Below are 144,179 nucleotides of genomic sequence, written 5' to 3'. Positions count from 1 at the left end.
TGTGCACTTGTCCCTCCTGGGTTGTATACTTGTTGCTACTGTGCACAACATACTCCTGTGTGCCTGGTCCGACCATGTGCATGCTTGCTGCTGCTGTGCGGGTGGACCCTGCACCCCACGCTCTCGAGGACACACTATATCCCCATGTTGGGGCTTTTGCACATACAGAGGCTGAGAGTGGTGCTCCTCACTGCTGGCCAGAGTGTGACTCAGGTCATCTCGTGGAGGCCGCCTGGCATCATCCATCAACCCTCCTCCCCATGACAGCCCATGACATGGAAGCCGTTCCGTGGTGGCCCCTCACCCGGGGCCCAGGAGCCTGCCTCCTCCCTGGGAGGGGTCTGCTCCTCGCCGTCTCCAACCACACTCAGAGAAACATGGCCATCTGCTTTGTTGGAGGCACCCAAAGGTGCGCAGCAGTACTGAAGCCCAGAGGGCATTTCATGGGGGAGCTAAGCGACAGCTGGCCATTTGTCCCAAGTCTCTTTTTGGGTCCTTTTTCAGGGAGGGCCCCCTGCCCTGCCCACTTCCCCATTCCAGAACATAGACTTCCTCTCAAGGGAGAGCAATGGAGCCCAGTGCCCACTGATTCTGCCCAGCGGGAGACCTGACACCATGCCCAAGGTCCCCGGGTCTCCGAAGACGCTCTGGCCGTGCCCCGTGGCCTGGCCTCTTCTTTGGGGGGGTTGGCACGAGGAGGTGGCATACAGGCAGCGCTGGCAGGCAGTGAGTTTGCCCGCACGTCCCCCGGCGTGGCCTCCACTGTGGGGCACAGACCCACGCTCACCGTGCGGTGTGGAGCTGCTCAGCCTCAGTCCACGGCTTTCTCTTCGATAAAACAGCCCGAGATGGTCCCCGGCGCAGCTGAGCAGGATTTCCTTTTGGTTTAGAGAATTGTCTCCAGGAAGATCCGCTAAAATGCAAGTGCTGGTTTTAACACCCCACCTCACATCCATAATTTAAAGAAAAAGCATACATTGCTGAGGTGTGCAACATTCTGTACTGAAGGGGGTGCGTGATCAAAAGCACTGGGTTGGGGGGGGAGCACTGGGCAGCTGCTGGGCTGGGAGACAAGCCCTCTGAGGGGGAGGGAGGGGCCACGGATGACCCAGTCTTTTTAGCTCCAGCTGGAGGAGTGGGCAGGGCAGGGGGCCTTCCTCAAAAAGGACCCAAAAAGAGACTTGGGACAAATGGCCAGCCGCCCACAGAGGGCCTGGAGGGCCAGCCGCCCACAGAGGGCCTGGAGGGCCAGCCGCCCACAGAGGGCCTGGAGGGCCAGCCGCCCACAGAGGGCCTGGAGGGCCAGCTGCCGGTCCAGAGGAGGCTGCCACCTAACCAGCAGGCGTTCTTGGTGGCCGTGTGCTCACCCTGTAGGTATGCTGTCCGCAGAGCCCCGAGGGCAGCTCTGGACACAGCCAGGGCAGGGAGGCGAGACAGATGCCACAGTCAGGACTGACACAGGGCCAGCCCGCGGACACAGGTGGCCCAGCCTCCTCACCAGACAGGGACCCTCCCATTCTGCCCACTGAGCCACAGGAATGTGCTGGGGGCGTGAGATGCCTGTGGCCTTGCCTTCCTTCCGGAGCCGGAGCTGGAGCGGGAGCCAGGGCCTCCGCCCACCCCAGTGGCTAGGACCTCCCCAGGCGCTGTCTCAGCCTGTCTGGGGTGGCGCCCCGGGAGACCCAGGCCTCCCGAGGGTCAGCCTCACCACGGAGTGTCCCAAGCTGGCCTCCCGGCTTTCCCGAGTTTTTTATGAATGCAGAACCAAGGAAGAGAAGTGTAATTTCACCCAAGTTCATTACTTTTCCCCAAACTGGCTCTCCTTGGTGCCTCTTGGGATGGGGCCAGCTGTAGGCATGTCCCCTGCTTCGTCAGAGGTCAGTCATGAGGGAATCAGCTTTATCACACCAACCACCTGCTCACCCAACCATGCCATTCACAGAGCCAGCCTCCTGCTTCCGCCCTGCTGTGCATGCACCCATACTCAACCTCACACATACCACATACCACATACACCACGCATTGTACACCACATATATACCACACACACTCACACATACACCACATACACCACGCATTGTACACCACATATATACCACACGCATGCTCACACACACACCACATACACCACACATTACACACCACAATACACATACCACATGCATCACATACCACATATACCACACACATATACACACCACACACATATACCACACACACACACACCACATACCACATACACCACACATTGTACACCACATATATACCATACATACACCACATACCACATACACCACGCATGGCACACGCCACATATATACCACACACACTCACACATACACCACATACCACATACACCACATAATTGTACACCACATATATATCACACGCATGCTCACACATACCACATATCACATACAACACACATTGTACACCACATATATACCACACACACACCACATACACCACACATTACACACCACAATACACATACCACATGCATCACACACACATATACCACACATACACTCACACATACACCACATACCACATACACCAATGCATTGTACACCACACATATACACACACTCACACACCACATACACCACACACCACAATACACACCACATGCATCACATACCACATACACCACACATTGCACATGGCACATATAAACTACATACACACCACATACCACATATACCACGCGTTGCACACACCACGCATATACCACACACACACTCACACACATCACATATACCACTCACCATACCACATAATACACACATCACATATATCACATACTACATGCACCACACACATACTGTATACCACACACATACACCACACACACCACAGACCACATACACTACATTCACTTTACACACCACATGCACACACTCACATATACCACACACTCATATACATCACACAGTACACACCCCACACACACCACACATCACATACCTCATGCCACCCAGCACCCACGCCACACACACATCACATAGCATATGCACACACTCTCACACTGACTTGCACACACCCCAGCCCAGTGGGTGATGGCCCTGCCCAAGACCCCCACCCGGTTTCCCAGCTGTGCCGTTCAGCTGGCAGTGGTGCGGGACCCTCATGTACAGTGATGGTCAGGCCAGGACAGTGCCTTCCCACTGAAGTGGCTCCTGCTGCAACGGGAAGTTCCCACCCCCTTTGCCCAACACCTTGGGGGGCGCTCACCCTGCACTGCAGCCAGCGTCCTGCCAGCCCTCCCGCAGCCTCGAGGCCCAAACAAGAGGCTGAGCCCAGAGCGGAGGCCGCTGCCCTGCGTCTCCTGCTCGCAGCCAGCACAGAGGAACCCTGGGGGCAATGCAGCAAAACGTGGGCGCTGCTCAGCCCGGTGGTGGACATGTGGGGAGCTGCTGTTACCTTCGCTGTGCTTTTCTGACTCTTCAAACTTCTCAAAACAAAAATAAGGAGAGAGGCAGTGGGGGAGTAAAGAACAGGGCTGGAAGCCCAGGACGGTGGAGGTTCAGCGAGGTGCCAGGTGGAGGCGGCCGGAGCACGGACACTGGGAGCTGGGCCCAGGGGACGCAGCCACAACCAGGGAGTGTCCAGCCCCAGGGGACACAGCCACAGCAAGGGAGTGTCCAGCAAGGCTCAGGACTCTTCCTGCCTCTGGCTGCAATAGGGGGCTGACTTTGTGACAGCATGGAAGGTCCTTCGGTCCCGTGCCACCGCTCATTGCCTCAGAACCTGCTGCCACAATCCCCTTCCCCACATATGCAGACATGATTTATGCACACACACGCATGTCTGAGCAGGTAAGTGCATGGTGCACATGCATGGGCACAGCCTGAGTGTGTACACAGCGTGTGTGTGCACACGGTACATGCATGTGCATTGCACAGTGTGTGTGCAATGCCTACAGATTCGCAGCTCTGGGGCCAGAGTGTACAGTGGGGGTCTGGTGGGATTTTGGGGGTGAGGGAGGGGGACTGCACTGCTCCCCTGCCCTGGTGGCCCTGTGACCTGAGGAAGTTCCAGGCATGGCGGTTCCATCTCTTCTATTAAACTGGCATTTGGGGCTTGGCAGGGCCAAGGACACATCCTGGAGAAGGATGTGGCTGGGCCTGGGGTGCCTCCACCGAGGCCTGGGTCCCCTGCAGGCTCAGACCAGACACCAGGGATGGGAGAGAGATGGACGAGAGCTGCCTTTGCCTGATAAGGGGCCTCCGAAATGAGAGCACACGGCAGAGTGAGGACTTTCATGACAGTTACAAAGCCTCAGAGGCTGGGAGCAGCTGAGCGACTCCCAGGAGGATGGGGGCATTATAGGACTGGGTGGGGGGCAGCTGCCCACTGAGTCACCTGCAGACATGCAGCTCTGTGGTCAGAGAACAGCCGCTCCAACGGTACCAAGTGTGTGGAAGCTGCTGGAACACAGTCCCTGAGCATCCCCCACGTGATGTGTGCCAGTGTGGGCACGGCAGCGGCCAGGGCCTCGGAACGGAGGGAAGGCACCTGGCCTGTAGCGCTGTGCTGGGGCCCCAGGCAGGAGCTCGCCTCGGCTTCACTCCATCACCTCTATGAGCCACTGAGGAACAGAGACCCTTGCAGCTGAAGCCAGGGCCGTCAGGAACCCACCACGGGCGCCATGGGGACCCTGGAGCTGTCTGTGCACCTGTGCCACACACGCCGATGGCTCCGCACAGGTGGCCAGGCCAGGACACCCAGTGTCCCCATTGCCAGGCTCTGCTCCCTCTGGTGGGCGGGATACAAGCAAGCCCCAGCCTCTCCCTGGGAGTTCAGAGGGCTGTCCGGAGACCTCGCGTTGGTCAGTGCAGAGTGAATCAGAGCCTGGAGCTAGACCTCAGAGCTCCCGGGCACACAAACCACCCAACCTGCTCCCTGGAACTCCTAGCACCCCTGGGGGCTCTGGAGCGGAGGGGCCGGGGTGGGGATTGGAACTTTCCCAGGGTGGGACCCAGAACGAAGATATTTCTAAAGAGCAGAGAAACCTTGCCCGAGGGCTTTCCTCTGGTTCCGAAGCCCTGAAGGCGACGGTGGGGCCAGAGTCAGGACTTATTTGGATTTTCAAAGGGGCTGACACCGGCATGGCCAGCACACCCACCTGGCTCCTCTCCATTGCAGCCCGAGGCCTGAGACGCAGACCTCTGCTCAAGGCCGAGCAGACCAGCGGCTACTCCTGACCCAGAGCCTGTGGGAGGCACATCTGCTGGTCAGAGCAACGCGACACGACTAACAGTGGCCCCCAGGGTGCCCGCCAGGGCCCATCCACCTGCACCCGTCTGCCGGCTGGCCCACGCCACTGTGCCCTCACACTGCCCTTGGCAGGTGGCAGATGGGCTGGCTTAAGTGCCTCCCTCCCTGAAGCTTCCAGACTTTTCCATGTCCCCCTAGCACCCCCTCCCCCAGAGCACTATGTGCTGCCTGCAGAGTTTCAACCCCATTTCCCGGCCCGACCTGGCCTGCCCCTAAATGGCCATTTTACCACAGTCTGGCTGACCCTCAGGAGAGTGACATGTGACACTAAGGACAGGGCCAACGTGACCTGAGCCACTAAATCTCTCACCACACCCACGCCGAGTGCCAGGCAGGTGAGGGGAGAAGCAGCCGTGATGGCAGCTCCTCCTGGGGGCACGCCTCCTCCGGTTTAGGACTCGTTGACCCCGGGGATGTTGGTTATGACCCACAGCCCCGTCCTGGAGAGGTGAGCAGCTGGCTGTATTCTCATCGGCACGTTCCCTGTGGCGGAGGTGGCCCCGCGTGGTGAAGCCAGCTCTCTGCTAACAGGCCTTCCTCCCTCGCCTGGGCTGTGGCAGAGAGTGGAGGCCGTGGGGACAGGGCCAAGGAAGGCCGGTGGGGCACTGCTCTGTTCTCTCTGTGGACACCTGCCTGGGGAGTGGGAAGCCTGCCTCGCTCCCAACGACCTCCGGGGCCTCCGAAGCCCACCCCCACCAGCAGGACCCTGCTCCCGGGACCACTGGGAGCTTCTGGGGGAAAACGGTCCTGGCTGCTTTGGAGACCAAGCTTGATGAGGACCCCAAGGTGGCCAGCAACCCCCCCCCCCCCCCAGAAGCTGGGGAGAGACCAGGGCAGATTCCCCTTCCCAGCCTCGGAAGGGGCCAGCCCTGCGACCCCTTGATCTCAGACTTCCAGCCTCCGGGACGGAGAGAACAGCTGCTGTGTAAGCTGCTCAGCTTGTGGGACTTGGTTACAGCAACTCCGGCAAACGCACAGGGAAAAGTCGTCTTCCGTCGCGAAGTGTGCTGTCAGCTGCGGGTTCTCAGAGAGGCCTGTCTCAGGCTGAAACCCTCTACTTGCAATAAGATAGCCTGGTGCCAGTCGGGGCCCAGGCAGCTGGCTCATTAGGCCCGTCCACTCCCAGGACCCTGGGCCGGACCATTCTGCAGCCCCTGCTGCGGGTGCCGCTCACACATCTGCTCGGCCGCACAACCCGCAGCCACTGTGCTCCTCCCGCCCTGGCCAGCCGTGCGGACGCTGAAGCACAAGCCTGCTCTGCCCCACGGGCTCTGGCCGCTGCCTCCAGGCTGTGCCTGCAGGGAGGGGTCCTGGGTGGGAAGCTCATTGGGCATGGATGAGGCAGAACCCAGGACAGGTGCTGGGGGCTGTCCGCTCCCCCAGGCTCCCTGAGGACCAGGAGCACAGTCAGCAGCAGCAAGCCCTTCTCTCAGCACACTGTTGAGGACCTACTGTGCGCTGGACGCCAGGCCTGTCTCCAGAGAGCAGCAGCCAGCGGAGCAGACCTATGAGGAAAGCGTGGCTGTGGTACAGAGGCCACCACGGGCAAGAACGAGGCGGGGCGGCAGGGGAGCCAAGCTGCCAGCCCCAGGGTTGAGCGCCTGCCTTACCTGGTACAAAGGTGTCTGAGGCACCTCTGCCTGCCCAGGTAGCTGAGCAGCCGGCCTTGAGTGTCCCCTGTGTCCCAGCATGCAGAGCCCAGCTGCGAACCCCCCTGTCGCGGCTAGGGGCCCCCTCCCAGACTCCAGTTTGGCCTGGCTAAGGGACACCCTAGGGCAGTGGTCGGCAAACTCATTAGTCAACAGAGCCAAATATCAACAGTACAACAATTGAAATTTCTTTGGAGAGCCACATTTTTTAAACTTAAACTTCTTTTTTTTTTTTTTTAAATATATTTTATTGATTTTTCACAGAGAGGAAGGGAGAGGGATAGAGAGTTAGAAATATCGATGAGAGAGAAACATCGATCAGCTGCCTCCTGCACACCCCCCACTGGGGACGTGCCCACAACCAAGGTACATGCCCTTGACCGGAATCGAACCTGGGACCTTTCAGTCCACAGGCTGACGCTCTATCCACTGAGCCAAACCGGTTTCGGCTAAACTTAAACTTCTTCTAATGCCACTTCTTCAAAATAGACTCGCCCAGGCCGTGGTATTTTGTGGAAGAGCCACACTCAAGGGGCCAAAGAGCCGCATGTAGCTCGCGAGCCGCGGTTTGCCGACCACTGCCCTAGGGAATGGGGGCCGGGCACACGGAGAGAATGCTTTTCCAGGCTTCCTGAGTCCTTCATCTCTCCCCACCCAGCCCCTGCCCACACAAATGGGACACAAGACTCCGGGTGGGTCCCCCAAACTCTCCCTCCTGCCTTAGGGACTCCTGCAGGGACAAGCTCCGCTGGCTTTGAAAGTAGCTCAAACCCAGGCCAGGTGGGGAGCTGGGGCGTCCTGAATCTAATGGGGGACAGCACCCTGCGCTGAGGGTCCCAAGGGGACCACGCGCCCTCAGGGCTCCTGACAGCCGCCCTCACTCCCCGCCAGGAGCGCCGGCTTCTCCGGGAGCTTCCCTGGCGGCAGCTCGGGGTCATGTCCCGTGTGTCCTCTCCCCAGACCGAGGTGGAGTGGGGACGGGATGGCAGTGTGGGTGTCCGGGAGGGAAGAGCTTCCTGCCTGATGAGAGGCGGGCTCAGCGAGATCGCATTTCAGCCTGTGCAGGGGCAGTAATGGAGGTGCTGGCCCAGAAATGCCCTTAAAAGGCCAAGGCCCGTCCAGACCTGATCCCAGGAGGGGGGTGGGGACCATGGGGGCTGCCCGGCGCCGGCCAGGGCTGCCTCAGGGGCACTTGCTCTGGTCACTGTGGCGACAGTGTCCATTTTTAACTCCCGCCAGAGCTCCCAGCCCCTAGAGGGCAGAGAGGGCCACTCTGCCCCACCCTGGGAGGCCGTGAGGGAGGGAGGTGGGTCTGTGTTCACAGGACCGTTTCCCAGTCCCGAACAGCCACCTCCACCTGCCACTGACCGCACTCCAGGTCACCACCGCCAATCTTACCTGGGCGAGGTCCCGCCCCTGCCCCTTACAGCCCTGCTAACGGAGAGATGTGGCAGTGAGCTCTGCCCTGGGAGCGTGCCAGGTCCTTTCCAGCCCTGTTGGCCTGTCCAGTTTGTCCCCACGCACTTGGCTTCTGCCTGCCTTGGGGCCTTCGCACTGGCAGTGCCCGTGTCTCAGCTGGCTGGCGCTCTGTCCCGCTCTTGCTGGCTGTCCTGTCCTTCATGGCTTTCACCCGGGGGCAGTATCTTATTTAGTGACTCCTTCACTTGTTATCTCTATTCCTTTCGAATCTGCCATGTCCCACCCCACACCCAGTGTCCACCAGGGCTCCACAGGCGCAGGCAGGGACAGGATGGGAGGGGAGTGAGAGGGGCTGAGGCAGCGGGGAGGCTGGTTCATGGAGAGGCAAAGTCCCGGGTCCCCACACAGCTGCACCACCACCGAGAGGCAGGGGCAGGGGCAGGGGCAGGGGCAGGGGCAGGGGCAGGGCTGCCACTTGCATCAGAAAAGCCAGACAGAGCAGGCCCTACACTCCTGGGGCACCCTTCCCCTCCCCCACCCAGCTCTACCTGCCTCCCTTTCTGTGTAACCTGCACCAAGTCCTCCGGCTGCCCCCAACCTTCATCTGCGTCCCGTTCTCTCCTGTCTAAGCCTCAGGCAGGTGGAAACCCACACCTGCCAGGCGCCCCTCACCTTTGCCCTGAGGTCCCACCAACAGTGGCCAAAGGACAGCGTCCGCCAGGGGACATCAGGAGCCACAGCGAGGACCGGGTTCAGGGTGAATATCTCAAAGCCTCCCCTGCATGGCTCCACCGAGGCTGGTGAGGTTCCCTGTGCCACAAGCACCCCCACTCCCCGCCGTGCAGGAAGCCTGGCGCAGCTCCTTCCACACCACAGCCTGGGCCCGAGCAGCGATGGATGTGGCTTGGCCTCATCTCACCACGGGTGACAGGCCTGCTGGACTGCGGGTCCAGCCTAGGGCTGGGGGGTTGGGGAGGTAAGCGGGACCTGTCTGACCCCTCCCAGCTCTTCCTGAGAGAGGAAACATCCATCTATCGATCTGAGGCCAGCAGGAGCCTGAATTTGATCCTTCCTTTTGAAACCAATGGATCAGCAAACCATCATGAGCTGGTATTTTCTAAAAGCTCGGCACGGCCCCAGGCTCTCGCTGGGTCAATTCCAGGAAGCCTGGTCCCAGGCGGCTCCATCTTGTCCTGGCCTGGAGTGTGGACAGAGGCTGCCCTGGGCTGGGGCTCCCGGCTGCAAAGGCTGTAGGCTCCCTGCCCCTGCCCCACCGCCTCTGCTCTGCAAGGCCAGGCGCCCAGGCTGGCCTCCAGCCTCGGGTCTGGGTCCCCGGGGCTCAGTGTGTTTCCTGAAGAAGCTTCCTCAGGAAGCAGAGCTCCCCCATTTCCTGTGTTCCCAGAACTGGCAGGGAGCACAGCCGAAGTCACAGGCCTTCCAAGCAGCCTGGGCCTCAGGGAGGGCTCGGGCTGCCTGTGACCCTGGGCAGGCCCCAGCCCTGCCACACCTGTTTCCCCAACCACCATCAGGGATGCGTCTCCCCTCCCCGCTTGGGACCCAAGAACCAGACTCCGCCCCGCCCCCCGCCCCCACCCCTACACCCCCCGCCAGCGCCTTCCCTCCTCCTGTCCCAGAACTTCCAGAGAGAAGAGTTTGCGGAACCTGTGTGGCCCCAGTCTGCACTCTCTTGTCACAGAGGTTGAGGCTGGTGCCCAGCGTGGATCCGGGCCAGGGGTCAGTGCAGGGAGTGGGAGGGGAGGGTGGGTGCTAACACTCCCAGGCTGCCAGCAGGCCCTCTAGCTCCCACCTGTAACACAGGCCCCGGACCTGAGAGCTTCGCCCAGCTGTTAGGACAGAGGATAACTGGCCTAAAGCTGCCACCTGCCTGGCTCTGTGAAGACGCCCAGGACACATGGCGTGGCCACCTACCTGAGGCCACGCACAGCGGACAGGCTCCGGCCAGAGCTGGGTGCCTGTCCCCATCAGGAACCCCCAGGGTGGAGGGTGGAAGACAGACCGAGGACTTTCGAGCCCAGCGTGCCCCTGTGAGATGGAGGCAGGGCAGTGGATTAAGCAGGGCTGTCCGCCCTCCCACCCTCCCCTTCTCTCTTCCCTTTCCCGTGGAATCGGGGGCACAGACCCTTGCTTCAAGGCACACATTTGCCATTTGCTCATGTAAGGCCATTTCTATTTTTGTGAACTAATTTTTTTAAAATATATTTTATTGATTTTTCACAGAGAGGAAGGGAGAGGGATAGTTAGAAACATTGATGGGAGAGAAACATCAATCAGCTGCCTCTTGCACACCTCCTACTGGGGATGTGCCCGCAACCAAGGTACATGCCCTTGACCGGAATCGAACCTGGGACCCTTCAGTCCGCAGGCCGACGCTCCATCCACTGAGCCAAACCGGTTAGGGCGTGAACTAATTTTTAATGAGCACTGTGGCCCTCCCCCGAGTGCAGGGACAGAACAGTGACTCCTCCACTCCCAGCCACCCACCCGGCAACCTCTGCCCAAACCTGTGTTCCTCAGCCTCTCTCTTCTCTTTTTTAAAAAAAATATTCTTTTAAAAAATATGTTTTTATTGAGTTTTTGGAGAGAGAGGAAGGGAGACAGAGAGAGAGAGGAAGAAACATTGGTGAGAGGGGAACATCAATTGGCTGCCTTCTGCGCGCCCCCACCGGGAATTGAACCAGTGACCTCTTGGTTCCTGGGTTGATGCTCAACCGCTAAGCCACACAGGCCGGGCTCAGCTCCTGTCTTCTCTAGGAGTTCTGTCACATGTACATTTATGCCGCCCAACCTTCACGAGCGCATTGGGAAGGACCCCCGAGTGTGGCCTTGGGGCTGCTCTGTCCACTCAGCCTTCCGTTCCTGAGAAGCGTCGGCGTGCCAGGCACGGCCCGGCTCGGTCCCATCCTCTGCCCGGTCCTGTCTTGCTGGTGGGAACTGCTGCTCTCCATCCAGCACCAGATGAAAGGCCCACAGCCCTCTCCCCGCAAATTGCTGCGTTTCCTAATACCCACAAGCTGGTGGATGGAACGGCGCTCTGCACAGGAATGAGGTTGACCACCTTTCCTTAGGTTTATTGGCCAAATGAACTTTCCTTAGGTTTATTGGCCAAAACACAGCTCGTGATGGCCCGTTTTCCATCGGCTATCGACCTTTTCCTCCGGTTTGTAGGGGTTCTTTACTTTTTAGGTGCTGGTCCTGTTGTCCGAAGTGCTGCAAACCCCTCTCCCCGGGGTGCCGAGTACATTTCTTCAAGGTGGTTTTGATGGACACGTTCTTGGCAAACTCCCAGAGGTGCCCCTCCTTCCCTCTGTGGTGCAGCTCCCCCATCTTGTTGAAACTCACTTTCTCCAGAGCCCGAGAGAAGCAGGGCGGCGCCTTCTCCTGTGCCCGCAGCGCAGGGTGGTGGTCTTGCCTCAGGGCAGAGGGCCCTGAGGAGGAGTGTCCCCGGCTCCACTGCTGGCTTCGGGACAGATGAGCTCCAGTGACCCTTACGCCTGGTGACAACTACACCCTAGAAAGGACCCTTCTTTGGGGCATCTCATGAAGGGGAAGGGGCCTCAAGGGACCCCAAAATAAATCAAACAAGTGTGAGCTGGGCCCCAAATATCCAGAGTTCCCTGGGTGGCCTGAGATGGCCAGGAGTACCCAGGTCAATGCTAGTGTGCACCAATGCCCAAGGGTCTGCAGGGGGAAACCCACACCTGCCAGGCGCCCCTCACCTTTGCCCTGAGCTCCCACCAACAATGGCCAAAGGACAGCGTTGACTTTGGGGGTGTGCTGGGCCAGGGCCAGAGCTGACCAGGCCACAGTGCCCCCAAGGCCAGCTGGCCAAGGCGGACCGGGTAGGGTCTCAGCCCTGGACCTGCCTCAGAGGTCAGAGCTGCCAGGCGGTAAGAGACAGCCCCACCCTGTGCTCATAGGCAGGTGGCCAGCAGAAAGACACAAGCCCAGGAGCAAGTGAGCAGACCACCCCGGGTAAACCACGGGTGAAGCCTTGAGCCACGCCCCTGGCACAGCTTGAGTCAGCACAGGCACAGCAGATAAAGCAGGCAGGGCAGGGCAGGGCAGGGCACCGGCTCGGGGACTCCCGCCTGCTGGACAGAGGAATTCGGTGCTGCAGCCTTGGCTCGGCTCGTGGATGGGAACGTCGTGGCAGGCGTGCACACTTGTACACATGTAAACAGCAAATGTGACTGCAGGAGAGGGTGTCTGGAGATGCTGCTACCAACAGCCCATGGCTGGTCCCACCCTGGCACACCCAGAGCATGAACAGAAGGTGCCAGGAGCTGAGGCAGGCCCGCACAGAGCCAGATTCCCATGGTCAGGAGGCGTGACCACACAACACTCAGACTGTGCCCATTCTCGACCAATACGTGGTGCTCGGGGTCCAGGATCAGCAGGGTGCCTGCCCTCACAGAGCACAGCATCTAGGGTGACAGCAGATTGCCCCCCAGCCCTGTCTGCAGGTTATGGCGCTTGTCTGGCACAGTCATGCTGTGCCGAGACTCAGCGTCCACACCTGGTCTCCTCTCTGGACTCAGGGTCTTGGGACACGTCTCTTTGTGTCTCTGAGCGTCAGTATCCCCACCGAGGAACTCAGGCTGCTGCACCTCTAAGACACAGGGGCAAGATAAATGGGAAACAGAAACAAAGACACTGGTCAAGAAGTGCCTGGCCCTGAGCGCCAGGAAACGCCTGTCATCTTGTAACCAGACAACCAATGGGTCCGCGCTGCCTGTCACTGCTTGAGCCAAATAAGCGGAGACAGGGTTGAGTCATATATGAGTGTTTATTCCAATACTGCTGGCAGCATGGAGAGCAGCAGGTCACCCACGAAAACCTGCTCTGCAGCCCCCATAAGCCAGCTGGGTATATAGGGTAGGACAAGGGTTACATGGGGAAGTAGGGATTACAGGAATGGGGATGCAGGCTATGCAGGCTGGGGTGGGACTCATTGTTGGGGCAACATTGCTAATAATAATAGGCAGTTCTTGAATGAGAATGGACCGCATTCCAAAGGTTGACTCCCTGGTCCAAGGTTGACTTCCAGGTCCCGAAGGTACACAACTCCCAGCCAGGTCAGAATGTCCTTTCTTTAACCAACACGAGGCATTCATGGTTAACAGAGCATGGTAAATATTTCCCTTAACCATAGCTAGTCCCTGATATTCTGTATCTGCCCTAACAATCTGGGCTTTGTTGTGTCCCCCAAATTCGTATGTTGGAGCCCCCGCACCTCGGAGTGTGACTATCTGTGGAGACGGGGCCTTTACTGAGGTGATTAAGTTAAAATAAGGTCACTGGTGTGGGCCCTAATCCAATCTGACGCGTGTCCTTTGAGAGGAGATTAGGACAGAGACACACAGAGGGACGACCTTGTGAGGCCACAGGGAGAAGACCCCTCTACACGCCAAGGAGGGAGGCCTCAGGAGAAGCCAGCCCTATCAGCACCTTGACCTCCGGCTTCCAGTCTCCAGGACTAGGAGGCAGCAAGTGTCAGTTCTTAGAGCCGCTTGGTCGGTGGAGGAGCCGCGGGAGAGCGCCCCAGTGGCCTTTTCTTCAGCAAAGACATCTCCACCGGCTGACCCTCAGGCTCCCGGAGGACCGCCTCCCCCAGAAGCAGCTGGAGCAGGCAGCAGGCAGGCTCCGTGGGGAGGGAGCTGAATGTCCTCAGACAGGGTGAGGGTGGGGGTGGCCCATCCACAGAGGAGACCTGGCCTCTCCGAGGAAACTGCAGGTGAGAGCAGCATGTGCTCCTGCGCAAGCTCACATGTGCACATACACTCACATGCGTGTCACACAGTGTTACACGGGATTCACCAGATGCTTTTGAAAAATATATCGAGCTCAAGTGACAGTGAGGCGGGGGGCTCTCTAGCTGCTCTCAGGGTGCTGTGACGTCGGGAGGTGGGCACAGCCCGTCAGAGCCACAGGGAGGGGCTCCACTTGTCCTCACCGGGGCTCAAGGTGCCCTCCTGGGCTGACCCCAAACCAAAGTGCTCGAGGTGTTAAAGGGAAGAAAACTGTCGCCCTAAGAGTGAGTCTTAGGAATCCGTCTCCACACAGGGCAACAGCAGCCCCTGAGCCACCTGCTAGTGTGTCAAGCACTGGGGCCGGCAGGGCCCGGCCCCCAAGGGTGGTCCCCAGATCTCCGTGCTCACCAGGCGTCCCCTCCTCCCTCAGGCTCAGGGTCCCTGCAGAGTCCCCTTCCATGGAGGCCAAACACCACCGTGTCACTGCTGAGTTACAAAAACATGAATTCACAGGACCAAAGGGCGGATGGTCCCAGGCCTCTGGGCCTGGCCTGGGTCCAGGCAGATGGTGCTGAGAAGCTGGGGCTCTGCGCCGCCCCCATCACGGCCCTCCCTGGCTTCACTCACCTGAGACCAGAGGAGCCACCAAGAATGCGACTTCCCCGGGGCTTTGCCTCCCAGCTGCCTCTGCACCCTGGGCACGGCCCACAGAGCTCTCCTGACAGCACAGATGCAGGACTCCACTGAGTGGTTGCCATGGCAACCATTCTTGACTCATTTCCTCTTTCGCAGCCCCCCTCGGAACTCAGTGATTAAACACTCCCACCCCCGCTGCAGGGCTGATGTACATCCAGTGTTCGAATTGGCTGCCCTGTCATGCCTCCCAGGCTTAGGACACGTGTGGCCCTGGTGGAGCATGTGGGTAGCTGGTGGGAAACCCGAGGGGTACGGGAGGCCTATTTGCGTCTGCTCTCTCTTCTTTCCCACCCCACACCCAGGAAGGGCCCTCCCTCCACCCACCTCGGGGCAGCGTCCCATCTCATTTCCTAGCAAAGCCCCCTGGTCACCTGACAACCATCCACCTGACAACAATCCACTGTGTGCCCTAGAGGAGACCCCTGAGGAGGGTTTGACCTGGGGTTTGTACAGAAACCATGTGTAAGGTTAGGAGGCAGTCCTAGCAGGAGAGGGGAGGGGGACAGAGGCCCCATGTCCCCCTTGGTGCACACGTGCGGGCACGCACACACACACAGCAAGTATGGCCAAGCTCCCCTCCACAAGGCCCTCCTGTAAGCCCTGGAGGAGCTGCTCTGGTCTGACCCCAAGCCCGCCTGTGAGCAATTCCTGGTTTAAAAAGTCCTCCTCGTGCCCTAACCAGTTTGGCTCAGTGGATAGAGCGTCAGCCTGCAGACTCAAGGGTCCCAGGTTCAATTCCGGTCAAGGGCATGTACCTTGGTTGTGGGCACATCCCCAGTAGGGGGTGTTGCAGGAGGCAGCTGATCGATGTTACTCTCTCATCGATGTTTCTAACTCTCTATCCCTCTCCCTTCCTCTCTGTAAAAAATCAATAAAATATATTTAAAGAAGAAAGAAAGGCATTGCATTGCTCTTGGGCGCAGCATGGAGACATCAACTCTCTTCAAACACGGGAAGATCTGCCCGGCATGGGAGGGAATAAAATGGTCCCTGCGGCTGCAGGAGGCCGCAAGGACACAGGCAGCAGCCAGAGGAAGGCCATGCCCCTCTGAACCGAGCACTTCTGAGCGGGCAGAGCTTCCAACAAGAGCCCAGCCACCCGGCACGTTCCTTCCACCCATGAGCCTTAGCCCAAGACACCGTCACATGAACCCTTCCAGTCTCACCCTGTCCCCTGGCACAAGAGCTTGCCACTGCCCTGCCTCCCACAGGCACAGCAGGGCTCCCTCCTTCTCACTCACCACCCAGGCACTGAGTCCTGGCCGGCATGAGCTGGGCACAGAGCTCTGGCCCCAAGTCAGCCAACTGGATCGAGTCCGTCCTCCGGCACTCACGACTTTGCACGAGCTTCTCCAGGTTCCTGCGCCACCCGGGCCTCAGTTTCCTTCTTATACACTAAAGCTCTGGGCTGGCTCAGCATTTCCCAGGTAACACTATGTGGAACAGGAAGTGGGCTGGGGGCCCGGGGCCGGGCAGGCCTGGGATGTCGAGGTACACAGGTGTCTCACTGGGGCTTCTCAGGGCCTCGGCACAAGCTGAAATCTGAGGGAGACGGATTGAGCTCCAGGGTCCAGGCCGCTGGTCTGCACATCAGCCAACACCAAGGTCACTCATGCTCGCAGACCACATTGGGGAGATGTGGTGGTGGGCTGTGGTTCTGAGCTGAGCCCCACGCAGCGCCGGGGAGGCCTCGGGTGGCTTACACGTGACTGGAGAACAAATCAAGGCATCAGGAAGGAGGCAGGAAGAGCCACTTGAAAAGGAAAGCTTGTCTTCCCCGGGCCTCCTTCTTCTTTTAACCCTCACCCGAATATACGCTTTTATTGACTGGAGAGAGAGGGAAGTGGGGGAAGAGACATCCATAGAGAAACGTCCATAGGCTGCCCTCCGCAAGCTCCCCCACCAGGGATCAAGCCCACGACCTGGGTGTGTGCCCTGACTGGGAATCGACCCCGTAACCTTTTGGTGTACAGGACAACACTCCAACCGAGCCATGGGCCAGAGGCTTCCAGGACAGGCCATCTTATCAGCCTCCTGCGATGGCTGGGGAGAGGCGGGGCCAGAGTCGGCCTTCCATGGGGGATGCTCTACCATTCACACTCTGTCTTCTAGAAGGCTCACCCATGGGTGCAAAATACAGGGAGAGCAAATGTGAGGTCCCACAGCAGAGAGGAGCCGGGGCAGGTGTGGCTTGGTCTGGGCCACTTGGACCCATCAGCAGTGGGCCTTCCTCCCTCAGCTCCCAGCCCTGTCCCCGCTATGGCCTAGATAGGCCAGACTATAGGGGCTGATGGGCAGCATTTCTGGACGGCAGGGGCCCCGCGATGCAGTGATCTGCCCCATTATTTACTGTGTGGATGTGTGCCAGGCACTGTTCTAGGCCAGGACTGTCCTGGGCCAGGACCACAAGTCAGGCCCCCAGGCGGCCTCCCTCAGCCTCCTCTGGCTCAGAGGCTCTGCAGGGCCAGGCAGATCTGCACCAGAGAACTGAGACGGGGGTCAGGATGTAAGCCCGAAATGTGGCAAGAGCCCTTCACTGCCAACTCAGAATGGCTCTGTAATCCCAGATGTGAACTCGGATGCCAGGACTAAGTACATGGTTATGCACACACTCAGGCTTCCTAATGGTTTCCCAAGAAGGGATCTAGCCTGCAGGAAGATTCTATAAACCAGCTTTCTAGGAAGAGCAGGCCTTGGTGACGTTTGTCTCCAGGAAGGGCAGAGCTCAGGGAGAGGCTGGTGAAGGGCAGCATGGTGCCAGAACCTTCTGCTACCAGGCACTGCCCTATCCGAGGAGCCTGGCAGAGGGAGAACAGGCCACAGCTGGGGACAGTAGTAACTGAAGTGGATGAGCCAGGTCCAGGGCTCAGACCCTTGCCTCACAAGAGAGAGCTGCTTGGGTCACATGGAGAAAGGCTCTGGGCTATAAAGCTCTCAGATGCCAAGCTAGAGACTGCGAAACCCCAGCTAGCCTTTCACCTAGCTGGCACCCTCAAGAAAACCGAGGGGCAGATGGCGGAGATATTAGGGGGAGGGACTTGTGAGACGCTGAGCAGCCATGGAGAGCCGAGTGAATCTCAGATGAGTCCACACCGCCAGGCGCAGGCCAAAGGCCAGCAGTATGGCCAGGGGGTAGAGGGGGCCAGGCTGCCCCATCCAGCCTCCTCAGGGACCCTGCATCAGGGCAGGCCGGCTCTGGCAGCATCAACTGCCCCCCGTCTGCAGGTCATCTGGGCCCCTGGCTGGAGTCCCCCTTCCCTCCTCTCGTGTGCTTGGGGCATGCTAAGAAAATGCAGACAGGTTTTATTTTATCTTTATTTATTTATTATAAATATATTATTGATTTCAGAGAGGAAGGGAGATAGAAACATCAGTGATGAGAGAGAATCATTGATCAGCTGCCTCCTGCACATCCCCCATTGGGGACTGAGCCCACAACCCCGGCATGTGCCCTGACTGAGAAAGGAACTGTGACCTCCTGGTTCATAGGTTGATGCCCAACCACTGAACCACATCAGCCGGGCAGCAGACAGATTTTAGTGGGAACCTAGACTAAATGCAATCAGGGAAAACATTTAAACTGGGGCAAAAACATGGGACCTGTTCCAAAGCCAGAGTGAAAACGGATTCAGATGGACCTCCTGCCTGTCTGTCACACTTGAGTGGCTGTCTAAGAATGGAAACTGTCAAGTCATGGACGGAGGAGGGCCCATGGAGGCTGGTTACTGTGGGAACAGGCTCTCCTCTTCTGAGATGGGAGACTAACCCAGAACCCCACTCTCCCTGCTCTTCATGGATTTGCTCCAGATGGGGCTCTGGGATAGGGCACAGCCTGGTGAGCTGTGGGGCACCGGCCTGGCCAGCCAGCAGCCCCTCAGGAGCCACGAGAAGTGCCTTGTTCAGAGACTGTGATAGATCATTTAATTGATCCCCGAGCCCCAAAGACAGGACATGTAGATCTGCAAAGAACAGAAACAAGCTGAACCTGGGTTCGTCTGCTTTTCTTGGTGTGCACATTCTTTAGTACCGGGGACCCCGAAGCACGAAGGGGGCCCCTTCACCCCGCCAGGCGCTGGGCCAGGCCCTCCTCAGGCACAGGAGCAGAGCTTCCTTCTGTGACAAAGGCTGCCTCTCGTGGGCTGCCTCAAAGCACAGCCCAGCCCAGTGTTCCAGAGGCCTTGGAACAGAGGAAGCGTGTGCTGAGTAGGGCAGGGGTTGCAAATGACAGGGAAGAGAAGCCACCCGCTGCTTGAAGTGCCCATTGTGCAAGCGCCAGCGGCCCAGCGGCCTGGGGATTAATATCGGAGCAGCCGGCTCTTGGCCCAGAATCAGTGTGACTAATTGGGGGACAAACAGGAAGGCTGTTCACCTGCCCGGAGCTCGGTCAGGGTTTCCTACGGAGAGCATCAGCAGCCCCAGAGAGTACAAGCAGTTTTGTTCCTTGCTTTGAGGCTCTCATGCCGATGACGTCAATAGGGCCTGAGGCAGTGTCCGATCTGGACGGAGCAGGGGAGGAAGCTGGTCAGCAGGCATCTGAGACTCTAAGGCAGGGAGCTCTCGTCCCAAAGCCAGGCCTCTGTCCGGTACCAAAGCTATTCATTTCCCTTGTGACTCCTGCCCCTCTGACCTTAAGATAGGGCTTTTCTCCTGGCAACTTCCAGGAATGAGACTTTTCTTCCAGCACAGCAGAGAAAACAAGATTAAGGAAAGGGAGTTTCTGGTGCGTCCTGCAGGGCTCAGAGATGGCCTCCGTCACCTGCCACAGCCTCCTCAGGCCTGAGCACAGTACGCTTGGTACAGCCAGAAACAGCTGACCAGATACACATCCCAGTAATGGCGTAAAGGCTTTCAGTGTCAACTGAAGGGCAGAACACACCACCTGGGCCTATTGGGTGTCCCACAGGCCCTCCCAGGAGCAGACAAACCCCAGGCTGTCCAACATGGTGACACAGAGTGAGGGGACATGAGGAGAAACATCCACTCTGAACCCTGCCCATCCCCCTCAGCAGAGGGCCCTGTCTGCTCTGAAAAATGTTACCATGGACTTCTGTAGCTCTGCACAGGAAATGCGTGACCAGGATATCACCATTGTGACCAGTCCATTCAGGCGGGACACAGGTAATGAAGGGCCAGCCCCTCGTAAGGTCTCGGTGACCAGCCCTCTCCTCTGCACTGTCTGCTCGAGAACATGACAGAGGCCTCTTCCTGGAGGACATCCTCCCAGGGCAGTGCTGCCTCAAGACTTTTATTCTTCCATGTGCTTCCTTCTATTCCTGAAAGAGATCTACACAGGAGGCTTGGGTTTTCTTATTTGTGGCCAAATTCCCACCAAGATTTCATGGCTTGGAGAACAGACATAACAGGGTAACCTGGCTGGACTAAGGGAAGTGTGACAGAGTCCACACGCAGGCACACAGGTGCACGTATACTAACACAGGAACATGCATGTTCACATACAAACAGAGCAGACAAGATCTGTGGCTGGATCTACTAACTGACCTGCCAGGGACATGATTACAAAGACCTGCACTATGTCCACATCTGATTCAAGCAGAACGTGTTTAGGGGTGGGGGAGGGTTGTAGGGACCCTGTGGTGTGTATATGTGGGGAAGGAGGAAAAGAGGGGGGCAGCTCAGCAGCAAGAGAAGCCACAAGCCAGTGGCAGCTGTGGCTTCAGTGAAGGTGCTCTGGCCATCAGGGACACAGGTCTTGGTCCAGAGGACAAAACCCAGAGTGTAAGGACACCAAGAGCCCAGGGCCTCACCACCAGGCAGGTCAGTCAGCACCTGGGAAAGGCCTTTCCCACCACTCCCAGGAGCCAGGGCCCTGGGGGAGTAAACATGGGTGAGAAGTGAGATAGGTGGGGGAGAATCAAGGGAGTGCTGGGCCATCCAAGGGGTGAGGGGGCTCCAGGAGCTGTCTGGGCGCTGGTGTCTCTTCCATCCAAGGGAGCCACCAGGGAGGGCTCCCCCAGAAGCAGGTGGTGCATGCAGGGGCTCCGCCTGCTCCCCCAGGATCCTCAAGGGCACCCTCCTGAAGACCAGGAGGATCTCATCAGTGAACAGTCCCGCATGGCCATGCCCACAGACACAGCACACCACCCAGGCTGCAGCAAGCAGGATCACAGCTCAGCTGGGCCAGAAAGGCCTCACCCTTCCCAGTGCCCAGTCAGAACCAAGCCCAAACCACCTCTGACGAACGGATCTGGGCCAGCACCTACTCCTGTCCCCATAGCCAGGAGACACAAGGAGGCAAGACACTCATCCCAACATGAGAAACAGCCTCCTCCGCTCATCCTTGAGGAAGTGTGTTCAAATGCCAAAGTGTAGCACCAAGACTCTGGAAAACTCACTTCCCTGGCGGGTGGGGGAGAACACTGATTCATCAGGAAGAGATCAATGTGCCAAGTACGACGTATGGAGGCAGCAAGTGTGCCCTGTGTTTCATAGACCGCCCTTCCCAACAGAAGCAGCTGTGATGCTTGAGGCCAGCTTCAGGTGTGTGTAAGGGAGTGGGGGGAGAGGGGTTCACTGTGGATTTCATGACAACTCAGGGACTTGCTCCACTCGGCCCTTATGTGACGGCCTCCAAGCTTTAGCTGCCCTACATTTCTCCTCTATTAGCATTTAAGGAACACAAAGAAAAGTAAAAGCTCTGGTCATTCCTGCAGGGGGTTGCCTGGGGCAGCACCTCTCCCTCTGCCCTGCCCTGGAGCCGGGGGCTAAGCCAGCTATCTCCAGTCCTGACTGGCCCGGAGCTTGCTTTCTGGCCTACAGCAGGTAAGAGAATTTGTCTGCTCCTGGCTACACTTATCTAAACTCTTCGGGATCTTAAAGAAAATAATTATTCTAGGCAAAGGTACAGGTCGTAGTGACCCTGTCAACAATTAACTCTCTGAGACACAAGTAATGTTAATTTTGCAAATTTACCTGCAGATACTGAACATACCTTTTAAACATCAACTTTTTAAAAAATATGTTTCATCGATTTTTTACAGAGAGGAAGGGAGAGGGATAGATAGAAACATCGATGAGAAATATTGATCAGCTGCCTCCTGCACACCCCCCACTGAGGATGTTCCTGCAACCAAGGTACATGTCCTTGACCAGAATCAAATCTGGGACCCTTCAGTCCTCAGACCGACGCTCTATCCACCGAGCCAAACCAGCCAAGGGCAACATTTTTAATATTAATGACTAATCTACATCTCCCCTTCCTTTCTAAGTGTTATCATGTGATCAGGCAGCCACGGGAGCCTGTCATGACCAACACATGCGGTCTAAATATCACTTGGGGTGGGCAGAGGGAAATTCAACATTTTTAAGCGTAAAAATATCTATGATGTTAACACCTTCTGGCCACTGTCCTCTGCCTCCTCTCCCTCCCTCTATGATCCCATAGACCTGCTGGTGGCACCCAGGGCATGCTGGCCAAAGAGGGTGCCAGGGGATTTTAAACCACTAGTCACCAGAACTGTGAAGGCCTAAGAGCAGGACCAGACCCTCGTCTGGAGAACAAGTGCCCAAGGTGAGGGTGGACACATACCCAGTGATGTCACAATGTGATTAAGAGCTACTAAATAGAAACACAGGTTCAAATTGCAGCTCTGCCACTCAGGTGGGCAGCTTAACATCATCGCCTCACCTGCAGAAAGTGGCTGTGAGGACAGAGCTGGTGCAAATCAGATACAGGCTCTGACCCCCATCAGGACACTAAACGCTTCCTGTCCAGCTACAGGGCTGACATCAGTGTGGGAGACCGTTCAAGGTCACAGGAATCACGACACTACTACATGCTTTTCCTGCCCAAGTGCCTGGCTATGTGCCTGGCACTGCACTAGGCCATACGAATTCAACAAACGTGATGCTCACATCTAGGGCAAGGAATCCTTACCCCAGAAATCGTACAGGAAATGGCCCATGTGCATAAGGGCATTTTTGTGTAGAGAAGTTTGTCAGGTTGTCCAAGCGCTCCATGACTGCACGACAGCTAAGAACCACTGTTCTCAGGGTCTGAATCAAGCAAAAAGCAAGGGGATTTCAGGAGTAGGTAGAAGCTGCACTCATCCGCTCCCAGTGCCACACCGAAATCACAGCTAAAGTATAGAGCAATCAGCCTGAATAACCAACTGAAGGCTAGCTGTACTGGTATATTATAACCAAGGATTTACTAGGTGTACCAGTTAATAATGGCGGGTTTTGTAATCAAAGAAAACACAATAATTTCAAGAGAAACATCAAAAGTGCTTTATTCAAAGTAATGTCCATCGCTAGCTACACATTTCCCCCATCTTTCAGGTAACTTGTGGATACCGTCCCAATAGAACTTTTCTTGTTTTGAGGCAAACCATTCAGAGACCCAATTTTCCACTTCTTCGTATGTTTCGAAGTGCTGCTCAGAAAGTGCGTGGGCCATAGATTGGAACAAGTGGTAATCTGAAGGAGCAAGGTCTGGTGAATGCAACGGGTGGATTAATACTTCCCAGGCAAGATCTTTTAATGTGTCTTTGTGTGTGATGGTGCGTTATCATGAAGCAAAATTACTTTGCTGTCTTCTGGCACGTTCAAAGCGTGGTTCAAATTGATTATTTGTTTTTGGTAGTGATCAGTATTAACGGTTTCACCTGGTTTTAGAAGCTCATAATACACCACACCTTTCTGATCCCACCAAACGCAGAGCATTGTCTTCTTTCCGAAGCGATTTGGCCTTGCAGTCGATGTTGATGGTTGACCTGGATCAACCCATGATTTTGTGCATTTGGGATTCTCAAAATAAATCCACTTTTCATCGCCAGTCACAATTCAATGAAAAAAAGACTTTCTTTCATGCAGTTGAAGCAACATTTTATTGAAGACTTTCCGGTTTTCCATTTGTCTTTCGTTCAGTTGATGTGGCACCCATTTTCCTTCCTTTAAAATCTTTCCCATTGCTTGTAAACAATTGGAAATTGTTTGCTAGGCAATGTTTAATATTTCTGCAAGTTGTTTTTGAGTTTGACACGCATCTTCATCCAATAATGCTTGTAATTGTTGGTCTTCAAACTTTTTCAATTGACCTGGACGTTCTTTGTCTTTCACATCGAAATTGTCACTTTTAAAGCGTTTAAACCAGCATTCACAAGTATCTTGAGATGGAGCATGTTCACCATAAGCTTCCCGAAGTATACAATAACTTTTTCTTCAAAATAATGAATTAAAACTTCCTGCAAATGCTCTTTTGGCACGAAATTCAACATTTTTAAGCGTAAAAATATCTATGATGGTAACACCTTCAGCAAATTTGACATAGGAAGTTTTGAAGCTTGCTGTCAATACAACAAAATAGCATACATATCAAATTGCATATATATCTATATTTAAAAAAATAATAATAAAAATAAAAATAGCCCTAACCGGTTTGGCTCAGTGGATAGAGCATCTGCCTGCAGACTCAAGGGTCCCAGGTTCGATTCCAGTCAAGGGCATGTACCTTGGTTGCGGGCACATCCCCAGTAGGGGGTGTGCAGGAGGCAGCTGATCAATGTTTCTCTCTCATCGATGTTTCTAACTCTCTATCCCTCTTCCTTCTTCTCTGTTAAAAAAAATCAATAAAATATATTTTTTAAAAATTGCATATATATCAACATATGTGTAACTCCATTTATTGAAAAAAATCCACATTATTAACCGGTACACCTAGTACAGAAGAAGCCACATAAAGACTGATAAGAAGGGTAGTGACATGGAAAGGGCTGGCCCTGGCTGAAAAGCTGGAGGGATATCTTGGCTGCAAAACTCCTCGCCCTGCCGCTGCCCCCCCGACCCCCCCAGGAGCATGGGATCTCAGCCCCATGCAGGGATGCCCAGAGCAGGGCAACAGACAAGAAGGGAAGCCTATATAGCACCTAATGCTGAAAATCTGAGGATTCAGTCTGTCTGGGAGAGAAGAGAGTCTGCTAGGGACCCAGACGCCACCTTCCCAGGGTGGAGCACTTCTATTGTTACAGCACCAGCCTGGGGAGTGCATTGCCCCATCCTCCAACTATGGGTGACACCACTCTGCCATGCTTGGCTCCTGCAGGGGGTCTGCTGGCTGCACCCAGCAGGAACCTTTAGGCTGCTCTTTTTCTGAAGAAGCTCTTGGTGGAGACTCAGACAGTGAATGAACTGTGTAGCTTTGGAGAGGGGACCATTCTCCCCTGCCTTGAGGGCACAGAGAGCGTTCTGCCCCCCCCCAACCCCTCCCCCCACCTGTTGAGTTACTTGGCCTGCCTTTCCATTCCCTGTGGCCCACCCTGCTGAGTTCAGTCCCTCAGGGGGATCAGAGTGCCCCACAGAGCTGGGACTTTGGGGTAAGTCAGGAGGCTTTTGTTTGAGAATCAGATGGGTGGGTGCTGGGTTGTGTGGCTACATTGTAGGGAAGAGAGCTACTCCTATGTCCCCTGTGAGCTCAACCATGATATTACAGGAAGGGGAAGAATTATCCACCGCCCCTCCTAGCGGTTTTCTGGCAACACTCCCAACAGAGATTGGATCTGCCCTAAAGTCTCAGTAGCCAAGCCCACTGAGCTCAGTTCTCTCCTTCGTTTGCCTGAGAGATGCTTTTTTGTCATGCTGAGGTACTAGCTTGAAAGCGTTGTCAGTTCCAAAACTGAAGTTTGGTTCAACAACAGATACATTTTTTTCTGTGAACAACTTGAAAAGAACCGAATTGTTTGAGATGGGAAATGTTCGAGAAACGAGGTTTGACTGTATCACCCAAAGAAAGAAAAAGAGAAATCCCCAGAAAAAGAATTAAATGAAATGGAAGCAACCAAGGTACCAGATGCAATGTTTAAAACAATGGTTATAAGAATACCCAAGGGTCTTAGGAAGAGAATGGATGATCTCGGTGAGAACTTAAAGAGATATTAAGTATTAAAAAGACACAGAATCCTGGCTGGTGTGCTCAGTTAGAGCATTGGCCTCCACACACTGAAGGGGCATAGGTTTGATTCCCGGTCAAGGGCACATACCTAGGTTGCAGGTCCTATCCCTGGCCTAGTTGAGGCATGTGTAGGAGGCAACCAATCAATATGTCTCTCTCACATTGATCTTCCCCACCCCCCCTTTCATTCTCTCTAAAAATCAACGGGAAAAATATCCTTGGGTGAGGATTAACAAAAATATTTAAAAAATATAAAGGACACAGAAACCATAACAAAGAACCAATCAGAAATGAAGAATACAATATCTGAAATGAAGAATATACAAGAAAGAATCAATAGCAGGTTAGATAAATCAGAGTATCCCACTAGGACGGCTATAATCAAAAACAGAAAACAAGTGTGGTGAGGAGGTGGAGAATTTGGAACCCCCATACGCTGCTGCTGGTGAGAATGTAAAATGGCACAGCCGTTGCAGACAACAGTTTGGCAGTGTCTCTAACAGTGACACACAGAGCTACCATATGATACAGCAATTTCACATTTAGGTATACACCCCAAAGCTGCAGCACTATTCACAACAGCCAAAAGATGGAAGCAACCCAAGTGTCCATCAACAGGTGAATAGAAAGATATAAACACATTGTGGTATACAAGTACAACGCAGTATTATTCACTCATCCTATATAATAAAAGGCTAGCCGCCATAAGCGTAACGACCAGAGACCAGAACCACCACGGCCCCTTGCTGGGCTGGCCCCACCCCCAAGCAAGTGGTTAGGGGCGATCAGGTAGGCAGACCAGTGGTTAGAGGTTATCAGGTAGGCAGACAAGTGGTTAGGGGCCATCAGGTAGGCAGGCCAAAGGTGGCCAGCAGTTAGGGGTGATCAGGTAGGCAGACCAGTGGTGAGGGATGATCAGGTAGGCAGGCAAGTGGTTAGCGGCCATCAGGTAGACAGGCGAACAGTTAGGGGCCATCAGGTAGGCAGATGGCCCCTCGCAGGGCTGGCCCCGCCCCCCAGCAAAGAAAGAGGGAGGCCTAGGCCACCGGCAGCAACTCCGTGGCAGGTGAGTGGCCAGCCAGCTATCGCCCTGCAGAGGGAGGCCCAGGCCAGCCAAGCCATCACCAGTGGCGGGTGGGGGGGGGCATGCTGCACAGATGGCAAGCAGTGGCAGTGGCAGGGGTGGGGCCAGCTGCCTGCAACCAGGGGAAGGAAAGCCCCGATAGGCCCTGATCTCAGGCCAGGCCTAGGGACCCTACCCGAGGGGTCCCGGATTGTGAGAGGGTGCGGGCCTCTAGTAGAAAGAATAAAGTTCTGCCCAGCCAGCGTGGCTCAGTTGGTTGAGTGTTGACCTGTGTGAACCAAGAGGTCCCCAGTTCAATTCCCAGTCAGGGCACATGCCCAGGTTGCAGACTTGATCCCCAATAGGGGAGGTGTAGGAGGCAGCCGATCAGTGATTCTCTCTCATCATTGATATTTCTATCTCCCTTTCCCTCTCTGAAATAAATTAAAAACATGTATTTTTAAAAAAGAATAAAGTATGACACATGCTATGAATGAACCTTGACATGAATGAACCTTGAAGACATTACATTAAGTGAAATAAGCCAGATTGAGATAGACAAATATTTTATGTGCACGTATATAAGGTATGTAGAGTAGTCAAATTCATAGAGACACCAAGTAGAACAGAGGATACCAGGGCTTGGAGGGAGGCAGTGGAGGAACAGGAGTTATCGTTTAATGGGTACGGAGTTTTTGTTTGATCTGATAAAAAGTTCTGAAAATAGATAGTGGTGATGGTTACACAATACTGTGAATGTATTTAATACCACTGAATTCTACACTTAAAAATGGTTAAAAAGGTCAATTTTATGTTTACCGTTTATGTTTATGTGGTAAATTTTACCACATTTTTAAAAAGTCGGAAAACTACAAATAACAAAAAACTAGTAATAGCCATTTTGTAACACACACTAGCACATTCAAAGGCCTCCTTATTCCATGTTTTATTCTACATCTGAAGACACATTTATGTGGGCTCCTTTCAGGGGAGGGAGACAGCCAGCGAATTTCAAGATGAGCCCTGTGAAGACGGGGGTATACCAGTTGTCTCTTCCCCTCCCCTCCTGAGCTTGGACTTGGAAAGTATCCAGACTTTTTAATGGTTTTATTCACTCCACCTTCTAAGCATGCACACCCCCTACAGGATGCCGTATACTATACTGTGTCCTACACTGTACCAGGATCCCCACTGAGACCCTACACTGGTCAGAGAAGTCCTTCCCAAGTAGTCTAAGTACATACATCACACATACACACAAAATAAAGGAAATTCATCTGCAGGACTTCTAAGGAAATTGGTTAAATCTATGGAAGTGTTTATCAACCATTTCCATTCCCACTAATGTCATGGCAATACAGCTAATGGGAGGTCTGGCAGACGCAGTGTAATGGGCACATTTACAACTTGTACTGAACCCTTCCTTAACCATGATCTGACTTTCAGCTTGGGTGCCAATTTCCTCAGGTCCCAGACTTGTGGTGCTTGGCTGGTACTCCAATTTCAGAGTACCAAGTGGAATAAGTGAAAACACAGGGCTATATAAATATCTGGAATGAGAACTCCTTACAACATTAGGCTTCTCCCAATCTATGCCATGAGCAGACAGAATCAGAGCCATCCGCGAGGGTCTGCTCCTTCCAGACCCCACAGGTAAATGATTTGATTGGAACAAGAGGCCTGCTCAGACCACCTGTGAGGGGCAGAGCGTGGGAGTAGTCGTCTCACTGTGGGCCTGACAGGTTTCACATCTTTATACAAAAACCGACAGCACCACAGAGAGAAGAGTTCCTTACCTTAAATATAAGAGCAATTTTTTAAAAATTAAATTTTAAAAATTCATGTACCATCGTACTGCTTTTGTTTCTGGTTTTAAAATTTATCAGAGACCTCAAACACTGTCAAGTACCTGCACATACTTTTTAAACTGCATTTTTTTAGATCTCTAGATGCAAAAAAATTTAAAGAACCCATGTTTTCTCCTTGACCCTCACACGAAAACAGAATATTAGAAAGGCTAGTCACTCCTTGAAACTGACCTTAAGTACTTTTCCTGTGATATACGTTCAAAACATGTATTTGTCATGTTCCTTCATGAAGGAGTTTTCAGTAAGAACTCTTGCTATCCTTAGCACTTCTTTCTTAATCTCATCTATCTACTGATTAGCTAAACTACAAACATTCACAGGTTTGGCCCAGTGTCATTTCTCTCTATACGCCACTGATCCCACTTCAGCAGGAAAAAATCCTGCGTGTCTAGAGGCAGCACAAACTAATTACATTAGTTAGCTCCCATTACCTTATCAAACAACCAAAAAGGAAATGATACCATGCTAGAAAAAGTACAAAACACATCCTCAATTTTATTCACCAATAATCAGGCCCATGCAGCACAGATGGACCAATTTCTGCCTCCATGAATTTTAAATTGCTTTTTACAACTTTTCTCTGGCTCTGATGAGCTAATGTTTCACAATATGCTGGCTCGTGAAATTCAAGCAACTGTGCCTTCCCTTAAGCTCCTTCATTCAGCCTCAGTCATAAGCCACACATTGCCTACAAAAGTCTACTTAAAAGAAAAATGAAATTATCCTAAAATGCCACACAGTAGAAACTGCTTATAAACGTATCCGAGGCTGCCACAGTAAGGGACACCTGCATGGGTTTTTGCTCGCACAGGACACCCGGAGCCCAGAGCCGCAGCGTCATGCTGAAGGGAGCAGCACCAGAAGAGAGGCGTGAACGTGTTCCCTGACGTGACCTTAAGGAGTGATAAAGATGCACTCCCACTCTCACACGTGGTGGTGTCTTTGGGAAGTGAAGTGCATCCTCCTTTGTCCTCGCCAGTGGCCTAGATGCAGACGAGAAGGAAACCTGTGGTGCGGGGCCTCTGGTACACACTAGTGTACATCATTAAACTGCATGTGTTCCAATCCAGGAGGCCCTTTTCATGGTATTTGTTATATGAAAAAGTGGACTTTATTCTGAGTTTATAAAGGACCCAGAACAACGTAAAGAGAGTTTTTCCTACCAACCATTGTCAGATACAGCTTCCCAATTCAAGTTTGTAATATTTCGGAAAACAATAGGTGGAGCACATCAATAACTCTTCTGACTTTCTTTATTCAAAAATAAAAGAGGCACAAAAATATAGAACTAAAATGTCCAATGGCATTTGAACTAGTAAGTCACCAAAAGGTTTAAAGGTAAACTTGCATTTGGGGCATTAGTTATAATTACTAGAGAAAGAATGAATTGTTTTTCAAAGAAATGTATCTCAGGAAATGCTGACCAATGGGACAGGTGGTTACTTCATCTATTTCTGGGGGGACCCACAGGTCTCAGAAAGTCCCCTGAGCAGCAGGAGCCCTCTAAGAAGCCAGCACAGCTAACACGGCTGCTGCGACAGGATGGGTTCTTTCTCGGGCTCCCCTTGGCAAGATTAATCCACCAACCACAAGTACCTTCATTTCCAGGGGGGAGGTGTGTGGATATATATTCATTCATGTCCATCTCTAGTCAAGAACATCTGGCCATCTATAACACATGGCCCTCGGTGATGGTTTCAGAACACAAAGTGGGGACCCGGGGAAGGAGGAGGGACATGCCTACGCATCACACTCCAGAGCTCGAAGGTCTTCCAGGAGCTCCTGGGCCACGGTCTGCAGGTGGGGGTTACGGCTCTTGGACATGGCCAGGATGCGCTGCAGGGGCAGGGAGCTCCGGAGCTCAGAGGCCGACTTGGAGAAGACTTCTGGTTCCAGAACCACTGACTGGACAAGTCGCAAAACATGAAGACACACCTCTGCGTCTGGATCTAGGGGCAAGAGGTAACACTCTGGTTGAATAAAACTCCTAATCTTGAGGTACAATCTAACCCTCAAGGGTTCTTGAATTTTCTGAATGACAGATTTGACAGTTTTGAAAACTATGAGCTGAACTAGAAACTGCATCAATTCTTGATGTAAAATTTTAGCTCATAAGAGCAGCATGAAAAACCTCAATCGTCATCTACTTAATAATATCCCATCTTCAAATATTACAACCACATAACTTTAAAATGCTGAAAAATACGAGGGCTTTTCATGTCGTTGACGGTAATTCTGTCCACTTGCAAGACTGTTTTCAAAGGTATTACTATATTTTCACTCTGCAACAAATCCCTCAGAAACCGCATATGGATGTGGCGTCTGTACAGGACACTGAGTTCCAGAGTCACAGGCCACAGCATTCACACTGTATTCCACTTTTCCCACATGAAGTACAGAACCTAGTAGCCTTGCATATATTGTAGCAACCATTTAAAGAGCTAGACTGAAACAACAGTCCAACACAAAGCTCTACCCTTAACCAGGTGGACCCAGCTCTCCTTATCATTTCTCCGTACCTGGAGCCTTTACTTCTTGATTGGATACTGTAACTGGAACCGGGCTCAAAATCAGTACCTCTTTCTTAGCACTGTACTTAAAAAGCGTTTTAAGTACGTGAATGGAAAGAGTGGACTGAACAAACCTTCGCTGGAACCTGCCACAATACCAAGGTCCACCCAGAGCTTTCCCTATCGAATCAGAGCCCCCAGGGCATTGTGAGGACTGCTGTGCTAGGGAAGGAGAAAAGGGAGCCCTACTGCACCCTGGGTAGGGGCAGGGATGTCCAGTTTCAACTCCAAAAGGTAAAGAGCTTGGAAACTGTCACCCCCACCCATATAACAAGAAAAGAAGAATAAACTAAGAATCAAAGACTTTTCTTCAAATGAGGTTGCAGGGTAATGAGAAGCAAACCTAGAAAGTGACCGCCAAGATCACTATTCCTGGAACAGAGACCACTGGAGTCTAAATTGATAGGAACATGCAAATGATCACTTTGACAAATTGCTGGAAGCTGGGTGTGATAGTAAGAAACTTCTGGGGGGTGTAGCAATCTTGCGGGGGGGCCCACATTCTTGTGGGTTTGATCTCCAAGAACCCCAGAAGGTTCTCACATGGTCCGGCAGAGGGCAATGAAGAGTAACCATTCTGAAATACATCTAGGTTGCTTCCCATGACAAACTTTTTTTTTTTTTTTTCCAGAAGACTGAAGTCTCTTCACACAACAAGAACTATAGAAACTACAAAAACAAAGGATCATAGCTGGGAGACTGAAAGGCACAGACTCTATCTAAGGAGGAGTTCTTAGGGAAACCCAAAGGAAACAGGGGAAATGGTGATAACAACAGGAATATGAAGCCCCTGGAGCCTCCATAGAACACAGCCCAACCCCTAGCCAGGTTAACATAAAACCACACACGGAAACCCTATTTACCCAGTAAATAATGTCTATCCTTCAACCAAAAATTACAAGGCACACTAAAAGGAAAAAACACAGTCTAAAGAAACAAACCAGGCAGCAGAACCACACTCAGATAAGACAGAGATTTTGAAATTATCAGACAGGAAATTTAAAATCACTACTAGAGGCCTGGTGCATGAAATTCATGCACTCGCAGGGGGTGGGGGATCCCTTAGCCCAGCCTGCGCCCCCTTGCAGTCCAGGAGCCCTCAGGGGATGTCTGACTGCCAAGTAGGCGGGAGAGGCTCCCGCCACCACTCTTATGCTCGCCAGCCATGAGCCTGGCTCAAGGTTTCTGGCTGAGCAGCACTCTCCCTGTGGGCGCACTGACCACCAGGGGGCAGCTGCTGCATTGAGCATCTTCCCCCTGGTGGTCAGTGCACGTCACAGTGACCAGTAGTTCCACCATTCAGTCGATTTACATATTAACCTTTTATTATATAGGATGATTTGGCCTGGCCAGCGTGGCTCAGTGGTTGAGAGTCAACCTATGAACCAGAGGTCACAGTTCAATTCCTAGTTAGGGCATATGCCCAGGTTGTGGGCTTGATCCCCAGTGTGGGGCGTGCAGGAGGCAGCCGATCAATGATTCTCTCTCATCACTGATGTTTCTGTCTCTCTCTCCCTCTCCCTTCCTCTCTGAAATCAATAAAAACATATTTAAATATAAAATAACTATAATTAGGATGCTAAGGACTCTGTATTAATCAGCTGCCAAAACAAAATAGCACAGATGAGGTGGCTTACACAACAGAAATATATTTCCTCACAATTCTGAAGGCTGATAGTTCAAGATGAAGGTGTCAGCAGGGTGGGTTTCCCTAAGGCCTTGTCCTGCAGATGGCCTTTTCTCTGTCCTCACACAGGCCTGGTGTCTCTCCTATGTCCTAATCTCTTCTTGTAAGAACACCTGTCAGATTGGATTAGGATCCACTGTAAAGGCATCAGTTTAACTTAATTACTTCTTTAGAGGCCCTAGTTCCAAATACAATCAAAGATACTGGGTAGGTTAGGGCTTTAACATATGAATTTTCAACAATTCAGCCCATAACAGGTTCTAATGCAAGAACAGAAGAACAATGTAAACAGAGAGATGAAAACTACAAAAAAAGAATTAATTTCAGCTTAAATATTCTCTCTTCAGAGAGTCATTCCCTTACCACCAATGAAATTACCCTGTCACCCATCACCCTGTCTTAATTCTCTGAATACCAATTATTCTAGGGAGTTATCTTCTCTCCTCCCCCACTGAAAAGCTTCAGGAAAGCAAAGACCTTGTCTGTCTTGCCCGTTACTCTATCTCCAATACAATAAATATTTGCTGAATGAATGAGAAGATTGTATTTTATGTGGTCAAGGCTGATGTAATATAAATGAGAAGGAAATTTCTGAACAAATAAAATAATTAGGCAAGCTGCAGAGACAGCAGTGCAGCCCTTTAAAAGGGGCCAAGTAAAACAAGCCACTGGACGTCATAAATGAGACACACGCAGTCAAGGGTGCAGCCCTACAGGAACAACTTCACGGTGACATCATCATAAGGAAACAGTCAGTTCAGTGACAGCACTGGAAGGGAACACAGACTAAGGGGAAGGCAAATGGCTTGTAATATAAGCACCCAAACTGTACAGGGGGAGAATAACATGGAACTCAGGTTCATTTGGGCCACAGATTAGCAAATTCTGAGTTATAACGACACAATTTATCTTTTAAAACAACCATGGAAAACCTAATTACTTGAGACTGAAAACATCCCCATAGATGGCTCAATTTGGGGTTTAGAAATGGGTAAAGCAACTTAACTGAGAAAAGGCATTCACCAACACAGACATGACGCAGATGTCAGGATTACCTGACAGGAGTTTTCAAGAGCCTCCACAAAAATTCTTCACATGCTGGAAACAATGAAAAAATAGTCTCAGCAAAGAAGTAGAAGACATAAAGAACAAAATGGAAACACTATAACTGAAAAATACAGTAACTGAAATTAAAAACTTAATGGAGACAGAATGGAGGAGCCGGAGAAAAGAATCAGTGAACTGGAAGATGGTACAATAGAAATTACTCAATCTGAATGACAGAGAAAAACAGAGCCTCTGGGACTATGACAAAGATTGAACATTCATGTCTTTGCAATTCTGGAAAGAGAGGGAAAGTCAGCAGGGCTGGAAAATACTACAAGAAATAATGGCTGAGATTTTACTCTATTTGGCAACAGACACAAACCTACAGATCCAAGAAGCTGAGCAAATGACAAACAGGATAGACCTTAAGAAATCTGTGCCAAGACACATCACAGTCAAACTTGTGAAAACTAAAGACAAAGTCTTGAAAGCAGCAAGAGAGAAATAACACCTCATTTATGGTTATTTCTTAATAAAAAACAACTTAATTATACTGGATTTCTCATCAGAAACCATGGAGGTCAGAAGTAAGTGACTCAATGTTTTCCAGGTGTTGAAGCAAAAGAATTGTCAACTCAGAATCCTTTACCCAGGAAAAATGTCCTTCAGAAATTAAAGGGAATTCAAAACATTCTCTGTTGAAGAAAAATTAAGCTGCTGTAGACCTACTCTAAAAGAATGGCTAGGTCACACAAAAACTCCTACAGGAATGTTCATAGACACATTCATCAGTAACAGCCTGTTGAGAGTGTAGCTCAGCTACTCGGTGGTAATACTGCCTCACCTTCCCTTTTGTTTAGCCCAGCGGGGCCCTAAACTAACACTGGCCCTCATGCAAGACATATCCTAGATTAAAGCCCAGAAAGTCACAAGCAAACATATGTCCTGATACAATTACTCCAGTATCCTAAGACCAACAGTCTCCTCAGCCTCCCAGCGGCTTCCCCTACCTGCCCTTAGGTAAGACCTTTGTGAGGCTTACCCAAACCCCACTCTTTTGGTTGGAATTGACGAATCCAGTCTTAGTCCAGGAACCTCAAAGCACTCCACCCACAGACCCTAATAAAGGCATGAATGAGCCCCAGGTCCTGCTCCCTGTGTGCACTCTGCCCTGACCTCCCGGTGTGGCCCCTCCAGGCGTGTAGGGTACCTCCTCCAGGACCTGTAAGTAATAAATTTCTCTATTTCAATTCCCCTTGTGGTCTATTGTTGATCCACAGCTCACCATCCAGCAACCTGCATTTACCAAGTTTTAACTTGACAATTTACCCAGTCTAAAAGTGGAAACAACACAAGTGTCTAATAATGAATGGATAAACAAAATGCGGTACATCTATACAATGGAATACTATTTAGTAATGAGAAGGATGGATAATCCTTGAATACATGCTAAATGAAAGCAGCCAAACATAAAAAGCTACATATTAAAAAATTTCAATTTTATGAATTGCCCCAAGTAGGTAAATCCATAGAGACAAAAAGCAGATTAATGGTTTCCAGAGGCTGGGTGGAAAAAATAATGGGGAGTGACGGCTAATGGGTATGGGCGTTTCCATGGTAGTGATGAAAATATTCTTAAATTAGATGGTGGTGATAGTGCACAACTCTGTAAATAACCGAAAAACTAATGAATCATGCACTGTAAGTGGTTGAATGTTATAGTATGTGCACAAATCTTATGTACAATTCAAAAAGATCTGACAGATGTACACATCCACGAAAAAACACAATCCCAACAAGATTGAGAACACTTTGGCGCCACAAAGCTCCCTCACGGCCTTCCCTTCCAGCCAGCCCTTATCTACCAGCAACTGAAGTCCTGATTTCTATCACCACAGCTTAGTTTTGCCTGTTCTTGAAAAACATACACAGAACCACATATTTTTCCAAAAAGCACTATTTCATTATTAAAGCTCAGGCAAATCAAACCAAATAAAATAATGTTCTGCTTGGTTTTTTTTCCTATTTTTTAAATAAATTTAGTCCCCTCTTGATATTTGGGAGTATTCTCAGTGTCCTACTAAAAGTTTGGATGGACACAGAATCACTGCATCATATACACTGAGTGGCCAGATTATTATGATCTCTGAACGCATAAGAGGCCCGGTGCATGAATTCGTGCATGGGTGGGGTCCAGCCAGCCTGGCCAGGGGGAGGGAACATGGGCAGTTGGCCAGTCTGCCTACTGGTCGAACTCCTGGTCGAGGGGACAATTTGCATATTAGCCTTTTATTATATAGGATATACACTGAGTGGCCAGATTATTATACATTCAGAGATCATAATAACCTGGCCACTCAGTGTATATCTCTTCCAAATAATAAGTAGACAGATTTCTTTGTGAATGTCTTTATTAGATTTAATCATTTGGGAGTGGGGAGAAGATGTGAGGGGAAGAGAAGCTATGCTAACAGGGCACCAACAATTATAAACCAGAAATGCAATTTTAACAAGCTGATCAAAGAACTTCTCTGGGTGGCATCCTCCTCGGCTCTGCACTCTCAGTGACTGGTTTCTGTCCCAGACCCCCTCCCCACCGCCCCTCACACCCCCTCCTATTCTCCAGACACACACTCATCACCACCGACTTAGCTCTATGGGTCCCAAACTGGGCTCTTAGACATGAGTTCCCTAGATGGTGACAGGTGCTTCCATCTACCCCACACCACCTCCACTGGGGAGGGGAACATAGGACAGGAAAAAAGGCATTCTGGGCATTAAGCTGTGGCTAACTAAGGACTAGAAGACAAGGAGATGGCACTGTGATAGCTCTTGTCACAGGCACTGATTCCACATGCCACATTTCTCAAATAGGCACTCACACTGACACAAAGAAAACATGACAAATCTCAGGATTTCCTGACAGCTGACCTGGCTCCCTAAGGCACAGTTCAGACACACTCTCACACATGCTCACAGGGCCTTTCTGTTCTCAGTCATACTTAAAATTAAAACAAAGGGTCTAACTTTACTTATCAAGGTAACTATCCTTGTTTTCTAAATTCCTGCATTAAATGCATAAACTGAAATATGAAGTGAGCTGTGAGTTCATCTCCATGACAGTCTTACAGGGGTGAAGTGTGTAACCTGAAATCTCCCCACCGTCACTTTAGCAAAGCCAGCCTTTGTTTTCTCATGTGTAGACTGAATGTTTAATCGTCTACATGGTTTCTGTAGAGACTGAATAAGGAGACAAATCAAAGTGTCTATCGAGACACTGCGCACATAGCTGCATTCCATAAATAGCATTTCCAAACTACAGAGAACAAACCTTCACCCCCGCTCTCCACCAGCAGCCCATTCTCACCACACAGGCCTCTGCTGCTCTTCCAACAGAGCAGCGCCACCCCCACCTCAGAACTCTCGCACTGCCCATCCCCCTGGGGAACGTGCTTCCCCAGAAACCCTGGAGCAATGTCCCACTACCTTCAGGTCTTTGTGTGGAAGTCAGCTGCTCAGTAGCCTTCTGTGAACCATCTTAAAATAAAAAACAAGAGCAAACACTGCCTCCTATTCCCCCCTTCCCTGCCTTTTCTTCTTAGTAGCATTAAAGATCATAAAACATACTGTATGTTTTGCTTATTTATTTTCTCTACTGTCTCTCTTCACTCATCAGCTCCATGAAGGCAAGGGCTTGAAACTGTTTGGCTCGCTGCTGTATCCCCAGTGCCAGGAATTGTGCCTGCACAAAGTAGGGGCAAATCATAAAGATCTTTTGAGTGAATTAATAGTGTCCAGTGACAGAGAACAAAGGAATTACAGAATTCAAAAGAAGAAAACACTGCTACTAGGAGTAAATCTAATGAAAGATATTCAAGATCTCTATGCAGAAAACAATATACTATTGAGAGAAAGATCTAATCAGTGAGGAGATTATCATGTCATGTACTAAAGTCTCAACACTGTAAAGATTTCAGTTTTTGAAACTAATCTACAGATGCAATTTCAATCAAAATCAAAACAGCTTCCTTTGTGGAGTTCTACATACAGATTCTAAAAATTACATGGAAAGGAGCCAACAATAGCAAAGGCATCCTTGAAGAAAATTGAGAGAAAGTGCCTGTACGTACAAGAGGCGATGTGGTAATGCAAAGTGATGGGGCTGGAATGGAGAGCCCAAGCACGTGAGGAATGCTATTAAAGGACAAAGGCCACTCTGAGGAGCCGTGGGGAAAGGACAATCCTGCCAATAAATGTGCTGGCCTGCAGATATCCATATGGAAAGAAAATTAAACTTGATCCCTACCACACAGCATACCACATGTCAGGGAGATATGGCAACTAAATGCGAAAAGCAGAAAGAGAAGGCTCCCAGATGACAGAGAACTTCTTGCTTACCAAAAGACACCACTAAGAGAAATAAAGCAAGACACTGAGTGGTAAAATATATGTGCAACTTTTAAAATATATGTGCAACTGAGATTCTGTTCCAGAATGTAAAAATTAATAAGACAGACAATCTAACAGAAAAGTAGTAGGAGAGTAGAATAGGACTTGACAAAAGAGGGTATCCAAAAGGCCAAGTATACACAGAACTAATCAGAAAAATAACATTAAACCACAATGAAGTAACATCCACCCCAGCCGAATGGCTGAGGACAGAGGCCTACAACAGCAGGCATTCATGCTGCCGGTAAAATTGACACCTCATACAACCACTTTGGAAACAGCCCAGCATAAGCTACTAGAGTTTGAAGACATGCACTTCCATTGATCCCAAACTTCCATTTCGAATTGGTGCCCCCAAACAGGAAAATATGCATGTTTACCACAGGCAGGTTCCAGAATTTAGGAGAAGCATTATTTGTAAAACAGAAGCAATCCAAATGTGCGATCAGAATGGCAAGTGGCCCAGCTGATGTAAAGGATTCCTGCACAGCAGTGAGTCTCAGCTGTGGGTGGGCACTGTACCCTCCAGGGGATATTCTGAATGTCAGTTTTGGTTGTCATACCTGGGGAGTGCTACTGGCACTAGTGAGTAGAGGCCAGGCTGCTGCTTACCATCCTGCAATGCACGTGATGGCCCCACCACAGAGAACGATGCTGCCTGAATGTGCACCGTGCTGAGACAGCCTGCAGTGCAGCAATGAATGTGTCTACAGGGACTGGCAGCCCATGAAGAGCCTTGCAAACAAAATGTGAATGAAAAGCCAACACAAAAGCATGATTCCACTTATATAACATTCAAAAATGGGAAATAGGAAGAAGAAAGAGTGACTAGGAGGGTGCAAAGGATTTTCAGGGTGCTGGCAACTCATCATTTCTGTCTGGGTGGTGTTAAAAATTTTTCCCTTGTGACAATTCTCTCAGCTTCACTTTTATGTTCTATATATTTTTCTCTAAGTATGTGCACTTATTAATTTTGATAACAGATGGGGAAACCAAGATGGCAGCATAGGTAAACACCTAAATTGCTGCCTTGCACAACAATATCAAAACTACAACTAAAAGACAAAACGGACATTATCCAGAACCACAGGAAAGCTGGCTGAGTGGAAATTCTACAACTAGAAGAAAAGAGGAAAGCACATTGAGACTCAGAGGAGCTGCAAAAGGCTGAGATACGGAGACTCGCACGTGGAGAGGACGGGCGGCTATGTGCACAGGTGGCTGAGTGCGCAGCTGGCTTTCTAAAGCAGGAGAGAGAAGGAAGCTCCCGACTGCACTGAACCGTCCCGGGTGAGATGCTGGGAAACCAGACTCATTCGGGGGGAATCTGGACTGTCAGGAAAAGAGAAAGCACACTGAGATTCAGAGCTGCGGAAGGCAGAGGTCGAGAGGCGCACGCGCGCACGCGCGCGCACGCAGGGAGGACTGACTGCCTAAATGCACGGGCGGCTGAGTGCACAGCTGGCTTTCTAAAGCGGGAGGGAAACGGAAGCTCCCAACTGCGCTGAACTCCAGTTCCGGGCAAGTTTCTGGGAACCGTGACTCATTCGGGGAGAAACTGGACTGTCTGGCAGCGGGCAAAACTCGAGGGTGGCTTTCTCTCAGAGGTGCTTGCAGCAATTACCGAGGGACACTGAGACCCAGGGGCCTCTTAGGGCAGGACTGATGGGAAACCAGGCTGTCTGCTCCACCCTGAAACTCCGTCCCATACAAGCTGAGCACAGAGGCTTTTGCAATTTTGCAAGTCTTGTCTCATAAGAGTGTCTCCAGCACAGAAGTTCTCCCATAGTAGACACAGCTGATCCTCACAGCCAATTGGCCTGGAGGTCAATTCCTCCCAGTGATACCAACAACAATCAAGACTTAACTACAACAAGACTGTGCACACAGCCCACAAAGGGGTGCACAAAGAGTGTCCACCTCAGGTAACTGGGGAGGCTGAGCCACTGGGCCCTAGAGGACACCTACCACACAAAGCTACTCTACCAACTCAGGGAAGCAACTAAAATGCGGAGACAAAGAAACAGATCACAAATGAAAGAAATGGAGGAAAGCAAACAACTGGATATAGAGTTCAAAACCACAGTTATAAGGTTTTTCAAGAATTTCCTAGAAAAGGCCAATAAATTTAGTGAGACCCTCGAGTATATGAAAAAGGACCAACTAGAAATTAAACATACACTGACTGAAATAAAAAATATTATACAGAGACCTAACAGCAGACTAGAGGATCGCAAGAATGAAGTCAAAGAGATGAAATACAAAGAAGCAAAAAACACTCAGCCGGAAAAGCAAAAGGAAAATAGAAGAATCCAAAAATTTGAAGATAGTGTAAGGAGCCTCTGGGACAACTTCAAGCGTACCAACATCAGCATTATGGGGGTGCCAGAAGAAGAGAGAGAGCAAGATACTGAAAACCTATTTGAAGAAATAATGACAGAAAACTTCCCCCACCTGGTGAAAGAAATAGACTTACAAGTCCAGGAAGTGCACAGAACCCTAAACAAAAGGAATTCAAAGAGGACCACACCAAGACACATCATAATTAAAATGCCAAGAGCAAAAGACAAAGAGAGAATATTAAAAGCAGCAAGAGAAAAACAGTTACCTACAAGGGAGCACCCATACGATTGTCAGCTGATTTCTCAACAGAAACTATGCAGGCCAGAAGTGAGTGAAATATTCAAAGTGATGAATAGCAAGAACCTACAACCAAGGTTACTCTACCCAGCAAAGCTATCATTTCAGAATTGAAGGTCAGATAAAGAGCTAAGAAAAAGCTAAAGGAGTTTATCACCACCAAACCAGTATTATATGAAATGCTGAAGGGTATTCTTTAAGAAGAGGAAGAAGAAGAAAAGGTAAAGATAAAAATTATGAACAACAAATACATATCTATCAACAAGTGAATCTAAAAATCAAGTGAATAAAAAAATCTGATGAACAGAAACTGCTGAATATAATAGAATCAGGGGCATAGAAAGGGAGTGGACTGACAATTCTCGGGGGGAAAGGGGTGTGGGAGGTGCCGGAAGAGACTGGACAAAAAGCGTACACCTATGGATGAGGACAGTGGGGGGGAGGTAAGGGCAGAGGGTGGGGTGGGAATGGGAACCGGGTGGAGGGGAGTTATGGGGGGGGGAAAGATGAACAATTGTAATAATCTGAACAATAAAGATTTATTAAATTAAAAAAATTTTTTGATAACAGAAGGAAGGGAAAAGGAAGCAAGGAAAGAAGGCAGGGAGGGGACAGAAAGAAAAATAACAATTTACCAAAGTCCTTCCAGAGAAGCCCTTCCTACCTCTCCGGGCCAACAGACCTCCCGCTGTCCCCCAAACCTGACAGACTGGCATGGGGGTCAGCCCTCCCAGCCCACCCATTGGGGTCCACGCTGACATCTTTTCTCCTGGATCCCTCCCTCGCTCTATCGGGAGCCCCGTTGCTAGGTTCAGGGTCCAGCTCCACCACTTGATCCCTGGTGGCAAGAGTAGTGGCCTCACAGGGCTGGTGAAGGGATTATGTGAGTTAAACGCATGTAACTTGCTCAGGGTAAGGCCCAACACAGAGCAACACTGAGAAATGCTAGTTATCATTATTGTCTCAAACTAGTTCATTTAAGTATTGCCTTCTGTGATGGTTGATTTCATGTGTCAACTGGACTGAGTTAAGTACAGTGCTGGAAAACATCATTTCTGGTTGTGTCTGTGAAGGTGAATCCACAGACTGAGTAATGATCACTCTCACCAGTATGGATGACATCATCCAAACCTTAGAGGCCTGAACAGAAGAAGAAGGCGGAGGAAGTGCAAATTCACTTTATTTGCTTGAGTGTGATGTCAGCTCCTGCCTCCAGACATCAGATCTCCTGGTCCCGGGCATTAGACTGAATGACACTCCTGGCTTCCCTGCCCCTCCATCTTACAGAAGGCAGACCTGGGGACTTCTTGGCCTTCATAATCACATGAGCCAATTCCTGTTATATATCCTCTTATGGATGGGTGGATGATGGATGGATGGATGGATGGACGGACGGACAAACAGACAGACACACAGATCCTATTGGTTCTATTTCTCTGGAGAATCCTGATTAATATATCTTCTCTGCAAATTTCAAGTTCTTTAACACAGACTACAAGGCAGTAATTCTCAGAGACCCAGATCCAGAGCCTGCATTCCTGATGCTCACGTCTTTGCAGACTGGCTGACACTGCACCTGCGTCACAGGGAGTCCCACTGTACACAATGTGCATCTGGTTTCCAGGCAGGCAGCAGGAACCTCTGCTCAGGGGAGGGGGCGGGGCAGTCAGTCTTGGCTGACTGTCTATTAGACTAAAGTCTGAGTCTGACCGTGGACAAATTCTGGAAATAAATAACACCCAACATGCTTTCAATATAAGCTATACATCACTGCAGCAGCTTACCCAGCAATGAAATGAAATATTTACTTGGTTTTTCCTTTGTGGCCTGCAGGTCTTTTTCTTTAGGTTAAAGAAATAGGTGCCTTGCCCTAGCCAGTTTGGCTCAGTGGATAAAGTGTCAGCCTGTGGATTAAAGGGTCCTGGGTTCAATTCCAGTCAAGGGCACATGCCCAGGTTGTGGGCTCGATCCCTAGTAGGGTGCATGCAGGAGGCAACTGATCAATGATTCTCTCTCATACCTCTCCCTTCCTCTCTGAAATCAATAAAAATATATATTAAAAAAATAGGTGCCTTGAACATAAAACTGTAACGTACAAATATCTCTAAAGCCACAGTGTGTCCTCAATTAAAATCTAAGTAATCCAACTCATGTCATGTACACTACTTGTTCCAAGTGACAATCAAGCATTTAGAAAATCTCTTATTTTGCCATGTTCTTTATGAATCTCTTTAGCTATCACCACCTGTTTCCCAGGTAGCAACTGTTCTTGCCCCTACAATGGCATCTGATTATTTCTCTCAGGTTATTACCATACCAACCAGCCCCTATGTATAAATGAAGATGCATGTTACTCCTGACAGAAACAACACAAAGGATTTCTCTGCAATTACTTCTCTATGATGGAGGAAAAATTAGTTGGTTAAAAAAAATCCCATTAAAATAAGAACAAAATCCATTTTCACAAATCAACCAAAACTGTTGTTCTAAGTCTCTAACCAGAAGACAGTTACTGAGCCGTAAGCATGAAGACAGATCAGATTCGTGATGTTATATTGCCACAGGAGCCCCCTGTGAGAGCAGCAGTTTGAGTTAGTTTAGCATCTAATACAGGAACAGTGAGCAAATACTTGTGAGTGGTCCCTGCAGTGCTCTTGTTGTCACAGGTGACACTAGCGGATGGGCTCTGTAGAGTCCAACACTGTGCCCTGTCCTCTCTCAGAGCGCATGTTCTATATGCCTCCCTTTGAATGTGGAACAGGGGTCTCAGACTTTACATTCACCAAACCAAACTCCACCTCCCTACCGCTCCTCCCCAGGACCCCCAACAGCACCAACCGCTGACCCCAAAATCTAAGTGCCACCCTGGACTTCCCTCTTTCATATGCCTCGCCCTTCAAAGTGTACCTTAAATCTGGACACCTTGATCATCGTCGCTGCTACCATCCTGGTCACACTGCCACCATCTTCTCAGCTAACCTCTTACAACTGCCTTTGACTCCTTTTGGCCTCCCCAACAGCAGACTTAATGAGCTTAGTAAATAGTACATCAGCCCAGGACCCGCCCTGCTCAAAGTCTTCTCAGCTGTACACCGGCCCTAAGGGATCCAGGCCCAACTCTGACTCCTCTCCTGCCACTGCCAGCGTCCTCTACAGCCACACTGGCTTTTCCCACTCCCATACTCTCACTGCCCATGGCCGCTGCAGGGCCCTCAGCTGCCTGTCCTTGGCCCATGATGCTCTTCTCGCAGATCTCTGCATGTTTGTCCTTCACTTAAGTCTCCACTCAAATACCTAAAGAACAGACCCTAAAGCATGGTCACTCTTGAGCCCTCATGCTACTTCACATATCAACCAAAACTGTTGTTCTGAGCCATAAGCCTGAAGATAGACCAGATCTTTATTTGTATTATGTGATACACGCCATTCTACCTGTTCATTGTCAAGTCTCTCCACTTGACTGTAAGTTCCACAAGGGAAGGACTCTGTCTTGTTCACTTTCGAACCTCTATCAGGGGTCCTCAAACTATGGCCCGCGGGTCACATGCGGCCCGCCGAGGACATTTATCTGGCCCGCCAGGTGCCACTGCCTGTCCTGCTTAGCAGCTGACTCATCCCGGGCCCACAGTGCGCATAGGAATTTGTTCATAGTTGGTTTTTTTTAAACTATAGTCCGGCCCTCCAACGGTCTGAGGGACAGTGAACTGGCCCCTGTTTAAAAAGTTTGAGGACCCCTGCCTAGTTCCTAGAGCAGGGCTTAGCGCTCAATGAATACTTGTGATAAATGAGCTGCCCAAGTGCACTTCAAGCCACAGCACACCCTGCCCAATGCATCAGCCACCTGAGGGACAGGTAAAGCCTCACAACTACAAAGTCAGGTAGAGTCTCCTACCACCAAGCGGCGGGGGGGAGGGGGGGGGGGGTTAAGTAGAACCCACCACTGCCATGAGGGCAGGGGTAGAGCCCTCAGCTCAGCAATAGAGTCTGTGCAGGGGATGTCGAGCCCCTGCAGTGTACTTTGTGGGCGTCAAAAGAAATATAACATCTAGCCCAGGGGTGGGCAAACTTTTTGACTCGAGGGCCACAATGGGTTCTTAAACTGGACCGGAGGGCCGGAACAAAAGCATGGATGGAGTGTTTGTGTGAACTAATATAAATTCAAAGTAAAGGAGCGGAGGGGAGACCAAGAGAACCGGATAGAACAGCCGGATCCGGCCCGTGGGCCGCAGTTTGCCCACGGCTGATCTAGCCTCTAGTCTCTTACCTAGTTAGAGATTTAAAACAAAAACAAAAAGTTCCAGGCCATTAACAAGCAACAGATCAGAAAGTGCAAATATGAGTCTGTTTGGAACGTTCACAATGGGGCTCTGAAAAAGGAATGATCCGACTTGGGGACAGGATGTCTGGAAAGGCTCCTAGAGAGTGGTTTCAAGTTGGATTCTGAAGGTCTGGGAACAGACTGCATCTAACCTTAGATGACTGGGAGATGGACTAGTAGTGAAACTTTACAGAGTAGTCTATTTCATGTTTCTAATTTTTTCTTTCCAAAATCAAAAGAGAAGTTATTACTCCAACTATTACAAATTAAAACTCCCTCATCTTGGCTTCTTGCATTAGCTCATCTGTTTCTGAATTACACTCTAGCAACAGATTCCTCATTTGCCTCCTTCCAAAATCACTTCTCAACTTTTCAACATGATACTTTAGACAACAGATCACACACAGAGGGAAGTAGAAAAGGTGTTACTTAGCCCAATGAAGAATTTGCTCCTTTTCTAAAATACACTCGTATGGCAGATGGGTCAGCTCTGATGTATATGCAGAGCCTGAATCACAACCAAATTAGTCCCACTTCAACACATGTCAAAATACATTAAAATAAGCAGATGTCAGTAATTGTAACAGAAATACCACTGGCAAACACAGAATCCTCAGGAGGGTGTATCATGTATTAAATGGAAGCAACAAAGAACTTTTACATTTCAAATTAAATGTAGTTTAATTTATAAATCCAGCATGGCCTAGGAGAAAACACACAAGCTCAGGTGGAGGGCCAGGATATGAACACCAAATACAGTGCTTCTAATGACCTGGCCTTAACAAGTATGGTGTCCATGTTCTTTGAGGCTTAGTTTCCTCATAATAAGCAGGAAGTACACCCATCTCAGAGCCTCACAGCACACTAGGTGACACATGTAAGCTTGTGCAGGTAGAGCTGATCCTCAATAAGTATAGCTATTAGGACTCTGGCTGTTGTGCCTCTTTCAGCAACAAGGATTATCACGTACCTATAACCTGACAATTTAGGCATCTTATCTGAAAGATCTTTCTAAGAATTACCTTTTGGTTTGGGTTTCCAGAAAGTTTAGTGTATGGGTAATAAATTTTAAGTATGAGAGTTTGTGCCAGCAAGCATGTTTTTATTTACTGTGATGGGACAATGTGGGGAGAGGCAGGAAAAGGGTGTGAAGAGGGTGATGAGCACATACAGCCTGCTCCTAAATGCTTTCTGAGGAGGAGGATGGCCAGAACTCCAAGGAACACATGAAACTATCAAATTTACCCATTTCATAATTTTCTTCACTGGACTTTTGCCCTCACGTGAACAGGAAAAAAAGACTGAAAGAAAAGCAAAAAGCACCAGTGACCTGTAGGTCCTACAGTGTAGCAAATATCAAGCATGTCAATGGAGTCCTAGAAGGAGAGGGGAGAAACCATAAATAAATTCTGAAGAAGAAATGGGCATAAATGAGTGAATCCATTAGTGCGTGAACGTAAGAGAAAACATGCCCACCAGAAGTCACCTGTCCCATCCTTCATGGCTGAGCAAAGCAGGGTTTGATCCCAGCTCCCCCATTTTCTAGCACTATGACTCCAAAAAAACCATTTTCTGAGAGTCGTTGCCCAACATAACGAATGGAATGAATGCAGCAAACTTCAGCATGAGCCCCACATACATGCAGTGGCCCAGGACAGTGTGCAGTCCAGGGGATGGGTTCCCCCAGGAACTTGTAAATAACACCCCTTCTCTGAGTGAGAGGAGGAAAACCCCATACTTAGAATGATAAATTAGGAGCCTGACTGAAAATGTGAGTAGAGAGTTGTGGACCCTGCTGCAATCTCCAGAGATCAGATAACAAAGTTCTTTTGTTCATCAAATGAATGCCGATGGAACAGATAAGCCTCAAACTCCAGGTCTCAGCTGAGTATAACAGGACTCGGTGTCTGCCCTTACAGGGCACAGACAGTATAACTGTAATGGTGGGCACCTGGGTGGGCAGATCATGCAAAAATGCAGAAGCTGGTCAAGCTCAAGCATAGTGTAAGGTCGCACCCCCAGAGGCAGTGCTGGGGAGGCTGCTGAGGACTGTGCAGAACATGGCCTGTCACTGGAGCCAAGCTCCATGCTAAGAGACTGGGGTGACTCCCAGGCTTCCGGGCTCATCTGCCTCCATGCTCTGCACATCCTTCCCATGTTTTGGGGGCAACTCTGTGACAGGTAGTTTGGCTCACTAAGGAGTCAGAAACGAGCAAGAAGGTACTCTGGACGGGGATGAGAGCAATCACCAGCAGTGACCTTCCCGGGGTCAAGTACTCCATTAGCCTCTTGCTCTATACCTCAGTTTCTCTGAGTGAGTGTGACCTGAGGCAGCTTTTCATTATCCAGATCATTCCGGGGTCCTGAACGAGGAAGAAGGCCCAGACCATGAGCCCCTCAGGTCTCTTGGCAGACTGCCACAATCAAGCCTTCCACTGGAAATCATCAGTCACTTTACCATGCCCTTTCGAACTATTGATGATTCTATTTGGCACTTAAATTTGACAAAAAACAATCCACTGACCTCTTATCAGTCAGTTGCCACACACTGGCTGGCTCCTCTGAAGACATCCAGCAAATCTATGAGCTGGGTGTTTACCTTGGGAGCAATGGTTCGCCCACCTTTTTGGGGGCCAAAAAACGTATATATTAACATTCTGATAAAAGCTACACCCAACCCCCTCAAAGATGCCAGAGTCACATTCTGGCTGGGAGGGTGATGCAGCCTCGCGGAGAAAGCCAGCAACCTGCTGGACTAATCTTGGTCTCCCCACTGGGAGATGCCTTCCTTGCCTCCCTCAGCCCTCTAGGCACTGCTGGAACATGGCTAAATGGAGCTTCTTTCCTGCTGATGGTGGCTAAGGAGAGCCAGCAAGACCAGCCAGCAGACTCTAGCCCAGACTGACAGAGCCCTGGGCAGGAGCAGCGGGAGGGGAGGCCTTCCCTCCCCTTCTCACTGCTAATGGACTTCCCACTATGCTTTTAAAATACCCTGTTCTTATTTTCTTTCTGATTTAAGAACTGGAACTAAAAATCTTTGGACCTCTAGGGTTTGGTATTTTTCAAAGATTACAATGTATTTATATCATAATCTTGGTAACAGGCAGTCAAAGGTCAGAATCTCATTCAGACTCATGAGCACCTAGTCGTTCTAGAACCTAGAACCTAGGTGCTGCAGTACCATCTCTTCATGCTAAAAATAAAAGCAACTTATTTCAAAGACTTCACATTTCCACAGATAAGTCATAAACCTGCTTTGAGAGCTACACCCTTCATCTGGGTCCTCAGACTCCCCCCTCTACCTGGTCCTCAGACTCCCCCTTCCACCTGGTCCTCAGACTCCCCTCCACCTGGTCCTCAGACTCCCCCCTCCACCTGGTCCTCAGACTCCCCCCTCCACCTGGTCCTCAGACTCCCCCCTCCACCTGGTCCTCAGATTCCCCTCCACCTGGTCCTCAGACTTCCCTCCACCTGGTCCTCAGACTTCCCTCCACCTGGTCCTTAGACTCCCCCCTCCACCTGGTCCTCAGATTCCCCTCCACCTGGTCCTCAGACTCCCCGCTCCACCTGGTCCTCAGACTCCCCCCTCCACCTGGTCCTCAGACTCCCCTCCACCTGGTCCTCAGACTCCCCGCTCCACCTGGTCCTCAGACTCCCCCCTCCACCTGGTCCTCAGACTCCCCTCCACCTGGTCCTCAGACTCTCTTCTGGAACTCTAAGAAAATGTATCTTTCCTGCTGCAAGACAGGGGAGCTGATGTCCAACTACTGCAAGACAAACTGCAGTACGGGCTACTCTCTTACAGCCTGATTCTTTCCAGAAGGAAATGATAATAAAAATACCTTACATTTGACTAGCAAGTTGCCACTTATAAAGTACTTTCACACACATCACTGCGTTTCTACTTTGGGGGAAAATCTCTTCAGGCCAAAAGAAATGTAAATACCCTGCTGTCAAGTGACCCTGTTCCCTCACTGACTCAGGAGGATGGAGCAGACTGTTAGGATCCTGCCATGGAATAAGAAAATCCCTAAAAATACCTCTCCTCCTATCCGTAAAGAGTAACCACGAGTAGGGCAAATTGGAAACAGTGGTAGGTCCTAAGGATATTTAAATCATAACTCAAAAGACATTTTCACATTCCCATGTCCAGTGATGTGTAATGTTATCAACATCTGAAGTGGGACAATCCTCTTAGGCATGGACATCAGTGGCCTCAACATCTAGGCAGAAAAGAAGTTGCGGTTGGCCACCTGTTCTACGCCTTCTTGATTGTTCACAGCATTAAATTAGCCTACAACCGCATATTTAAATCAGGCCTCTAAAGCGCCACACTGCCTAGTCGTGTGGCCTTGAAGAGCTCTAGTATCTTCATGTTTTTATATATACCAGCTGTAAAGACTAAACACAATGAAGAGGTAAAGGCTTTAGTCCAGTCATCACATACTCAGTGCAGAGTCCATGTGCTATATTCTCATTCGCTCCTATGGTTCAGTACAGAAATGTGACATGGACACCAGGGGTTAAAAATAAGCTGGTCATGTCTATTCCACAAAATATTATGTTGAAGGCAATCCTCTAGTATCACATCGCATGGATGAAAGCCTTGCCTTAGTGATATAAAACCTTTTAAAGAATAACACAATTATTATCTGTATTCCTACGAATTAAGCACTCTGTGCATAGTCTTAAAAATTAAACATGTACATTATGTTTAGCTGAGGCTTTAAATCATACAAAGTGAAAGATGTTTAATTCTGTTTAAAAAAACAAACTTTCACTGAACATTATATGAAGCCAAAATAATGCTTTTAATTATCCTGATCACATCCCTAGTACCCAATTTTCACTTATTGATATGAACTACTATTATTAGAGAAATTGTACAGTTAAACCATGTGAAATTGTTATTTTTATAGGTGTAAAATGGACAAGTAGTGGCAATTTCATGTGGCTCAACCTAGCCCTATGCCCAGGCACTGTGCTGGGGGCTCTGTGTCGATGGACTAATTAGATTCTGTACCCGCTCTGCAGCATATGTCACGGACACCATTTACAGATTAGAGGCCTGGTGCACGAAATTCGTGCACAGGGGTGTGTATCCCTCAGCCCAGCCTGCACCCACTCCAATCTGGGACCCCTTAAGGGATGTCCGACTGCCAGTTTAGGCCCGATCCCGTGGGACTGGGCCTAAACGAGCAGTCAGACATCCCTCTCACAACCAGGACTGCTGGGTCCCAACCGCTTGCCTACCTGATTGCCCCTAACTGCTTATGCCTGCCAGCCTGACGGACACCTAACTGCTCCCCTGCCAGCCCAATTACCCTAACTGCCCTCCCCTGCTGGTCTGGTTGCCCCTAACTGTCCTCTCCTGCAGGCCTGGTTGCCCCCAACTGCCCTCCCCTGCTGGCCCGGTCACCCCTAACTGTTCTCCCTTGCCAGCCTAGTCGCCCCTAACTGCCCTCCCCTGCAGGCCTGGTTGCCCCTAACTGTCATCCCCTGCAGGCCTGGGTCCCCCCCCGCCAACTGTCCTCCCTGCAGGCCTGATCCCCCCCAACTTCCCTCCCCTGCAAACCTGGTCCCTCTCAACTGTCCTCCCCTGCAGGCCTGGTCCCCACCAACTGCCCTCCTCTGCTGATCTGGTCACACCTAACTGCCCTCCCCTGCTGGCCTGGTCCCTCCCAACTGCCCTCCCCTGCTGGCCTGATCACCCACAACTACCCTCCCCTACAGGCCTGGTCCCCTCCAACTGCCCTCCCCTGCAGGCCTGATCACCCCCTACTGCCCTCCCCTGCAGGCCTGGTCCCCCCCAACTCCCCTCTCCTGCAGGCCTGATCACCCCCTACTGCCCTCCCCTGCAGGCCTGGTCCCCCCCAACTCCCCTCTCCTGCAGGCCTGATCACCCCCTACTGTCCTCCCCTGCAGGCCTGATTGGCCCCAACTGCCTTCCCCTGCTGGCCTGGTCTCCCCCAAATGCCCTCCCCTTGCAGGCCTGGTCGCCCCTAACTGCCCTCCCCTGCTGGCCTGGGTCCCCCCCAACTCCCCTCCCCTGCAGGCCTGGTCCCCCCAATTGCCCTCCCCTGCAGGCCTAGGTCCCCCCCAACTGCCCTCCCCTGCAGGCCTGATCGCCTCCAACTGCCTTCCCCTGCAGGCCTGGTCCCTCCCAACTGCCGTCCCCTGCTGGCCTGATTGCCCACAACTGCCCTCTCCTGCTGGCCATCTTTTGGCGGCCATCTTGTATCCTCATGGGGGTGGCCATCTTGTGTGTTGGAGTGACGGTCAATTTGCATATCACCTCTTTATTATATAGGATGAAGAGTGGGAGCTGGTCAACAAACTTCCTCAAGACCAACAACTAACATGTAGAATTTGCAGTCCTATTGTGCCCCTCCACATCTCAACCACCGGCAAAGTGTTCTGTTAGCTTCTCTATTTGCATTTGTACCTTCATATTTTGTCAAGAAGAGCAAATCAGGTAAGTTGATGCTGGCAGGTTGTGTTTTCAGCAAATGCAGATGTTACCTCCAACTACTGTACCTTCTTCATAACCCTTCATTCTGCATATCAAGAAACTTGAAACTGATTTAAGAGATTTTGTTGTATTTACTATAGAAACAGTGAATCAGAATACCTCAACTAAAATTACAGAACTCCAAGTCAAACTGGCTTAAGCAGTAATAACATTTATTACTTACATCAAGTCCAGAAATAGGGCTTCATTTAATGGCTCGGTTATATCATCAAAGAACTGGGTCTGTTCTCTCCACTGCCCTCCACAGCATAACCTGTGAAGCTGACTCAACTCACTCTCAGTGAGATGCAACCAGCATTCGGGGCTGCGCACTTCCTCGTTCATATCCAACAAGGGAGGAGAGGCCTCCCCACCATCCGTGGAGTTTGGATGAACCCACTCAGCTCAGGTGTCCACCTCCAGACCATGGCTATGGGCAGAAGAATGCCATGCACTGACTGGCTTAAGCCTTAACCCCAAGACCAGTCACTGACAGAATGATAGGACTGTCATGACTGCCTCGACCCTGTTTTACATGAGAGTCACCTGAAGAGGTGTGACAACCCTGATGACTGGGCCCCACTCCCAATTAAGATTACAACCTCTAGGGATGGGGTCCCACGCTGGACTATCAGGGAACATGTGTGTGTGTGTTTCTCCCAATCAATTAGATTACAACTTCTAGAGATGGGGACCCATGCTGGACTATCAGGGCACATGTGTGTGTGTGTGTGTGTGTGTGTGTTTCTCCCAATCAATTAGATTACAACCTCTAGAGATGGGGACCCACGCTGGACTATCAGGGCACATGTATATGTGTGTGTGTGTGTTTTCTTTCTTTTTGCTTTTTTTTTCCTTCACAAAAGTCCCCACTGGATTTTAGGATCTCTTTCCCGAAGGCATATAGTCCATGAAAGGGAGAGTGAAGCCCTGAATAGTTAGATACAAGGAAGAGATACAGGGGCCATCACAGTATCCAATATACACAGACACAACCAAGTAAGTCAAGGAGGAAAGGCAGTGCAGTTCCTAATTCAAGCTGCAACGGGCTTAGGAACTGTATTACCCTCAGCACTGTCTCTAGTGCACAATTTTGTGTCAGGCAAAACAGAGATAGTAATCTTAGAGTGCTATGATCTGATACAACTGTAACATGACTTTGAAGAATCCTGTACACCGCACGTAACTAAGGAAACTCGAATGCGCACCTTCCCAGATTAAATGGGCAGGAAGGAGGCACTCCCTGGCCTTCTGCGCTGCTTCTAGATTGAAGTCATTATGGCCGCCTGGTACTTTGGCAATGTCTCTGCTCTGCATAAATCTCTGCGGCCTGAGGGAGGAGGGGTGTTCTGGCTGGGAGGGTGATGCAGGCAGGATCAGAAGGGGCTCGGCTGTGTACCTTCCAGTTCTAGCCAGGACCTCTTCTGGAAGCGTATGACCTTGGGACATGAAAGTTTTTCTTTACAATTTTAGCACTAAAAATATTATATTTGTGTCCAAAAAATGTAACAACAAATATTTAATAAATGCTAGCTTCCCAATTTTCACCTTCTAATGAGTTTCTTTTGACTTTTGAATAAAAATGGCTTCGAAGATGTTGCATAACTGTCATCAGTAGAATATGTTCACAGCTGGAAGGCTTACAAATCACATGGGAAATTTCATTAGCTGAGGTTTAATAACTGTATAAAGAACAATAATCCTAAACCCTGGATCTTCCATCAGTGAGTTAATGAAAAATACTATCCTTTTAAAAAAAATAATGCAGAATTTGTAGAATTGTAACAATTATTTTAATATTAGTGGCCTATATTTAAACAAACCACCAAAAATAAAGCAAATATCACATTTTAGTAACTTACTTTTATGCCAGAAAAGAAGTCACCATTTAAAGATGAACCAGAGGAGAAAATAACTCCTAGTCCAAAAAAAAATGTTAAAGTCCCAGTGTATTTTGAAGTAAGATATATTCTTATTTTTAATTATCTCATTTTTATTTGAAATTGAAAACCTTAAAATTAGAATCTGATTAGTCTTAGATACAAACACACAAAACTCTTTCACTAAAACCCCATCCAGGCCTCACTACCCTCACTACTACTTCTCTCACGTTCCCTCCTGAAACCCCTCTTGTTAATTCTGTACTTCACCCAAAGTCTTCTCAAAGATCACTGATGATTCTGTTGTCAAAGCTTCTTCTCCATTCCTGTTTTCTGGATCATCAAGTTCTATCTGACGCTGTTAGATTCTCTTCTTCTCAAAGAATTATTTTTTCTCTCTCTTTTTTTAAATTTATAAAGCACTTCCATTTACTGCTCTATTCAATTCTCATGGCCTTCAAGGTATTTCTATTTCTATTGAGAAACAGTATTTGTATTTTATTTTGTGGATGACAAGCCCAAGTATCAGAGAATTTAAGGGACTCAGACAGAGCCACAAACTAGTTCACCTGTGCCTCCGTTTTACTGCCATTTCCTTTGCTACAAACTCCTGTTCCATGTTACTGGGCTTTGATGCATGCAGGGAAATGGACCCAGAGTCCAGTAACACATGTTGGCTGTCTTCAGTAAGGAGAGCTGGTCTGAGATCTATCCCATCATACCCTTGACTCTCAATTCCTGGCCTGCAAGGGTGGACTGTGGCGAGAGCTGTGAAAGCTCTGAAGTTCTCTGAAGAAAAGATAATGGATGGCTCAAAACCAGGCAGCAATGGTCAATGGTTGTCGGTTTAGATTCTGGATATAACTTAAAATAGAACTGTCAGGATTTCCCAACAGATTGAATGTTAGTGTGAGAGAAAAAGGAGACAAGAATCACTCCAAGGTTTTTAAAGGCCTGAAAAATTAGAAAAAATAGAGTTACTGCCAGAGGCCAGAGCACAACGAGCATTTGCATGAAAGTGCAAGAGAGACATTGGAAGGCCAATGGACCTTGATTCCAGCAGGACTGAAATCAACACAAGATTGATTCTGCTGGGACTGCGATGGCTTGAGGCAATTTCCTGACCTGATATTCCTTATATTGTTTATCAAACTTTACCTTTGATCTGCCTGTATGCATTGCTAAAGGGAAAATGCGTATTCAAAGTGAATAAAAAGCGGGCAGGACCTGGACTTGGGGTTCCTCTTTATGCAAGAGGCTTCCACCTGGCCCCCCAATGACTTCAAAATACATATTTCTTGTATAGTGTACTCATTGTGTGTCTTGGCCCTCCTGCAAGTCATCCTGAACCCGTTGTGCAGGTTGCAGCAAGTGGTGCCCGAACGGGGGCTTGAGGAGAAGGTTCGCCTGAGAAGGTTCACCTGAGTGGAAGTGGAAGTCAGCTGAATGCACAAGCTGTGGAGTCGCAACCATAAGTGGACGGGGATTTTTCTGAAATCAGCCAGGTTATAATGGGGCAGAATTTGAGTAAAAGGCAAAAACATTATTGTAGACTTTTGGCTTACATGTTCAAGGATAAAGGAATTAAGATGTCATAATGTACTCTCTTATAGTTTTTGCATATTATCAATGAACTAGAGGCCCGGTGCATGAAATTCGTGCACGGGGGGGGGGTGTCCCTCAGCCCAGCCTGCACCCTCTCCAATCTGGGACCCCTCGAGGGATGTCCGACTGCCCATTTAAGCCCGATCCCGGTGGGCCTAAATGGGCAGTCGGACATCCCTCTCACAATCCAGGACTGCTGCCTCCCAACTGCTCGCCTGCCTGCCTTCCTGATTTCCCCTAACCACTTCTGCCTGCCAGTCTGGTCACACCCTAACCACTCCCCAGCCAGCCTGATTGATGCCTAACTGCTCCCCTGCCAGCCTGTTTGCCCCTAACTGCCTTCCCCTGCATGTCTGGTCACCCCTAACTGCCCTCCCCTGCAGGACTGGTCCCCCCCAACTGCTCTCCCCTGCAGGCCTGGGTCCCCCCCAACTGCCCTTCCCTGCAGGCCCGGTCACCCCCAACTTCCCTCCTCTGCCGGCCTGGTCACGTGTAACTGCCCTCCTTTGCAGGCTTGATTGCCCCCAAGCAGGCCTGGTCCCTCCCAACTGCCCTTCCCTGCTGGCCTGATCGCCCACAACTGCCCTCCCTTGCAGGCCTGGTCCCTCCCAACTCCCCTCCCCTGCTGGCCATCTTGTGGTGGCCATCTTGTGTCCACATGGGGGCAGGATCTTTGACCACGTGGGGGCAACCATCTTGTGTGTTGGAGTGATGGTCAACCTGAATATTACTCTTTTATTAGATAGGACAGAGGTCTGGTGCACGGGTGGGGGCCAGCTGGTTTGTCCTAAAGGGTGTCCTGGATCAGGTTGGGGATTCCCTTGGGGCATGGGGTGGCCTGGGCAAGGGGCCTGTGGTGGTTTGCAGGCTGGCCACACCCCCCAGCGACCCAAGTGGAGGCCTTGGTATCTAGGATTTATTTATCTTATACAATTGAAACTTTGTAGCCTGGAGCAGAGCCAAGCCTTCTGCTCACTCTGTAGTGGCAGCCATTTCTGTTGGGATTTATTTATCTTCTATCATTGAAACTTTGTAGCCTTAAGCAGAGTCCAAGGCAGGCCAGAGCTGCAGAAGCTTGGCTTCCTCCATCGCCAGGGGCAACCCTAGCCTCCTGCTCTCTCCAGCTCTGTGGCTGCTGCCATTCTTGTTGGGATTTATCTTCTATAATTGAAACTTTGTAGCCTGGAGTGGAGGCCTGGGCTGGCAAGGGCAGGCAGAAAGCTTGGCTTCCTCCATTGCCAGGGAAACCCAAGCCTCCCTCCTGCTCTCTGTGGCAGCAGCCATGTTGGTTGGGTTTATTTGCATATTCGCTCCTGATTGGCTGGTGGGCGTGGCTTGTGGGTGTGGCTTTGTGGTTGTAGAGGATGTACAGTCAATTTGCATATTACTCTTTTATTAGATAGGATTAGATAGGGTATAATCCTTGGTTTCGCTGATGCTAGAACATTACTAGTAGACCTTGATCTCTGGGAACAAGTAGGTAGGAATTTAAGGAGAAAGCAGGCTCAAGGAAAACGAGTGCCTTTGTCATCTTTAACTATGTGGGCTCATTAGAGCGGCACTATGCCCACTTTATATTGAGGATCAAAAGCCTACAGAATGTCAGGAGGATTTGCCACCACCCCCTCCTCCTCCTGAGGTAGAGCCTGTAAAGCCTATAATACCTAAGGCCCCCATCCTCCGCCTCCGGTGTGGGAAGGCTCATCAACTAGTGAAAATGAAGCTAACAGTCCATTTACAAAAGGACTCCTTAATGCTTTGTCTGAAAATTACCATATGATGCCTTGGGACTGACAGTGGTTAGCTAAAACAACTTTAGAGCCAGTCAATGCTATGGGGAGTAGAATATGGTAAGACCTGTAAACAACAGGCTGTTTGTGGGTATTCACTGGGACCCCACCTGGGAGCCCTCTGGGGCGCATTCTGGTGGTAAGTCCCAGGCACTTTAAAACATCTGAAAGATCCATGTAAAGAACTCTGATTTATTAAGTCTTGTCTATGTGTTATGCATGGTTATAAATATCGTATATGAGTGTCGATTATTATTTTATCTCTCTTTGTTGTTTGGTTTGTTTATTGTTAGTCTCTTAAAAGAAATATTCCCAAAAAATGGAAATTACTAAGAAATTTTAGAGACTGTCTCAGAACTATTCTGAAGTTAATAAATGCCTACACCCCTTCCCCACCCCCACCCCCCCGTAGAAATAGGTGGCCAGGCCATCACTCAATTTCCCCAGAGCAAACAGGATGTGGGGGTGGGGAGAGGGAATATGAGTGGTACACATGGCTGATAACACAGGTCCTAGGAAGATTCCCCTAGACCAGTGGTTCGCAAACTGCGGCTCGTGCCACTCTGTTGACTAATGAGTTTGCCGACCATTCCCTAGACAAAGGGAGATAGAGGTAATTTAAAAAGGCCCCAGCCCATTAATTACTAGGTCTCTTGCCTATTGCCTTTATTGTGAACCTGTATTTTCACCATATTTTTGTTTCCTAGTCTATCATTTGAAATTTGTATAGGTGAGCCATTTCTCACAATTTGGGGATGTGTCCAGAATTTCTATACCCATGAAGAGGGAAAGGTTAGTTTAAGGCAGTGGTTCTCAACCTTTCTAATGCCGCGACCCTTTAATACAGTTCCTCATGTTGTGGTGACCCCCAACCATAAAACTATTTTCGTTTCTACTTCATAACTGTAATTTTGCTACTGTTATGAATCGTAATGTAAATATCTGTGTTTTCCGATGGTCTTAGGCAACCCTGCTAGCAGTTCTCAACCTGTGGGTCGCGACCCACAGGTTGAGAACCACTGCTGTAGAGCCTAGAACACACAGGTATTTACATTACGATTCATAACAGTAGCAAAATTACAGTTATGAAGTAGCAATGAAAATAGTTTTATGGTTGGGGGTCACCACAACCTGAGGAACTGTATTAAAGGGTCGTGGCATTAGAAAGGTTGAGAACCACTGGTTTAAGGGGAGGCGCGCCCCACCCAATTTTGGGTGGCCTCTTGGCCTAACCCCCATCTCTTCGTGGATGCTATAGAATAGGCCCGAGACTGTTTTTCTTTGGAAGATTGCGAAAATGACACAAGGGAAATATACAAGCTGGGTTTGGGCAACGAGGTTAATATTTCCATGACAATGGGCAGTTTTTTAATAATAATGGACCACATTCCAAGGTTGACTCCCAGGTCCCAGGGACACTCCTGATTTTTATAAAGAAAAAGAAATTAAAATAGTACTTTAACATTAAAACCACTGAAAGCCAGTGAGTTATCTCTGTTACAGAATTTGCCAAGGAAAATGCCTTGGGTAATAATAATTTGCTTTAAAATCTCAGAGTTGTTAAGGCAAAATATATATAACTAAAATGAAGGGTATATGGTAAATCTTTTTCAGTGGTAATTATATATGCCTAAACATAGTTTTCCAAAGTCTTTGGTAACTTAAAACTTTGGAGTTTGCTGGATTAAATAGTAAAGATGATTAAACATCTAAATATTTTGAAATAACAGGATACTGAAATATTAATCTGAGTTTGCCTCATATGAAGAATCTAGAGAATAAACTTAATTCTATTAATTGAATATGTTTTGTATTTTATTTGAAATATATCCTTAAAAATGTGAATATATTACTAATCTGAAAAATGCTAAGTATTTAACTTGCCACCAAAAATTTGAGGCTTCTAAAAGTTAAAAGTTCAAACTAAATTGGGAGAAATTATATGGTAGTGATAACAGAATGCATAAAGTATGGAAATTCATTTTTGAGAAAAATAATTCTTGTGTTTTCTCTGGAAAAATTAGTAGTTCAAAATACGTTATAGTCTTTATGTGTATGTGTGTCTGTGTACCACGTGTGGTAAAATTTCAACCTAGGATATAATCTTTATTGGCCTGATTAAAAAAGAGGATTAATTCTATGGTCTGAACCAAATTTTTAATATTAGAACGGTTAAATTTAATTGATGTCTTTTAGAATAATTACAAAAAGTGCGTAATATAATCTTTGGGTTATGTATATTTGATAGTCTTTCCAAGTTAAAATTCAAGACTTTAACTGAGACATAACTTTGGGACATTTCAAGGGCCCTGGAATGACTCAAGAATTTATTCTCTCTTCTTAAAAGAAATTAGTTCTAAGACTAACTATTTACAAATGTTGTAAAAGGGTCATAAAAGTCCCAGGGAAATTTAAACAAAGGCCTGACCACTAGCTAATTTATTGCCTACCTGTAACTAAGAAGTCCTTATCTCCCCCCGCCCCTCCCCCGTCGCCACCGCCAAGGACAGAGCAAATGGTTAATACAGAAAGGGAGGGGGAGAAGGGGAAAGAAAAGAGAGAAAAAATAAAAGGAGGGCCATTTTACTCTGAGCAAGAAAGCCCGAGGTTTCAGCCTCTAAGCTTGGCAGGCAGCAGCGGAATTTTAAGACAGGAGCATACATAATGCCTCAAACCCCCACCCAGCCTGCTCTTCAGATTGGCTAGGGGGTGGGGTAGCATCTGTACTTCACAGGTCAAATGTATAAATTTGCTTATTTTGCTTTTTCAATAAAGGTGCATACTTTAATTACTTAATAAGTTAGTTTTCACAATATAATCAAGATCTCATATAAACTCATTTACATGAGAAGCCAATATTTTATGAGTAACTAGTTCTAATAAAGTCCGAAGTAAAATTTGCAGATATATGCAAATAAGCACTAGCAAAAAAGAATGCTGTTTAGAAGTAAATTTAAGCTTAAAAAGAAGAAATTTAAAAATCTATTCCACTACTATTTACAAAATAAACTAAAAGTTATTATTCAAGCATTAAATCTCACCATTAATGAGACACCATAAGTAAAAAGAAAGTTACTTTTACTTGCGATGTACGCATTGTAATATTGGCCAGCAGCAATGGTCAATGGTGGTCAGATTCTGGATATAGCTTACAATAGAACTGTCAGGATTTCCCAACAGATTAGATGTGAGTGTGAGAGAAAAAGGAGATAAGAATCACTCCAAGGTTTTTAAAGGCCTGAAAAATTAGAAAAAAATAGTTACTATCAACTGAGGGTGGGAAAGCCATAGGTAGTTTAGTGTGGGGGAAGATTAGGAATTTAGTCTAAACACATTGAGTTTGAAGGCCTATTAGATCCCCATGTGGAGAGTTGAATATTAGTCTGGAGTTCAGGAGAGAAGTCTGGGCTGGAGATACAAATTTGGCAGAACTAATCAGTGTTTCATATTACTTAGACAAGCCAAATAAATGTAACATGGGATGCAAATGCCTCTATGCCTAGTCAACACTGTAAATGTGGGTAGGAAATGCATTACTACTGTTACAAGAGTCATCATAACACTGGTTTGCATTAACAGTTACACAACATGTGGTCGTCATCCCAATACACTCTGTCTTCATCAGTTATTTGCTAGAGTTCTTTGCCAGACCTGCAGCTTAAAAGGAATGTGAAGAATTTGGAGAAAGCCTAAAAAAGAGCCAGTCACACAGTTGAATAAAGAGAAGGAAAATGATATCCAGTAAAGGTAAAAAGAAATGAGACAATTTAGTAAAAAAATTAATAGCAAAGAAGGCCGGATGCTTGAAAGCAACTTGCCACCTTTAAATAAAATAAAAGGAAATGAGCTTTTATTTTGGCATGAAAGACTCAGATTAGAAATAAAAAGGGAAACTAAAACCTATTTAACACCTACTATATGAGCTGTTGGCCCAGGCACTATTGCATTTTAATAAACATGAAGACCCTTGAGGTAGAAATCCCCACTTACATACAGGTCAGAAAGAGGGACCCTAAGAGGTTAGGTAAGTTCCAAGTAGAAGAGCTGCAGTTTCAGTCTGGGTCTAATAAATCCAAAGTCCAAGCTCTTTAAAATACATTAAATTTCCTAACAGGAAAACTGATAAAAGTAGAAGCTGATTACTGAGACAAGTAATAGAAGTAGATCTTTTTAAATTAGAAGAGATTCTTATTTGTCTAGAATAAACCAGTTTTCAAATTCTCTCCTACTCCTAAACAATTATTATAATCTAGAATCTGAAGAAATCACACCACCAGCATCAAGCAGCACTTACTGTTTTTCAGGGAACTAGTCTTGTTCCTGTTTTTCTCTTCTATAGTAAAATACATATTCACCTTCCTAAAACATACACCAAATTCTATAACAAATTTCAAATTTTAAATTAAGGTAATTCCATACACAATTCAGGGGTCAAACATCCTGGGCTTGATAGACCTTGTTTTGTTTGACTATGATAATAAATAACTCTAAAGATATCAAGTAGATATATTGAAAAAGATTTATGAGGGTTTGAGCTGTGCCCATTATGTAACACACACACACACACACACATACACACACACACACACACACAGTAATTGTCTTCATGGACAAGAAAGCCTGATGCCCCAGTTGGCAATGGCAGTACCACCCCCTACTGCACATGACCAAGGTTTAAGCAGAAACAATCCAGCTGGTCAAAGAGCACCAGATTCAGTGTGAGCAACAGACACTCTTGTGAGCTTGCTCCTTAGGCAGCTGCATATATTACACTGAAACGCATAACCATTTTCACTTAGCCCAGGAAAATTATTCTAGAGTACAAAAACTAGAAGGAGCCCTGGAGAACATTTAGCCTAAAGCCTTTATTTTAAACTTTATTTTTATTGTTGACCCTATTACATGTGTTTCTATTTTTCCTGGTTTGTGCACCTCCACCCAGCCCCAGCCCCCACTTCCCTCTGGCCATTATCGCACTGCTGCCTGTGTCTATGGGCTATGAATATATGTTTTTTGGCTAAGGCCCTCCTTTTATGAGAAAGTAAACAACGTACAAAAGGTGCTGAGGATTACTGGCTGCAAGCTAGCTGAAACAGAGTGGAGATTATATGTGTGTGTGTATATATATGTATACAAAAAATACGTGTGTATACATATTTTTACATACACACATACATATTTTTTAAAAATACGTTTTTATTGATTTCAGAGAGAAAGGGAGAGGGAGAGAGATATAGAAACATCAATGATGAGAGAATTATTGATCGGCTACCTCCTGCACACCCCACACTAGGGATCGAGCCCGCAACCCAGACATATGCCCTGACTGGGAATCAAACCATTACCTACTAGTTCATATGTCAATGCTCAACCACTGAACCACATTGGCCAAGCTAAAAACATATTTTTTTTTAAAAAAGAGAAAGAATCTCATTTTAAAAATTTTTATCTAATTAGAAGAAAATGAGCCGATTAATTTGCACACTTGAGTGAAATATGTACCTACTAAATACATAGTGTTAAAAATTATGATGAAGCCGAAACCGGTTTGGCTCAGTAGATAGAGCGTCAGCCTGCGGACTCAAGGGTCCCGGGTTCGATTCCGGTCAAGGGCATGTACCTTGGTTGCGGGCACATCCCCAGTGGGAGGTGTGCAGGAGGCAGCTGATCGATGTTTCTCTCTCATCGATGTTTCTAGCTCTCTATCCCTCTCCCTTCCTCTCTGTAAAATATCAATAAAATATATTTTTAAAAAAATTATGATGAACAGATTGGTACAAAAATTAGGTTAATTAGTGGTGAAGGAGAAGAGGAAGAGAGGCAGTAGGGATAGCTTTTATTTTAAAGAAAATGAAAAGAACACATATACATTACATATAATTATATATATTATAGTATATATATATGTATATATTATATATGTGTATAAGACCTTCAGAGTTGTAGTATCTCTCATATTTCCTCTTCCCCACATTCCTTTAACACTAGGACTTCTCCTTTACCTCATATTCAGAGCCACAGACACCTATAGTGCTGGACTGTTCTCACAGGAAGGAACAGGTCAATGACATCTACCAACTGCTTCATAATTTTTCTTTATGTCACAGAATCATAACTAAATTGAAAGCAATACTTCAGAAACAGAACTAAAAATAGCTTGGCACACCACTGAGTTTTCCATCATTTGAAATCTTTTGAAGAAATGGTAACACCTTGGGACAGTCGATCCTAATTTCTAATGTGACAACCTCCCTCAGCCACAGAGGAAAAGTATGTGAGCTGTATGGGAAGACATGCAGGGAACCCCCTCCTTACCACTCAGAAGCCACCACAGCAAAGGGATGAACCCTGGGCTCTCACTGATGTACTTCAAGCCTTTCAAATTGATGCTCACGTTGTACAGGGACATCAGCATTAGCCTGAAATGCAAACAGAAGGTAGTGAAGTACTGGCCCCTCCACACAGCACTTGCCATAAATCCAGCTGCTGGTTAAGAGGACCTGAGCATACTTAAGGATTCCTTACACATCAGATGTCCAATTCTAAAGTCTGGATGATAGCAAGAGTAAGCAGAAGGTATGTGAAATAATATTTGTCTCTATGAGGCTACAGGAAAAGGTGAAACTTTAGCAAAGCGCCATTACATCAGCTCCTACAGGCTCACAGAATCAAGAGACACAAATGCAGAGAGGATCTTGTTACCAATCCTGCATTTACATGCAAGTAACCTTCAGATTAACCAAAGATCTTACCTATGGACACAGACAGTAGGGTGGCGAGGCCTGGGGAGGGGCGGGAAGCAGGTGGAAGGAGGCAACGGGGGGAGGGGGGAGGTCATCTGTAATACTCTCAACAATAAAGATTTAAATATATATATTATATATGTTACATATGTATATAATAAATACCCCTCAACTGTACTCTGTACTCTGTATACACTGTACTCTGAAAGTTCAATTTAGCTGTTTAAAATTTAGTCCTATCTTTTCATTCAGTGAACGCTATCCATGACGTCTGGGCAGCTAGGTCAGGCCATACAAGCCTGTTTAATCTACAGCCCGAGGGATGAAAAGCGCCATAACCCCAACCATTCCTAACAACCAACCAAACAGTATGCAGAGTTAAATAGGATTTTATAAGTGGTCTTGGAAACTGACCCCAACTGGTAATATAGTCTAATGGAAATTGGAAAACTATAGGACTGGTTTCTGACACTATTGCAAAATACAGACATCCCCAAAACTTCACACTGCAAATCAATAAAAAAGGCCACACAAATATTTCACAAACCCTTAAAAGAATGGATGAGATTTCAAGAAATGAAGGGGAAAAACCTCTCTGATCAGAAACTAAGTGAAAACCCAAATTCAGGGAGGTAAGTCCTAAAGATGATAGATTTCAGAATCGCAGAGCTTAAGTATTAGTGGCTTCATGCAGACAGGCAGCCTCAGACCAACACAAGACAGATTCAGATTGCAGACTCCTGCAGAAAGCCAGGAAAAAGTTAACTTTCGAGCTTGGCCTACGTCCATACTTTTTGTATGGTCTGAAAATCTGCAAGCCAATAACTTTAACACGAAGAGACCAGGGACAGGAGCTCCTTCAACTGCCTGGCCAAAGTAAACAAACATTCTCTTAAAGGGCCCTCAACCTGTTCTTCAAATAATATCCAAAAAAACAATACTAACAAATGTGAGTTCAAAATAAAAATAAAAACATCCCCTGGCCAGTTTGGCTCAGTTGGTTGAGCATCGTCCCATGCAACAACAAAAAAAGGTTGCTGGTTAGATTCTTGGTCAAGACACATGCCCAGTTTGAGGTCTCGATCCCCAATAGGGAGCATGCAGGAGGCAGCTGATGGATATTTCTCTCTCACATCAATGTTTCTCTCTCTCCTCTCCTTTCCTCTTTCTCTAAAAATCAATAAAAATATTTTGAAAAATAAAATAATGAAAAACAAGACATTGTAAGTAACAGCACAAGAAGCAATGAGAGCCAGAATTTTTTTTAAAGGTCATATACTAGAAGTATCAATTGCAGTATAAAAAAACCATTATGTTTAATAGATATAAATAATTTTTTAAAAAAAGTAAAAACATGATCAAGGATCTACTGAGTATTAGAAATGACCAGGTGGTGAATAAAGTCAGAATTGAGTGGAAAAAAAGAGAAATGACCAGGCACTTCAAAGAAGAACCTAGTAGAACTTACAAAAATGCAAACCATAATAATTAAACTGTAAAACTCAAGAGCAACTGACACATGGGAAAAGAGAAATACTACACAGAAAATAGAGCTAAAGAAATGGCAGCAAACAGCGAAGCTAGGGAGGAGGAAGCCCCGCAAGGCCAATCCCAGAACAAGGGAAACACGAAACACAAAATCTGCCCAGGTCATGGCCAACTTCAAACTGCACCAGTAGGAGACTGACACCAGGAGCCCAGTGGAGAGGAGAGCTGGTACCCCCACCAATGAGGTATGGGGTTGGCTGTTGACCACCTCAGGAGAGCCAGAGTTGAGGAGTCAGGTAAAGCTAACTACTTGCAAGGACAAACATCAATTCTTTTCAGGAAAAGACACCAGAGTCCAGAGTCCACAATGTATCTTCTGCAACGTCCAACGTACAATCGAATATTTAACTAGCAAGGTCACATGAGGTGAGCAGAGTAAGGCACTTGTTTGGGGCGCAAATTTTAAGGGGTGCCAAAATGCTCAATAACCAAGATTGCAAAATATACTGCAAAGCAAAAACAAATTTATTTTAACCCTCATTCAAGGATATTTTTCCACGGATATTTACAGAGAGGGAAAGGAGGGGGAGAGACACAGAGAGAGACATCTATGTGAGAGAGACACATTGACTGGCTGCCTCCTGCATGCACCCGACCAGGACTGGGGATCAAGCCTGCAACCAAGGTACATGTCCTTGACCAGGAATCAAACCTGGGATCCCTTCAGTCCATGGGCCAGCACTCTATCCACTAAGCCAAACCAGCTAGGAGTGCAATGCAAAATTTTAAAAAATCAAATCTACTGCAAGAAATTAGCAATTCCACAATTCCACAATTAGCAATATATCAACATCCTATATAATAAAAGGGTAATATGCAAATCGACCAAACAGCAGAATGACCAGTTGCAATGACACGCATTGACCACCAGGGGGCAGACGCTCAACACAAGCGCTGCCCCTGGTGGTCAATGCGCTCCCATAAGGCTGACGGCTGGTGAGCACAGCGGCCTGCCTCCACAGCAGCGCTAAGGATGCCCGACTGCGGCTTAGGCCCGCTCCCCACCTAATCCATCAGTTGAACATCCCCTGAGGGTTCCAGGACTGTGAAAGGGCTCAAACCAGGCTGAGAGACACCCCCGCCTGCCCCCATTGCACGAATGTCGTGCACCAGGCCTCTAGTTTTAGATAAAGATGGGACAGTCACAGTGCCATGCCAAGACATAATGCTGCCTTCAGCAAAAGGAAAATCAGTAATTTTGATTGAATCCATTAAAATGGGACGGACAATAAATGACAAGGCATGCATATACACCGCCAGGAAACATGCTTTCCAGTTTTCTGTTAAAATAACTGTTTTCCCCACTAAACTTTGTTTATCAAAATGGCTTGTTCGTCTTTACAGCCACATGGGCTGGCACCAACTCGGGACACAGTGAGTACTCAGTGTAAACATGGAAATGGAGTGATTCCCAAAGGCCTGCAGCTGCAGCAGGGCAAACACACAGCAATAGCTCCCCTTGTGCTCCCAGGGCATTTTCAAAGTGCAGGCAGGGCTAGCATCCAGGCAGACACCACCACCAGCACCTCGAGGGAATAGCGCCCAGTTCTCATTATGATCCTCAGTCTCCTCATAGGCCACAACATGAGCCAAAATTGCAATCCTTTCAAGTTTTCCTGACAATTTTTACACATAAGCAAAATCTAATCACTACTAATCTATTTAGTGAGTTATTAAGGGCTATTCAAATGTCTTATTCATGAGGAAAATTCAGCACCTCCACTAAAATTTTTTGAGGTCTCTAATCCAGTATCCCAAGAGAAAAGTTCCTACTTTAGATCACCAACACATGGCTGGAATTCCTTAAAATTAAGCATATTGTCTATGCTGCTTTCATACCACAAGAGCAGGAATGAGTCATCACAACAGAGATCCTTTGGCCCACAGAGCCTGAAGTATTCTCTAACTGGCTCTCTACAGAAAAAGTTTGCCAACCCCTGCTTTAGAACATGAAAACACCACAAGCCAGTTTTCTCTAGATCTTAACTGGCAAAGTTAACATCTGAGTGATAACTGTAATATGGAGCAAACTCCAGAAAATGTGTCCACTTGGAAGTCTCCAATGACTGCATTTAATTTTAAGATGTTAAAAATGACTCATGCCCTAGCTGGTTTGGCTCAGTGGATAGAGCGTCGGCCTGCAGACCAATGGTTCTCAAGGTTCAATTCTGGTCAAGGGCACATACCTTGGTTGCAGTCTCCTCCCCAGCCCATGCCCTGGTGGGGGCACATGCAGGAGGCAACCAATTGATGTGTTTCTCTCACATCAATATTTCTCTCCAATTTTCCCTCTTTCTTCCACTCTCTCTAAAAATCAGTGGAAAAATACCCTCAGGTGAGGATTTAAAATAATAATCCTATATAATAAAAGGCAAATATGCAAAAAGACCGAATGGCAAAACAACCGGTCGCTATGACATGCGCTGACCACCAGGGGGCGCACATGGAACATGGCAGGCATTGGCCACAGCGGGATGGTGGAACAGGTGATGAGGGGTGCCAGACCAAGGCGGGGTGCCAGTCGCTGTCATCGGGGCAAGCCTCTGGTGGTTACTGAAAATTCTTTGCTCCCACGCGCCACGGTCCCGCCCGCCTCTCGCACCCACTGCTGGCACCTGGCGCCGCCCCAATTGCTTGGAACCGTCAGTGGGTGCGAGCAGCGGCTGCGAGCCCCAATCATCCCTAAGGGCTTCTCCACCTCCCCCTGTTCCTGAGGGGTGATCGGGGCAGCAGTCGCCACTCGCACCCACTGAGGCACCAGCCCCACTCGCACCTACTACTGGCACCGGCCCCAATCGCTCAGTGCCATCAGCGGGTGCGAGTGGGGCCGGCGCTGTCAGTGCATCAGAGTGCCAGTGGCGAGAGCGGGGCTGCTGGCAGACAGGGGACCGGGGGCTGCGGCAGGAGGGGCTGGGAAGGGTGCGGAGGATGGGCCAATACCCGCCCCTGTGCCCACCACAGCCTTGCAGCCCACAGTTCCTTTCAAGGTTCGTGCACTGGGCCTCTAGTAATAAAATAAAAATGACTCACAAATTGAATCTTTAAAATTTCATATTTGGTCAAAGTCAGCCCTCCTTAAGAAGTCAACATGGAGCAAATGTAATTGTGATGGACATGGTGCCATGTGAGACCCCATGTCATTGCTAGACTATATCTCACAGATGACCAGAGACTTCTCCAAGGTCACACAAGACTTATTAGTAAACAACAAATCCAGAATGAGTTTTCCTTGCATGTGCTTCTATTCCAACATTTTTATTCCAACCCAATGTATTTTGTAAATATTAATTATCAAGTGTCCAATTGTCAAGTCAAAAGAGACTGGCCTTTCAATTCACTCTTCTAGTACTGAGATACTAAAGGCAAATGTCATTTCCAAAGTACTAGGAGTCAGACTTCCCCTTCCAATGACAGAAAAGGCAGGCAAACCCTGCTTCCTGCCACAAGTCTATAAGCAGATCAATGGGTTCCAAATGAACAACTTCCCAGGCTCTGCAGTCTTGAGAATTTTAGAGACAACTGACATTGATTATAAAATAACTGAAAACAAGACTAAAATAAAGCCGGGAGCTACAGCAGGGCAAACACACGGAGACAGGCTCCCATCGTGTTCCCAAGGCATTTTCAAAGTGCAGGCAGAGCTAGAGCCCAAAATAAAGAAATTGGCAAACCTAAAATGCTACAGAAGCATCACAAGTAACTCTCCTTCAGTAAAAGGACACTCCCTGGATACACTAGGCCTGGGACAGAACAGGTTCTCCCAGCGAGAAGCCAGAAAGTCCTGCTGACAGTGACTACAAGGCTGAGTTACTAAAAGTAAAAGTGACTCAACTGAACTACCTAATTCTTCTTAAAAGTAATTAAAACAAAGAATAAACACATCCAGTACTTCAAAACACACCAGCAATAAACAAAAGGGCACCATTGTGCTGCCCCCTCCACCAGAAACAAAAACCACACATCAGTAGCCAAATTAGCACCATCAAGTAATTCTAAGGAACAATAAGCAATAAAATCCTTACAGAAAACTGCAGATGTTATATGACAGAGAAGCAACTGGCAGAGCAATCAGACACTTCAGACCACATGAAGCACAGAAATCTGCAGCTGGAGGCCTACTGATTTTGAAAGAGCAGCGCAGTTATTAACTATTTACCATGTTGTTTTAGATTCTGTGCCCCTGCCCCAATCAAATTAGAACCTAAAAATCTATGGTCAATGCCATATGTAATTCTAAACAAATATCCATAGATTTTTTTCTACTATGTAACACTGAAGGCACACCGATATGAAGAACAATACATACTTACCTCCCTGGTTAAGAAAAACATATCTTATCACCATAGTCAAATCCCCTTTTGTGAACTCTGAACACCTACTTCAGGGATGTAGGAACCACTATCACCATTTGATATGGAAAACACCCATGCATTTCCATAAACTTTTACAAAATATGTACAGAACCTGACATGTATCAGCAGCAGCATACTGAATGTAATCTCCCATACCACAGTGAGATGTTTTCCACGTTGATTTGTTCATTTCTAACATATTTTCACTGATGTGTCCTAACATATTAACTGTTCACAATCTATCTATTCTCCAGCTGATAGAAGTATAGACAAGTTCCCAGTGAGAACTATCACCAACACGGCTGCTCCCACGGTCCTGCACAAGCATCCTGGTGTTTGTGGGTAAAACTTCCTCTAAAATGCATACACGGATGTGGATCACCTGTCCCAAACATGGGTGTGTTCAACTGCAACAGATGCTGCTCACCTGCCTCCATCTCCCTCCCACCAGCAAGTGGACAGGATAAGCTCTACCTAGCCTCACACCCTCTCCAAAGTTTGAAACTGTCATATCTGATTTTTTGTCAGTGAGATGGAATAAAAATGTATCTCGTTATGGTTATAATCTGCATTACAATTGAGGTCGAGATTCTTTTCCGTATCTATGAAGCTTTCCAGTGTGTTTCTTTTGTGAACTGCCTGATTAATTCTTTTGCCCATGTGTATATTAGGTTATTTGCCATTTTCTTGTTTAAAAAGAGAAATAAAGATTTTTTTTAAAATATATTTTATTGATTTTTTACAGAGAGGAAGGAAGAGTGATAGTCAGAAACATCGATGAGAGAGAAACATCGACCAGCTGCCTCCTGCACACCTCCCACCGGGGATGTGCCCGCAACCAAGTTACATGCCCTTGACCGGAATCGAACCCGGGACCCTTCAGTCCGCAGGCTGACGCTCTATCCACTGAGCCAAACCGGTTTTGGCGAAATATAGATTTTTGTGGGCTTTTTAAAGATGTACATAGAATGATCAAACTAGTTAGGTTGGAACCCTAAAAATGCCTTTCAGAAGAATTAAGGTTACATTCACAGCACCAATTAACAATTTATAACTCAGTACTAGACCAATTCAGATGTTAAACATGTTGTGGCTAAAAGCTCTAGGGCCTGGAAAATAATACGTATTAGTTCCCAGATGCCAAATGTTACAAACATTTTAGAAGCTTGGTTGACCATTGTTAATATCTGGAAATGCTGACAACTCTAAGAATTTCAGCATTATCTAAGATTTGTCTTAAAAAATGTACTTCCCTCACCTGGCTGGTGTAGCTCAGTGGTGGAGTATCGACCTACGAACCAGGAGGTCACGATTCGATTCCCAGTCAGGGCATGCACCGGGGTTGTGTTCAGTACCTGGTCAGTGTGCCTATGGGAGGCAAACAATTGATGTCTCTCTCTCTCTTTTAAAAAAAAAAAAAATCAATAAAAAAATATATTTTTTAAAAACCATATCCTCCAGTGAGGATTTAAAAAAAAAAAAAAAAGATACCACTACACACCTATTAGAATAGCCACAATCCAGAACACTGACACCACCAAATGCTGGTGGGGATGTGGAGCAACAGGAATTCCCATTCACTGCTGGTGGGAACACAAAATAATACAGCCATTTTGGAAGACAGTTTGACAGTTTCTTTCTTTTTTTTTTTTTTTTAATATTTTATTGATTTCTTACAGAGAGGAAAGGGAGAGGACAGATAGTTAGAAACATCGATGAGAGAGAAACATCGATCAGCTGCCTCCTGCACACCTCCCACTGGGGATGTGCCCGCCACCAAGGTACATGCCCTTGACCGGAATCGAACCTGGGACCTTTCAGTCCGCAGGCCGACGCTCTATCCACTGAGCCAAACCAGTCAGGGCCAGTTTGACAGTTTCTTACAAAACCAAACATACTCTTGCCATACGATCAAGCAGTCGTGCTCTTTGGTATTTCCCCAAAGGAAGTGAAATCTTACTTCCACATAAAAACCTATGTACAATGTTATAGCAGCTTTATTTATAATTGCCCAATCTTGGAAACAACCAAGATGTCCTTCAGTGGGTGAATGAATAAACTATGGTGCTTCCAGACAATGGAATGTTACTCAGTGCTAAAAAGAAATTATCTATATCAAGCCATGAAAAAATATGGAGGAACTTTAAATGCATATTACTAAGTGAAAGAAGCCAATCTGAGAAGGCTACAGACTGTGATTCCAACTATATGATGTTCTGGAAAAGGCAAAATTATGGCATGTGTGGGGGTACGGGTATAGGGGAAATCTCTATCTTCTCAATTTTGCTGTGAAACTAAAACGGCTCTCAAAAAAAAAACTAAGTCTTTTTTTTATTATTATTTTATTTTTTAATATACTTTTATTGATTTCAGAGAGTAAGTAAGAGAAGAGATAGAAACACCAATGATGAGAGAAAATCACTGATTGACTGCCTCCTGCATGCCCTACACTGGGGATCAAACCCACAACCCAGGCATGTGCCCTGACCGGGAATTGAACCGAGACCGACTGGTCGACCGACACTCAAGCACTGAGCCACACCAGCCAGGCTAAGTCTTTTTTTTTTTTTTAAAGCCCATCTCTGGGTCTGAGGCACCCAAGCTGCTGAAATGAGTAGCCTTTGATCACAGAAGTGGCATAGAAAGCAAAATCTCCAGGAAAGAGGCAAGTTACAGTCAAGGAATAAAGAGGCCAAAAAAGGGTAGAGGAGGCTGGGGGAAGGTCAATGGGGAAAAAAAAAAAGGAGATATATGTACTAATATATGTAATATTTTAAACAACAAAAAAAAAATTTTAATAAAATTTCAAAAGAAAAAAAAAAAAAGAATACATGGAGCAGCCATGAGAGGCCCCAGAAAGTAAACAGCAGCAGGCAGATTGGGAAGAAGGCCAGAAGTGTAAGAACCACCAAACCAGCAGTGAGTCTGCAATTCAGCATCCCAAACCCAGGAGTGGCACTGATCCGCACAGAGAAGAGTATCCAGAGACTGCAGTTCAGACTCACGAAGTAGAAAAGGGGTCTCCTTGCAATGACCATGCTGGCAGTGGGGGCCCTCAGGCAACTCAAACTCCCTGGGAAGGAAATCATCCTCACCACTGGGAGGACCTTGATCCTCTGAACTCCTGCTGCTTGGCCCTGGACGTGACACATCAAGACATACAAACCCCCAGCATTCCAGATGTATGAAAAGGGGAGCCCTGGGGAACCAACAAGTACCAGGGATATGTGAAGAGTTAAAGCTCAGGAAAGTGACCCCACAAGGTTGTTATTAATTCCTGGCCTCACCCCAAGCTATGCATACATTGATCTGATCATAAACAGAATATCCAACATTCTGAGAAGTAAAATATCAACTATTATCCAGGTCTCACACTGACCACAGGTGATACATAAGAGGGTCAGACCCAATAGCATTGTAAAGGCTTTTTGGAAATGGGATTGACATTGAAACACAACACAGAGAAGGCTAGTCAGAACTTACAACCTGAACCCAACCAGGTTGACTACCTGATAAAACAAAACATCAACATTTTCCCTATGATTTATTTATTTTTAATATATTTTTATTAATTTCAGAGAGAGAAAGAGGGAGAGACAGAAACATCAATGATGAGAGAGAGTCATTGATTGGCTACCTTCTGCACACCCGATACTGGGAATCAAGCTCACAACCCAGGCATATGCCCTGACCGGGAATCAAACCACGCCGGCTGGGCAACATTTTTCATAGGACTTAAATAAAACCCCAGTTCTTAAAACATAATATTCAAATGTCCAGGAGGCAACCCAAAATTACTCAGCATATGAAGAAACAGGAAAAATACCAACTCATGCTGCAAAAAACAACCAAGAGACATCAAGGCCAAAGAAATGGAAGAATATACCATGCTCATGAATTGGTAGAATCATCATCATTAAAATGTCCATACTACCCAAAGCAATCTATAGCTTCAATGCAATCCCCATTAAAATACCAACGGCATATTTCACAGACCTAGAACAAACTCTCCAAAATTTCATATGGAATAAAAAAAGACCCCAAATAGCCGCAGCAATCCTGAGAAAGAAGAACAAAGTTGGAGAGATCACAATACCAGATATCAAACTATATTACAAAGCCACTGTTCTCAAAACTGCCTAGTACTGGCCCAAGAACAGACATATAGACCAATGGAACATAACAGAGAACCCAGAAATAGACCCGAGCCATTATGCTCAAAGGAGGCAAGAGCATACAATGGAGTCAAGACAGTCTCTTCAGTAAATGGTGTTGGGAAAATTGGACAGATACATGCAAAAAAATGAAACTAGACCACCAACTTATACCATACACAAAAATAAACTCAAAATGGATAAAGGACTTAAACATAAGATGTCAACCATAAAAGTCTTAGAAAAATCTATAGACAGCAAAATATCAGATATATGTCATAGCAATATCTTTACCGATACAGCTCCCAGGACAATGAAAACTAAGGAGAAAATAAACAAATGGGACTACATCAAAATAAAAAGCTTCTGCACAGCAAAAGAAACCATCAACAAAACAACAAGAAAGCCCACTGCATGGGAGAACATATTTGCCAATGTTATCTCCAATAAGGGTTTAATCTCTAAAATTTATAGAGAACTCATACAACTTAACAAAAGGAAGATAAACAATCCAATCAAAAAAAGACATATAAAAATATTCTCAGTCACTAATCATCTGAGAGATGCAAATCAAAACGATAATTCGGTACCATCTCACACCTGTCAGAATGGCTATCATCAACAAATCAACCAACAACAAGTGCTGGCGAGGATGTGGAGAAAAAAGAACCCTCGTGAACTGCTGGTGGAAATGCAGCCTAGTGCAGCCACTGTGGAAAACAATATGGAGTATCCTCAAAAAATTAAAAATGGAACTCCCATTTGACCCAGTGATCCCACTTCTAGGAATATATCTCAAGAAAACAGAAACACCAATCAGAAAGTATATATGCACCCCTATGTTCATAGCAGCACAATTTACAATAGCTAAGACCTGGAAACTGCCTAAGTGGCCATCAGCAGATGAGTGGATTGAAAAACAGTGGTACATCTACACAATGGAATACTACGCTGCTGTAAAAAAGAAGGACCTCTTACCATTTGTGACAGCATGGATGGACTGGAGAGCATTATGCTAAGTGAAATAAGCCAGTTGGAGAAAGATAAATATCATATGATCTCACTCATTTGTGGAATATAATGAACAACATAAACTGATGAACAAAAATAGATCCAGAAGCATCAAACAGACCATCCAACCTCAGAGGGAAGGCAGGGGAGGGAGGGGGGGTGAGATATCAACCAAAGGACTTATATGCATGCATATAAGCATAACCCATGGGCACAGACAGTAGGGGGTGAGGGCATGTGCTGGGGGGTAGGAATGGCTGGGGAGAGGTCAATGGGGTGAAAAGGAGACATATGAAATACTTTAAACAATAAATAATTTAAATTAAAAAAATAGAGACATCAAGGCCAAGATGACACAGATGTTGGAAATACTAGTAACTGACAAAGACTTTAAAGAAGCTATTATAAAAAATGCTCCAAGAAGAAAAGCAACACTAGAAATGAATGGTGTGACAGACAGAATCTTACAGCAGTCCACAATTTCCTGCCCTAATTGCAGGGACTGTGCACAGAATATCACACCCTGGTAAGTTACATGGCCGAGAGACTCTGCAGATATAATTAAGTTACTAACCAGCAGACTCTAAATTAATCAAAGGGAGTCAGTCTATCCAGTTATGCCTAATCTAAACCCATCAAAATCTAAGAGGGATTCAGTGAGCTACTGCGACTTGAAGGTAAGGTGGGGTCATGTGATAAGGAATTTAGTCAGCCTTGGAAGCTGAAAGTGACCCCCAAGGACCTCATTTCTACAAAGGCAAGAAACGGGACTCTGCCAGCAATCTGAATGCACCTGGAAGCATCTTGCCCTGAGCCTCTGGAAAAAACCCCGGCCCGGGACAATGCCTTTCTTTTGGCCTTGTGAGGCCCTAGCTGAAGAACCAGTCAAGCCCACTCAGACTTCTGACTTACAGAACTGTGAAGGAGATACTGTTTTAGCCACTAAGTTGGTGGAATTTTGTTACACAACAGTAGCAAATAAAGACTGATTTTGGTAGTTGGAAGTGAGATGCTGCCATAACAAACACTTATTTAAGTTCATTTTGAGGTCATTAATATAACCCTCAATTATCACATGATTGCATTTGGGACTCACTGAGTGCTTTAAAGTGAGAACATTCCTTTTGTTTATATTATTTTTCTAAAATAGTATTGAATAGACTGCATCCCTGAATTCTGCAGGCAATTTGTTCCTTCTATTTTTTCTAGAACTACTGTCAAATTAATTGTGTTCATATGAAAAAGAGGCCCAACCAGCAAATTCTGACTAATTTGTAAACAAACATTAACTCTTTAATATTGTCCACCGTACACTTTGAGTTTGGTGCACTGTCCTGGCTTCAAGTCTCCCAGAAGGTGCAGTATGGTGTCCAAGAGCACCCGGCTGGAGTTAACCAGGAATTCACGACCACACGCTATGGCAGCAACATCTGCAACAGAAAGACAAAACCAACTTCAAAATCTCTGTAATTTCAGACTCTAGAAAAGTTTCTCCATGACAGAGTATTCCTTGCTGTCTTTCTCCTAACAAAATAGTCAGTGAGAGGGGAGGGTGGGGGGAGATCAATGGGGGGAAAAAAAGAAACATATGTACTACTATTTTTAATACTTCAAACAATTAAAAAAAATGTAAAAAAAAATAAAAAAATAAAATAAATAAAAATTCAAAAAAAACAAAAACAAAAACAAAATAGTCAGTGAGGCATAAAAAAAAATGGTGTTGTTGCCGAAACCGGTTTGGCTCAGTGGATAGAGCGTCGGCCTGCGGACTGAAGGGTCCCGGGTTCAATTCCGGTCAAGGGCATGTACCTTGGTTGCAGGCACATCCCCAGTGGGAGGTGTGCAGGAGGCAGCTGATCGATGTTTCTCTCTCATCGATGTTTCTAGCTCTCTATCCCTCTCCCTTCCTCTCTGTAAAATATCAATAAAATATATTTTTTAAAAAAAATGGTGTTGTCCACAGAGTGACAGCCCAGAAAGAACTGACAACCACAACAGTTACTCAGACAGTGAGTAATGCACTTTGTGAATAGCAAACACCTTGATAGTGGAACAGAGCACTGGAATCTAAATATGACTGCAGCCAGCCACAGGACAGCAAGTGGATGCCATGCTCCAGAACCCTGATTGACAGCTGTGGGCAGTCAGAGTCCAAACAGAAGATGGGACAATGGAGAACCAAGTTGGTAGAGTAGATAAATGCCGGTACTCACTGCCTCCAACAACCACATCAAAATTCCAACTAAAATACAGAACAAAGATCATTCAGAAGCACCTGAAATCTGCTGAATAGAAATCCTACAACTAAAGAAGTAAAGAAGAAAGTACATTGAGACTAGTAGGAGGAGCGAAAGCACGCAACGGGCTGGTATGGCGTTTTTTTCAATCTGGAGGGATATCTGGCTATAGAGGCCTCCTGTGGGGAGCAGGGGGTCCCAGCCCCACATCAGACCCTTCCAGCCCAGAACTGGGAAGAGAATTCCACATAAATTTGGCTGTGAAAACCAGCGGGGATTGTGGCTGAGTGACACGGAGACTGCTACTGTCCCAGGCAGTTCCCCTTAAAGGGCCAGCACAAGAACTTACACAGTCCTGCTTCCTCTGAGCTCCAGCACTGGGAGGCAGCTTTGGGGGATTCAGGGACATACGGGGAGGAAATGGATTGTAGGGCATTGGGACAGGAACTTGGGCCGACTTTCTCTAAGATAGGGATGCTCACACGGGTCACTGTTCCTGTGCTGGGACCTTCTCCATTGCAAAGCTGAGATTCCATCAATTTGGCCGACACTGTTGGCTCCACCCTGGTGACTCCCTGCCCCATCAATTTGCAGCCCCACCCAAGCTGTTTGCAGGGGCTTTTCCATATGAATGGTCTGTTCCAGCTCAGGCTTCAGACCTTTATAAAATCTCTCAAACAAGCAGCAACTGGCATCAGTGTGCCCCAAACCTATCAATAAGAAGCCCAAGACCCAGCACCTACACCAGCCCACCTTGCTTCACAAATGGGCCTTGCCTGGGCACTTCCAAGCTTAATACAAGTAGTGGAAATCTGCAGATCACTCTGTAGCTCCTATTGGTGGCCCCAGGCAGTGGCTGACTTTGCACCTTCCAGGAGGCCCCAGAGCCAATGCACCCAGTGGACAGCATCAGACCATACCAGATTACAACGCTACACATCCATGAGCAATACACTCAAGGGGCAGACTCAGTGAGCACCAAAGCCCCACTGAAGCAAGTCTTGCTTCACGGGGGTGTCTCTTGCACAGCAGCTCCTCCACTGTAGTTGCAAATGTTCCTCACAGGAATGATGATCATTGACAAGAGGGTACTCTATTGACTTTGTGGAACAATTACGTCCATGAAAGATAAGCTGGATCTTAGTCATGCCCATAAATTATCAACAGTCAAAAAATAATTTGTATTCTGAAATCACTATCTAATATTGTTTGAATGAATAAACCCAGAATAAAAAGGGCAAGGAGTGTAATTATAACTTTCAAGTAAACAAAAAGCAGAAGAAACAATTAGAAAAATGCTGGCTGGTGTGACTCAGTGGTTGAGTGTCAACCCATGAACAAGGAGGTCATGGTTCAATTCCTGGTCAGGGCACATGCATACGTTGTGAGCTCAATCCCTAGTAGGGGGCTTGCATGAGGCAGCCGACCGAAAATTCTCTCTCATCCTTGATGTTTCTATCTCTCTCTCCCTCTGCCTCTCCCTTCCTCTCTCTGAAATAAATTTTTAAAAATTTTTAAATATAACTTTTGCACTTGCATGGTAAGCAAGTTAACCTTTGCAGGACTCTGACAATTTACCATCTTCTTTTACATTCTTCATTTGTCCCCTTATACAAGTTATTGAAAAGAATCACATGCTTATGTTGAAGAGCAGCTTGGTTTACAATGTGCTATCACCTCCATAGTTCAGTAAATATTTACAACAGCATGTAAGGTCGTTAGAGCAGGTACTACTATTCCACTTCAGATGAGGAACAGAAAACCCAGAGAATTTACAATCTAGGCACACTATACTAACCTATTACTAAGGACAGTGACTGTGGATGAGTAAGAAATCTAACAACTTCAATAAATCCTTGACTTCCAGTTTTTGCTTTAGGATACATTAAATTGGAAAGAGCTACACCTCGATTCTTTAAAAGGCAGGGGCAGTCATTTGCAAAATCACAACTTTTCTTGAACACATCAGCGAGCTAAGGTCAGAGATCAACCAGCTAACATGAGAAATAGGAAAAGGCAGGGGCTCATGAAGAGATATGAGGCAGACACTTCCTTACCTGGGGCAGATGCTGGACACAGACAAACAGCAAGAAAAATCCAGCTAAAAGTTTTAACAAAGTGCCAGATCAGCAGTTGCCTGGGGCTGATGGTAGACGGAGTGGTTGACTACAAAAGGAAAAGGTGGGGACATATTGAGGAGGTATGTTGGAAGTTATAGAACTGTTCCACATCTCAACTGTGGTGGTCACATGACTATATGCATTTGTCAAAACTTAGGAACTGCAAAAGGGTGAGGGGAAAAAGTGTAAAGGTAAGTTTATTGTATGTAAATCTTTAAAAAAAGAATCCTTATTTTAGAAGGCAGAGGATCTATGTGACAGCTAACCAAGGTCTCTGCTGTACTGCCTACTCCCCAAGAACAGTGTTCTCAGTGTTGGAGATGCATAAGCCACTAAAATAGCACTTTAATAAAACCATCACAGTATATAATACTCTAGTAAAATTCATCAGTGTGGAAGCAAAAACACATATGTGTCCACTTTCCAACTTTTTTAAAATATGTTTTTATTGATTTCAGAGAGGAAGGGAGAGGGAGAGAGTGATAGAAACATCAATGATAAGAGGGAATCATTGATTGGCTGCCTCCTGCATGCCCCCCAATGGAGATCGAGCCCGCAACCTTAGCATGTACCCTTGACCAGAATCGAACCCAGGACCCTTCAGTCCGCAGGCCGACGCTCTATCCATTGAGCCAAACCAGCTAGGGCATACTTTCCAACTCTTTATGACAGTTCCTGTGAGTCACTCCAAGCAGGGAGAAACAAAGCCAAATTGAACTCGTATGCTGGGCAACAGGCTGGCTCTGCCCACTGGCCAACTGCCTCACCACTACACACCAGCTGCAGTTCAAGCAGCTCAAATTCACAACTCAGCAGAATGACAAATCACATAAGTCATAGACCTTTGGCGTCACTTGCAAATAGCAAAAAATCTAGTCATCAAATTTACAAATGCCTTCTGTTAAAAAAAAACACACACACAAAAAAACCTTTAAATTTTTTTTAAAAGGTACAGCAATGCAAGCCTCCTCCAGCAGAAGGTGCAAGGATGAGAGTGCATGGTGCCTGCCGTCCTGCAGAGTAGAGTGCTGGATAAACCAGGATTGGCCTGGAGACCACAAGTCTCAACATCTCTCCAGAAGAACGGTCATAAGGAATTATGAAGGGACAATGACTACACAGGACCTGCCTCATTAGTATTTTAGTAGGTGAAGGACATTGCCGTGAAGAAAAATAAAATGTCCTCTCTCTTTAACAGCAACAAATTACCCTATGATACACAGCAGAGATGAAAGAGCAACATAAAAAATAAATCGTAGCATCTATTTAACTATTTCACTGACTTTGGAGTAAAAAGCCTTGGTCCTCACTAGTATATACTCCTACTATATACTAAGAGATCAGTGATTGTTTGGCTTTATCTGTACAGCAGTTTTGCCACAGAATTCTATCATAACTATATAATTTTGGGGAGAAATTTACTAAAGAGACAGTTTAGGTTTTGCAGAATTCCTTAATTATTGTACCACAACAGCAGCAATAGTTTAGGCTTTTACTTGACTAGACATTAATAAAATGGCAATGACTCCAAATAATAAGCAACTTAACATAGTTTTGTTCTGACTTCAGTGAAGGCACAGACTGAACATGAAAACTCATCTCATGCTTCCTAAGACCAGTCATGCTTACTCAACAATATCTTACTTACCAGAATGACCTGCGTGATGTGCCACAACCACACACCGGGTACCTATCCCAGATCCACAGAACCAGAGTGAGAACCACACGGCATTTGAAAAAGTTCCTGAGAGATATTTATGCTCAGACACCTGACTGTAAACACTGCTCTAGGACACACTTAAAACTGTCACTATGCTTAAAAGAATTACTTACTTGTCACAATTCCAGCCAAAGCAAAAACAAACTGATTTTCATCAGAATCGAGCTCCTTGACATCCCCATCCAGTGACTTCACAAAACTCTCCATTGTCTGACCAGTGATGTTGAAAAACTTCAAAGCTTTATCCTGCAAGTTTGGAAATGAGAGCATCACGCCCCTTCACAAATACCAGTATGAAAATATTTTAAAAGTGCAGGATACATAAGAAAAGACCCTGGTGTTACCTACAGAGGCAATATTTTAAAATCTATTCCTCATTAAAAGTTTCTATTGAAAAGATGAAGGGAAAAGGTTTTACTGTACTAGATATAAAGGTATTAGAAAAATTACCTAAAGACTAAGGGCAGTAGTAAAATAAAAGTACATATGGGAAACAGCTCAAAATTTACACAATGATGGAAGCACTGGGATGAATTCACCCAAAAATATACTAGACAAGCATGTCCTGGGTTTTCAAACCTTTGGCAAACTGCTTTTCAAATAAAGTCTTAACTGAATTCTCAATAGGTAAAAGAGATAAAGAAGCGGGCTGGAAGAGGTTAATGGGGGGGGGGGACCCTATGTAATACTTTCAACAATAAAGATTTTAAAAGAAAAATAACAGTGTTTCCAGTCTACAGAGCCTTTGCAGCACTTCTCTGAGGCCTTGTTTGAAAACCAGGCACAAGGGGGCTTCAAGGGTGACACAAATGCTCTAAGACTGGGTTGTGGTGATGTTGTGCAACTCTGGAAGTCAGCTAAACACCACTGAGTTGTACGGACGGGCGAACTTTACGGTATATAAATTACATCTCAATAAAGCTCAATACACTTTAAAAAATAGTCTTTCCCCAGAAAAGCAAATACAATTTTAATTTTTAGAAATGATGAGTTTATTACTGGCCTTCCACCAAACATCCCCTTCTTGTGACTTTTATTTCCATTCATGACATTCCATTTTCCCAGAGTCACCTCAGTTTTCCTTGGTTCCTTTCATTCTGTCAGCTGTGGAGTCCATGCTGTCACCACACCGGCCTTAGTCACAGGCTCTCCTTCCCTTCCATCTCCTTACAGAGAGCCAGCTCACTCCAGCCTGAGCCACTGGAACTCTAATTCGTCTTTCTGTCCAGTCTGTAGACCCCAACCTGCCCCCTCAAATCCACACTATTTCTCTGTCAGGTTAACCTCCCCCAAACTCTCCCCTTATCCCATCCTCTTTCAGTCAACGCTTAGGAATCCAGTCCTGCCACCTGGACTGCATCATCAACCTGCATTGACGGTCTTCCAAAATCACGCTCCACCCAACCTTATAAGCCTTCTCTCCCCACGACTTTACCACACAACCCTCCACTCTGTGTCAACTAACCTACTCACTGTCTCTAAACAAACTTCAGACTTCGCCTTACGCCTTTGATATACTGCTTCTCGCCTCGTGAGCCACCCTCCCCATTCTCTGCCAATACTGCCTGTTCAAGTTAATCAAGGCTGATCCCAAATCTCTCTTCCCCTGTGGAGTTCCTTGATGTGTGTTTGCTATAAACATGTAAATGTTAAATCACATATAACATTCAATATATTAAAAATTACATTACCCAATGGATAACATATGTAAAAGCACTTTAAACTGTCAAACGTATACAAATGCCAAGTAATAATACTGAAGTGCTCTATTGCCACAAATGCCATACAGTTTCTGAAATCTTACTACATTAATTTCACATACCCCCAGAGCACCAGGTTACAGAGGACCCCACACCACTGGAATTCCAAAATTATTTGATGAAAGAAATGGATGTAAGCCATGCTGTACCCTCATAGCCCATAAGCATTAATCAACAAGGTCCAGTTGGTCATGCTTACTCCTCCCAGAATGGCTTTGACGACCTCCTCACTGCTGGAGACGCCCCAGAGCAGAGTGCAGGCTGATGCCCCCATCTCTGTGCAATACTCAGCCTGCTGCAGGAGTTGCTGCTTCGCTTCATTCAGCTGCTGGCGAAGAGCCAGTTTCTCCTGAAATCAAAACAAAATCAGAAAAATGAATAGCACTGAACTTTAAAATATCTCGTGTTTTCTCTTTCAAATATATTTTAAAGAAAAGAAATGAACACAGAATTATAGAAAACAGTTGGCAAATGAAAACTAGTCCTTAGAGAGCCATAACCCATATTTTAAAAATAAAATTTAGAGGCAAAATTAACACTCTTAGAAAAGAACATCCAATTGCATTAGAGTATATAAATACCATCAAAGTCGAGAAGCTTTTCATCTAGGGGAGAAAAGGGAGCAGTGGGGCCACAAATTCATCTTCTTTAAATCAAATGAAATCATTAGGCATCTCAGGTCCAAAGTGTCTATATCCAAGACCAGCACCAACTGGGACATCTGAACAAAGTGACAACCTCATACAGCAGTCCACATATAGAGCAACATTTTTTAAATATATTTTTATTGATTTCAGAGAGGTCAAGATACCACCTCACACCTGTTATCAACAAGGCAAGTAACAGTGTTGGAGAGGTTGTCGAGAAAAGGGAACCCTCATTCACTGCTGGTGGGAATGTAAACTGATACAACCACTATGGAAAAGAGTCTGGCCATTCCTCAAAAAAATTAAGAATAGAGCTACCATATGACCCTGCAATCCCTCTCCTGGATATATACCTGAAAAACTTGAAAACACGTATTCGAAAAGATATATGCACCCCATGTCCACTGCAGCATTACGCACGGTGGCCAAGACATGGAAACAACCAAAGTGTCCTGTGATAGGGGACTGGATAAAGAAGATGTAGTACGCCCTAACCAGTTTGGCTCAATGGATAGAGCATCAGCCTGCAGACTCAAGGGTCCCAGGTTCAATTCCGGTCAAGGGCATGTACCTTGGTTGCGGGCACATCCCCAGTAGGGGGTGTGCAGGACGCAGCTGATTGATGTTTCTCTCTCATCAATGTTTCTGACTCTCCCTCTCCCTTTCTCTCTGAAAAAATCAATAAAATATATTTTAAAAAAAGATGTAGTACATCCTATCTAATAAAGACAGAATATGCAAATTGACCATCACTCCACGACAAAGATGGTGGCACCCACAGCCAATATGGAGGAAATATGCAAATTGACGTAACAAAGATGGCGGCAGCTGGACCAGGATGCTTATGATGGACACAGGTGTTCCGCCCCGTCCCGGCCGCTCCAGGCCTCTGGGCAGCGCGCACACACAGGCGCAGAGCAGCCAGGGTGGGGCAGGACACCTGCTATGAGGGGGAAGAGTGGGGGGTGGAGGGACCTACAGGAGGGCAGCAGGGCTGGAGCAAAGGCGGAAGGCGGCGGCCAAAGTGAAGGCCCAGGTCCCGGGTGCCGGAGGGAAGCCGGTGCCAGTAGCCAGGGGAAGGAAGGCCTATTCTTGCACGAATCTTCGTGCACTGGGCCTCTAGTATATACAATGAAATACTATTCAGCCATAAGAAAGGATGAAATACTGCCATTTGCAACAACATGGGTGAACCCAGAGAATATTATGCTAAGTGAAATAAGTCAATCAGAAAAAGCTGCCCTAACTGGTTTGGCTCAGTGGATAGAGCTTCGGCCTGTGGACTGAAAGGTCCCAGGTTCGATTCCAGTCAAGGGCATGTACCTTGGTTGTAGGCACATCCCCAGTAGGAGGTGTGAAGGAGGCAGCTGATTGCTGTTTCTCTCTCATCGATGTTTCTAACTCTCTATCCCTCTCCCTTCCTCTCTGTAAAAAATCAATAAATTAAAAAAAAAAAAGAAAAAGCTAAGAACCGTATGATTTCAATCATATGTGGGATATAAAACTGAAACTCATGGACACAAACAGCAGTGTGGTGGTTGCCAGAGGAAAGGGATGTGGTGGGTAAAGGGAGCCCTAATATATGGTGACAGGGGAAGATTTGACTTTGAGGGTCGGGCACACAGTACAATATACAGATCTTGTAACATAGGAACTCATATGATCATATTAACCAATGTCACCCCAATAAATTTAATAAAAATAACAATAATAAAAGAAAATCCTAGGGCCCAGGTTCAATTCCGGTCAAGGGCATGTACCTTGGTTGCGGGCACATCCCCAGTAGGGGGTGTGCAGGACGCAGCTGATTGACTCTGCCAGTGCTTTATACATGGAACAATAAAGGACGGATGACAGCACATCTATTTGCAGTATGGTTTATTAAATATTTTAAACTCACTGTTGAGACCTACTGCTTAGAAAAAAGATTCCTTTCAAAATATTACTGCCAAAATATCAGTGACAGTGCTTCTGGTCACCCATGAGCTCTAATGGGGATGTACAATGAGATTAATGTTGTTTTCGTGCCTGCTAACACAACATCCATTCTATAGCCCATGGGTCAAGGAGTAATTTAGACTTTCAAGCCTTATGATTTAAGAAACATGTTCCATAAGGCTCTAGCTACTATCAATAGAGATTCCTATCGATAGAGATGGATCTGGGCAAAGTAAATTGAAAATCTTCTGGAAAGGATTCACCATTCTAGATACCATTAAGGACATGCATGATTCATTGGAAGAGATCAAAATATCAACATGAATGGGAATCTGGAAATTGATTCCAACCCTCATTGATGACTTTGGGGGGTTCAAGGCTTCCGTGGAGGAAGTAATTGCAGATATGGTGGAAATAGCAAGAGAACTAGAATTAGATCCTGAGGATATGACTGAATTGCTACAATCTGATGATAAACCTTTAACAAATGAGGATTTGCTTCCTATGGAAAAGAAAATGGTTTCTTGAGATGAAATCCACTTCTGGTGAAGATGTTGTGAAGACTGTAGAAATGTCAACAAAGGATTTTAATAGTTGATAAGGCAGTAGCAGGGTTTGAGAGGATTGACTTCAATTTTGAGAGAAGTTCTACTGTGGGTAAAATGCTATCAAATGCCACCACATACTATAGAGAAATCATTTGTGAAAGGAAGAGTGAATCAATGCAGCAAACTTCATTGTTGTCTCATTTTGAGAAATAGTCACAAACACCCTGATCAGTCAGAAGCTGAGTTAAAAAGCCCCTCTACCAGCAAAAAGATTATAATTTAGCAGAAGGCTTAGAGGAAGATAGTTACATTTTTTAGCAATGAAGTATTTTTAGTTAAGGTACATAGATATTTTAGATGCAATGCTACTTATTGCACACTTAATAGACTACAGTATGGTGTCAACTTTTATATGCACTGGGAAACCAAAATATTTGTGTAACTGGCTTTATTGCAGTGGTCTGGAATGAAACCCAAAGTATCTCCAAGGTAACCTGTAAATGTAAAGATATACCATATTCATGGACTGGAAACTTGAGAATGGTAAATTGGTAATTCTCCCCAAAATTGATTTACAGATTGAACACAATCCCTATCAAAATTTCAGGTCTTTTTTTTTTTACAAGTTGATAATCTGAGTCCAAAATTAATATGGAAATGCAAAAGAAAAAAAAAAGTTTGAAAAAGAAAAACCATTAGAGGACGAGCACTGATTTAAAAAACAAAAACTTATCATAAAGCTATAAAAATCAAACCAGTGTGATATTGGCATAAGAATGAACACATAGATCAGTGAAACACTGACATTTATGTCAATCAACTTTAAAAAAGATGCCAAGGCAATTCAATGGAAAAATTATTGCCTTTTCAAAAAATGGTGCTAAAACAACTACATATTTGTATGTAAAAAAATATATATATATATTTGTGATAAAACTACCTAGAACTATGGGTGTACACACAAATGAGTGCATACAAAATTGGTGAAATAAAAACAAGTCCAGGTAATGCTGATGAAACCTACATAAACTCTGGGGATTATAACAATGTCAATTTCCTGGCTTTCACTTTGTCCTGTAGTTATGCAAGATGTTACCACTGGGGGAAACTGTGTGAAGGTATAGGGGACTTCCCTGGACTTTTTGCAACATCCTATGAATCTGTAATTATTTCAAAATAATTTTTTACCTAAAAAACTGGATTGGGGTGAGTTTTACAACTGCAGAAATTTGCTAAAAATCAGCAAACTATACTTGCATAACAGATGAATTTTGTGGTATATAAAATATATCAATAAAGCTGTTTTTAAAATAAACAATCAAACCCTGATATATTATACCTACTTAAAGTGAATAATGATACATAACAGGGTATCAAATACAATACTTTCCAGACTCCTTCGAAATCTGTAATTATTTCTGATTTTAACTGAACTATACTACCAGTTTTTCTTTTAAAAGTTTTCTGAAATAATGTACAAAGTTTGCAACAAGTTCCCTTTTATCACCGTAAAAGTAGTAACTCTTTCCTACCAAATTAAAAATGTAAATAACAAAAAATTGGCAGTCCATACTTAAATTAGGGTACTGACTGTGAAAGGTGCATGCCAGAAGCAAGCAACACACAGAGAGGACAAAACCATAGGTAAACCACTGAAAGGCTGGCTCCTCAAGAACACAGGGAACTGTATATTGTCTGTGATCACTTCACACAGAAAAGCCAGCCAGGCACTAAAAAAGGGCCGCCAGCAGGTGGAAAGCCTCCTCTAACCTTACAGTGACAGCACAGTCCTTCAAAAAGTCATCCAGCCACCCTCTGACAGTTTCACCTACACCATAAACGCTGGGCTCTTTCTTTTCTAGAGTTCAAAGGCTGCTTTGCCAGGACTCTCCAGGCCAGTCTCATAGATCACATCAAGGCCCAGCTGGCTTACTCCACTGATCTGACTCAATCACCACTAAGGAAACATCTCAACTGAGGTCAGGAACCAAGTTTTCCTTGTTCCAGTCAGCAGTCTAGGGCAGTTGGGTGCTGCTGCTTTATGAATTTGAGTCCATTCTTTATCTGATCTCTTCTTTCATACTGGAATCAGTAACTTCCACCTTTCCCTAACAACTTTAACCCACACTGGAGTACTTACAAGCAATACTCTAACTTAGGATCTAGCCTCTGGATTCTTTCCTGGTTCCTCAACTCTAAGGTAAGCTTCCAGAGTCTGGCACATGATCTGTGTAGACCTGGACAGAGACCACAGAAAAGGCAGCTGACAGTTCTCCACAGCAAGGAGACATGGTCTTGTTATACAAACTTGTATTACACTGGAGGGACTACTAAACAGCAAACTTCACTGGAAACAGTTTAACCTAAAATAGTCCCACTGCTGCCCTGGCCAATGTTTCTCAGTGGTTAGAGCGTCAGCCCAAATGAGCACCGTAGAGTAACAGGTTTGAATCCGGGTCAAAGGCACATACTTGGGTTGCAGATTCCATCCCCGGTCCTGGTTGAGGCGTGTGCAGGGCGCATATGGGAGGCAACCAATCAATGTGTCCCTCATATTAATGTTTCTCTTTCTTTTCTTCTCTCCTTCCCTTCCTCCCTTCCACTCTCTCTAAAAAAAGATCAATGGAAAAAAAGGATTAACAAATAAATAAATAATAAAATAAAATATTCTCACTTTAACTAAGATCAATGTGAAGGCAACAACACGCTGGTGATGTGAAGCTGCTTTACCAAAGCCCTTTTTCATCCTCTATACTGGCACTAGCAGAATGGTTTATTTTTAAGCACTACAGCTAACATGCCAGCAAAACATGTATTTTTCCTATGCTTTCAACTTAAAAAAAACAGGAAATCTAAGATTCTGTTCCAATGTAAGCTTCAACAAGGATGTCTCAGCAATTTAAGAAGGAACTGAACCAATGAATTGCATTGTTAACATTGATCAAATTCCTTCTTGCCTATTGATCAACTTCTTTCCAACCACGATACTTTAGGCCCAGACATTGCCATTTTAGTTTATCATGATCTAAGCTAGTGGTCGGCAAACTGCGGCTCGCGAACCGCGGTTTGCTGCTCTACTGACTAATGAGTTTGCCGACCACTGGGATAGGGGCTTAATCACAAGGAACAACAACAGCCTGTAATTATCGGAATTGAGAGTCTAGGTCAGTGGTCGGCAAACTCATTAGTCAATAGAGCGGCAAACCGCAGCTCGCGAGCCGCAGTTTGCCAACCACTGATCTAAGCAGAATACAGCAAAGCTAATATTTAACCTTTCATTATGTGATGTTCCACCTAAGTCAGTTTTGAGACTAAACCTTTTTCCCTAACCTTTTCTACTTGCTCAATCTATAAAAATTCCCCTCTTTGCAGCCACATTCAGAATTCCTTCACATGAGAAGACAGTATGAAATAAAACTTTGTACACAGGGTGGGGGACATTCCTGCAAGTTAGTAGTACCTCCTGCCCCAGCTGTGCTGGGAGAAGCAAGTGAGATGCATAGACAACCACTGACCACCTGCCAGCATGCAGCAAACAATACACACTAGCTAGTTATTACTAGTACAATTATTGTTTTACTATTCAAAAATAAAAATACATTCAAGCCCAGCCGGCATGGCTCAGTGGTTGAGCATCAACCTATGAACCAGGAGAAGTCATGGTTGATTCCTGGTCAATGCACATGCCCAGGTTGCGGGCTCAATCCCCAGTGTGGGGCATGCAGGAGGCAGCCAAGCAATGATTCTTTCTCATCATTGATATTTCCATCTTTCTCTCCTTCTCCTCTCCTCTCCTCTCTGAAATCAATAAAAATATATTTGTTAAAAACACACATATTCGAGGAGAAACCAAGATGGCGGCATAGGTAAACACCTAAACTACTGCCTCACACAACAATTTCAAAACTACAACTAAAAGACAAAACGGACATCATCCAGAACCACAGGAAGGCTGGCTGAGTGGAAATTCTACAACTAGAATGAAAGAGAAAAGCACACTGAGACTCAGAGGAGCTGCAGAAGGCAAAGGTACAGAGGCGCGCGTGGAGAGGGCTAACTGAGTATGCGGCTGGCTTTCTCAATCAGGAGGGAGACAAAAGCTCCCAACAGCTCTGAACTCCAGTTCCGGGCAAGACTCTGGGGACCCAGACTCATTCGCGGAGAAACTGGACTCTCTGGCAGCAGGCAAAACTTGAGGGCGGCTTTCTTTTAGAGGTACTTGCAGCGATTACTGAGGGACACTGAGACCCAGGGGCCTCTTAGGGTAGGCTGACGGGAAGCCATTGCTGTCTGCTCTGCCCTGAGACTGTGCCCCATCCAAGGTGAGCACAGAGGCTTTTACAAGTTTTGTCTCATAAGGGTGTCTCCAGCACAGAAGTTCTCCCAGCGTAGACACAGCTGATCCTCACAGCCAATTGGCCTGGAGGTCAATTCCTCCCAGTGATACCAACAACAATCAAGGCTTAACTACAACAAGACTGTGCACACAGCCCACAAAGGGGTGCACCAAGAGTGTCCACCTCAGGTAACTGGGGAGGCTGAGCCACTGGGCCCTATAGGACACCTAGCACACAAAGCCACTCTATCAACTCAGGGAAGCAACCAAAATGCAGAGACAAAGAAACAGGTCACAAATGAAAGAAATGGAGGAAAGCAAACGACTAGATATAGAGTTCAAAACCACAGTTATAAGGTTACTCAAGAATTTTCTAGAAAAGGCCGATAAATTTAGCGAGACCCTCGAGTATATGAAAAAGGACCAACTAGAAATTAAGCATACACTGACTGAAATAAAAAAATAATATACAGAGATCCAACAGAAGACTAGAGGATTGCAAGAATGAAGTCAAAGAGATGAAATACAAAGAAGCAAAAAACACTCAGCCGGAAAAGCAAAAAGAAAATAGAAGAATCCAAAAATTTGAAGATAGTGTAAGGAGCCTCTGGGACAACCTCAAGTGTACCAACATCAGCATTATGGGGGTGCCAGAAGAAGAGAGAGAGCAAGATACTGAAAACCTATTTGAAGAAATAATGACAGAAAACTTCCCCCACCTGGTGAAAGAAATAGACTTACAAGTCCAGGAAGTGCACAGAACCCCAAACAAAAGGAATCCAAAGAGGACCACACCAAGACACATCATAATTAAAATGCCAAGAGCAAAAGACAAAGAGAGAATATTAAAAGCAGCAAGAGAAAAACAGTTAGTTACCCACAAGGGAGCACCCATACGATTGTCAGCTGATTTCTCAACAGAAACTATGCAGGCCAGAAGGGAGTGGCAAGAAATATTCAAATGATGAATAGCAAGAACCTACAACCAAGATTACTCTACCCAGCAAAGCTATCATTCAGAATTGAAGGTCAGATAAAGATCTTCACAGATAAGAAAAAGCTAAAGGAGTTTATCACCACCAAACCAGTATTATATGAAATGCTGAAAGGTATTCTTTAAGAAGAGGAAGAAGAAGAAAAAGGTAAAGATAAAAATTATGAACAACAAATAAATGTCTATCAACAAATGAATCTAAAAATCAAGTGAATAAAAAATCTGATGAACAGAATAAACTGGTGAATATAATAGAATCAGGGGCATAGAAAGGGAGTGGACTGACAATTCTTGGGGGAAAAGGGGTGCGGGAACACTCTGGACAAAAAGGGTACAGCTATGGATGAGGACAGTGGTGGGGAGGTAAGGGCAGAGGGTGGGGTGGGAACCTGGTGGAGGGGAGCTATGGTGGGGGGGGGGGGAAGAGGAACAATAAAGATTTATTTTTAAAAAAAACACACACACACACATTCAAGCTCCAAATTTTAACAGAAGGGGCAGAATAGTTCATTTTACAGAAGAAGGAATTTTTTCCATTCCAAAAGTAAAAATTAATGTGGAATTTTCAAGAAATATTATTAGTCTCCCCTAATCTATAATAATAAAAGCATAATATGCTAATTAGACCGGACAGCTGAATGACCTTCTGGATGTCATTCCGGACATCCTTCCAGACATCCTTCTGGACGAAGCCGTGGTGGCAGGGGCCACGGCAGAGGCAGTTAGGGGCGATCAGGCAGGCAGGCAGAGTGGTTAGGGGTGATCAGGCAGGCAGGCAGGCGAGTGGTTATGGGTGATCAGGCAGGCAGGCAAACAGTTAGGGGCAATCAGGCAGGCAGGCAGAGTGGTTAGGGGCAATGAGGCAGGCAGGCAGGCAGAGTGGTTCGGGGCAATGAGGCAGGCAGGCAGGCAGAGTGGTTAGGGGCGATCAGGCAGGCAGGCGAGTGGTTAGGGGCAATGAAGCAGGCAAGCAGAATGGTTAGGGGCAATGAAGCAGGCAGGCAAAGTGATTAGGGGCGATCAGGCAGGCAGGTGAGAGATTAGGAGACAGCGGTCCCAGATTGCGAGAGGGATGTCCAACTATGGGATTGGGCCTAAACCGGCAGTTGGATATCCCCGAAAGGGTCCCAGATTGCGAGAGGGTGCAGGCCGGGCTGAGGGACCCCCCACCCTGTGCACAAATTTTGTGCACCGGGCCTCTGGTATTAAATAAAATTGGTTATTTTTAAATATCAGTAAATGATCCCCTAAATTAATTACAAATATTTCTAATTTAATACATCACCTCTGATTATAAATTATGTGTACAATATTTTTATTCTATACTTTTATTATGAATTTTTATATTTTGGAATGGCCTTTTAAACATAAAAATTAACAATGACAACAATTAAAAAGCACCAAGTAAATAATCTCCACAATCAATGGTTATAAAATCCAAATGTTCATCTATTTTCCAATCCATTCAAAATACATACACTTAAAAATACAATCTCCTGAGGCTTAAAGGCTAGAAAGACAAGTCACCAACACCACGGAGTGGACACAGCCACAATGCTGGTGTTTTAAGCAGTGGTCTATGAGCATCATACCTTCTTCTCTTTCATGCTGTCAGCTTGCACAGTCTCCAGGCGTGCTTTAAAGTGCTCACAATCCATTCTCAGTTGCTCTAATTCTTGCTCCTTCCTTTCTAGGTCTACAAGAAATAGACATAAATACCCAGTATTTCAAATCACTAATCTCTCGTAAGCATCCATTTTACCTGATCTCTTAGGAAAATCTATACTGATTTCTTAGGTAGTATTTGCATAACCAGTCCTTGAATAATCAATATTCTAAAAGTCCTGCTTTTTATGTTTGCCAGTTTTTAGCCCATAGTAAAAAGCACTTTTTTTGTTTTTTTGTTTTCTGTTTATAAGACCTCACTTTACTGCCAAACTTGTACTCAGGATCTAAGAAAGTGTATATTTAAAGGACTGGAGGCAAGGCTGAGAAGCCCGACTGTCTCATGGCACAAACTTGTATCTGTTCCAGAAAAAGCAGAAGGCAGCTCAGTGGCAGACAGTGCCAGCTGGGCTGATTCACAAAACTGGTCTCACCAACGGGCAGAGTGACTCAGTGAGACAGCTGCAGTGGTAGTCAATGGAGGAGTGAGAATATGGTGATAGGGGCGAGAAAAGGCCATAGTGAAAGGTGGCGACTATGGAATACTTCCTCTACACCATATTCATTTTGATGATTCAAATGGCCAACAAAAGTCCCAAAAGTCATTCACGTTAATAAATTTGAAGTCAAAAGTATTACCACTTTAAATAGAAAGTATTATGGGGCAGAAATACTGGCATTCAAAAATAAAAAAAAATACGTAATATAAAAATTTTTAAAGATTTTTTATTGATTTCAGAGAGGAAGGGAGAGGGAGAGAAAAAGAAACATCAATGATGAGAGAGAATCATCGATTGGCTGCCTCCTGCACACCCCCTACTGGGGATCAAGCCCACAACTCAGGCATATGCCCTCGGCAGGAACCAAACCTGGGACATTTCAGTCCACAGACCGATGCTCTATCCACTGAGCCAAACTGGCCAGGGCCATAATTTAAATTGTTAACTGTCTAGATTTCAAGGGCTGAGAAATCATCAGTTTTTATGCTGCCATGTACCAAAATGGGGAAGGCACCTGTGCTCAGAGCTTACGGTGTCACTTCTCTGATTAAAGTAGCGATAGCTAAGGGCAGTGATTCTCAGACTTGAGAGGACTCCTTCAAACAGGCTGCTGATTCAGTAGGATTGAACTGGGCCTGAGACACGGCATTTCTTACAAGTTACCAGGTGAGGCTGGTGCTGCTGGTCTGGGAACAGACTTTGAGGACAACTGCTTTGGGACAAGAGCCTGGTCTCTCATCACTAACTAAATGAAATCAACACAACCAATGACAATCGAGGGAAGCCAGCTGTAGGAATACTAAGGGTGGAAAAACAGGGCGGTGAAAGAGTCTCAGGAGCAGACCCCTGAAAAATGGAACATTACTCCACCAGAGAGGAGAAATGTGGCCTCCAGACACTTCCTCCAAGGATGAGCAGATGAAAGAGAAGGGGTGTGGCTTTGTAACCTTGCGGTCTCAGGGAGAAGGCAAGGGGAAGCCCAAACAAGAAGCTCAGGGGTCCTGCCAAGAATAACACGGGCATCCCAAAAGCTCTGGAAAGTCTACATTTCCGAGACCCTTTGCCCTGGAAGGAAGATTAAAACCTAAAGTTAAATATTCAGACAGAGATTATGAAATTGGCTGGCAAAACTTCTTTTAAAACATGTTTCTTATAAACTAAGATGAAGTAACATGAAACTATTTCTTCTCACTTAAATCAGTTTCTTTTCTGCCCTTTTAGGATGTACGGTAGTATGCCCCAATATGACTTTCACTGGGATTCTTTCTTTTGTCCCATAATCCTGGCCACACAAGAAAACAACTATTAATCAAGTGCTATGCTTGAAAAACTGCATGGTTGACTTTTGTAACAATGCTAAATGAAAACATATATGTGTATATATTACTTATAATTATGTATGAAATACAAACTGGTCACAGACAAAGAAACAAAATGGAAGTAAGATAAAATTATTGAAGCGTTAATTTTTTGCAGTTAACCTTTAAATGTTTCTTCTATTATTAAACTGTATATTACTCAAACATGGTAATGAAAATAGGAAACTGCAACTCTACAAGCCTTATGTGTAAAAATCTGTAGAAATTAATTTAACCACCCAAAAGACTTTCATTATGGTAATTTCATAATCTCTCACTCTGTATAGCTGTACACCACTTCACTGTAAGTTAACATGACCACGGGACAGGGTTAAATACATCCCATTCTACCATAGGCCACCCCACAGAACTCAGTATCAGGGATGCCACACCCCCCACTGCAGGCTCTCCAGGAGGAAGCAGTGCCTTTCCACAGTATGAGGCCACCGCCTTGTGGCCAGATGGAAGCACTGCCGCTGCCTCGCCTCCTGACAAAACTCCCACCTTGCCCTTTCTTTTTTTATTTTATTTGTTTGACTTAAACAAGAAATTTTTTCTCTCACAGTTCTAGAGGTTACAATTCTGAGATCAAGGTGTCAGTAGAGTTGGTTCCTACTGAGAGCTGCAAAGACTTCTATCCTTGGTTCATCTTCTTTTGGCCTAGTCACATCGTCTTCCCTCTACACATATTCCTGCGTCCAAAATCCCTCCTTTTATAAAAACATACATCATATGTTGAATTAGAGTTGATCCTAATTACCCCACTTTAACTCTATTATCTCTGTAAAGACCTTGTCTCCAAATAAGGTCACATTCTGAGATATTGGAGGTTAGAACTCAACGTAAGAATTTGGACCACCTTGCATTTTCAACTTGGCCCACAGCATGCCTGCCATCTAAAACACCTCAAGGGCACAGATGTTCATGTTTTGTTTTCTAATACATCCCAAATGCCTACAACAGTATATGGCACATAGTAGGCACTTTACAAATATTTGTCGCAAAAATAAAGTTCATTTCTTTATACATTCCTTCTGCTAATCCTTGAATAAAAAACACAATTACTTTAATTATATTTCTCATTCTTCTGTTATAAGAATATTTTTTTTAATCACGGACAGAAATAATATGAACAGTAAATGATATACTAGTGGAGACATTATCTTAGCCTCAATATTAGAACAGGGAAGGGGCTGCCACTAAGCCTATACTGTGTTTCAACAGTTAACCTTTAGCATTCAAAATGAAGGTGAAATCTCCATTTAACTGTTAACTGAATGAAGGGTGGCCTAGACAGACTACAACAATATTTATATAGAAACAACCTAAATCACAGGCCATTTCAACACCTATATATCTTCTGAACTTTACAATCCTTTTTGTAGTTTTAATAACATGATAATGACTGTATCTCTTAATGCTCAACTGATTCACAGGAAAGGTGTAGATAACTATAAATGAAAAGATTAATTAAAGAAATTTAAACTATACAAAAAGGATCAATTTCTCCTACCCCTTTTTTATCACCTGGCATAGTTATAAATTTACCAGTTGTTCATATTATGAAAATTTATTTCCATCAAAATAACTATGAAAAAAGTCTCAAATCCAAAAATAAGGCTTTTTAACAGCCATTAACTTTTACCTTCTTATCACGTTCTAATAGGTTTAGAAAAGAATTTAGAATTAGCTACTGATGGATTCCATCTTTAGTTGAGCTGAGATTTGGAGGGTGTTGTTTCCAGCACAAAGTATAGGATTCCCCTGCTATCCAAAAGTAGAGCTATTCCTATGAAATCATCATAAGCCAAAATGGCATAAAGTGAACAATTACCTGAGGACACAACTTGCAAATAGATGCACAAAATAAATTGATATAAAGCCTAGATGCTAACAGATATAGTTGAAAGTTCTGGCAGCTTGATGCTGAGATGCTAAGTGTGGTTCCCAGCAATGGAAAAAAAAAAAAAAATGAGGGACATCAGTAATACTCTCAACAATATTAAAAATTTTTTAAATTAAAAAACAACAGGATTCTCCAGTTTAAAATAAATTATCGACACCCACTGAGGCAGTAATAACTCCCTCACTGCTGAATGAATATGCCCAAGAAGGGTGAGAGAAAATGGGGGGGGTGGCTAACTTTCATGCCTCAGAACTGCAATTCACACTCAGGTCAGTCCTATTCCAAACCTCCCTACACCTTTTCCAGATTCATGGGGCATCAGTGTTTGAGCCAGAATGGAAGTGCTGGGCCAGGAACAGAGTGCCTTCTTCAGGACACCAAGTGTTTAGCAATCCCTCCACCTGAGGAGGTGCCCTTTATCGCGGGCACCCCTGAGCTGTGCACTTCCCAAAGAGGATCCCACTTTAAGACTTACCACTTCCTGTGAGGTAAGCCTCACTGTCCTCGTTTCATAGACAGGGAAATACCAGGCACATGAGTTAGACGCAGGACATGGATTACTCCCACATCTCTGTATTTCCATTCCTTACCAAGACCAATCACTTCTTCCTATCTCCCTCCAACTCTATCCATGTAGCCATAGTCCCAAACCTCCCTCAGTGAGCACACTCTCATTAATTCTCCATCTTCCATCCAATCCCTCAAGCCTATCCTACACTCAGATACAAAAATCGTTCCCCTGAAAACAGAATTTTAATGGCTATTCTGATGTCATTTTCATGCGATTATTTCCAGTTGATTCTCGTCTCAAATTAAAAACAGTAACTCAGGATTATTTTCTCTTCTATAAGCTTCTCACACTTACTGACCTCAACTCTACCTGACTACTATACCTCAATCCTTGCTCCTTATGTCAAGCAGAAAAAATAGCTCATTAACCCACAATCAATCCTGCTTACTGCTTTTTGTGACTTTCATACATGCCATCATTGTAGTCCAACAGAGTTTCCGCCTTTCTAATAAATCATGCCTCTCATTCCCTATAGATTCTCTGGCCGCAGCCTCATCAGTGTTATTCCAGACTCCACCACTTACCTGCCCAGTTTCCTAAAGGGAGTTACTATGCTAGAGTCACAATTAAGTCCAGTATCTACTTGGTACTTATCAATGTAAGTCCTTTGGCTGACTTTTATAGCTGGAACCCGTCCCAGTCATCCAAGATCCAAACCTACCCTCCAAAAGAAACTCTCCCCCAAGTCAAGTGTACAGTTTCCCTCTACTCCCTCCCTGCCTGCATTCATTCCTACCTTCATGTGCCGTTTGTCACTGTTTATTTACAATAGGAGGCACACGACAGCTCTAGAAACAACAGGAGCTCTGATACCAGTCAAAGCCAAGGGCCAATGGCAGGGCCGAAGAATCTATGTACCAAACAGCTCTTGTTGCCACCAAGTGATTCGTTTTTACTCCGTGGGATCCATTCTCTGTACCATGGTTCACATGATTAGTCTAGGAAGACAGGCCCCAGGGAAGGCCCAAAATCCTTATTTTGGGGGGGGGGGGGATATTTTTGTTTTCTTCATATTACCTAAGTGGTAAGAATTTAAGAGCCCACATTAAGTAAAAAATACCTTAGATCAGGCTTAGGCCAGAGAAGTAGATGTCTCCAAGGGTCAGCTGAAGTTCAAGTTCACAGTAAAGCCTCCTACAACCACCCCAATCCATTCTGATCCTCTCTCTCTCTCTCTCTCTCTCTCTCTCTCTCTCTCTCTCTCCAAGGATATTTTTTACCACTGATTTTCAGAGAATGGAAGGGAGACACATTGGCTGCCTCCTGCACAAACCCTAACCAGGGCCGGGATCAAACCTGCAACCAGGTACATGCCCTTCACTGGGAATTGAACCCATTTCTGGGCCAATACTCTATCCACTGAGCCACACCAGCCAGGGCAATCTTTTCTTTCTCTTAACACCCAGTTTCCTGTAGTGCATATAGCTTCATGAGATACTGCTATAAATTAGGAGGGTGGGCAGGGCGGTTTCTCAGGCCCAAGCAGTCAGCCAGGCACAGAAAATATAAACAGGGGCTCTGTACTCCCACCAACTTGTACCTTAAGATGGGAATTAAAACCATTTTGTCTGAAGCAAAAGTACAGAATACTCTGACAACATCTAAAAAGTGATGCATCCTAAGTAGGCAATCAGATAAGGAAGTGAGACTGTGCCTGAGGCTGAGTAAAGCAATATCCAGCCTTTCCAGCTATGGCACAGTTTGATTCAAGTTTTTGGGTAGGAGTGGATTTTGATGGGTTCTCTGCTTAGTTTTTGGTCTTTATCCTAAGAGCAAAGAGAAGCCATTGAAGACTTAAGCAGGGGAATGAAACAATAAGACAATTGTTAAAAATGCTCAATGTCACTAATCATCAGAGAGATGCAAATTAAATCCATAAGGAGGTATCATCTCATCTCACACCTGCCAGAATGGCTACCATCAATAAATCAACAAACAATTGCTGGTGAGGATGTGGAGAAAAGGGAACCCTACTACACTGCTGGTGGAAATGCAGACTGGTGCAGCCACTGTGGAAAACAGTATGGAGTTTCCTCAAAAAATTAAAAATGGAACTGCCTTTTGATCCAGCCATCCCACTTCTGGGAATATATTCTAAGAATACCAAAATACCAATCAGAAAGAATATATGTACCCCTATGTTCACAGCAGCGCAATTTACAAGAGCTAAGATCTGGAAATAGTCCAAGTGCCCATCAGTAGACGAGTGGATAAAAAAGCTGTGGTATCCATATATATAAAAAGCCAGGGACCCTCACAACCGAAACTGGACAGACGACCGAACAGGCTGCATGGGGCAATCAGGCTAGCAGGGGGGTTAGTGAGGGATGACCAAACAACTGAACAGCAGGCTGTGTGGGGCGACCAGGCCAGCAGGGGGAGCAGTTAGTGGCAACCAGGCTGGCAGAGGGGGACAGCTAGGGGCAGTTGGGGGTGACCAGGCTGGCAGGGGAGCAGTGAGGGGCAACCAGGCTGGCAGCGAGGAACAGTTAGGGGTGACCTGGCCGGCAGCTGGGGGCAGTTGGGGGTAACCTGGCTGGCAGCTGGGGCAGTTGGGGGCAACCAGGCCAGCAGGGGGGAGCAATAAGTGGCAACCAGGCCGGCAGGGGGGGCAGTGAGGGGCGACCAGGCCAGAAGGGGGGGGCAGTGAGGGGCAATCAGGCCGGCAGGCAGAGTTGGTTAGGGGTGATCAGGCTGGCGGGGGGCAATTAGGGGCGATCAGGCAGGCAGGCAGGTGAGCGGTTAGGAGCCAGCAGTCCAGGATTGTGAGAGGGATGTCCTACTGCTGGTTTAGGCCCAAACCAGCAGTCAGACATCCCCCAAGGGGTCCCAGATTGGAGAGGGTGCAGGCTGGGTTGAGGGGACCCTCTCCCATGCACAAATTTCGTGCACTGGGCCTCTAGTCCTATATAATAAAAGCCTAATATGCAAATCGACCAAACAGCAGAATGACTGGTTGTTATGACGTGCACTGACCACCAAGGAGCAGACGCTCAATGCAGGATGCCCCCTGGTGGTCAGTGTGCTCCCACAGGGGGAGTGCTGCCCAGCCAGAAGCCGGGCTCATGGCTGGTGAGTGCAGTGGCAGTTGCGGGAACCTCTCCCGCCTCCGCAGCAGTGCTAAGGAGCAGCGAGCCAAGTTGTAAGGAGCAGCAAGCAGGCAGGCAGTAAGGAGCGAAGGATCCTGGACTGTGAGAGGCATGTCCGACTGCCGGCTTAGGCCTGTTCCCCAGGGAGCAGGTCTAAGCTGGCAGTCGGACATCCCCTGAAGGGTCCCAGACTGCAAGAGGGCACAGGCCAGGCTGAGGGACCCCCGAATTTCATGCACTGGGCCTCTAGTCCTATATAATAAAAGCCCAGGAACCGAACAGCAGAACCACCAGAACCACTGGTTGACCAGTCGCTATGACGCACACTGACCACCAGGGGGCAGACACTCAGTGCAGGAGCTTCCCCCTGGTGGTCAGTGTGCTACCATAGTGGGAGCACTGCTCAGCTGACCAGGATGAGCGGCTGTTCCCGCTGAGAACCCCAGGCCGACAAGCAGGAATCCAGGCTGCGATCACTGCCTCCTTGCCCCAGGCTCCTCCTCCTTGCTCCCTGCTGCCTCCTCCAGATGCCCACAGGCTGTGCAGTGCCGCCACTGGGCTCGAAGAGCTGACCCCGGAGGCTGGGAGGCAGGTTCATGGCTGCTGCAGGACTGAGGCCTACTCCGCCGCCTCTCAGTGCTATCGTCCCCAATTGGGTCCCCTGGAGAGGTGAATGCTGGACCAGGGAGCAGCTGCTCAGAGGGCGGGTTCACAGCCACTTGGCTGACCAGGATGAACGGTGCTCCCACAGCGGGCGATCCCCGCAAGCCACTCCCCCCACCAGTGCACAAATCCCATGCACCCGGCCTCTAGTATTTATATAATGGAATACTATGCAGCTATAAAAAAGGATCTCTTACCCTTTGAGACAGCATGGATGGACCTGGAGATTATCACACTAAGCAAAATAAGCCAGTCAGAGAAAGACAAATATCACATGATCTCACTTATGTGTGGAATCTAATGAACAAAATAGGTCCAGAGACATGGAACAGACTGACAAATCTGAGGGAAGGGGAGAGGAGGAGGTGGGAAGAGATAAACCAAAGAACTTACATGCATAGCTGCATAGCCCATGGACACAGACAACAGTAAAGTGAAGGCCTGGGGTGGGGCAGGAGCCAAGTGGAGGAAAGGAAAAGGGTTAGGGGGAAGAGGGACATCTGTAATATTTTCAACAAAAATAAATTTTAAAAAATATATCCTCTGGTGAGGATTAAAAAAAAGACTAAAGGTTAAAAATTACTTGGGCTTCCCTGGCCAGGTCACTCAGTTGGTTAGAGTTTCATCCTTAAGATCCAAAGATTCTGAGTTCAATCCCCAGCCGTGGTGTGTATGGGAGACAACCGATTGATGTTTCTCTCTCTTTCTCTCCCCCTTCCTCTCTCTAGACATATCCTCAGGTATTTTTTTTTTATTGTTGTTGCTATTAATCCTCACCTGAGGATATTTTTTCCACTGATTTTTAGAGAGTGGAAGGAAGGTAGGGAAGGGAGAAGTGGGGGAGGGAGGGAGGGATATACAGCAGTGTGAGACACACGGGTTGGTTGCTTCCTGCATACTACCTGACTAAGGCTGGGGGTCAAACCTGCAAACCAGGCACATGCCCTAGACTAGGAATCAAACCCAAGACCCTTTGGTGCACAGGCTGATGCTCTAACCAATGAGCACACCGGCCAGGGCTGGGGTAAGAATTTTTTTTTTTTTTTAATTGCTTAGGCTACAGTGCATAGAACAGACTGGAGAGTGGCAATAAGTGAATGCTGCCAGGAGGCAGAGATTCAGGCAAAATGATAGGTGCCTGGACTCAGGTGGTGGCGGTGACAATGAAGGTAAGCTGACAAACTCAGGTTGCACCTGTGAGGGAAAATGTGTAGGACTACCGGCAGACCGGTGAGGGTTGAATAGTGAGCAGGAGAAGTGGGCAACAAGGAGGATCCTCGATTGATTGGTCTCTCTGTGGATGGTCTGGGGAGACTCAGACAGCACAGTTTTAGGTGAGGAGGTAGGATGGATATCATGAGGGAGGTTAATATAATGAGTCAAATGTAGAAAGTAAAAATGAGCTTGCTCTGAGAAAGTGAAACTGTCTGCAATTGTCAGGCTGGGATAACAGACACACATTAAGCTAGCTGCCACGTTAACAGGAAACAATACTTCTCTCATGGACACACTGCAACTGTAAAAGAGTCATAATGACCCCTTCTTTCAGTGACTCCTAGTTTCTTATTCAGGGAAAGCTTATTCTGTAAAATCCCACATTACCAGAAATTTTACTTATACCAGTAAGAAGGAAACATCCCATTCTCACCCACAGAATCAAAATCACTGGGACAGAGCAGCAGCCTTGATTTCCAGCTAGCTGCCGAGATTCAAATAAGGATTTCTAGACACTAAGTCCACATCTACGTAAATTTTGTAGTTTCCAAGGAAACGGGCCCTGGGTCCACTGCCATGAGACCTGATGCTGACCCCTTGGCACACAGCCCTACTTTGCTTAGAGCCCATCAAAACATGATTTCATTTGCACTTCACCTAAACTCCACCCTGCCCCAAATCCTACAGCAGCTCTGTCCTTTCCTTTTTTGGCACAATGCCCCAGCTCCTCTGGTGTGTGGTCTCCCTCACTACAATGAGCCCATAAACCTGACTGTGAGACTATCAGGTCCTTTCTGATGGCCATAGACTGATTAGGCTAGGACAAACATTTAAAATTTTAAGTGATTGCCAAATACGTGAGAAAAAATACCACATAGCAGTTAGGTCCTGAGCCTGGAGAGGTCTGAGCTAGAGATAAATACAGGGGCCACTGGCACCAAGATGGTAACTGAAGCTGTGTGTGCATAGACTGCCCACAAAGAGGCTATGGAGTGAGCAGAGAGTGCGCCTAGGCCTGAGCCTCAAGAAACTCCATTGGCTGACAAAGAAGGATGAGTCAGCAGAGGAAAGTGAGAAGAAATGGCTTGAGAGATCAGTGAGGAAAGAGGTGACTACATGGCATGGGAAAAGGCAGGATCTCCTAAAGTCTAACTTTGATCATGTCACCAGGCTCATGGGTGGCCCTTGCTTTTGTAAGCAAATTTGATTTCGGTAGAGGACTGATCTCCAAAGACTGACCCATGCTAATCTGTTCATGAGACCCTGGTACGTTTTTCAGAATGCCAGTTTTACTAATTTGCAGATTGACACGCTCTGCTACCGGTTAGCACTTTCCTTCCTTGAAGATAAATGCACTTGGGATGACTGACTGTTCTCAGAAGGTTGCTGGATGAGCAAGGCATCAGAACTGGGAAGTTTAAGAAACCAATGACCTGAAGCTATGGTGACCAGTGGCATGGACATATCCAGCAGGGTCCTGATGGGAAACAAATCAATCCAGATGTTGAGATTTTATGGGCTAGCAAAGATAAGAGACCCAACAGGGATGGTGAAGCACCCAGGGACTAGCAATGCCCCTCAGCTGAAGGAATGAGAGGAGGAAACAGTGTTACTGGAGCCCAGTAAGAGCTGAGACTGCGGAGGAGGCCTTAGTGGGAGTCACAGCTGTGGAGAGCAGGAAGAAACACTCCAAGCCCTCTCTCTGCCCTCTGATGCCTTCCATTGGTGAGCCCTGCTGGCAGCCAGTAAGGGAGCCAGAGGCAAGCATTCTGCAGGAACCTACAGCACATGGCAGAGGAGAGTGGATCTGGGGATTCCAGAGAGACAATAAACGGGGCAGGGAGTTATGGCAACCATGAGCATTCTCCCGGCTAACTGAATACGGCTGCCCCTTGACCAAACACATCTGCACAAACCAGAAACTTGTACTGTTAAGGTAACTTCTTGTCTGGACTAGTGCTAGAAACACAACCTAGATCCCCTTGATGCACCTTTTCTACAGGTGATGGCAAACAGATGCATTGTGGTGAGTTAACCTTAACCACTGAAAGTTGATTTTAATTATAATTCAGCTTCAATTAGGCAAGTGCTGAATCAATCCTAGAATATCTCCAGGAACTTCAATAGGCTCCTAGACTGATATCTTATGTAACAGCTCAGCTCAATTCTCATAATCTAAATGGACAAGTCCTACCTAGCAAGCTGGAACTTAAACCAGTGCTAGAAACTGACCAATCCATCAACCTAGAGACAAGTAAGCACACATTCAGCCATCTCTACAGACGCATTTAACTGTATGGCAAGATCCTTAACTTTCACCGGTAAGGACTTAATTTTTGGAGCAAAGCTTTTAAATCATAAAAATATAAAATTCTTCTGCCAAGGAAAAGAGGTGGAGAGAAAGATAAGCTGGTTATAGATACTTCAGAAAGCTAGCAACCCTTCCTCCAACACAAACAACACACGTCCCTGTTACTCATTCGAGCCCCTCCCTTTCTAATGTCTTCATCTGACTCTCCCAAATGTAATTAAGGACTAGAACAGTACCTTGAGGTTTATTTACAATTACTTTACCGTTATCTATGTAAGGTAAATATGCAGGACCACACTGCTGTCGCCTATAATTGCTAGAGATGAAGCAAGACTCACTTTTTTCTACAATCTTTAATTTCTGGAAGCTTTCCAGTACTTCCCCATTTAGTATTCTGGGTAAGAAGTCCCGTATTTGCATCACTTCAGTTGTCAGCCGTTCCAGATCCTTCTTTCGGACTTTAACAAATTCTTCTTTAGTTCCCATAAGCTAAAAGAACAAACAGGACTTCAGATTATTACATTTCTCTTCAGATGACTAAAACCAGCAGTCTGTCTGCTTGCTTCCTTTACAATGCCTTTCATGTTCATAGTTTCAAATGCCTGCATGTCTTTACCCAAAGTGCCCTCTGCTGTACAGATTACATCTTAGAGCCCAAGCCCCGGCCTTCAAAATGGGAGCTATTTCTTCAAGTGCATACGAGGCCCTATGCCTGAACGTCAAAGAAAACGCTAGCAACTTTTCCTTAACGTTTCAGCGCCAAGCTAATCAGGAGGAAAGGAAGTTTACTAGATTCCTACTGGGTGCCCAAGCCCTTGGCTGGCCACCTCATTCAGTGTTCACCATAACCCTTCAAGGTTGCCCAGGTCAGAAACAGGAAGTAGGGTGACTCAAAGTACCGCCATTAACAGGGAACAGAACCAAGATCCTTCTCCTCCATCACGTGTAGTGGAGGAGACATGAGGGCCACTCTGAATCTACACTAAGCCCTGACACAAGCCTCACAGCCTCGCGGGGAGGGTCGGCTCCAGGTGTCAGAGGGGCACCACCACCATGTTCGCGCGCCCACCGCCCACCAAGCAGCCTTCTGGACCCGCCTCCAGTTTCAGAGGCAGGATCGCTGGCCTGCACCCCAGGCCCAGGCCACGCTATAGGCTCAGAAGCCCAGGGCCATTTCCACGCGCACTGGACGAGGCCGATGGAGTCTGCAGTACAGCGAGGGCAAGCAAATGGTGGCAGCTCAGACACGCGGGCGGCGGCCCAGGCCTCCTCACTGACCCCGCAGGCCTCCTCACTGACCCCGCAGGCCTCCTCAGCGCCGCCCGCCTCGCTCATGGCCGCCGCGGCCCTAGCTCCCTGCGCCTGCGCTGCGCTGCGGTGCGCTCTCTGATCCCTTACACCAGAATGCGCGGGAACTAGCGCGAGAACGTGTGCACCACGGGGGTCGGGTATGGAGAGCAGCAAGGCTCAAACCTCGAAGAGTTTGCTCAGCATTCTCTCCCCGCGACCTGGGGTGGGCTCGGCGAGATCCCGCGTCGGCTCTTCTGGCTTAGCTGGGGTTTTTAACTTGTTAACTGCAAAGTGGAAGAACAGTAAGACCCAGGTGTAAGTATTGAGTGAAATACTGTTTGCGGAGAGATGCTAAACTAAGGGGCCATGCGTTCAAGGGAAGTGCCCACCCGCGCTCGGTCTAAGCTCCTCTATCGAGGGTGGAAGACATCTAACAGCAGGTTCTTCGCGCAGTCTGCCCCTGTTAGAGTGTCAGTACAGCCAGCTAGCCGTAACTGAGATGACCATCATAAACTTGGACACGTCACCTCATCCATTCGCTTGTCCCAGATAGGCCCACTGGGTTCTCAAAATATGGTGCAGCTTATGGGTTGAAATACACCGGATTACTTTACGACTAAGATTTCGTTTGTCTCTGAAACTCGCAGGAAGTCCCAGAGTGCGTGCTCTCCAAGCCTGAGGGCGGTCTCACGAGGACACTCCAGATCCCTGTCCCCGCCTGGAACCTGCCTACACTTGCCCTTTCCTTGCCCCAGGACCAACCTCCGCACAGGGACCTGCGCTCCGCCCTAGCACCTGCCCTGAGCCCTGCCCTGCTGACATTCAGGCACCTGCGCCCGCACTGGGACCTGCCGCTACACCAGGACCAAGACATGGGGAGTTGCTGGAAGGGCGCTGCCTACGCCTGGCCATAGAGGCCTCTCAATGGGGCTGTCCCCAACATCCCGCCAAGAAAGCGAAGAACGGCCCTTCTTCCCAGTCTCCACCTGCTGAGGCGGTACAAAAAGTCTAATACAATTAAAAACTCGGTCCCGTGTATTTTGTAGGACAGCTACCAGCCAAATGAGTTTTTTTGTGAGTGGACTTAAAGATTCTAGGCCTTTTACAATTAGCCATTCGACTCTTCCTGGCCAAGGTCCAGCCCTGGCTAACCTCGCCGTCAACGGCCTGGGAGCTCTATCTGTCGAAAAACAGCGAAGGCGCGAAGCCAGCCATCACTGGCTTGTTTCGCCAGAGGCCTGAGGCGCTTGCTCCCAGAACGCGCTGCGAGGGCCGGCGGCGCCTTTGTGACGCCATCATCCCGCGCGCGCCGCCGCCGCAGCGTTCTGCGCAGTTGCGGCCAAAGCGGCGCGGCGGCAGTCGCTTGGCAGCGGCGGAAGGCTGAGGGGCGGCGGGTTGTGGCCGGGGATGCTCCGGCGGGTTGGAGGGCCCCCGCCATGCAGCCGGCCGAGATCCAGTTCGCCCAGCGGCTGGCGTCCCACGAGAAGGGCATCCGAGACCGGGCGGTGAAGAAGCTGCGCCAGTACATCAGCGTGAAGACGCAGAGGGAGACAGGTGGGCGCCCGGCGGTCAGCCGCGCCACATGGCGGCAGGACGGCGCCGAGCTCCGCCCCGACTCTGACTGGCCGCGTGCTTCTGTGTGCGCGCACCATGGGTCTAGTCTAGTTTTACATTTGAGGGAGAGAGGCCGACAGGGCTTAGGGAGTCTGCTGGAAATCCTAGTGAGGAAACTGAGAGTAGACCCAATCTGTCCCCTCACCGAGCCTATGCCTGCTAGGCTCAGCCTGATTCATCCTGCAGGGCGCTTCACTGAATCATGCCATCATCAGACCAGTGCTTTTAGGAGCTGGGGTGACGGGAGAGAAGGCAGTCCTACCCTAGAGGAACTTTGCTCGTAAAGCTGGGGCGGGGAGATCACGAGAGCAGAGCTTTTATAGTGTAGTAACGGAAATGGAGATCATGGGCTGGTCCAGGGAGGCCACTCTGGGGCGATGTTGAACAGAGGCGGGAGGAAGAGCGGAGCATGCCCAAGAAATGCTGGAAGAGACCAGGAAGTCAGGAAGGGTGAGGCTGGGTCACATTGGGGATTGTAGTTGGATTTTAAATGCAGTGGGTGCTATTGAAGGATTTCGTTTACCTTGATGCAAAATTTGTTCTGTAGATCCTTATGCTCCCTGAGGTGTGAACTACCATACGAAATGGAGGTTTTCTATTGCACTAAGATAAAGCTTGCTTTATTTACTAGTCTGTTGAGAGTCTACTTGAAACAATAGGTATTACCTCCCCCTATACCTATACTGATATTGTCAGTTTATTTACTTAGAAAAGGACACCCAGAAAAAAGGAACTATAATATTATGGGAAGTCTGCTAGAAAGAGGAATGAAGACCAAAATACTCGATTTCAGTTGTGTTAGGATCTCCCTGACAGACTTCATTTACTCTCCTGGTTTTAGGTAACCCAGATATATTGAAGGCTCTTAAATCTAAACGTCTAGCCAAGACCTTTGCTACTTTCAGTTCAGCTGTGCCCCACTAACTGGGCATCTCCACCTGGATGTCCCACAGAAACCTCGGGTTCAGAATGCCTAAAAGTGACTCATTTTCTTCCCCCCAAAACCTGTTTTCTGCTGCCCATCTGCCACCTGTTCTAATTTTGTTCCCACTGTCCACTCAGACTGGAGCTGGATTCATGGTATTGTCCTGGACTTCTCTCTTCCTCACCCTCTCCAGCCCCCACCCCCACATCCAGTATCCTTCACTCATACCTGTTTCATCTCCTGAATTACTCTTTTCTGGCCCATATCTTCTTTATCTCATCTGGGCTTCTGTACTGGCTTATTTCCTAACTGATTTCCTTGACTCCTCTTGTGCCCCCCTTGAATCCATCTTCCATAAACCAGCTCAGAGTCATCTTCCTAAAACAGCTCTGATCTCCTCACCACCTTCCTGGAATTCCAGGTCTGCAAAACATCTCTCCTCCCCTTTTCTTTCCACCTAATCCCCTACATGACTGCTTCCTGCTCTGACAGCACACCATTCCTGGGTCCTGGTGTACGCTGTCCTATTTCTCACCTTTCTGCCTTTGCTTCTCTTGTGCACCCCGAAAAGATTCCCACTGTTGATCCACTCCCGGTATTCAGTATCACTTTTCTTATCATCTCACCCCCTCTCTAGGATTCTGAAATACCCACTTTGTCTCTATTGTAGTACTTGGCTACATTGCTTCTTAATTATCTGTTAATGTGTCGCTCTTACCTCAAACACTGTAAGCTTCCATCTGTTTTCTTAGCTGGAGTGGGAGCACATCCAGGCGTACAAGGGCCTGGCTGTATACAAGAACAGAAGAAAGGCCAGATGCAATGCATATGGGGCTGAGACAGCCAGAAAGAACCTGTTCCTCCAACCCCTTTGGTGAGCAGGTTCAGGATCTGAGATGCTGAGACAGGGGCATGAGGCCAGTGGTTTTACACCAACCAGTGCCCCAGGGTGTTGTCTGGTTAGCACCCATCAGACCTAGAGTTACTTGTCTGGTACCTCTTGTTCAACGCTGTATCCACATTGCAAGAGAATAGCGGCCCTTCAGAAAACTAACTGCAGAGTGAATGTCATAGAGGTGATGATGGGACAAAATAAACATGGTCTCTGCCACAGCTGTGCTCCATCAAAATAGAAACACAAGTTTGGAAATAATTGGGCCTGACATTTGAATCTCATTGACAGGCTGAAATTTTTTTGTGTCTTGTCTTGGGCATGGTAAAGAAAACCTGAGATTTTACTTTTTTTTCTAATACAAATATTTTTTGAATTCTCAGATATGTTTAATATATTTTTATTTATTTCAGAGAGGAAGGGAGAGGGAGAGAGAGATAGAAACATCAGTGATGAGAGAGAATCTTTGATCGGCTGCCTCCTGCACGCCCCACACTGGGGATTGAGCCCGCAACCTGGGCATATGCCCCGACCCGGAATGGAGCTATGACCTCCTGGTTCATAGGTCAATGCTCAACCACTGAGCCATGCCAGCTAAGCCCACAGCTTTGTGATTTTAAAAGCAAATTAGAAGTCTGTACCTCTTAAAGCAGCTAGATGTTGCCCCAGTGCTCTATCAGTTCTTCAACTTCAATTTGCATTCTTTTTCTTTTTGTGGCACATAAGATAACAGTACATGTTACAGTTGGTGGGTGTTAGATTTGTGGCAATACTGGGTGAAATACGTGTTTTTTCATATTTACAATGTTGGGGGTGGGGGTCTCTCAACCCAATATGATAATGATTAGGAGCAGTGCCTGTTCTGACACAGGTGTGGGTTCGAGTCTAACACTTCACCCCCACCTGAAACGGCTCCTGTGCTCATTCGTGGTGAGAGAGGCTGTTGGATTTTCTTATTTCAAAGCTTGGTATTTCCTACATCCACGTCTCATTTTCACTTCCCCTCAGTTGATTGGAATGAACTAAGCCTATATTGTTGTCAGAAACTTAGTTGTATTAAATTTAAGAGACTCAACCCCCGGAAGAAAACACAGGTCAAGAAGCAGTTGTGGCTCTGACCGGTTTGGTTCAGTGGATAGAGTGTCGGCCTGCGGACTCAGGGGCCCCGGGTTTGATTCCGGTCAAGGGCATGTACCTTGGTTGCAGGCGCATCCCCAGCGGGGGGTGTGCGGGAGGCGGCTCATGGATGGTTCTCTCTCATGGATGTTTCTGGCTCTCTATCCCTCTCCCTTCCTCTCTGTGAAAAATCAATAAAATATATTAATAAAAAAAAAAAGAAGCAGTTGTGAAAGGAAACTGCTTTGAACATGCACTTCACCAGAGTTTTGAAAGAAATTAAATAATGAATATTTCTCTGTTTTGCTTTAAATGCTTCAAACATTGGTACCTTGTTTTTATCAGCTAAATTCTTGGGTGAAAACAAGTGGTCTTGATACTTATATTGAAAATATATATTTTAAACAAGAGTTTCAACAGCCTATGGGTAGAGAATGTGAGACAATCATAATACCCACAAATTGAACAGTGCTTTGCTCTTACAAAGTGCTTCTGATACTTGCTCTTAATTTTGGCCTGAACCATAAACATCACATATTATAGGCAAGGAAACAGACATTAGCAACAGTTCTGTAACATTGCACTGCTGGTAGTAAATAGCAAGCTGAGACTTGGCCAAGGGTTTGTTTCCACTGTACTTTGTTTCTTCATATAAGATGAAACAGTCAAAATTCGCTTTCATGTCCAGCTCCCTTTCCTGCCCACGGTCTAGGATCTGCTAATCACAGTTACTTTGTCAAAATCTGTTTTTAATTACAGAAGCATCTGGCATATCATCTTTTACCTTCACCCATTACAGGTATGGGTTGTCCACAGACAAATTATCACTTAAAGAGTTAGACATTTTGTTGCACTTGAAGAACCATCTGGAGATATACACTGCTATTTTTAAGTGAAAAGGGCCAGAATACAGAATATGTAGAACACGTGATGCTATTTAGGTCACACACAACTGTGCATTTCTGTATCTCATGAAAGTAAATGCATAGGAAAGATACATATTAGCAGATAACAATAATCCCCTGGGAGGAGACTGGGATTTGGGTCGCAGTGATCAAAGCACTTTTGATTGTATAACTTGATAAAGTATATGAAATTTTTCCCATGAAAATGTGTTCTTATTGGTTAGGACTCTCAATTGCAATTGGACAAAACATCCAAGCCACCCTAGTTTTCAGGGAAAACAAACTAACACAGCTTCATGCAGAGCTCAACTAAAGACACCAGAACCCAGTTTTTCTCTGTTGCAAATTCTGCTACCCCCAGATTGGTTTCATTCTCAGGCTCCCCTTTATGTGGCAAGCTGGCTGAGCGCAGGTCCAAACTGTGTCTTCTCTTCAAGTCTACTGGGCAGAACTGGAGATTTTCCTAAAGCCTGAGCAAGGGCATCTTTATCTGTGGGGCGGGGGGGGGGGGGGGGGGGGGCGGGGGTGCTCCATTCTTTAACAAGCCCTGTGGCCAAGGGAATTCAGGCTGATTTGGCTGGCATAAGCTCAACTCACTGATTTGCCTCCATATGGGTAAGTCCAATCCAGACCACTGCCTCCTTCCACAGGCCCCACCTTAATAGTAAACAGCCCTGGAGAGGGGAAGGGTGTAAGTGCTCAGCAAAAATGCCCAGTACCAAGCCTCATGCAGAAATCAGTGTCATTTAAGTCCTGTTCATCGGTGTTTATGCATTTCTGATTGCATTATGAAGAGTTTTCTAAACAAGAAAGAACAAGAGCCCCCAATAACACTGGTAATATCCTGTAGCTTGGGGTTTGTTTGTTTTTTTCTTTTTATTAAGGAATAGTTCAGGCATTTATCAGTACCTGGCCAGTTTGTCTGATCTGCCCACTCCCTCCTTCCCCACTAAATCCTTAAGCAATTCTCAGACTTCTCATTTCATTTCCAGATACTCTATATATCTCTAAAAGATAGGGACTCTGTAACAACCACAGTACCATTATCACACCCTTGAAAAAAAAAATTAATATGAGATCAAGCTGTTGAGTCCTTCCCATCAGTTCATAAGAATTTTTATGACGTATTTCAAACAAGACCCACCCATTGCATTTTGGTTGATATGTCTGCTAAGACTCTTAAATTCTAACAGTTTTTATTTTTTTTATTTTTTTTTTAAATAAATCTTTATTCAGATTATTACAATTATTTCTCCTTTTTTCCCCCATAGTTCCCCTCCAGCCATTTCCCACCCCACCTTCTGCCCTTACCTACCCCCCACTGTCCTCATCCATAGGTGTATGATTTTTGTCCAGTCTCTTTATGAACCCCCCCATACCCCTTTCCCCCTGAGAATTATCAGTCCACTCCCTTTCTATGCCCCTGATTCTATTGTATTCACCAGATTATTCTGTTCCTCAGGTTTTTAATTCACTTGATTTTTAGGTTGGCTTGTTGATAGATATGTATTTGTTGTTCATAATTTTTATCTTTCCTTTTTTCTTCTTCCTCTTCTTTAAGAATACCTTTCAGCATTTCATATAATACTGGTTTGGTGGTGATGAACTCCTTTAGCTTTTTCTTGTCTGTGAAACTCTTTATCTGCCCTTCAATTCTGAATGATAGCTTTGCTGGGTAGAGTAATCTTGGTTGTAGGTTCTTGCTATTCATCACATTGAAAATTTCTTGCCACTCCCGTCTGGCCTGCATAGTTTCCGTTGAAAAGTCAGCTGACAGTCGTATGGGTGCTCCCCTGTAGGTAACTAACTGTTTTTCTCTTGCTGCTTTTAATATTCTCTCTTTGTCTTTTGCTCTTGGCATTTTAATTATGATGTGTCTTGGTGTAGTCCTCTTTGGATTCCTTTTGTTTGGGGTTCTGTGGGCTTCCTGGACTTGTAAGTCTATTTCTTTCACCAGGTGGGGGAAGTTTTCGGTCATTATTTCTTCAAATAGGTTTTCAGTATTTTGCTCTCTCTCTTCTTCTGGCACCCCCATAATTCTGATGTTGGTACGCTTGAAGTTGTCCCAGAGTCTTCTTACATTATCTTCAACTTTTTGGATTTTTTTTTTTGCTTTTTGCTTTTTCGGTTGAGTGTTTTTTGCTTCTTTGTATTTCAATTCTTTGACTTGATTTTTGTGTTCCTCTTGTCTGTTTTTGGGTCTCTGTATAATATTTTTTATTTCAGTCAGTGTATGTTTAATTTCTAGTTGGTCCTTTTTCATCTCTTCGAGGGTCTCGTTATATTTATCGGCCTTTTCTAGGATATTCTTAAAAAGCCTTATAACCGTGGTTTTGAATTCTATATCCAGTCGTTTGTTTTCCTCCATTTCTTTCGTTTGTGATCTGATTCTTAGACGCCGCATTTTCACTGCTTCCCTGAGTTGGCAGATTTGTGTGCTAGGTTTCCAATTTGGCCCAGTGGGTCTGCCTCCCCAGTTAACCTGAGGTGGACACTCTTGGTGCACCCCTTTGTGGACTGTGTGTACAGCCTTGTTGTAATTAAGTCTTTATTGTTGTTGGTATCACTGGGAAGAATTGACCTCCAGGCCAGTTGGCTGTAAGGATCAGCTGTGTCTATGCTGGGAGAAGTCCAGTGCTGGAGACAGCCTTATAGGATTAGACTTGCCAAATTGCAATAGCCTCTGTGCTCAGCTTGGATGGGGTGGAGTCTCAGTCTTGGCTTCCCGTCAGCCTTGCCCTTGCTAGCACGTGTGTGCCTTCAGTCCTCTGCCTTCCCGGCTCCCGATTCTCCGCCCGAGAGTCCAGACTCCCCCCATAAGAGCGTGGGTCTCCGGGGGCTCGCCTGGAACTGGGGTTCACTGCAGTCAGAACTGGGGCTCACTTCAGTCAGAACTGGTGTTCAGTGCCGTCAGGAGCCTCTGACTCCCTTCTGCTAGGGAAAGCCTGTGGCAGCCTCCGCAGCCTTTGTGCACACTGGCGCGAGCGGACTTTCAGTCTTCCGCCTTCCCCGGCTCCCGAGTCTCCGCCCGAGAGTCCAGACTCCCCCCACAAGAGCGTGGGTCCCCGGGGGCTCGCCTGGAACTGGGGTTCACTGCAGTCAGAACTGGGGCTCACTTCAGTCAGAACTGGGGTTTTGTGCCGTCAGGAGCCTCTCACTCCCTTCCGCTAGGGAAAGCCTGTGGCAGCCTCCCGCAGCCTTTGTGCGCACTGGCGTGAGCGGACTTTCAGTCTTCCGCCTTCCCCGGCTCCCGATTCTCCGCCCGAGAGTCCAGACTCCCCCCACAAGAGCGTGGGTCCCCAGGGGCTCGCCCGGAATAGGTGTTCAGTGCAGTCAGAACTGGGGTTCAATGCGGTCGGGGGCTCCCTTCCCCCTTCCGCCAGAGAAAGCCAGCCAGGCACTCCGCCGCCCTTCCTCTCTGCGCGCACAAAGACCCTTTGCCGTACCTCCAATTCTCTGTGAGCTTTTCTCCTTCCTTCTAGTTGTAGAATTTTCACTCAGTCAGCTTTCCTGCGGTTCTGGATGGTGTCCGTTCTGTCTTTTAGTTGTAGTTTTGAAATTGTTGTGCGAGGCAGCAGTTTAGGTGTTTACCTATGCCGCCATCTTGGTTTCTCCCTCTAACAGTTTTTATCCATCTTGTTTTTCCTTGCAATTCATTTGTTGGAGGAACTGGGTCATTTGTCCAGAGGAGTTTCCCACATTTAGGGTTTTGCTGTCTCTGTCCCATGGTCTCATTTGGCATGTTTCTCTGTCCTGTGCATTTCCTGCAAACTGGCATTAATAGTTAGACCTGATGAGATGGAGGTTAGTGTGCAGGAGGAAACTCCTCTCCTTTCAGTGTTCTTCCCGCTGGTCTAATAGTTAAGTCTACATGAGACAAGTAAGAAAATAACCAAATGTTATTACATATGTACATATGGGAACCCCATATGTCAGAGAGTCAGGCCCCACATACAGGAGAGGGACAGAGACAAAGTTAAAATGAGGGATATGTGACATTCTGAGCTAAGGATGAGGTAAGGCACCTGGTGCTACAGAGGGGAGGAGAGGGTCATCGCAGGATGACAAGTAGAGCAGATGTCCAGTAATTAGTAGTTTGCCCTGCCCTATAGATAGGTCAAAAAAGTTACTTTTGGTTATGTCTTATGAGCAAGGCCCTTAATTTAAATTCCCTAAGGGAGAGATAAGAGTTGCCCTTGAGCCTGCAGGGTCTCGGTTGCCTTCAGCTCATGACAATCAACATACCACAGAGGCAGGTCTTTGGTGACTCATTCTGAACTATCATAGCACCTTTTTTGTTTTTGTGAGGTTATTTAGCAGGTGGTGCTATGTTCTTATTGCATCACATCTGGCATCGAATGAATAGTTGCTGGTGTTTGCAATTTGCAAGTTGAGATGGACCAGTGGGTTTGGGTCTGTGTGTTGTTGTTCTGATTTATCCATTTTAAAGTTGCTCAGTAATATTTAATCTAATGTTTTAGCAGCCATTGGTGATCTTTGCCCAGAACCAGTCGTTCATTAGTTTTAACATGAATGAATATAAGCACAGGTCCCTATCACAAAGTTACTACAATCAGGACTGCGGTTGGCTCAGTTCTGTGGAATTGGTCAGTCACACAATCATGTTGTATTCTCTATAGGCAGATCCCCAGATGTGGCTTGTTTGTGACAAGAAGAGAGGAAAACCAATTGGCTTGTCATTGCCCAACCTCTAAAGGAAATGCACTTCAATAAACTAATTTTACTATGGTTTCTGGTATATTTTAAGTGAGAACATAACAAAGAATCAAAATAGACCATAATAAAATTGTTGATATAAGAAAAGTCTTTAGTAACTTGGAAATCAATACCCATAAAGGTATCAAGCTCACTTTGTATGAACTAATTAAACTTCAGTCCATCAAAAGGATGTTTGTCACTTCGTAATTATCTTTTGGAATGTTGAGATCACATTGATTCCAAATATATACTTCTTTACATTTACCTAGTTGATCATAGTTTGCTCCTCCAAAAGATTTTTCCTAGTACCTCCTAGTGGAACATTAGTAAAGACCATTTGTAAAATGCATTTAGACTTGAGGATTTGGTTTATTCTCCACAGGCTTGGAAACTCCCAACAGTGTCCATTTTCCTAATTTTATAATTCCTTATGTCACTCAGCAATTCTTTCATGGCCCAACAGATAGAAGACTGTGCGTGTGTGGTTTGGTCATAGGTGGTACAGGTGGAGGTAGAGGACTTATGTAATGAGAACAAGGCTAACCAAGGTGCCACTTAAAACAAGACTAAAATTGCCCAGTAAATGAAAACCATAACTGGGAGGGGGTTATATCAGAGTACAGCAAGTGTGATCTTAAAAGGATCATCTTAGCAAAAATTTCCCTAAGCTTTGCCAATTTCCCTGGGGCCAGTTGTGTGGGACTTAAGCAAATCCTTGCATCTTTTGTAGGATTTGCATTTTCACTTTGCAAGACCAATGAAAATGATGGAGTGCAGGGGAGATGCTAGTTTCAGCAGAGGGGCATTTAGGGGAGCTCATTTTATAAATAAGCACCCCATTAGTTAATTTTTTGTTGTGATTCCATTTGCTTCCTCACATTACTCAGGCAATGAGGACACTCCATCACTACCACCTGCCCCATAGCCGATAAAACTGCCAGCTTTATATGTGCTTGTTTTATAACAATGAGGAAATATGTGCAAGCCCTTTGCAGATGAAAATGTATGTGGTATTATTCTCACTGCTTATGTGGCAGTCCTGAACTTGAGGAAAAGCAATGTGAGGACTCTGAAATAAGATTTTTGTGTTGTTTTGCCCTCTAGGAGGTTTCAGTCAAGAAGAACTTCTAAAAATATGGAAAGGGCTCTTCTATTGCATGTGGGTACAGGACGAACCCCTTCTGCAGGTAACATGCACTTCCCTTTGTCCCATTACTGGGTCTTTGGCATAGAGGGATAAGAGAGACTTGTTGTATCAGTCCCCTAATGTGCCAGACAAACTGAGAAGCATTGCTTCAAGGATTCCCTGTCGCCTCTTGTCATGTAGAAAAGGATGCAGTGTCCAAGCATTGAGGTTAATTATCTTTTCAGATAATAAAGAATACACATAAATTAAAGGTTTGTCATTTTCCTGCCAGTTTCATAGTCCCATGGTAGGGTTTACCTTAAAGTTTTTGTTTGTTTTCTCTTATTTGTGGTAAAAAATGTCATGGCACTAGTCTAAAAACCTGTGAGCAGCCCTGGCTCCATGCCGACCTCTGCCACAGTTTTAAGTGGTGCAAAGGCCTGGGCAGCCACCTCCCTGGGGTCAGGGTCTTCGAAGAGCCACTAGCGGCCCCTTCCGATGCCCCACACTAAAGTCGGCGGGGACTTGACACAGGTGTGTGTGTGCATCGGGACCCGTCTGCCAAGCACAGTGGGCAGCCCCACCACACTGTTTAGAAAAACAGTTTCACTGTTTAAAGAGTTTAGTTCTGATGTGTAAAAGCAAAGTGAAGAGAGAAGCCTTGAAATGCCATTCAGAACCCTCTAACCATCATGGGTGGATTTTACTTTCTAGGTTTTTAAGGCACAACTCTGCCTTTTCCTCCAAGCCATGTAGTAACTCACTCTGATTATTGCTTTTACTACCCTGAACATATTTTGAGTAGGATAGCAAGGCAAAATATTTTTAAATTACATTCAAAAGTAACAGCTAACAGCTTTAGTGGAGGAAGGAAATGGAATAAGAACATCACTTTCGGGGAATTCATTAGAAATGGGTGAAGGAGACCTGAGGCAGGGGAAGTGCAGATAATATTTATGAGAATCTATCTTTTCTTACGTAACTCATAAAAAGAATTCTTTTGTTGACACTCCCCTTAGACCCAAACCACCAGATTCCCTACAAACAAGCTTGCTGCGTCTGAGAAGAACTTGTGTTCCCAAAGGCACTTTGCCCAGGACAGAGCCTAAGGTGCTATTCCCTGTGCTTCCCTCCACCCTGCCGCTGCCGCCTGTCTGAGCCAGCCAGGGAGAGGGGTTTCTAATTCCACTCACTGAGTTTTCTAGAGTGAGAGACCTGGGGCGTCTGTGTTTCCATTACTGGGGGATTAGGATAGAAATCTCAATTTAAGTTTTAATGTATTTTTTAAGCCAGGAATTGACAGCTAATTTATTTCTTCTGTAGGTCATTTGAACAGATAACTAGAGATCTTTTTTAAGCAGACAGCTTAAACAAATCTCAGAGGCATATGAAATTGGCACGGTGGTCCATTGAAATTGGAGATTTTGCATAGATACCCACATGCACACTTCTTAATGGAAGTGACATTGAAAACAGAGGTACAGATTCTCACTCACCCACCCACCCAAGCAGGTACAGAAGGAGGTGCCAGCCATGGTGCTATCATCTCACAGTGTTAACACATAATAACCCCAACGTTTCTCCCCAACCCACAGGAGGAGCTAGCAAACACGATTTCCCAGCTCATCCATGCTGTTAACAACTCCGAGGCTCGTAAGTCCTGATGTTTTCATGCCTTTCAGAACGTCCTTGCTTTTCAGATTTGGTAATTTGCCTATGATATCTAATCCATATTGTTCCTTCTCCTTCCTTCCAAGCTTCTGTTTCCCAGTGGCCTAATTTAATGTGAACCTGGGGTATCCGTGTGTAGATGTCAGGCGACAAACTCTTCCCATGGGAAGAAACTGTGATAAACTTAGATATTGACTCTGAAAGAGGGTGAAGGAGTACCTTGTAGAATATCATATTGGATATCTCAAAGATTTCAAAAAAATATACCTTAAATAATCCTCCAGAATCTCCAGATTCTGAGTTACTGTAACACTCCTAGAAGCTATCCGTGCATATGTCAGTGTGTACAGTACCTTCTGGATGCCAGGTTTATCCCCAAAACTAGAGCCATTAAGGTTGTCACTGGTAATAAACTGTAAAGCAACCCCCCTTTACCAAAATGGATAAACGGGAGAGACATTACTTCTGGGATACTCAGGCTCTGATTACTTCCAGAGGACAAACGAGACTGCAGAATGATTTTTTTCTGCTCACCCTTCCTGAGAACAAAACCATCCAATAGCCTTCGTAGCGCTCAGAGGTTGTCTGAACTTGAGCAGAGCCCCAACTGACATGTAATGAACAAAATTCTACACATGGAATCTGATACAGGTCTTCATGTATCAAGAAAGATGTGTGCAAAAAGAAGTGAATAAAAAAATTTTTTTGACAAAATGCTAGTTTTGTGGTTCAGAAGAGAAAAATCGAATGTTTTGTTATAGCTCACCCAGCTGACACTGAGCATGAAACAGAAAGCTGAGTTTCTGCATGAGTCGTCCAAGTGTCCATCAAAATTACTGGCTTTGGATTCTTAAGTGTAGGTGGGTTGAAAAGACCAGTAGACATGGCTCAGAAAATCTTTAGATTTAGAACTTGGATTTCAGGAGATAAAGAAAAATGCTTCAGCCCTAACCAGTTTGGCTCAGTGGACAGAGCGTGGGCCTGCGGACTCAAGGGTCCCAGGTTCGGTTCCGGTCAAGGGCATGTACCTTGGTTGCGGACACATATCCAGTAGGGAATGTGCAGGAGGCAGCTGATCGATGTTTCTCTCTCATCGATGTTTCTAACTCTCTATCCATCTCCCTTCCTCTCTGTAAAAATTCAATAAAATTAAAAAAAGAAAAATGCTTCAGATAGCATTCTAGTTAGGCATTAAGATATTACCAGGTTTCCTGTTACTATAATGTGCTTTTGCTTAAATGTAAAAGAAATTATTGAGCATATTTAATGATTGACCAAATTTTCTAGCAGCCCAAGAATTGTTGAGAAAAGTAAATAATGAATAATCCCATTTGTTTCTTTTCATTACTTTTGTGCTTTATGGTAATGTGTTAACCTGAAACCAAGCATTCAGAGCCTTGTGTTCACTGCAGAGCACCTGTTCATTCAGACCTTTTGGCAAACCATGAACCGAGAGTGGAAGGGGATCGACAGGCTGCGCCTGGACAAGTACTACATGGTGAGATCAGCCGGCCTTCATTCCAGTTACTGCAAAGGCTCATGAGAGGGAGGGAATATTCAGCATCTTAAAAACAGTGGGGCCGAGACCGGTTTGGCTCAGTGGATAGAGCATCGGCCTGCGGACTGAGGGGTCCCGGGTTCGATTCTGGTCAAGGGCATGTGCATTGGTTGGGGGCACATCCCCAGCGGGAGGTGTGCAGGAGGCAGCTGATCGATGTTTCTCTCTCATAGATGTTTCTAGCTCTCTATCCCTCTTCCTTCCTCTCTGTAAAATATCAATAAAATATATTTTAAAACAAAAAACAAAAACAAAAAACAGTGGGAAGGTTTGATTGTGAAGCAAAGTGAGTTCTAGGCTTGCTGAGATGACAGGCATTGTGAACATTAGACAGCCTTTGAACCTGTACTCAGAGACCTCTCTCTTTCGTCCCTTTCAGCTGTTAGGGACCAGTTTGCATTTTATGATCTAAAGTTAAACGTGACTATTGTGGATATTTTCTCATTTGGGGATCCAGGCTACACCCGTGTCATTAGCCTCGTTCTACAAAGCTGATCAATCCTTCTTACTTCCTTTTGTAATACAAGTTGTCTGTCTTTAGCTGATCCGTCTGGTCCTGAGGGAGTCCTTTGAAGTTCTGAAGCAGAATGGCTGGGAAGAAAGGTTGGTAAACTATTTGGGTTAGCATTTGGTGGCCTGAAAACTTTTAAAGTAATAGTTTGTTTTTCAAGCCTTTCAGTTAATCACCAAGTATGAATTGCCACATCTGTGCTATGAGAGGCAAAACTCGCTTTCGCATAAAGAACTTAAAACCCAGCGGAGGAATGTGAAAGAGTTGACTACATAAGACAGTCGGCTTTTTATACTGATTTCAGTAGTTACTTTTTTCCTTGTAAAACGTGCTCAGTCTCACATGGCTTGTGCAGTGTAGCATGAGACTAAACGTTACATGTTCCCAGGGTTGGTGGGGGGGGGTGGCACACTATAGTTAATAGACCTGTATGTGTCGTTTTCTTCAGCCGAATCAAGCTTTTCCTCGATGTCTTGATGAAGGAAGTCTTGCACCCTGAGAGTCAGTCTCCAAATGGGGTGAAATTCCACTTCATTGATATTTATCTGGATGAGCTATCCAAAGTGGGAGGGAAAGAGGTAAGAAACAATCCGACACCTGCCAGCAATGTGCTGAGACCACAGCTAACCTGAGCAGGGCTTTGCTTTTCTTCAGATCCTCCTGTGAGCTGGGATGCAATGCTGTGGGTGGCCCTCTGCGTTGCCAGTGACAGAGCATGAATCAGGTCAACCTGACTTCTGACACATTCCTTCCCCGTCTAAGAATGTGTCCTAAGCAGCTAATGAGACATGTGGGCAGGATTCCTGCACTTAGGATGTGCATGGAATCTAACTTAGGAAGCATTTGAAAGCACCTACATGGTCCAGTAAAGAATTTGATAACATGAGGAAATGCTCAGAATACTGAGTTTTTAAAAGGTGGGAAAGAAAGGCAGTAGACCAAGCTGTGCAAAGGGTCTGACTTGTGTAAGTGTGCATTCACATAGGAATAGGCAAAGGACTGGAGGGGAAACATTCTGTAGCGTGTCGGTGACTATCTGAATTTGGGATTGTGAGCAATTTTTACTTTTTCTTTCACAAGTGTTCTGCAGTGGACAGGTTTTTTTTTTTTTTTTAATTAAAGAAAGTATAAATGTTGTATTAAAAAAGTAATCCCTCATCTCATTCTCTGACTGAGATGCAGAGCTGCTCCACAGAGGAGGAAGTGTGGAGCGGCGCTGGTGGGTTACTGTGCTAAGATGCCCGAGTGGCTGGAGGACAGCTGTGACCATTAGCCTGACTCTGGCCACGGGGTGATTCGTGCACAGTGCGTTTGGCATTGTGAGATAAGTGTCGCTGAGTCTGATTCAATCTGTGTGAAAAAAACAAGTGGTACCTTTTTCAAGGACTTGTCGGGAAGCAGAAAAGGTTCTTTTTTCCCTTATTTTTATTTCTTTTTTCCTATTTTATTTCTAAATTACAGCTTTTAGCAGATCAGAATCTCAAGTTTATTGATCCATTCTGCAAAATTGCTGCCAAGACTAAGGAGTAAGTGATTCACATGTTTGTTTTTATTCAATTAGTGCTTAATTTGGGGAGGTGGGTTGTTTTGTGTTGTTTAGCATGATACAAGGTACCTGGGATGGTTGTCCAAAGCTAATGACAGCCAATGCTTAATTCCCATTGGCAAGACGTTTGAAGCTTTGAGTCATTATTCGGCTCTTCTAGCTTTGCTCTTTGACCCCAGTCATTCCAAGAATCACACACTCCCCCACTCAGAGTTCAGTCTGCTGCTGGTCCCACTGCTCTGGCACAGAGCCTTGGACTGGCTCCTGACAGCCACAACTGGTTAGCACAGAAGTGTAGTTAGGAGTACATGTGCTTGCTGAGCAGCTGGGTGGTCACACCGGGTCCTGGGTAGGCTGAAATTGGGTGGTCACACCGGGTCCTGGGTAGGCTGACCCTTACTTCTCATCCCTCTGTCCTCTTCAGATAACGAGTTCCAGACCGTTGGTTTTAATCACATCCTCTTTGCTGTGCTTCCCCCTCAGCCATACACTGGTGCAGACTATAGCTAGGGGTGTTTTTGAAGTCATTGTAGATCAGTCTCCTTTTGTACCTGAAGAGACGATGGAAGAACAGAAAACTACAGTGGGTGACAGCGACCTCCCTGAAGAAGAGATGGCTGAAAGTGAGGTGACATGGAGAAAAACATTTAGTAAAAAGAAGACAGGTAAGAGAGTGTCCTTAAGCACTCTTTAATACATTTGTTGGGATCTCACTGACTACAGCCTAGAATTTATCAAAAATGGCTTTGGCTTGAAAAACCACCTGAGAAAGGAAGCAGATGCATATTCCAAACCCCTGTTTTGTTCAGGGGTCCTCTGGGGAAGACCCTGTGCCTCCCACCCAATTCTTATCTCCCAAGATGGCGGGACATTCTTCAAGCGTTTGTCATTGTTGGTGTTGCGTTGGGTTTTGTTTGTTTTTGTTGTTTTGGCTTTTCAGTTGTATTTCAATACCCTAATGTGGTCTGGGATCTATAGAGGGTCCTCGACAGGAGGCCTGATGTGCATGTTCGTTGTGAGTGCCCACTTGTTTCTATAGCCTTCTGATCTTGGATTCCTTCAGAGTTCTTTTTCTTGGGATGGTTAAATGCTCAATGTGGGTTGATACTGTTCTTAACCACTGTTGTATATCCATGCAGTCGTGTAGAGAATGTGCATTAAAGTTGTGGCCCATCAGAACTCCGGGGGTGCACAGCTGTAGTGTGTGGAGGGCATCCCTACAGCTTTGAAATGGCTACGAAGCATTTTGAAATGCAGAGTTTTCTAAAATCAGTGACCAGAGGAAACTGAATGATGTTTTTGAAAGCAGGACATAAAACTCTATGTGGGAGAAACCTGATTCATTTTACATTTACATGTGCCTTAAATAATCAGGGAGGATATATACCAAAATGTTAATATTAATAGCCCCACCTGGCAGAGTTGTGAGTGACTTCTGTTTGTTTTATACTTTTGTCTGATTTTTTACATTGGTCATGTATTATTTTTTAACAAAAAGAAAAGAAAAAGAAGAAACATTTTAATTTTAAATTCCACATAGGTGATGGGTTCATTAAAAAGCCTGAATAAATTTTATGTGGTCATGGCAGTTGCCTCTGGGTCCTCCTGCTCCCCACGTTTCTATCTAAACTAGAGATGTCTCTCCAGGAGCACCAGCACCTACTCTGTCTTCTCTGCCTGTGCCCTGAGGTCACACCACTAATGAGCTCCTAGGAATCCAGAAACAGTACAAGTTTGAAAAGTGGAGTTTTCATTAGTAATTTTTATCTGCTTTCTCATGGGCTTTAGTGCTTTTTGAATTATTTACTAACTGTTAAAATTTGCATTTATATATTAACTTGTGTTTCCTGTAGCAGCCCCATGAAGTTAGTATACTACTATACAGATTTTTTTTTTTCCTGCAGCCCAAACCTATCTGAAATTAGGGATAGGCTCCTGAATCCACACTCCTTCCACAGCCAGAGTCACACGGTGCCTGAGCCCCTGACCCAGCAGCTTCCCGTCCCCTGTGCTGTCTGGAGGGGGAGACCTTGTGTGCTGAACAGCATTGAAAGCCAGGGAGGCTTGTCTGTAATTGATTTAAAAGAATTTGTGATTGCTCCCGGGTATTTTTTCATGTCGAGGGGCTGAAAACCCAAAACATCTTTGGGAAATTATAAATGTATTTGCAGGGTTTTTCTCTTTAAGGAAATTTTCTTTTTCACTAAGAAACATCTAATTAGACAGTGGCTCCTTCAGGAGTAGTCATTGCTGTGTAATTGAAGAATTTTGTCTTTGGCTGTGTTTTGATAGCACTGGGCAAATATCACTCCAGAAAGGAAGGAATCAGTGATGAAGGTGAGACAGATGGTGGCGGAAGCATGGAGGACACTGGGCCACTTCTCCAGGTTGGTGGCAGTTGTTGCTTTTTTTAGAAGATAGATTTACTGTGGAGTGGCCTGGCTAATTGGGAATTAAGGTCAGAGCTAATTAAACTCTAAGGCCGAATGTGTAAAGTCCTTTCCATCCCTTTAGTCACTAATGTCACCTTCCTTATAATGAGTTCATTGCAGACAAATCCAAATATGATGGAATTTTGCTAAGATCTGTTCCATACAGCAAAGTCAGCTCAGCGATACTTCTTATTTTTATTTTTGGTTAATCCTCACCTGAGAATATTTTTCCATTGATTTTTAAAGAGAGTGAAATGGAGGGGGAGAGGCAGAGAGGTACATGGTACATGCCCTTGACCGGAATCGAACCTGGGACCCTTCAGTCTGCAGGTCGGCACTCTGTCCACTGAGCCAAACTGGCTAGGGCTTAGTAATACTTTTTAAGTAAAGTTTACTATGTTACCAAGTGCAAATTGTATATCTTTGTAAATTACATTACAAAGAAGCACACCCAAGTAAATTGTATGTGGTATATTTTACCACAGAGATCTTGCTTAAGTCTTTGGTTGCCCAGTCTTAGCACGTGCTTGTTCTGATGGCCCTGAGTGCTTCCAGAGTCCCAGCTGTGGGTGCTCTGTCAATAGGAGGTGCATTTCCAGGTTACTGCAGGTTTATGTTGGTTTTTCTTCTCACGTAGTTTGATTATAAGGCTGTTGCGGACCGACTCCTGGAAATAACCAACAAGAAAAACATCCCTCCCTTCAACAGGAAACGTCTCTGCAAGCTAATCAAGAAGTAAGTGATTGGATGAGAAGGTGTCCCTTCATTCTCATTCATGTTCAAGTCCAGCCCTTCCATTTATCTCATGGTATAGGACATGCTGTCACCATGCTTACATTTTTTATTTTTAGTATATATATGCACTTATAAACTGCAATGTTTAATGATGACAGTCACCTGCCTACCACTCCCCCCCACACACACACCTCGTGTCCCATTCTGCAAATGCAGCCACTCCAGCTGTTTCATAACGATGTGAAAAGAAGTCTGCCCTGACGCAGGGGTGGGCAAACTTTTTGACTCGAGGGCCACAATGGGTTCTTAAACTAGACCGGAGGGCCGGAACAAAAGCATGGATGGAGTGTTTGTGTGAACTAATATAAATTCAAAGTAAAGGAGTGGAGGGGAGAGCAAGAGAACCCTCCACTCTTTCGGCTCCGCGGGCCGGATAGAACAGCCGGATCTGGCCCGCGGGCCGTAGTTTGCCCACGGCTGGGTTAGAGCATCGACTCACGCACCGAAGGTTTCAATTCCCTGTCAAGGGCATGTTCCTGGGTTGCAGGTTTGATCCCGGCCTGACTGGGGCTGTGTGCTGGAGACAACCAATCCATGTGTGTGTCTCTCATATCTATCTTTCTCTCTCTAGCTCACTCTCCCTCTCTCCCTGTCTCCCCCCCCTTCCTTCCACTCTCTCAAAAAACATCAATGGGGAAAATATCCTTGATGTGTATTAAAAAAATTATAAAAATAAATCTATTGATAATATCTAAAATTAGGTTGAGAAATTGCAACGTGAGTGTACTGCTGAGGTGTTACCTGTTGGTGCGATACTGAGCTGGGTAGGGGTGTAGCTTTTTACCCCTTCCTCCACCCCTGGTGTGGCTATGCTGTAGTCGTTGATGTCGTTATGTCTGTACCAGTATTCACTGCAGAGCCCTGTGGCCTATTATGATTGATGACATACAACAGCTGAGTTTGATGACACTCCATGTGAGCAGGCACTGTTCTGAGCACTTAAATTACTTCATGTATGTGGTAAAGCCTCATAAGCTGCCTTCTGTAATTCCCTCCAACGCATGGTTGACTCGAGCACAGGGAAGTCACTGCCTGGCCCAAGGTTGTAGCTGCCAGACACAGATCTGGATTCAGACTTCCTGTCGCCTCCCCCCCTCTGCTCTGCCCACTTCCTTTGTATTCTATTGCACCAGAATCTTATAGACTAAGCACTACTTTCATTTCTCCACATGGTAAACAGAGGGGAGCTGGGTAGAGGCAGAGAATCTAAGCTGTGTCAGCCTTTAGAGACTAAGAAACAAAGTTAACTGAGGGTGATCTTGTCCTTCGTTTTTGGCCTTTGCGTCACACCGCCTTTCCCCCTCCCCTTCTAGAGGAAAAAGAATGTAAATTCTAAATATCACATGTTTCTTCAAGTGTGTGCATATGTTTATAGAAGACAGAAAGAAGGGATTTCTTTATGAACTTTTGTTGTTTTCCTTTTCAGATTCCAAGATCTCTCTGAAGGTGAGGAAGGCAGAGCATTAGAACTGATGTTCTTACCTAAATGTGGACCTCACTGAGCACATTGAGGCCAAATAGTAAAAAAGCAAGATTGAAAACATAAGAGGAGTAGCCTTTATCTTTGAAAGATCGTCAGTTACACCACTTGCTGCTCAGCTGAGAGAAGCCCTTAGAAGAACCACCGTGTGGGGCTTTTTTTTTTTTATCTCGACACCCACTCTCCCATCCCAGGAACCACGCTGAGCCAGACACAAGGCTGTATCTGTGGGGAGGGGGGGGCATTTGAACAAGAAGGGTTTTTATTGGTCCATGTAGTTTTCAGTTTGACCTTTTTAAAGAACAGTCGATTTCTCAGGGTCCCTTTGTGACTGTAAGATCAGTTGTCCCCTGGGGGAAGCTGCTGTCTATACTTGGTGACATTTGAGCAAATCGATGGCCCACTGCCCCCATCCCTTGGGCCCCTGAGGTGCTTAGAACTAGGGTGTCCAGACCTGGTTGGCATATCTGGAGATGATGTCGCCCAAGACTGATAGTCCCTTGCCTTGAGTGGGAAAGCCACAAAGTTGAGAGCCTGAAGTCCCCGTGTTAGCAGCTTTGAGGTTTGGATGGAGAAGTAGTGAGGAACCGTGATGAGGAGGCATGGCTCTCAGGCCCCTGGGACAGCTGTGAGGGCCTCAGAAAACTGACTAATGTGACTTTGGTGTCCAGCAGGCAGTATGTCTCAACTCGGTTTTGCTGAGGACATTTCTGCTGATGAAGATGACCGAACGCTCAGTCAAGGAAGGCATAAGAAAAAAGGAAATAAACTTTTAGAGAAAACTGACATGGAAAAAGATGAAGGTGAGGCATAAGGCTTGGGACCAGCAAGGCCCGAGAAGGAGGTGTGGGCTGCCCTCAGGGACCATGGAACCAGTGGAGAACCTCTGAGCCACTGTCTTGATAAATTGTTACAGAGCAAACGCTTTTGCTCTTATGGCTGAAAAGTAAATGTTGCTTCTGAGTATTTGATTTTTCTGGGACACCCGCATTCCCACTTCTGGTAGCATCTGAGGAGAAGGAGATACACACTGCCCTGTGGCTCGTTTGTCTTATTACCACCCTGGATTTGTGGCTTTTACCTTTGGCCTGAAAATTAGTAGAAATCTGAATATATTTCCGCTCCATTTATATTGAAAAGGCATTAGCAAGGTTTCTAATCACAGCTGGGAAAGGGAGGAAATGGGACCAAAGCAGAGAGCTCATGGAGCGCACGTGCGCTGAGGATCCGAGCCTTTCTGGCGGTGAGACATCCTCACTGGAGTTCTGTCAGCCCCTCACTCGACCCCAGAACCCCCTGCGAGACCCGCTGTCTACTTGACGTTGGGGCACCTGTTTATGGGTTTGTGTGTCTTTCCAGGAAACAGGTTCTTTCTTGCTGAGGAAGCGGAGAGTAAAGCTGGTGTTCACAAGAGGAAAAGGAAAAAGAAGAAGAACCACCTTCAATCTGAACACTTTGGGTCAGGGGTCAAAGCCGTTGCCCCAGAACAGAACGGGGACAGTGAGCCAGAGGCAGGTCCAGGAAGAGCCCAGCTGGGTGGGATTGAGCTAGGGGCAGGGGTTTCGCCCAGCCCCCAGGGGCAGAGCAGCTCGGAGCACCCCCTCGTGCATCCTCCCATGCACAGCAGGAGGAAACGACCAAGGAAGAGGAGCCCACGGTTCCAGGGACTGGTCTCCGAGTCCACAGCGTCGCCTCTGGAGGACTTGTGTCAAGGTGGCCCCGACAGTGGTTATGCTCTGGTGCCTGTCCCCCACGCTTCCCCAGCCAGTGGAGCCCCGGCCCTGAAGAGGAAGCGGAAACTCAGGGCTCCCCTGGCCAACGGCAGCCCCCCCACGCTGGCCTGGCCCCCGCCCCAGGAGGAAGGCCCTGCAGACGGAGGGGATTGCCCAGCCACACTGCCCCCGGGTGGGAGACTGAAGAAAAAGAAGGGGGAGCCCAGCCGTCTTGACCTCTACAGCCCGTCCACTCAGAAAACTGCCATCTTCAAAAAGAGGAAGAAAATGAGAGAGATGTTGAACTTGGTTGAACACAGCAGAGGACTGGAATCCGAACTCAAGCTCGTCCAGGCTCTGGTAAGGCAACTGGGTTCCAGGCAGGGTGGCCAAGGCTTCCTGCTGAAAGGTCAGGGGCCCTGCCTCGGGCTTCATTTTGCCGTGGCGGGGGGCGGGGGGGGGGGGGGGGGGGAGACAGGTCAGGCCTCTGGACTAAGCAGCTGTCATGGTTCATAATTCCCTTTACCAACAATAAAGAAACGTGACGGTGTCCATGGCTAAGACAGTCCCCACCCCCCTCCCTCTCCCCCGCTCCTCACCCCGCCCCCACCACGCTGCTCACTCTGAGGGGCTACAGAAGGGCCACATCAAGCTGGGAGAATGGTCCATGGCCCAGGCAGACAGGCCGCCCTTCAGTGTAAACAGGCAGACAAGTGCCTCCATCAAATGCTGGTCTTATTTTTCTTCAACTCATGACCAATCCCATGCCCATGCTTTCTTTTTAATGAAAAGACTTACTTTCCGCTTGGATCTCTAGCATATATGAATGAAAACCAGGCTCTGGTTCCACTATTCACACCCTCACTGCGGACGTAGCATGCATTCAGTGGTCGGCAAACCTAACTCCATTGGCGCACAGCCACGCCTGATCGTGCGCACTCCCCACTGCTTTCACTCAGCTGCAGAGATGAGTAGTAGTGGCAGACACCTTGTGGCCCTCAAAGCCAAAAACATTTCCCCTGGCCCTTCACAAACAGGCTTGCTGATCCCTCGCCAGTACTTGTGTTTGCACTCACTGCTGTGCAGCAGGATGACATCGAGGTCTTCCTAACAGTGTGAATGTTAGGCGAGTTTCTGGTCAATAAGAAGCCTTAGCCGGGAAAGCACATTCCCCTGGACTTCAGGAAGTCGCTCTAATCCTAGACCTGCCCCCGACGAGCGGTGTCACCTTCCCTTGGCTCTGCAGCCTCCTCCCGTCTCTCACTATTCATTTGATGCTCTTTCTTCACTAAGAATATCGGAAGATTCCTTCTTCGCATCATTTTTCATGGCCCTGCACCCTCTCTTCGAGAGGATTAGAACTGTTGCTAAATAAACCACAGGGTTATTGGGGGGTTTTCCTCCCAAAAGGGGCAATGTGTCTCTACATCTCTGCCAGCAGGAGTGGGAAGGTGCATGGGAGAGGACTCCTGGGTCTGCCCCTCAGGGGTGCTCAGGAAAGGCAGACAACTTCTAAGCCAGGACCAAGGACTTGCCAAAATCACCAGTGTGACATTGGCCACATTGGGTTTCCCAGACCCCTGCAGTCCCAGAACTAGTGCCGAGTCTTTGCTGTGGATGGTGGTCAGTTGTAAAGCACCCAGTGAATGTTCTTTATCTGCTTTAAATGGACCTACAGTAAGCTAAGGTTAGTTTATGGAAGAAAGAGAAATACGTTTTATAAACCTAGTGTTGCCTGGATGTGCTGTGTTATAGTCTCCAGTGGTGTGCAGTCATGTCCTAGGCCTCCACTCCCTCACTGACTCACCCATAGCACTTTCCAGGCCAGCAAGCTCCATTCATGGACAGGGCCTCCCTGGACAGGGCCCTATGTCATTTACACTGTACCTTTTCTATGTTTAGATACACAAATGCTTGCCTCTGCCACAGTTGCCTGTAGTATTTAGTGTAGTAACATGCTGCACAGGCTGGTAGCCCAGGAGCAAAGGCTATGCTGCAGAAAGACAGAAATCTTCAAAACATGGGCCCTGAGTTTGAAGAAAAATATAAATGGTTCTTGTGGCTGAAAAGATAGGAAACTTCTAGGCCCGGCCAGTGTGGCTTAGTTAGTTGAGCATCAACCCATGTACCGAAAGGTCACTGGTTCGATTCCTGGTCAGGGAACATGCCCAGGTTGCAGGCCTGATCGCCAGTAGTGGGTGTGTGGGAAGCAACTGATTTATGTTTCTCTTTGGTGTTTCCATCTATCCCTCTTCCTCTCTCAAAAATCATTTTAAAAAACATTTTTTTAAAAAGGTAGGAAACCTCTGGCCCTACCATGGTGAAGTGGCAACTCTGTTGAGGAAGTCTGTGTTCTGCTGAGCCAAAAAAGGTGTTTGCAAATCTGGTTCTGGAAATGGTGGGGTATGGGGCATCGGAGCTGGTAAATAGGTCTCATTGAGATACCCTTCAACCTAGGCCTCACTCCCCATGGTGTCTGCACCCGTCCTACTTTCACTTCCTGGGTGTAGGTGTGGCAGGTGGCCCTGGGTATGACGTCCCTCTTCTCGTCCCTCACACAGGGGAGCAGTGGAGCCTTCAGCCCTTTGAAGAAGAAGAAGCTGAGGACTGAGAATGACTTTGTGAAGTTTGACACCCCCTTCTTACCAAAGCCCCTGTTCTTCAGAAAAGCTAAAAGCAGCGCTGCCACCCCTGTGACCCCTGCTATGCAGGTAAGCGCACTGCGACCAAACCAGAGGGGCTGTGCTCCGCAGATGCTTGGCCTCTACTCCTGTCCACGGTGCACAGGCTGCTGCCCCAGGAGCCCAGATCTGCTGTGCGGGCTGTGCTGGGACTTCTGAGGCCGACCCTCGGGATTGATCAGAGGTGCCTCATCTGAGAACTCATGGGAATAGGGGAGATCTAGAGAGACCAGTAGTGAAGGGGGCCCCAAGAGCCCTGGATTTACAGATCAGATGGAGGAAGACCAGAGGGGCCTGCCAAGGACACTGGCAGGTGCTCAGACTAGAAGAAGGAACGCATGCTGGTCCCCAGTCGGGGGACGTGGGCACTGTTCTGGGAAACCAGGTGGGAGGCCAGGAAGGACGGGTCGCCTCTGCCAAGTGCCATTAGAAGGTGGGACAAGGTGCAGACCAGTGTATGCGGGAGGCTCACCTGGGGTTGCATCCAGGAGATGGGGGTCTTGGTGTAGCTGTGGAGACGGGCCTGGGCTGGCCCTGCTGGGGAGACCCACAATAGGTGGACTTTTTGAGAAAGCAGTAGGTGCTGTTTAAATAGCCTCGAACCAGCAGAGTGACCACTGCTTATGTGAATGTTTATGCCTAAGATACTTTCAGGATATTTGTAAATGACTGGGCTTATAGAAGCCACGTTCCTCTGATGAAATGATAATGTTAAAGCAAAACAGTCTGAGGTAGAACTGGGGATTCACACAAAAATATGGAGTTTTAGGGAGGAATTTGAGAGGCTGGGGATGTGGGTACATTGCCCACCAAAGTCCAGTCCCATTGTAGATACAATCTAATCATTTTTGCTTCCAAGTTAAGGGTTAAATTCTAGGATGCAGTGAATGGGAGCTCCTTATAATTTTTCAATGTTGAACTTTTTCTATAACTTAGGAGGTTTCAAACACGGTAATTTTGCTCTGCTTTCTTCCCCGGAAGGCAGAGGCGGAGTCGGCAGTGAGGCAGCTTACTGCAGAGGGGTGCTGGCACTGCTCACCTCCCCGGTCTGTTGAGTGTGCCTGCCAAAGTGCTTCATGCAACCCAGACCTGGGGCGTGTGCAGCGCAGTCCTGATGAGGCCACAGAGGTGGACACAGGCCCTGGGCCTCCAGGCCGAGCGCTCCTGTGGGCTGATGGGCACTTGTGAGTGCTCAGGGACTCAGACCCACAAGGAGCCTCAGCTCTTTGTGCTCCCATTATGCTTTTCTTCAGCTCAACAAAGCACCGTCCAGCTCCAAGAAGGTCACCTTCGGGTTGAACAGAAACATGACTGCGGGTGAGTGTGGGGTTTGCTTGCAGTCACCGTCTGCTCCTGGGGAGGAGGGCCCTGACCCCTCCCGAGGCAGAGTTGGTCCCCGCCTCCCCAGCAGGGCGGCCAGGGGAGGTGGGGGATGGGGATCAGGTTTTCGGGGGTCTTTGGAAGGAGCTTACCTGGTAGGAGGTGATGTGGATGGGTGGATGGCCTACCTGCCTAGAATATGTTAGCATCTTGGCCTGAGATTTAATGGTCTGTGAGCTGTAGTCGCCTCTACCTAAATTCAGAGCCACCCCATCCAAGAGGTAGGGAAAAGAGGGACAGCTTGTCTTTCAGCTTTTAACATGGGTGTGATTCATTTGTGTTGGTTTTTTCCCAAAGGAAACCAATGTTTTTTAAAGTATATGAGTGTAAGACCTGACTCTCTTTAGGCACAAGTAACTGCGTGTGCGCCTGCGTGTCTGTGTGTACGTACGTATGTACACATGTACGGACACGCGCACAGAGGAGCAGCTATCAGGGGAGACCTGGGCAGCCCCATCTCCCTCCATCTCTCCAGGTTGAGTCTGTAGATCGGGAGGCAGTAGGATAAATGCTAGAAAGAAGGGCTCCTCCTGGGGCTCTTTACTGAACCCGAGTATCACAGGGGGGCCCTCGGGGCATTTTCCTTTGGAGAGTAAATTCATTCTTGCTAGTGACTTTCATTTCCTCAGAAAGCCCTGGAGCCAGTTTTCTGCCGGGCTGCCCTGGAGTGAGTGCCCTGGCTCCATCAGGGCCTCCTGGGCAGCACGGAGGCAGGACACTGGGTTGGTTGTCAGGACAGAGAAATCATACCATTAACATGTGGCTCACTTTCATCGGGCAGAATTCAAGAAGACAGACAAGAGCATCTTAGTCAGTCCCACAGGCCCCTCCCGAGTAGCCTTCAACCCTGAGCAGAGGCCCCTCCACGGAGTGCTGAAGACCCCCACCAGCTCCCCTGCCAGCACCCCCCCGGGGACCAAGAAGCCGCTGACTGCCACCCCAAAGAGAAGGCCCACGGCTATGGACTTCTTCTAATAGTAGCAGAGTCCCTTTGTAAAGACTTCTTTTGTACAGAATATAAATTATAACTTTTAAAAGACGGGGTGTTTTTTATTGCTTTATAAATTGTATATATGAGGGTCAGAGTGTGAGCCTTGACGCTGCTGTGGGCATCCTGGTTGAAGTTTCACTACAAATACCGTTTGTGCTAGCGCTCACTGGGATTCCACACTCAGAACCTCGGTGACTCCCCTAGCGTGGGAGCTGAGCGCATGTGACCTTCACCACTAATAGATGCTGCTGGCACGTGACAGCCTGGAGTTCGACTCCCGTCGGCTGTCCGCCTTGCATAGCTTGGTACTCGTGTTTGCCTGCTTGGCTGATTTCCTGGTGGTTTTTGGTGTAAGTCTCCATTTAAAAAGCACCTAGGCTTTGTTCCCATGCTCTGTGGGTAGTGGGCAGTTTCTGATCGGGTGACTCTTGTGACTAAATCCGAAATACAGCTGGGGATGAGCCTTCTAGTGGGGGCAGGAGAGCAGAGCCCGTGGCCTGTGGCCTTCCCTGTGTTGCTACCTCTCAGCCAGCCCAAAGTGTCCTCATCGGAGAGCAGTGCCCCCCCCCCCGCCCCCCGCCCCACTGGCGCACCCTCATCCAGTCATCGTGCTCTGGCTGCTCTTCATACGTAAATGTCTGTGCCAGCGGCCTATCGCCAGGTGTCCACATAAGCAGCTCTCCCATCTTAAGTGAAAACAGTGCTCCAGAGGCCTGGCCACAACGTCCGGAGACCAAGCTCCTGCTGGGAGGCAGGCAAGCCGCTGCCAGGACTGTTGGTGTGTATTTATTTGTTCATAGTTACCTTATATCTGAAATGCTGAATCATGCACTTAGAGATTTTTATAAAGTCCTCATTTTATTTAGAAAAAAACAAGGTGGAGGGCACACAGACTTTAGTTGGAGAAACAAATGCAACTTGGAGCAGCGCTGCCTGATCCTTGACGTGATCCCAGAGCCTGAATGAGGGGTGAGATGCAGACCCAGGAGTCAGGGGTGGCCTCAGGAAAGCCCCTGGCCCGGCTCATTCTCCAGTTTGCACAACAACCAATCGCAGACCTAAAGATGCAGTTGTAACTTGGGGGACACACCGTTTTGCCTCAGGTGCCCAGTGCTTCCCCAGACTGCTCTCCACTCAGGGATCTCAGGCCTCTTAGAATGAAAGCCTCCCTCTCCCTCAAGCAGGAGCCCCAGTTTCTCACCAAAAGCAGGACCAGCCCCTGTTGCTACTTCCCAGCTGAGGGCCCGGTGTGTCACCCCTCCCTGGTTAGGGCTGTGGCTTCGGAAGAAAGGCCCTCTGGGATTACATGGTCCAGCTGACTGGTTTCCTTAATCACATGACCAGGGGGACAGACTTACCCAGGAAGGCCCTGCTGCGAAGGAAGGGGAACTGTTCTGTGCCGGCTCTATAACAAAAGAGCTGTCACTGTTAGGTCAGGAAAACAGAAACAACGAACATTGTGCTGTCGTTAGCTCTTCCTTGTAGCAAGAAGTCTTCATACAAGATGACCTTGTAGTAGCATGGTTTTAGTGTGCTACATTCGAATCATACCTAAAACCATTCAAAACCAGAACTGATGTTTGAAAAGATTAGATGTGAGTTGTCAGATATTTTTAACTTTTTTTTTTTAAGTATCATTATTGGTCAAATTATTTTTCTAACAACTTTTATTTCAGCTTTAAAGATAGGTCTTATAGTCAAATGGGCCATGTAATCCAGCCATGTTAAGATATCTTAGCAAGACGTTCTAGGGCCAAAAATGGCACATTTATTGTCGTGATGAGTGCAGGACCTTCTCTACATAACACTGTATGTCACCTGTCTCTTCTGGGCTGCCAGCGAGTGCCCTGTGCGTGCTCCTGCGCATGCCTGCCTGTGACGTGGGTCCTGAAGGAACAGTGTGTCTTGGATTCCATCTGTCCTCTCTGTCCTAACTTACTCCATTTTGTGGGTAAGTCCGGTAGTTTTACTGTGGCTTATTTTTAATGCCTAAATTTTGGCTACAAAAGAAAAAAAACACAATTTTTTTAAATTCTCATTACGTATACATACAAGAATGTCAGATAAACTATTTAGAATACTGGTTTTCTACTTGATGCATGCTATTTTCCTAGGTAAAATCGCCAAGGGGACTTGGCAGTCCAAAATAGGAAATAATTTAATGCTGTTGATCTTACAGTATTTTGTAAAACAATTGTCTGTACGATTTGGTATCACACTTTACAGTGTATTGTCCTTTCTAACTTTTACTGAACTGAAAGCACAAAGGGGAGTATAAAGCAGTTGTTAGTGTTGGAAAAAAATATGAAATTGAGTCCATATTTTGATTTTTGTATGTTTTCTCTGAATTTACCTGACTGCTGGCAAGGACTGTTTGTTTACAACCACTTTGTGTTAGTGTCTGCAGGGTTTGTCAGTACTCATCAAAGCCAAGTTCAATAAAAAAATTGTCTTTGCCTCAGACTTGTATTGGATATTACTGTCAGTGTGCATAAAAATATGCCTCTCGGGGAACTGCTCAGTGCAGCAGGGGTGGGAGGTGTTGGCGCTGTTGTGAGAGTTTGAAAACAGACTGTTCAGGGCGCCTGTCCTTCTCCTGTGTTCACTACATGGAGCCAGTGGGTGGCTGCTAGGGCAATCTCCTCGGGATGGGGGAGCAGACACTCGCTGCCAGACCTAAAGCACGGGCCTCGGCCTGTGAGGACGATGCAGAGCTGCCACTGTCCTGGGTGCCTCCCCAGCTCATCCCAGACAGCTGCCAGGTGTTGAGGGCACAGTGGGACAGGAAGGCCCCCCCCCCCATTTATATGTCCTGACCCCGTGGCCCCGTTGGGACCACACAGCACTGCATCACCTGGATGCACCTGTATTCGTCCATCCCTCCAACAAGGGGCATTGAGTTTTCTATCTCAAATGCAGTTCCAACATTGCTCTTTAGAGAGAGAAACATCCATTTGTTGTCCAACTTATGTGTTCATTGGTTGCTTCGTATATGTGCCCTGACAGGATAGAAGCTGCAACCTTGGTGTATCAAGACTAAGCAACTGAGCTTCCCGGCCAGGGCTCCTCTGTCTAGTTCTCTGTCTTTTCACCCCTCTTCACGGGGCCTCACCGGGCCCCCTTCCTGAGGTCGATAGGGATCAGGGAGCCACCCTGTCCTGAAGGTCTGGGGGTTAGGGCAGAGGTTACTTTACCTTTCCTCCCTCCACAAGCCTAAAGCACACTGGGAAGGGCATTTTTCAGAGTGACCTTCACTGGCTTTCTCCCCACCTCTGCACCTGCAGCTCAGCCTTCCGCTATCAGCTGGCTCCCGCTCTCCCACCACCCCACGTCTCGCCCCACATGCACTGCCTTTGGCTCCTTTGAGCCCCATGGCTGTCCCCCTCTTTCCATATGCGCTCACATGGTGATCTCAGAGAACAGCTTTACACGTGACAGGAGCCACCCTCCTAAGAAGACTGCTTCTCCCTGCGTACACGGACTGTGTCCTCTACACCAGTCACCAACCTTTCGGACCTCATGGACCACCAGTGCTCTGTGGACCACGGTTTGGAGACCGCTGCTCTACACCACTCAGCAAATGCTGCACCCCTGCTGCGCCAGGCATAGTCCTAGACGAGGTACTGCAAATGCAGGGGTCAGCAGACACAAGCCGTGCCCTGACGTAGTGGGGACGATAAACAGGTGACCGTGTGCTTGTCAGCAGGGGACAGGAGCTCCTGATGGGAAAGCAGCCCAGGAAGAAGGCAGGGATGCAGTCGGCTCTGGCACTGTCATACGTGACACCGCCCCACCCCTGGAGAGCTGGACAACTCTGTGCAGATTGCGCTCAGACTTTGCAAACACGGTCTCCTTTTAAGTTTCTACTGAACTTCAAGTACAAAGAAGTATAGAGACAATCGGGAAACAGTTGCTAGTTTTATTCAGTGTTGGAAAGAATATTAAATTGAAGCCGTATTTTAATGTTTATGTTTTTTTCTTAATTTACCTGGCTGCTGGCAAGGGCTGTTGGTTTACAGGAAGGCGGCATTTGAGCAGACACCAAAAGAGGTTGAAAAGTGAGTCAGGTGTATCTGGAGAAAGCATTGCAAGCAGCAGGAGCATGTGAAGAGGTAGGGGCATGTGAAGAATAGCAAGGAGAAGTGGGGCCTCCAGGTGGCAGTGCAGGGAGCTCAGGGAACCCAGCTATCCCCATAGAGGACATCTGACATGCTGGTCAGGATTACAAAGACAACCATTCAGTGTCTCTAGGATTGGTCAAAGAGCTACAACAAACTGAGAAGCATTTATTCAACAAAATCTACCGAAGCTGAGGAAGACTAGCAGGAGGCTGACACGAACCTGAGCTGCAGCCCTAAGCCCATGGTTCTGCCTCCCACAACTACTTCAGTGGGCTCCGTGCCCATGGCAGTTCCCACCCCCAACCCCCATCTCCCTGGCCAGGGCGGGGCGGGGGGGAGCTGTTCCACCTAGATCAGCAACCAAAGTAACATTTACCTTCAAGCTTCCACAGATAGGGAGGGAGAGCCGGGAGAGTCCAGAGGCTGGTGTGGGCCTGGTGTAGGCATTATGGAGGACGCACCTTCTAAAACTCCGGCGGGGGCGGGGGCGGGGGGACTGTGGGACTCGGAACAAAAGCCCATGTCTCTCCAGGCCCTGGGAGGTGCAGGAGCTCCTCCCAGGAGAGCCTTCTCTTCTGCCAGGTTCTGCAATTGACAGATGTCCCCACAGCTTCCCGGGAGGGAAATGTAATGAGCTCCTATCCACAGAGGAGGCAACAAGGCTTGGAGAAGCCAGGCCCTTGCCCAGACCTCACGGCTTGTACATGCCTGAGCAGGGGTCTGATTCCAGCTCCCCGGATCTGCAGAGCCCAGGCTCTGACCTGCCTCCACCCCCCAAGCCCTGGCCCCACCGGGCTGTACATGTGCTTCTCGAAGTTTGGGCACTGGCCAGCAGCAGGGCACCTCCAGAGCAGGTTAGGGATGCAGAATCTTAGCCCCTCAGAGCCACGGGTCAGCACCTGCATTTTGCCTGCACATGCAAGCTGGTCACAGACCTGCAGCCTTTCACAGAGGCCTCCACACAGAAGGATCCTCAGTAAGTATTTGCTGCATCAAATTTACTCCAGTTGAAGAAACAAAACCAAGGGGTTTTCCTTTGATGGACATCCTTGAGATCCAAGCTGGAGAAACTCCCACCAGAACCCTGGCCTCAGCCTTTAACTTTCTTTTTTTATTATTATTTTTAATTGAATTTATTGGGGAGACATTGGTTAATTAAAAATATATGGGTTTCATGTATACAATTTTATACTATACTAGAGGCCTAGTGCATGAAATTCATGCACTTGGGGGGCTCTCTCGGCCCATCCTGTGCCCTCTCGCAGTCCGGGAGCCCTCGGGGATGTCCGACTGCCGAGGGCCTAAGCCGGCAGTCAGAGGAGGCAGCAGAGGCTCCCGCCACCGCCACCGCCATTGCGCCCACCAGCCATGAGCCTGGCTTCTGGCCGAGCGGTGCTCTCCCTGTGGGAGCGCACTGACCACCAGGGGGCAGCTCCTGTGTTGAGCGTTTGCCCCCTGGTGGTCGTCAGTGCACGTCATAGCAACTGATCCTTCAGCAGTACGGTCGATTTGCATATTAGCCTTTTATTATATAGGATTATCTATACATTGTACTGTGTGTTCACCACCCCGAGTCAAGTGTCCTTCTATCACCATTTATCCCCCCTTTACCCTGTCCTCCCTCCCCCATCCCCTTTCCCTCTGGTAATCACCATACTGTTGTCTGTGAGCCTTTAACTTTCAGAACGTATGTGAGAGCAGAACACGCTGCACCCAAACACCCACAGACCGTCAACTCGAGTGAACTGGTGCCCTGCATCTGGTTTATATATTCTTTTGACTGAACCATCTCAGAGTCAGTTATGGACAACATGACATTTTATTCCCACACACTCCAGCCAACATTGCCGAAGAGTGACCTCTATAAGCACGTCATCGTAGTCACACAATTTCCCCCCCCGGTCATCCTCAAATATTTTTCTTAACCAGAAAGTAACCAAGGATCCCATGTTGCACTTGTTTGTAGTGACTAAAGTTTCTCTTATTCTGGAACCTCCCTTATTTTTTCTCATGACATTGCATTTTTGAAGAGTGACTCTAACCTTGACCCTGCCGCTCACAGGTTGGCTGTGGTCACTCTGGGATGGTCCAGCAGGGGTTATGACCTTTCCATTGATCACAGTGACCCGAGCACAGAAAGTGCTGGCCATCTGCCCCCAGCCATGCTGAGCTGGGCCAGGCCTCAGAGCAACAGGCTGGTTGCCACGATAGCTCCAACCTCAGCTTTCTCAGGAAGCTGGGATGGGGAGGGACTTTTTCCAACTCCAGGCAGGGCCGTTTCTCCCTCCCAGTGTCAGGACTGGACCTCCTGAAGCGCAGGCTTGTTTTCCTTGAGACCTGAGCCCTGGACAGCCCAGGCCCAGCACAGGGGCCAGCCCAGTGTGTCTCCAGGGAAACAACCCAAGGTGGCCAGTTCTTACATGGCCAGGAGCTGAACCCAGCACTGTGGGGACAGGGGACCCCACAGGCATCATCTCCCCAGAGGTCCTGATTCTTCTCACAATTATCTTCTAACTTTAGTCTCAAAACTGTGGATCTACCGAGGACTCGGAGGTCAATACATTCTGGGGTTAGCAGTCAGGCAGCCAACATGCATTGGGCTTGAGCAGTGAATGGCAGAACCCTGGGGTAAACTTTGTTACTTTACCAATGCCCCAACTAAATATCACTTTTCTATAAATGAAGCATAAGCCAAGTCAAAGTTTTGTTTAACAGCATGAATGCAGAAAGATGACTCGGCTTACATCTGTTTTCTGAGCCTGCAAACCTGTGGGAGCCAGGTCTGAACCCTGCGATGCAAATGTCCCATGGTGACCTGCTGGGGTTCAGAGGGTGGAGAACACCCAGCTGCCGCCTGAGGCACCTGGCCACGTGCACCTGGCAGCCGGAATCAGAGAACCCCACGCTCCTGCCACCTCCACACTCACTCTCTGGAGAAAGGCACCTGGGGTGGCCTGGAAAGTGCCAGGCACTGGGGCAGGCACAGACATGAAAGGCAACAGGTCTTGGGCAAGAGACCCTGAGAGATGGAAGTAACCAGCGCTGCTTCAGCAGAAAATCAACCAACCACAAGTGTAAGTGAAGGAATACACGGTGAAATCAATGTTAACAATAAATTCCATTTATCCCACATATTACCATTTCAACATGTAATCAACCTAAAAAATTATTAGATGTTTTGCAGCCTTTTTTCATAGTGAGTCTGGGAAACCCAGTGTGTATTTCATGCTAAAGGCACAGGTCATTTGGAACCAGCCCTGTCCCAGCACTGGGATGCCACGCGTGTCTCCAGGCCATGGCGGCTCTGCATCCAAGGATGAGAGGAAGTTTGCCCAGAGGACAAGTGGGAGCGCCTTATGGCCAAAGGCGCTGTGAGGACCTTGAGGAGGGTTTGGACTCTCCTGGGGACACTTCAAGGATCTCTGAAGGAAGAGCTTCAGGCAGGCTGAGCCGAGGCTGGTGGCCCAGCAGCAGGCAAAGGACAGGCCGCATGCAGGAGAGGCTGGAGGCCTGGCCAGACGTCTGAGGTCAGCCTGGCAGAGCGGGGAGGGGCGGGACAGGGCGAGAGAAGGTAGAGGCAGGTTTCTGGTTGACTGAGGAGGTCCAGGATAACAGGAAAGCAAGGCAGGTGACTCCCAAGGAGTGACCCCTGCTCTCTGCCAAGTTCTCTGGTGTGTGTTCTCTCTCCTTTTCCCTCCTTCTAAGAAGAGCTGGGAGCTGGGCAGCATGCAGGCCTTGTCCTCACTCCACTTAGGAATCCGACTGACCTTCCTCTTGGCCTTCAGCTGCCCAGCCTGGCTGAGGAACAGGAGGACAGCCTCGAGGTGGAGCTGGAGAGAAGTGGCAGGTGAGGGCTTCCAGTGGGGGCCCACTTAAAGGGCAAGCTTCTAGAGTTTATCACACTGCGGTGCCTCTGACCTTCCCTTTTTGAACATCTGCCAGAAGAGGGGTGTCTTCAGGGGCCATGAGGACTGACCTGGCCTGGGATCCAAGAGGGCAGGGGACTGGGGCTTCGGGGAGGGGCCAAGACAGACCCTGTTCTCAGAGGGCCCTAGGCTCTCGTTTATTCCAGGGAAGGCTGTGTACCCCTTCCCTGTGGATGGTGAGTGCATTTCCCTTTTAGGGAGCAGGTCACACTGGATGCCTGAATGCAGCCAGCAGGAGCCAAGGAACTGAGTTCCAGGCACCTGCCTTTTCACCGTTTTCACCGTGGTCCCGCCTCCGTGGTTACCAAGGGCTCTGACAGGCCTTTTGTTCGGGACTCGCTGCCTCGCTGAACCCACTCTAAAAGTGGCTGCAATTCTGCCTGGCATTAGTCACTGCCTGGTGACTCAGGCTCTGGTTCGTCAATCTTTAAATCCTATCATTATTTCTCAGCTTAGGGTTTTAAGAGTAAATGCTGAAAATATCCCCCACTGGCAGCTCCTGGATTTGAGTCTCATTTTGTAGGCACTTTCTTTCTACCGGGAGCCTTTGATTGCTGTCACAGCCCACAAATGTCACACTGGCTCTAGCGACTGTGAAGGCAGTGGGCTGACACTCATGTGTTTCCCTAATAACTGACTTTCTGTTAAAGAGACGCCGCCTTTCTTTCTCCATAAGCAATTCTGGCGATGCTATTTGTTTTAACACCGTTGAGCCAGCAAGTTTATCTTAAATGAAAGATAATGTGCTGAAATGTGCTGATAAAAATGCTGAAAGAATGGTGACTGAGATGGGAATTCGGGTGCGTTTATGTGATTGAGGAAGGAAAGGGCGTCTAAGCTGCTCCAATTGGATCAGTAACCAAGGAACAGTCCACTCCTAACCAAGGCCACTCCTGCAGGGCTGGCCGAGTGTATTTCCAATAGTTCCAATTAAGTGGCAGGCAGTACCTGTTCTTCTACATCCTGATAAATATGTAGAAATAATCGCTTTCAGACCCCCTCCCATGACTCCTGGCTCCAGGTGCTTGACACCCCTACCTTAACTGAACATTCTCCCCACCTGATGTAAAACTTAGTCCTTGAATGTACAAGATGTCCCAAAAACTGTATACACACTTGGCCCTGACTGTGGTTAGAGCGTCGGCCTGCGGACTGCAGGGTCCCAAGTTCAATTCCGGTCAAGGGCACATGCCCGAGTGTGGGCTCCATCCCCAGTAGGGGGCAGCCAATTGATGATTATCTCTCATCATTGAAGTTTCTCTCTCTCTCCCTCTCCCTTCCTCTCTGAAATCAATAAAAATCTATTTTTTTAAAAAGTCAATATAATGCTCTGACTATAATATAAGGATAAATACATGTATAATAACATCAACTGAGTTTTGGCGTGTACATGCCTGGGCACGGGCTATGCGTGGGCTGGCTAGCAGAGTCACTGCAGCAGTGAGAAAAGCCAGTGACACACCAGAAGGACCGCTCAGACCCCGTCAGGCGTTGCCATTCGAAATGTGATTTTATGAAAAGCTGAACAGCGCCAGGTAAAGGTCAGAGCAAATCAAAGTATAATCTTCTGCCAATTTGCATGGTTTGAACTCCTGGAACATTATATTAAAGCCATGCAAAAACGTCTTTGTGCTTGTATTAGTCATCTCGGGCGACCATGACAAATTCCACAGACAGGGCCCTTAAACCACGACATTGACTGCTCACAGTTACAGAGGCTGGAGGTCCGAGATCGGTGCCAGCATGGCTGACAGGTTCTGATGAGAGCTCACTTCCTAGTCTCTGTGTCCTCACTCTGGTGTCTCCTCATTTAAGGACATTAATCCCATCGGATGAAGGCCCCACCCTTAACCCCACGTAACCTTAATTACTTCCTTGGTCCAAATGCTGCCCCACGGCGGGGGTGGGGGGGTGGGAGGGGCAGTAAGGGTATGTGCCTGGGGTTAGGGGAGGCCGGGGAAGGTCAATGGGGAATAAAAGGAGACATATTTGTAATACTTTAAACAAGAAAATAAATTTTTTTAAAGAAATGCTGCCACACTGCGGGTTAGGGCCTCAACATGTGGATTCGGGGGGGGGGGGGGGGGGGAAGAGGGGAGGCACACAATTCAGTCCACAGCAGTGGTTTGGTGTAAAACACCTTAAGTTCTAGATGAGGGTCATCATTAACAGGATTTTACCCCCTTGAATAAATGCCAGTTCTTTTTGTAGGAATCATCCCCGTACTTTGCTGGGTGGGAAGCCTGGCTCACC

At 47.0% G+C, this 144,179-nt stretch overlaps 2 protein-coding genes across 5 annotated transcripts; one reads left to right on the top strand and one right to left on the bottom strand.

Moving 5' to 3' along the window:
• Positions 1-30,392: 30,392 nt before the first annotated feature.
• HSF2BP (heat shock transcription factor 2 binding protein) lies at positions 30,393-106,103 on the bottom strand (the record flags this gene model as incomplete). Its single annotated transcript, XM_080655144.1, has 8 exons — positions 106,009-106,103; positions 104,874-105,024; positions 92,850-92,953; positions 82,994-83,143; positions 81,148-81,280; positions 76,270-76,387; positions 63,465-63,568; positions 30,393-30,601 (listed from the first exon to the last, which is right to left on the bottom strand). Exons 1-8 carry the CDS (start codon positions 106,027-106,029, stop codon positions 30,393-30,395), a joined length of 990 nt encoding a protein of 329 aa, XP_080511270.1. The 5' UTR covers positions 106,030-106,103.
• A 1,033-nt stretch (positions 106,104-107,136) lies between these two features.
• Positions 107,137-136,341, top strand: RRP1B (ribosomal RNA processing 1B). Of its 4 annotated transcripts, none has more exons than XM_080656933.1 (16): positions 107,143-107,379; positions 117,101-117,183; positions 118,718-118,775; positions 120,206-120,291; positions 120,893-120,954; positions 121,311-121,440; positions 122,324-122,388; positions 122,892-123,073; positions 124,701-124,795; positions 125,478-125,575; positions 127,062-127,081; positions 127,790-127,918; positions 128,475-129,187; positions 131,389-131,538; positions 132,762-132,825; positions 133,670-136,341. In XM_080656933.1, exons 1-16 carry the CDS (start codon positions 107,262-107,264, stop codon positions 133,861-133,863), a joined length of 2,247 nt encoding a protein of 748 aa, XP_080513059.1. In that variant the 5' UTR covers positions 107,143-107,261; the 3' UTR covers positions 133,864-136,341. The 4 variants fall into 4 exon arrangements, with proteins under 4 accessions (XP_080513061.1, XP_080513059.1, XP_080513058.1 ...); XM_080656932.1 differs by having other exon boundaries at positions 127,787-127,918; XM_080656935.1 differs by lacking the exon at positions 117,101-117,183 and having other exon boundaries at positions 107,137-107,379.
• Positions 136,342-144,179: the final 7,838 nt, after the last annotated feature.

This window comes from Plecotus auritus (assembly GCF_963455305.1).
Source record: "Plecotus auritus genome assembly, chromosome: 2".
Taxonomy (NCBI): domain Eukaryota; kingdom Metazoa; phylum Chordata; class Mammalia; order Chiroptera; family Vespertilionidae; genus Plecotus; species Plecotus auritus.
Note: the sequence above shows the minus strand (reverse complement) of the source record. Positions and strands in the feature narration are given on the sequence as shown.

Bases quoted from the DNA above. Each gene is read 5' to 3' on its own strand.
- RRP1B (XM_080656932.1), top strand. From the start codon at position 107,262: ATGCAGCCGGCCGAGATCCAGTTCGCCCAGCGGCTGGCGTCCCACGAG. The intron at 122,389-122,891 runs GTAAGTGATTCA...CTTCCCCCTCAG, and splicing joins ATTGCTGCCAAGACTAAGGA to CCATACACTGGTGCAGACTA. The intron at 127,082-127,786 runs GTGAGGAAGGCA...TTTGGTGTCCAG, and splicing joins ATTCCAAGATCTCTCTGAAG to CAGGCAGTATGTCTCAACTC.